The sequence below is a fragment of the Sphaeramia orbicularis genome, chromosome 8, assembly GCF_902148855.1.
Source record: "Sphaeramia orbicularis chromosome 8, fSphaOr1.1, whole genome shotgun sequence".
In the NCBI taxonomy this organism is placed as follows: domain Eukaryota; kingdom Metazoa; phylum Chordata; class Actinopteri; order Kurtiformes; family Apogonidae; genus Sphaeramia; species Sphaeramia orbicularis.
In genome coordinates this window covers 52,371,950-52,516,128 of record NC_043964.1, presented here as the reverse complement: position 1 = coordinate 52,516,128, position 144,179 = coordinate 52,371,950, and the positions used below count along the sequence as shown (strand labels likewise).

General features: G+C 36.8%; 2 protein-coding genes across 3 annotated transcripts; one reads left to right on the top strand and one right to left on the bottom strand.

Moving 5' to 3' along the window:
• Nucleotides 1–75,986: 75,986 nt before the first annotated feature.
• Nucleotides 75,987–80,222, top strand: gadd45gip1 (growth arrest and DNA-damage-inducible, gamma interacting protein 1). Its single transcript, XM_030141952.1, has 2 exons — nucleotides 75,987–76,397; nucleotides 79,680–80,222. Exons 1-2 carry the CDS (start codon nucleotides 75,997–75,999, stop codon nucleotides 79,969–79,971), a joined length of 693 nt encoding a protein of 230 aa, XP_029997812.1. The 5' UTR covers nucleotides 75,987–75,996; the 3' UTR covers nucleotides 79,972–80,222.
• Nucleotides 80,223–80,312: 90 nt separating this feature from the next.
• Nucleotides 80,313–137,795, bottom strand: LOC115424594 (tetratricopeptide repeat protein 39A). Of its 2 annotated transcripts, XM_030141950.1 has the most exons (18): nucleotides 137,538–137,795; nucleotides 125,327–125,431; nucleotides 121,432–121,563; nucleotides 112,738–112,796; nucleotides 110,244–110,311; nucleotides 110,083–110,147; nucleotides 107,060–107,159; nucleotides 106,900–106,965; nucleotides 101,878–101,986; nucleotides 99,766–99,833; nucleotides 92,845–92,904; nucleotides 91,566–91,727; nucleotides 90,095–90,186; nucleotides 88,291–88,411; nucleotides 88,095–88,206; nucleotides 87,596–87,710; nucleotides 85,611–85,727; nucleotides 80,313–81,218 (listed from the first exon to the last, which is right to left on the bottom strand). In XM_030141950.1, the coding sequence occupies exons 1-18, from the start codon at nucleotides 137,570–137,572 to the stop codon at nucleotides 81,110–81,112; spliced, it is 1,695 nt and encodes a 564-aa protein (XP_029997810.1). In that variant the 5' UTR covers nucleotides 137,573–137,795; the 3' UTR covers nucleotides 80,313–81,109. The 2 variants fall into 2 exon arrangements, with proteins under 2 accessions (XP_029997810.1, XP_029997811.1); XM_030141951.1 differs by lacking the exon at nucleotides 121,432–121,563.
• Nucleotides 137,796–144,179: the final 6,384 nt, after the last annotated feature.

Below are 144,179 nucleotides of genomic sequence, written 5' to 3'. Positions count from 1 at the left end.
TTAATTAATTAAGAAGAAATATACAATGCCATCATGTAAATTCTCTTATTGTACTTAAAATATAGCCTAAAAAATATTTATTGCTTCAAAATCCACAAAGATGCTCTGGATTTTCCTTTTTCAGTTATTTTCCTTTTCACTCATTAAGCAACACAAATATCTACAACATTTCAGTCATTAAATATTTTAGATATTTTAGATTTTATAATGTGATTCAAACAATCTAAAATTAATTAGTTGACAACTGAAGACTGATTTAAGGAGTAAATATCAGTGTTAATGCTTGGCCTTTTGCAGGAGGCGGAATGTTTTACTGTAAAGGCCTTTGTGAAGACACACATTTAGAAGTGCGTCGAGTGTTAAATGACGATATAAAGCAGGAAAAACATCGAAAATATTATGGAAAATACATTTTTGTCCAGTGAAAACCTCCCCTGTTGCAGTGGAAGATTAAATGTTCTTCCCTGACCTGATGTTTGACCTTAAAGTCCAGGCCTGTGGGTTATTTCTGAATGAACCCACGGGCCTGTTCGCAGCCTGAGTGGATTATTGTGCTCAACTTAGAGACGATGACATGCGTAAAGGTTAACCCATAAACACCCACTGCTCCTTCTGTATCAGGTCCCAAATGATTTTTTTTTAATTTATCACCATTTATTATAATAATATTATCTTCTGTATTTTGCAGTTTTTCTAGTGAAAATCAGGTGTTTTCCTATATTTAATTCACTGATCATGTAGATGTTCATAAAAGCTCAGAGTAAAGTGGAGGATTATTATATAAAAAAAACAGAAAACTGAAGAAAAAGTGATTTATTCAGTCAAATCTCTCATGAACTGAACATAAACCCATAGGTTTGACTGGTGAATCAATGTGTTTCCATGTTCACCACAGAGCCTCTGAAGGTCCACATGGGTCATATCTGATGACCATGAAAAGATGAAGAACTGTTTCATACCTGCTGATCTACTAATCCTACCAATACATGGAAATAACTGGTGTAAAATACAGTTTAGATCAGTGGGTGTTTGGGTCTGCATGGGCTCATGTTCATGGAAAAAGGTCTTTCAGAGTTATGGAAATATGAATTAACTATACAGCGGATTTATTTGGAAACAGGCTCAGTTAAAAAAATAAATAAAATAAAATAAAAAAAACTTAAAAGTGCAAGTGATTGCCGTGTTTGTGTAAGTTTAATCAGAGCAGTAATCTTCAGGTATTTGGTGCAGATCAGTGGGTCTAAACTAGGCCAGGGCGTCTAAAAGCGTCTCCAAAACCTGTAAACCCGCTTACGCAGCCTGGATACACCACCACCGTCCACTGGCCTCAATGCTGCCCTTTTTTTTTTTTTTTTTCACTTTTTGCACTTGCAGGATCACATCGGGAATTTATGCCTTTCTGAGCAGCCCGTATAATAAAAGCAAAAACAAAAAAACAAACAAAAAAACCCTGCATTATTCTATACTCAGACCAACTGCAGCCTGCGCTCATTTGCAAACTCACTTCTTTAGTCTGTCCTATACCGTCTGTCCCTGGAGGTTTACACAAAACTGGGAGACAAAAGTTCCACCAGGCAACGGCCCCGACAGGAATGCTGACCTTGGCAAGGGCCAGTGGAACCGGAACCGGACCGAGCCGAGCCGAGCCGTTCACACCACGTTTACAGATGAGACGCATTTGACCTGCGCCAACTTCCAGGAGCTGCAAAGGCAGGTGGTTAGTTAATTAGTTAGTTAGTTAGTTAGTTAGTTAGTTAGTTGTAGGCTGTAGGATGAACCTGCTGTCATTTCTCACATGAGGTTTAGTGACAGAAACAATTAAAAATAGCACCTGGTTTTACCCCATACAGACCCAGTGCTACTATTGTGTCACTTCCCAAATTATTTTTTCTCTCTATTTAACCTTTATTCAGTGATTTATCACCATTTGCTATAAGATCATCCTCTTTATTTTGCATTTATTTCACTGTAAATCATATATTTTCCTATATTTAATTCACTGATCATGTAAATGTTTGTTAAAGCTCAGAGTTAGTTAGTGAGTTAGTTAGTTGTAGGCTGTAGGATGAACCTGCTGTCATTTCTCAGATGAGGTTTTAGTGACAGAAACAGTTAAAAAATAATGCCTGGTTTTAACCCATACAGACCCACACTGTAAAAAATGACTACAATTAATACCAAAAAGTTGCAAAATTGCAACATAAAAAAACTGTAAGTGAAAATACAAAGAAAAGTTGTTTATTTTAAAAGATTTTTGTGTTAAGTTGTTTTGTGTAATTATAGCTGTAGTTTTTACAGGAAGCGTATGTGAACAAAACCAGATTTGTATGTAGAAAGGATGTATTTGTATTGTTTTTAGAAAATAAAACTGTAAATTGAAAAACAATGCAGTGCCGTTTAAATTGCAAAGACCATAATGTTGAAATAACGGCGTATTTGCTTTTTTTTTTTTTTTTTTTTAATAAAAAAGTTATTTAAAAAAAGTAAACATTTAAAATTTTAACATTTTAAACTTGTAAATTAATGGGTTGGTAGAGCGGCTCTTCCAATAACGAAAGGGTTGGTGGTTCCAATCCTGGCTCCAACTGTCCATGGTCCAAGTGTCCATGGAAGACACTGGCGGCTTTGGAAAGTGCTTTGGACACCATGAAGGTGCATAAAATGTGTGAAATAAGTGCAGTCCATTTACCAGTTAAATCCAGTGTTAAGTCTACATGTTTAAAAGGTTAAATCTACGTGTTACTCTGTAAATATGTTTACAGTTGAATGTGTGTTTTTTACAGTATTGTTCTGGTAACCACAGCTGCCAGTTTTTTTCCGTAAAAACAACAGGATTTTTTTACAGTGCAGTGCTACTTTTGTGTCACTTCCCACATTAAATTTTCTCTCTATTTAACCTTTATTCAGTGATTTATCACCATTTACTATAAGATCATCCTCTTTATTTTGCATTAATTTCACTGTAAATCATATATTTTCCTATATTTAATACATTGATCATGTAGATGTTTGTTAAAGCTCAGAGTAAATTCAAATGTTATCATATCACAACAGAAAAAAGAAGAAAAAAGTGACTTTTTTCAGCAAATATGTCATTAACTGAACATAAACCCAGTGTGTCCGTCCACTGTCATTGATCCAACTCCATGGGTTTTACTGGTGAATCAATGTTGCAGAAGATGACAGTGTTTCCATGGTAACTATACAGAGAGTCACTATCTGATGACCATGAAAAGATGACGAACTGCATTTTACATTAATTTTTGACATGGATTGATAGGATTAATTTATTGACGGTTATTAAACATTTAATATCAGTACATGGTTTTGGTCACATGGTGGGCGTTTGGGTCTGTATGGGTTAAAGTCATACAGGAGAATGACAACGTTCAATTATAAAGAAAAAGAAAGTGTCCAAATCTACATGAATTATCACGTGCATTAAAGTTAAAGTGGTTATTTAAAATCAAGCAGGATAACTTTAAAATGAAGATAAAGCCAAATACGACTAGAAATGAGTTACGTTAGAGGAGTTAAATTAACAGTTGGGGATAGAAAATAGAAATAAACGAATTAATCTGCCTTTTACAGGTTTAAGATCAAGTTGGAGTTTCAAGTTCATTGTCATTCAGACATTTTCAATAGAAACACAAAGGAACGGAATATTCTGCACAAGCAACAGAAATACTATAAATGGTAGAACTTGATTTTAGGATACACTGCTGAAATTATTGACTTAAACCAAAAGAAAAATATAATAAATTATATAAAAAATAAAATAAAAATCTGGAATTAAAATCTAGAATTACTTAGATTTTTTTTTATACTTGATATCCACTTCTTTTACTTATTGAATCATTTAATTTTTCTAATAAAGTCAAAGATAATCATTTCTATTGGGGATGAATTGTCTTTTCAGTGGTTGCTATCAGTCAATTCTCAGATTTTTAATACTTCAAATGATCATTATCAGCCTGTAGAAATCCACCTTGTATTGTTTTCAGTAAATAAAAGGCCATGAAAATGATATGATCTAAAATGTGAAGCATAAGCGTAGAACTCTGCATCTGCTTCATAATCACCAAATTATAGTTAAAGTCAAATACAGTAGGTACAGATAACCACATTAGCTCCAGATGTACTTATTAGATCAATTTTAGATTATTCCATGCGTGTATTTGAAGCCCTGAGATGATGTGCCTTTGAGTTCTTTTGATTTTGATGTTGAAACGCTGTTCTTATTTTGCACTTTATAGATTGATTAATCTGTAGAAACAGTCCAGGAGATGCTTTGAAATGCAGGTCGAGGCATAATAAGTTCACTTTAGAAATGGTATTTAATTACCCGTACATCCCTGAGGAACTGTGTAGGTTCTTTGTACATCAAGGTAAAAAAAAAAAAAAAAAAAGCTGTAAAGGAGGATTAGCTTTAAAGTACTTCAAATAAGTAAAGGACAGAACAGGGAATTTATTTATTTATTTTTATTATTATTGATGACTGAGATTTAAATTGAGGCCTTTTAGAGACGTTAGGCTCCATGCAGGTAAAAAACAAACAAACAAACAAACAAAAACTATATATTTTGTATTTTATTATCAGGCACAGATGAGGACGCCTTTATGCTGCAATTTGACCGGACACGTTAATGATTCAATCTCAGATTTCATAAGAAACAATTAAGCAATTACAAGGGCAAACCTCAGCTCACAACTTGCCCTCTGATTGTTATTATTATTATTCTAAATTTTATCAGATTGTAATTTTCTCTTGTGCACGTGTCTGCTAAAACATACACACACACACACACACACACACACACACACACACACACACACGCAGCAAATATCCACCTGCAGGCTGAACGGTGAGATTAACAACAGCTGATGGAGAGGGATGATTGGTGGAGCCCGAGGCCCTCGACGCTGCTGATTGGCTCCACAGAGGATGCCGAGAGGAGTGTATGTGTGCGTGTGTGTGTGCGTGTGTGTGTGTGGTTCTCTTAGGGTATCCCGCACTCCCCTGCCTTATCAGGCGGCTACACGGCACCGCTAGAGGAGTGCTGCTCTCAGGAGGGCAGGGCTACCGGCACACCGCTTATCTTCTACCAGCAAGGAGGGTTTATAGGTCTGATTAACTCACTGTTTGGATATGAGAAAAAGAAGAGGGGGGGGGGGGGGGGGGTGTTATTGTGTGTTGCAGACGTGTGTGTGTGTGTGTGTGCCTAGTGCATGTGCTTCGTCAGTAGATGTGGGTGGGAAGAAGGTGTTTACTCAAGTGCGGTAAGAGAACAACAATCACAGAATCACAGTGAGCACGATGGAGGATGATGCACACACTCCCTCAACCATGAAGGAACATAAAGGCTCTGTCAAGTGCTGCACTCCCAGACCCTCCTGTGGGATGCATTACAAAGCTCCCAACTTGCTTTGTAAACTCAACATCAAATCACACCATTTAGGATCTCGATACTCGTTGTGTCTCTGCTGGAGGAGAATGAAGCTCAGCCATACGCAAAGGAGGAAGAAGAGGAGGAGGAAGAGGAGGAGGAGGGAAATGGTAAAGGAAAGTGGAAAATGGGCTGCTGCTGCAACAGTATGGAGATGCCACCCCCCCCCCCCCCCCCCCCCCCCCATCATCGGCGAAAGCAGCTCTGCTCTAATCTCTTTTCCTGGCTCTCCATGAAAGAGCGTGGAAGAGCCCACTAGAGCCTGGTCCGCTCAGATCCACTGCCCCTCACCCCAACGCTCTATCTTCTATCTGCGCTCTAAACCCTTCCACTCTTCCTCCTCTCTGCTTCCTCTTCATCCCTCTCTCAAACTGTCTCCTCTAGTAAAAGCATCATTCGCCATCAATCTCTCATGTTGAAAAGGTCAAGGGTTATTTTCACGTCCAGCATCAACATTTTTTCCCAGTTCTCCAGTGGAAAATACAACATGAGGGGGCGTTCAAGTGCAATTTTTAAGTTGGTAACTAGTATTTACCATATTTCCCATAGCACATGAAGGCAGCATTAGTTATGAATGGCCCCAGAGCACAATATAAAGATGTACCAGTGGTTTGATAAATGATTTGACTTGATTTAGTGGTTTATTACAAACATGCAATGAAATTTAACATATATACGAACAAGCAAAACATAAATAACACTGGGTTACAAAAAATGTTTTTTGCAAGTTGTCTAGGTTTTTTCAACTGAATTCGGACCATTTTGCACCGCTGAATCCAAAAATGACATCTGTTTTTCTCAATCAGGTCAGGTTTTTTTGCTAATTTGATTTTGAAAAATTTGATCTTCTCACAAAATTGATTGCAATTTGTGACTTTATCAGTGGATTTTTTTATATAGTTCTCACCCAAAATAGGTTTTAAGAGAAAAAAAATCATTTTCTAACAGGATTCATGTTAGGTACAATGGTGTATTCACCGCAGATGTAGCAGAATACGTCAGGCTTATTTTTGCAAGATCTTCTAGTCGAAGCCATTTCATTCACCTGTAATATTAAAAAAAACATTTATCATAAATTGGCAAAAGTAAAATCTTCAGAACTCGTTTATTGCAAGAAATATGAAAGAATTTTGTATCATATGATGTGAAAATGCCCATAAATGTAAGCAAACATGTTCAAAAGCCAATATGTAGCATAGTTCAGAAAGGTGACCTGATTGAGCAAAATGAATGTGATTTTTGGATTCAGCACCAAAATTATCCTAAATCAGCTCAAAAAACTTAAACAATAAATTTGTTGTTGACCCATGTAATAATACAAATATCAACAATCATAACAATCTTAGACAGAAGAACAGTACAATAGTTCCATTTACACGCCCGAAAAGGGGTGGGAAGAAGTGCAACTTATTCAGTTCCACCCCCTCTCCATAAAATACTAGAAAAATGTTTATATGATATATATTTATAGAATCCTGGAGGATACTGTTGGGTTTCTGAAAATTGGCTTAGAGTCTGGTTTCAACCAACTCAATATGTAAAGTGTCATGAGAGATCTTTTTTATGATTGGTGCAATATAAATAAAATTTGATTGATTTAACTGAATTTGATTGATTGATATATCCCTCTTCCTGATGATTAAAAATAAAGGAATCATCATAGTTGCAGTGTAGACTAACATATTAGTAATTGATTATTTATTTCAGTTGTTTGTCATTCTTTTAGTCTGTAGGCTTGTAATGTTATAGATTGAATATTTTTCCAAAAACATAATACAAGTACGGTACACAGTAAAATCGCCAGCGTTTATATAACACTTAAAGAGATCATTTTAACACTACCTCAGTGAACATATGGTCCCTATCTACAAAGTGTAAAATTTACACTGAACATAGAGTTACATTTCCAGAGTCAACTTTACTCTAGTAAGAGTTAATATTTTACACTACACTACACTAATTAGTGTCAATCAAGTTTTACACTATGTGAGAAATAACACCCATAGTGTTATTCACATTCAACACTGAAGAGTTAAGTGTTAAGAAATAACTTTTCCAGTGTTAAACCTACTTAACACTACATGTTGATAAATAAATTACTTCAAAGAGTGTTGATTTTTAACTGCCTCTTACCGGTGTTACATGTGATGTACTATAGCCCCAGTGTCTGCAGGGGTGAAAAAAAAGTTACAATTATTTCTGTACCCAATTTATTCTAAGTAAAAATGAAATATTGCAATTAAAAGTAAACATAAAATGACATAAAATGAAAGCCGCTGACCTGATATCACACTTTCCATTTGAAATTCGGTATTTGAAAACACGCACCCAACATTGACAACGACGACGTAACTATATTCTTGCACACAGAATCTGCTTGGATGAAATAACAAAGGCAATAGTTTATTTACACAAACTTAGAAACGCAATTTTTCGATGCGAGGAAGATGGCGATTCCAGAGTCCAACTTCTCACTCAGTTTGAGCACAGAGGTTGGTGGGCGGGGCTTTTCAGAGTCATTATTTTTTAACACTGAAAGGTATCTTGCTCTTATTGGTGTTGAATTAACTTTGAGAGAGTCAGTTTATTTTAACACTGAATATATGACACTGACAGTGTAAAACCTCTGTAAACTCCAATTATTTTCACAGACACTGGAAGTTATCATGTTAAATTTTACTCTGTCCATTGTTGGAATAAGTCCGAAAGAGCTAAATTACTTTGACACTGCATTTTTTACACTGGCAAATTTACAGTGTATGGTGGCTCAGTGATTAGCTCTCAGTGCTGAAGGATTTTCTGACTAAAGAAAAAGATTCTCCTCTCTGAATGGAGTCCTATAGAAGAAGTGACCCAGTTCCATTAATAAACAACTATTTTGTGAAAACTGTCGGTTCTATAACATTCAGACGAAATCTGTGAATCTTTACCATTTTATGAGTAGAACAGCACATGACAACACAGTCCGATAAGATCTAGCAGAAATGAGATGATTCTTTGTAAGAGATTTGACAGCTTGAAGTCTTACAACAGGTGAGGCCCACATAGCAGAACCATGGACCAAACACACATTCTTTTTCTTCTATATCCTCCTGTGACCCGGGAAAGTAAAAGTTTCGGCTTTTTCATTAAATAATTGTCTTGATTTGAAACGGCATAATCCAACAGTTTTTTTCAGACAGATTTTTTTTTTTTTTTTTTTTTTTTTTTTTTTAATAATTTTTTGTATTTGTTTTATATTTTATGGAAGGTCCTTTGCAGTGGACAGTGTGTTTTTTTTTATTATAACTTTTGTCCCCTACAGAGGACGAAAATGCACTACTGGGTCTCAAGAGGTTATATCATCTACACCCACGGTAACAAGTGGTGTCAGGCTCGACAAACCCCGCCCCTCGCATGTGTTGTAGTTTATTTTGGCATCGATCCAGCTGATGTCATCATGTCTACAGGGTGGGGAAGCAAAATGTACAATGAACATTTAGTTGTTTTTTCTCAGCAGACAATACGTCAATTGTTTTGAAACTAAACATATATTGATGTCATAATCATACCTAACACTGTTATCCATACCTTTTCACAAACTTTTGCCCATATGAGTAATCAGGAAAGCAAACGTCAAAGTGTGTGTGATTTGCTGAATGCACTCGTCACACCAAAGGAGATTTCAAAAATAGTTGGAGTGTCCATAAAGACTGTTTATAATGGAAAGAAGAGAATGACTATGAGCAAAACTATTACCAGAAAGTCTGGAAGATACTATTAAAGAAGAATGAGAGAAGTTGTCACCCCAATATTTGAGGAACACTTGCACAAGTTTCAGGAAGCGTGTGAAGGCAGTTATTGAGAAAGAAGGAGGACACATAGAATAAAAACATTTTCTATTATATCCATTTTCTTGTGGCAAATAAATTCTCATGACTTTCAATAAACTAATTGGTCATACACTGTCTTTCAATCCCTGCCTCAAAATATTGTAAATTTTGCTTCCCCACCCTGTATGCGTGTGCTGATGTCAGCATATCAATTGCCTCTATACATGTGCCAAGTTTGAAGTAAATTGAAACATAATTCATGGTTTTATAGACATTTGAAATTTTGCCCATTTAAAGTAAATGGGAGAAAAAAAAAGATTTTAAAAATTCATTACAAAAAAAAAAACAAACTTTGACTTACTTTTCCCAAAATATAACCACATCTATTCTGGGTCAATGGCAATTTATAAACCCAATTAGGTCTGAATTCAACTGATAGTTTTGCTGCTACAGACATTTGAAATTTCACCCATTATAAGTAAATGGGGAAAAAAAAGATTAAAATAATTTATAGAAAATTTAAACTTTAACCTACTGTTCTTAAAAGATAAAGACATCTATTCTGGGTCACTGGCAATCTATAAACTCAATTTGGTATGAATTCAACCAATAGTTTAGCTGCTACAGACGTGAAATTTCGCCCATTATAAGTAAATGGGAAAAAAAGATTTTAAAAATTCATAAAAAAATTTAACTTTGACCTACTTTTCCCAAAATGTAATCAGATCTATTCTGGGTCATTGGCAATCTATAAACCAAATTTGGTATGAATTCAACTACGTAATTGTTTTGCTGCTATAGTGTTAAACAAAAAAAACAACTGAACCAAAACCAATACCCCTTGCCTCCCCTTCGGTGGGCGGGGTAAAAATATCTAAAGTCACCAAACATGTCACTAATGTGTCCCATCACTACAAAGAAATCCACTGTGTTGAACCACAAAATTAAATATCACAAACACTAACGACATCATGTAACGAATATGATTGGCTGGAATACACATGATCGATGCTTAAGCTAATTAGCCACAGATTAACCATTTTGTGTCCGTCAACACTGAAACTGGCCAGATTAGAATCTTTCATCTTTGTAGAACTCAGGTGCAGGTTCAAGTCCTGCTCAGACCAGGGCCAGGTTTCCGTACACTCCCCATGTTGTACTGAAAACAACATAAAAAACATAATCAGGTGAAAACCAGTAGAAATACAAAAATGATCTCTAAGATGCAACTTGTGACATAATTTTGTAAATTGGAGTGCTAATGAGAAACTGTTTATCTTTCGGATCCTGAACTGAGACCCTTCGGAACAACGACCTACAACAGTGGATTAGTACTACAGTACTACAGGAACCAGAGGAAACGCTGCACTTTAACGTATGACAACACAATAGGTTAAGGTTTGGTCGCAATAAGAACTTGGCTAGAGCTAAGAAAAGATCATGATTAAAGCTGAAATAACAAAGTGAGGGTGGTGGTGGGCAACTTAGTGGGTTGCAATCACCACTAGATGTCACTAAATATAGTTTCATAAACCTTTATACAGTCGAAAAAATTATTAAACCATCAAAATTCATCAAAAACAATAATTATGCAATCCAGTACTAACTCCTGTGTGTATCATGTGACTAAAACAGACAGAAAAGAAAACATGGAATGTCTAAAAGCACTGTTTTTGTCAGTAAAATGCCATAGATATTGATGTAAGAACTGAAGTGATTTTGGTTATTATCAAGAAAACATGTTAAATGGATAGATATCAGCTGTGGAATTAAACTACTACGAACTATTTTTGTTGTTATCATTATATTTGTCCAAACAAATATACCTTTAGTTGAACCAGGCAGTAAAATGAACAAGAAGTTGAAGAAAACAAGTGTGGTCTAATAATTTGTTCCGTGACTGTAACTAACATTACACAAGCACAGGACTGTGACAGTATTAGACATTTTAACTCCCATAAACAATCAGCCAGTTTTGTTTTCCTGGGCTGTTCTGATTTAGTTTTAATGTACAGTAAATGTTGGCATAATTTACAGCTATGACTATTGGAAATGTATCACATGAGAGGAGGAAAATCCAAACCTCTCTGCATCTACTGTTCAGAAAGTGCATTGTAAAAGCAAGAAAACAGAAACTGAAAACCACCAGCATGAAAAGTTGTCATTGTCTGTTTCTACACATCACATCATGATCATTTCCTACCCTCAACAAAGTGTTTCCTTTTATTATATAAACCTACAAACCTACAAGAGTTGGGATATACTCTATGTTATTTGTAGGAGACATACTTTTACTTCAGAAATACATAAAATTAATATGGGAGCGCACTGCATTCATTACAGAAGATTTGAGAAAGGTTCAGCACGCAGTCATTGTCATGGAATCTGTTGGAAAAGTGAAAATTTTTCCAAGAAAAATATTAACATCAAATAGAAGGAGTGGTAAAACTCTACTTTTTCCAGTGTTGAAATACAGTTCAGCATAAATTCGGATAAAATGACATGGAAGTTATTGGGAAAAAACATATTTCCATAAAAATATAGAAATGAAAAAGAATAAGCACTAAAATAGAATAAGAGTGATTGAATAAGAGTGTGGGAATAAAATCTGGTATTAATTTGGAATCACTGAGTCATGACACGAAAGATGTTGAAAAGATGCACATTTACCATAAAAATATTGTGGATGGATGGATGCAAATAATCTGCTGCTTTAACAGTACCTTAAATCTAATGTGATCCAATAACTAATCAAATTAAACCTTTAAATCAGGGCTCTCAAACTCATTTTCTTTCAGGTTCCACATTCAGCCCGATTTGATCTGCAGTGGTTTGGACCAGTCAAATAATAGCATAATAACCTGTAAATAATGACAACTCCAAATGTTTGTCTTTGTTTTAGTGCAAAAAACCCCCCATTAAACTCTGAAAATACTTCCTTTTATAAACTATCCAAACAAAAAAGATGTGAATAATCAGAAAAACCCCTGAAATTTCTCAAGAAAAATAAGTGCAATTTTAAAAATATCATTCCTCAACTTATCATTTCTACATGTGCATTATGGATCAGATCTACAAGGACACTAAACACTGAGGAACAGGGAGAAAAATTGTTAAAATTATGCTTAATTTTCTTTAGACATTTCAGGTTGTTCATATTTGTTCAGGATATTCACATTTTATTGTTACAGGATAGTTTGTAAATGTAAATATTTTCATAATTTAATGTTATTTTTTTGCACTAAAAGAAAAAAAATTGAAGTTGTTAATGCAAATTTAAGGTTTTTTTTTAGCTTAATTCAATTTTTTTTTTCCTTAATTAAAGCTAAATGTAAAGACTGGAATTTTTGCACTTTGCAAAAACATCCCACAGGCCGGATTGGAACCTTTGGTGGGACACATTTGGCCCCCGGGCTGCATGTTTGAGACCCCTGCTTTAAGTTCATTCAGCTGTACAACTTCGTCTTTTTTATAACATTCCCATTATTGTCCAACACATTCCATTGCATGTGATAGTGACTGATTATTAGGATTACTTTTTCTCTTAATCTTTTCTGACCAGTATGAGTGTGATAGATAACAGGTCCAAAAATGTTTTCTTGAATGCACGTCCGTCATATCGACATTCCCACAGTTTACAAAACTATACAGGGTGGGGAAGCAAAATTTACAATATTTTGAGGCAGGGATTGAAAGACAGTGTATGACCAATTAGTTTATTGAAAGTCATGAGAATTTATTTGCCACAAGAAAATGTCCATAATAGAAAATGTTTTTATTCTATGTGTCCTCCTTCTTTCTCAATAACTGCCTTCACACGCTTCCTGAAACTTGCGCAAGTGTTCCTCAAATATTGGGGTGACAACTTCTCCCATTCTTCTTTAATAGTATCTTCCAGACTTTCTGGTAATAGTTTTGCTCATAGTCATTCTCTTCTTTCCATTATAAACAGTCTTTATGGACACTCCAACTATTTTTGAAATCTCCTTTGGTGTGACGAGTGCATTCAGCAAATCACACACTCTTTGACGTTTGCTTTCCTGATTACTCATATGGGCAAAAGTTTCTGAAAAGGTATGGATAATAGTGTTAGGTATGATTATGACATCAGTATATGTTTGGTTTCAAAACAATTGACGTAGTGCCTGCTGAGAAAAAACAACTAAATGTTCATTGTACATTTTGCTTCCCCACCCTGTACAATGGCAACACTTTTTACTTTTCTATAAAAGAGCCTATGCATGGAAGTAAATCTGTCTCATCAGATTTTGAATTATAAAAGCCATTGAATTTCTAGCACTGAATTTTTTTGCACTTAAATTAAGTATCTGAATTTTTTGTCTCTTAATTTAACTATGTTCATAAATTTAGAGTTTTAAAAAAATTCAGATGCAAAAAATTCCGATCACACAGCCGGGACACCAAAGATAAGCAATCGATTCTATCTGAAGTCGAACCGACAGCCAGCCAGTAGAGTTACATTAGGTTGGTGAAGTGACGCAGATGCAGGAAGACGATCAGTACGGATGGGTGATCTGAATTTTTTGCAGCTGAACTTTTTGCATCTGAATTTTTTTTTTTTTGAACAAAATTTTATTCATATTTATATTTCAAGCTTTACAATATGAACAATCCTTACATATTGTTAATGTAGAAAGCTACATATCTTTATAACATAAAAAGAACAAAATTAAATGAACAAATAAACATAACTTCTCGGCAAACTGGTACCTCAAATCAGTGTACTTTTACAAGGTCTTATTTGCATACCTAATAAATCTGCCTACAGTTATTTTAATAATTACATAAAAATACAAATAATATCCCCCCAGCGTCAGACTCTCAAATGCTACAATATCAAATCCAAATGGATTATCAAAGGATTCCACCTCTTCTTGAACAAATCAGTGGTAAGGTTTAGGTTTGCTGTTATTTTTTCCATTGTATAGACCCTCACAATTCTTTCCTTCCACTGATTTATTGTTGGAGGAAGTGGTTTATACCAGGATACCGTTATCATTTTTTTTGCTACCAAGACAACAATTTTCAAAAAATATTCTTTATCCTTATTTAAGAAATTAGCAGGGAGCACTCCAAAGATAAAAATCAGTGGGTCAAATTCAATGTAAGTGTGTAGTATTTTGCATCTGATTTTTTTGCACCTGAACTTTTAACATCTGAATTTTTTTGCAGCTGAACTTTTTGCATCTGATTTTTTTGTGGCTGAATTTTTTTGCATCTGAACTTTTTGCAGCTGAATTTTTTGTATCTGAACTTTTTGCTTCTGAATTTTTTGCATCTGAACTTTTTGCAGCTGAATTTTTTGCATCTGAACTTTTTGCTTCTGAATTTTTTGCAGCTGAATTTTTTTGCAGCTGAACTTTTTGCATCTGATTTTTTTGCAGCTGAACTTTTTGCATCTGAATTTTTTGCGGCTGAATTTTTTTTGCATCTGAACTTTTTGCATCTGATTTTTTTGCATCTGAACTTTTTGCATCTGATTTTTTTGCATCTGAACTTTTTGCATCTGAATTTTTTGCGGCTGAATTTGTTTGCAGCTGAACTTTTTGCATCTGATTTTTTTGCAGCTGAACTTTTTGCATCTGAAATTTTTTGCATCTGAACTTTTTGCAGCTGAATTTTTTGCATCTGAACTTTTTGCCTCTGGATTTTTTGCATCTCAATTTTTTTTTTGTATCTCAATTTTTTTTTATTTAAATTTATGAACATAGGTGAATTCAGAGACAAAAAATTCAGATACTTAATTTCAGTGAAAAAAAAATTCAGTGCTAGAAATTCAATGGGTTTTATATTTCAAAATCTGATGAGACAGATTTACTTCCATACCTATGGTGCTCATCTATTTCTAATCCATTTTTTTAATCAATACATCGTCATGAATCACAGCCTCTTTTTTTCCGACATGTCCCCCACATTGTCCCCTAAATCTCCAGCCTCCTATGACAGTCCCTTCCATGCCCTCATCTTCTTGTGCTCACCCTTTCACACCCCGTATACGATCACATACAATCCCATCATCCTTTGCTCCCCCTGTCCTCACCCAACCTGCTTTATTTCATTTTTTTTTGGGTGGAGTCTCCTGCGTGGTGCCATTTTCTGTTTGGTGGTACATCCAAGAGAACATGAATATTCATGACTAATCCACTCCTTCCACCCCCCCCCCCCCCCTTCCCCTACACACACACACACACACACACACACACACACACACACACACATACTGGGCCCTGCCGTCGAAGGCAACACTTGGTAGTGGCACATGGCGAGACAGCTGTTGCGAACCGAGCCAGGCATCTGTGCAGTGGGAGAGTATGAGAAGAAGGGAAAGCAAGCAAGCGAACCAACGAACGAGACACACTGTTTGGAAAATTATAGAGGACAGAGGTAGAGAGACAGAGTGGGGACCGGAGAGAGAGAGAGAGAGAGAGAGACAGGTGTAAAGACGGAGACAGGATGGTAGAGGATGGGGTGGAGGTTCGGGGGCATCGGGGTAAAGCAGAGCCAGACGGACAGAAGGAACGGGGCGGCGGAGGGGTCATGTGGGTGAAAAGGAAGGGGACGAGCCAGACGGAGGGAAATGGGCAACGATGGGAGGGTCTGTCTGGGGATGGGGGGGACGGGGGGGGGGGGGCATCTAAAGAGACAAAAACCTGTAAAGAGACAGCGTGGGAGACAAGAGGAGGGGCTGGAGGGACGTCACACACCTGACTTTAAAGACCCTATAGATCAGGGGTGTCAAACATACGGCCCGCGGACCAAACCTGGTCCACCAAAGGGTCCAAACAGGCCCGAAATGTAAAAATTACACCAAAGATATTAAAAAAGGAGTCAGAATCATTTAAGTTCAGGTTCTACATTCAGACCAATCTGATCTAAAGTGGGTCGGACCAGGAAAATACAGGGTGTCCCAAAAAAAATGACATCATTTGAGAAAATGACAAGATGAAAAAAATGATGAAAAGATGATGATGAATAAAAAGAGCAAACAAATTTTAAACAAATTATTAGGTGATGAAGTGATATCAAATTTTTTGGCACGCCCTGTATTATCATAAGAACCTATAAATAATGACAACTACAAATTTTCTCTTTGTTTTGGTATTAAAAAAAAATAATTACATCAAAATTTATAAACTCTGCTTTCACAAAAGTGTGAATAACTTGAACAAATATGAACAACCTGAAATGCCTTAAGAGAAATAAATGTAATTTTGACAGTATTGTGTCTGTTATTAAATGTTTTGTGTATTTGTAGATCTACTGTGATCTGTAAGTTATAATAGACATAAACTGAGACAGAATATTGTTAAAATTACACTCATTTTTCTTGAGAAATGTCAGGTTGTTGATGTTATTCACATTTTTTAAAGGATGGTTTGTGGATGTAAACATTTTCATTATGTAATTCTACCTTTTTCACTCTAAAACACAGGTGTCAAACATACGGCCCGCAGACCAAACACGGTCCACCAAAGGGTCCAAACAGGCCCAAAGTACAAAAATGACACTAAAGATATTAAAAAAGGAGTCAGAATCATTTAAGTTCAGGTTCTACATTCAGACCAATCTGATCTAAAGTGGGTCGGACCAGGAAAATACAGGGTGTCCCAAAAAAAATGACGTCACTTGAGAAAATGATGAAAAGATGATGACGAGTAAAAAGAGCAAACAAATTTCAAACAAATTATTAGGTGATGAAATGATGTCAAATTTTTTAGGATGCCCCGTTTCATCATAAGAACCTATAAATAATGACAACAATTTTTTCTCTTTGTTTTGTTGTTAAAAAAAAAGAAAGACAAATTACATCAAAATGTTTGTATTTATAAACTATGCTTTCACAAAAAGTGTGAATACTTGAACAAATATGAACAACCTGAAATGCATTAAGAGAAATAAATGTAATTTTGACAGTATTGTGTCTGTTATTAAATGTTTTGTGTATTTGTAGATCTACTGTGATCTGTAAGTTATAATAGACATAAACTGAGACAGAATATTGTTAAAATTACACTCATTTTTCTTGAGAAATGTCAGGTTGTTGATGTTATTCACATTTTTTAAAGGATGGTTTGTAGATGTAAACATTTTCATTACGTAATTCTACCTTTTTCACTCTAAAACACAGGTGTCAAACCTACGGCCCGCGGGCTGAACCCGTCCACCAGAGGGTTCAGTCTGGCCCGTGGGAGGAATTTGTGAAATGCAAAAATTAAACTGAAAAAATTAACAATCAAGGATGTTAAAATCATTTTAGTTGAGGTTCCACATTCAACAACTCTAAATTTTTCTTTTCGTTTTAATAAAAAAAAAAAAAAAAAGGCAAATTATAACAAAATGTGTAAATTTACAAACTATCCTTTCACAAAAAATGTGAATTACCTGAAAAAATATGACCAACCTGAAATATCTTCAGAGAAGTCAGTGAAATGTTACCAATATTCTGTCTTTTACTAAATGTTTTGTGTATTTTTTAGATCTCTAAGTTGTAATTCACATTTATAAATAATAAAACTGAGGCATAATATTGTTGAAATTGCACTTATATTTCTTAAGACATTTCAGGTTGTTCATGTTCACATTTTTAATGAGACTTTTTATATGTAAACATTTTCATAATGTAATTTTACTTTTATCACTGTTATTATTTTACTGGTCCAGCCCACTTCAGATTGTATTGGGCTGAATGTGGCCCTGAAATAAAATGGATTTGACCCCCCCCCCCCCCACCCGCTCTAAAACATAGAGAAAAGTTTGGAGTTGACACTATTTATAGGCTATTACATTATTATTTAACTGGTCTGGCCCGCCTCAGATCTTATTGGGCTGAATGACGAACCGTATTGAGCTCCTGATGGGGTCACAGGGGTCACATACAGGATGGGACCAAAAATATTACAGATTAAAACAGGATTGCAGCTGATTTTAGGTTTATCTCCACATATCATGTTGTAAATTTCTACTTTCAAACTGAGATGTGGATTTCCTAAGTCTGTCTGTCTATCTTCGTTCAGTGGATATTATTGATTATTGGTCATTATGAGGCACGAACAATAACTCCAGGGTGTTACTGAAGAAATTCAGTCCTTCCAGAATAATGTATTAATAAGTGCATTACATTACTAATTAAGAGTCAAAATGCTGCCAGTATGTGAAAAACAACTAGTAAATATGGAATACATACCTTAATATGAAATGTACTGAAAAAATGTATACACATTTACTAATTTACAGTTTTCTTTAACAAAGAGGAACAAGGATTTCAATGTAAAAATCAATAGATTAATGAGTAACAAAAGAGAAAAAAACAAAAATACAGATGCTATTAGTTGACAATATGATTAGAGCAATAAGAGGAAAAGTAAAAAAGGAACTAATGTGGTGAATTATATTATATTTGCTAACACCTGATTTCTACTGTAAGGCTGAAGATGAACCCTAAAAATATATAAATGTTACAATTTTTAATTTAAAAAGAAATTAACCAGCCAAGGCTTCTTTTTGCATTTATCAAGACATATTAGTTTTAATATTGAAGTCACTCCATGTACTTTTAAGGCTTTTCAATAATTTAAATCTCATCACTCTTACTGCATGTAAACACACAGTTTTTATATATTTGTATGTATATTATATGTGTAATGCCCATTGTGGTAAACAGATTTATGAAGCAGTTTCAAACATATAAAAATGCCAAGGAGTTGAGAAATAAAATTACAAATTTTGCTTCAGTGTGTAATGACATCTTCCTTTCACTAAAGTGGAAATTTGGTTTCACAGCCACAGCATCAGCAGAAGTAAGAGTATGGGACAGTTTTGCTATCTAACCCTGTGTTTTCATGAATAATCTCAGCTCTGCAGCCAGATATAATGTCTGTACTTTATCTGTGACTTTATCTGAAAATCTGCAGCACACTTTCAGTCACAAGAAAAAAAAAAAACATTTCAAAAATAATATAATTGTAAAGTCCGACATTTTGAATCCCGCTGAAACAGCAGGCTTTGTGAAACCCGGGGCTGAGCCGTTGTGTGTCTGCAGACGGAGGGACTGCTCCTTTGCCAGGCGTGCCCAGCCTGTGCCCCCCCTCTGCCCCCTGTAGCACCCTGTAACCCCTCCACCCTCCCCCCATCCTGATCTCCATCTCCTGCATCCCTGCATGGGGCCCCAGAGCTGGCTGCCATCCTTCCCTTTTTACTCCCCCTCTTCCCTCCCCCATCTATACCCCCCCCCCATTCCCACCCAGGCAGAGAGGGGTCTACTCCTGCCCTACATAGCAGTGAGAGCAGCAGGCTGGCGCTGAGACGAACCCACGGGCTTACAAACTGTGTCAGGCCTCGAAACGCCGCTGTGATCAACACCAAACCCGCCACACGGGGGGAAATAAAGCTACCAAGAGATCGGGGTGATTGATGTTGTCAATATGTGAGATCTGGAATAAATGAGCTCTCTGATCTCATCCAAAACTGAGGATGTTTGTGTCAAAAAAAGCAAAGGGTCAAAAGAGCAGAGACTGAAATGATGACAAATAGAGTATATTCTTTTCATGGTTTCCCTTCGTTCTGCTCCATATTCAGGTGAAAATCAAATGTTTTGCTACATCTTTACCACAGGTAAAGACTGTTGGGTTAGAAAAATGAAGTTTAAAAAAAAAAGCAAAAGTCTTCAGACGTGTATCATGGCCTTAATAAAATTCATCATCATTTCCTCCAGTGGCAAAATCAGGTTTTAATTAAAAACTACTGTCCTCTGGGATAAGCCCTAGATATCTTTGATAGAGTCAGTCACTAATGCATTCACCCAAATTATGCTGTAATTAGAATTCAGGAGGAAAAAAAAAACTGCTTTTAAAGCTTTCAAAATGTACAGTGCATGTAAATTCATGGTCGTTTATACCTCTGGCCTCACTTTACTCAAGTCCAGACAGAATCAGATTAGTGAAAGTTATTAACTTAACACGTCTCCACCTGGATGTTCCGCTGGTCCTGATGCTAAACCAGGCTGTTCTTTGGCCTCAGGGTGACAAACGCACTCAGCAGGTGACAGGACACAGCGCTGTCACATGTGCTGTGTGGAAACATGCAGCGTGCAAACACATGTATATGAAACATGAGATCACATTCTGCAACACTGATATTTCATCTAAAGTAAGATGTGGAAAAAAAAAAAAAAAGAGAAGTAAACAGCAAAACAAAACGAGAAGACAGACGGATCGATCAATACAGGGAGCATCCATCCTACCATCCACCATGACCTGGCAGAGACGTCATAACACAGCTGCCACCTGAGCCCGGGGTCACACTGCCTCTCCCACGCCATTCCACACTGCCACGCTGCCTCTGCCTCTGCCACGCCACAGTCCTCTTCCTGATAAGTATATAAATATATAAAACACAGTCAGTGAAGGGGAAAGCACGGACGCAGACACCAATCAGGAGCTATCTGTTACCAGGATGCTGCTGCAGTATGACTGATACAGAGGGTGTGTGTATGTGTGGGTATATACTGTATGTATGATCTGGGCTGTGTGTGTGTGTGTGTGTGTGTGTGTGTGTGTGTTTGGAGGGAGAGGGGACACAGAAATGCCACGGAGCCCTCTCCAAGCAGCTGTGCCTCTCTCTTCGCCGGTCCAACTGCTCTGGCTGCCATGTGAAGGCTGACTGAGCCCCGACTCTGCACCAGCGCTCAGTTCTGTCTGCGTTCACATGCATATCACTGCTGCAGGGTCTGTACTCTTACGCCTTATAGTGTTCGAACTGTCAGTCGACTCTATTCACTGTGGTCTGCAGTGTAATGTGGGTTCCAGGAGGCCCCGGTCCAAGCTCAGATGTGTGAGCCAGGTTACTGAGGGCCTCCGTCGGACACTCAACATGGCAAAGCCAAGCTGAAAACAAGGCTTGTAATGTGTATCCTTTCATCAACACCTGCACTGGGCTGCACCAGCTAATGTCAAATGTAGCCTACTTTAACCCTTAAAGACCCAAACATCCACCAGTGACCGAAAGGTTTTTTTTTCTATTATTTGATTTTTTGTGTATTGTTTATCATTATTATTATTATTTTTCTATTGTTTGATTTTTTTTCATTTTGTATTGTTTATTATTATTATTATTATTATTATTATTATTATTATTATTATTATTATTTTGTTTTTTTGTTTTTTTTGTTTTGTTTTGTTTTGTTTCATATGTTTTGTATTATGTCTGTGTCTGAAATAAACTAACCTAAAACCTAAAACCTAAAGTATCTGCTGATCTAAAATATTAAATATCTGTTGATCCACTAATCCTATCAATACATGTCAATAATTCATGTAAAATACAGTTCTTCGTCTTTTCATGGTCATCAGATATGACCCATTTGGATGTTCAGAGGCTCTGTAGTTACCATGGAAACACTGTCATCTTCTACAACATTGATTCACCAGTAAAACCCATGGGGTTGGATCAATGACAGTGGATGGACACACTGGGTTTATGTTCAATTAACCCTCTGCCCCCCCCCCCCCCCCCCCCCCCCCCCCCACTGTATTTTTTTTTTTTTGTTTATTTATTTATTTTTTTTTAATTTATTATTTTTTTTGTATTTCATCAACTTGAGCTGTAAATAAAAATACCAATAATTAACAGTATCATTAATTAATATGCATGTTTTTTTTTTTGTGCTAGTTCAGATGTTCTACAACGTGTCAACATGCATTTTTTACTAGCTTCAGAGAAGAGTGTTAGTAGAGTAAGTTTCTATTGTTTACAATATGCTGATTTTAGTGGCTGGGTAAGAATTTTAAAATCATGCAAAAATGAACAACTTTCAAAATCTAACATAATACAAACTGTGAAAAATAATATGACCTTTCAGAATGTGAAAGTATGCATAATACGCTCACTCAGATACTAGAAGGTTAACAACCTATTTTGCTAAAACAGTCACTTTTTTTTCTGTTTTTGATATAATAACCCTTAACTTGACTCTGAACTTCCATCAACATCTACATGATCAGTAAATTAAATAGAGGAAAATACCCAATTTTCGCTTTAAAAATGAATGAACTTTAAAAACACAGAATTCAGTGGACAATATTATAATAACGAGGTGTCTCTGTCCTCAGTCCTGTGGGACTACCTTTGTCATGTGTCTGTGTCCCTCAGATCCAGTCAGTGTCCTGGTTCTGTCCTGTGTAGACTGGTACCCTGTCCCCCTGCTGACACTGGACTGTGGACAGAACCATCACACACACATGGGCCTATCCGGGTCCAGGAAAAGGAGAGGGGACCAGTTAATGGATCTTTAGCAGATTCTTTTAGAGGTAGTTCTTTAGCGAGTGTCTTTTAGAGTAGATATACTGACCTTAATGTCAACCTGCTACTAACCTACTGGTGTGTTTTGTTTTGGTCTGTCTGTTTTTTGTCTTCTTGTGCTGTAGGTAAAGCTGCTGAATACTGGAATTTCCCTTGGGTAATACAGGATATATACAGGTGATATCCAATATAAACAGGTAATATAGGATATATACAGGTAACATATAGGATACATGCAGGTAATATATAAGATATATACAGGTGATATAGGATATACACAAGTAATACAGGATATATACAGGTGATATCCAATATAAACAGGTAATATAGGATATCTATCTATCTATCTATCTATCTATCTATCTATCTATCTATCTATCTATCTATCTATCTATCTATCTATCTATCTATCTATCTATCTATCTATCTATCTATCTATCTATCTATCTATCTATCTATCTATCTATCTATCTATCTATCTATCTATCTATCTATCTATCTATCTATCTATCTATCCATCTATCTATCCATCTATCTATCAGTTTCACATCCATACACGTATTGTTTCCATAAAAATCTGCGTCCAGGTGGAAACGGTCAAACTGGGTTAAACGGTATAACACATATGTCACACCTATATGTGGCGCTGTACACAAACACAGACAGAGCCTATGGCGGATACACTCAAATGTTCAACTACATTCATATTTTGTGCCGGGTCAAGTAGTTCAAGTACTTTTTGGGTCATTTTTTGCAGTTTAACTCCTCAATTTGCAAACTACAATTTTGGGCAACAACATAAAATTAAGTTTTTTTTTTTAAGATTTAGTTTTAGAAATATAAATTGTATTTCACCATTGAACACAGACAGTCCTTTTTTCTTTCCTCCTGAATTGCTTTGCAGACATGATCATGTCATGACATCACAGCCAACGCTGCCTCTGATTGGCTTGCCCTGGCATCACTCCAATGCACATTACTAACGTCGTGTGGTCGTCACCAACATGGACAACCCTCCCACCGGCGCCACCGCTGATAGTGACGTGCCACCCAAACCATGGCCATATTTGGTTTCATATTCACCACATGCACATTCTCAATTTAATGCTGAAAATAAAAAGTAGCTGCTAAAACTCCTTTTTTTGCTGTAGTTTTACAAACTCCATTTCTCCAGGGGTAGAAATGTAGCTTGTTTGAACTACTGCCATGAGGAACTACTGTAGTTTTATAAACTACGCTTGCAAAGTAGCTTCCCCAACAAGCCAGGAAAAAGGTGTTCAGGTCCAGTCACATAATGGGAGTAAAAAGTGATTAATCCAGGGCTGTCAACCTCATTTTAGTTCAGGTTCCACATACAGCCCAATAGAATCTAGGGTGGGCCGGAATAGTACAGTAATAGCAGAACTGAGACAATAAATAATGACAACTCTGCTTTTTTTTGTCTCTGTTTTGATGCGATAAAGTACATTACATTTCGAAAAGGTTTGTATTTACAAACTATCCTCTCACAAAAAATGTGTGTGACCTGAACAACCTGAAATTTCTTAGTAAAAATACATTTATTGTAACAATATTCTGCCTCAGTTTATCATTTACACACATACATTACAACTGACAGATGGATCTACAAATACACCAAACATTTAATAACAGGCAGAATGTTGGTCCAATTACACTGATTTATCTTAAGACATTTCAGGTTCTTTATGTATGTTCAGGATTGTTAGTAAATGTAAACATTTTCATGCAATTTTACTTTTTTTTCTGTACTAAAATAAATCAAAATTTGGAGTTCTTTGTAGGTTCATATGGTATTATTTCACTGGTCTGGGCCATTTGAGCTGTATGTGGAGCCTGAACTGAAATGACTTTGATTGGTAATATCTTCAGTGTAATTTTTGCACTTTGGAAATTCAGTTCAACCCATAGGTCAGATTGAACCCTTTGGCGGGCCGGTTTTGGCCCACGGGCCACATGTTTGACACCGCTGGGTTAATCCATGTGGGATTCCTGACTGTATAAATGGAAGATAATATTTATAATCAGGTTTTCACCAAAATAAGAGCCACTTTGTTATTTATATGGACATTTATATGGACATACAGACATTGGTCAGCGCAGCCCCCCCCATAAAATCCACCATCTTCATTAACTCTGAACGGACCTCCTCTCCTTCTTTGGCCATTTTCATAGCAAGTGCCATCTGGGATTAAGGCGCATTAATATGGCCCACTATGTTTGAGTTTTACGTCAGCTGAACAGCCCAGACGTCACAAACCAAACACTGAATCTCACAAGAGCCTTTCACATTTTTACCAACCGCCATAGAGAGGTTTGAGGGGATATGCTGCAACTCCACTGCTAAATGCCACTAAGGATTATACAGTTAACCTCTAAATCAAACATCTGACCCTTGTTAGCAGTGAAGTCATCTGTAAAATGCTGGCATGGCACATTGTTTTTGGAAAGTGGGAAAACCTGGAATACTAGTGGGAGTGAATTTTACTGACTTTATGTATACGGATTTATACAGGCTTTGTAATGGCAATGTCTTTGAAAACATACATATACAGAAAATGTACATTCTTCTCTTGGTTTACAGTCAGAGATGTTCAAATCCCCATAACAATATATAAACCAAAACATAGCATTTCTTTGATTGAAGATTCAAAGCGTTGTGCATTGCAGAGCGTTGCAGAGAAAAACTCACTGAATCAAATAGTGAGATGGTCCAGTCGCCTGATTGGTGAGTCCCAGTCTTGTCCCGCCTCCCTGTACACTAAGCAGGTCCAGAGGATGGCTTCATCAGTTCTTAACAATGAGTCCCATCCTTTACAAGGTGAATTTCAACTCCTTTCCTCTGGACGGAGGTTCTTAGTCCCAAGGTGCAGGACACAGCGTTAGAAAAACAGCTTTGTTCCTGTCGCCGTCACTGAGCTCAATAAGAAATAGTGACATTACACTTTACTAACTTATTTATTTATTCCATTTCTTTGCTCTATTTATTATTATTGTGACTTCAAATTTAAAAATTTTAAAAATTTTTAATTTTATGTTCTTATCCTGGTTTTTATCCCGGATTGTTTTTATCTTTTCTGGTTTTTATTGTGTTTTTATTGCATCTTGTTTTTATTTATGTGATCTTATCTATTTTATTCTTTTACTTATCCATGCTGCTATACCGATGAATGATGGAACACTGAGCACTTTTTGTCCTGTCTGTAAGCGTGATCAAATGCCTGTCTTGCATGTTCAGTGTATGTGTTGTTGTAATGCAAAGGCAATCACCTAGACTGCAAAACAAATCTACCTACGGGTACACAGTACAGGCCAAAAGTTTGGACACACCTTCTCATTCTTTGCATTTTCTTTATTTTCATGACTATTTTCATTGTAGATTCTCACTGAAGGCATCAAAACTATGAATGAACACATGTGGAATTATGTACTTAACAAAAAAGTGTGAAATAACTGAAAACATCTCTTATATTCTAGTTTCTTCAAAGTAGCCACCCTTAGCTCTGATGACTGCCTTGCACACCCTTGGCATTCTCTTGATGAGCTTCCAGAGGTAGTCACCTGAAATGGTTTTCACTTCATAGCTGTGCCTTGTCAGGGTTACTTAGTGGAATTTCTTGCCTTATTGATGGGGTTGGGACCATCAGTTGTGTTGTGCAGAAGTCAGGTTGATGCACAGCTGACAGCCCTATTGGACAACTGTTAGAATGCATATTATGGCGAGAACCAATCAGCTAAGTAAAGACAAACGAGTGGCCATCATTACTTTAAGAAATGAAGGTCAGTCAGTCTAGAAAATTTCAAAAACTTTGAATGTGTCCCCAAGTGCAGTCGCAAAAACCATCAAGCGCTCCAACGAAACTGGCTCACATGAGGACCGCCCCAGGAAAGGAAGACCAAGAGTCACCTCTGATGCTGAAGATAAGTTCATCTGAGTCACCAGCCTCAGAAATCGCAAATTAACAGCAGCTCAGATTAGAGACCAGATGAATACCACACAGAGCTCTAGCAGCAGACACATCTCTACAACAACTGTTAAGAGGAGACTGCGTGAATCAGGCCTTCATGGTCAAACAGCTGCTAGGAAACCACTGCTCAGGAGAGGCAACAAACACAAGAGATTTATTTGGGCCAAGAAACCCAAGGAATGGACATTAGACCAGTGGAAATCTGTGCTTTGGTCTGATGAGTCCAAATTTCAGATCTTTGGATCCAACCGCCGTGTCTTTGTGCGACGCAGAAAAGGTGAACGGATGGATGCTACATGCCTGGTTCCCACCGTGAAGCATGGAGGGGGAGGTGTGATGGTGTGGGGGTGCTTTGCTGGTGACGCTGTTGGGGATTTATTCAAGATTGAAGGCAACCTGAATCAGCATGGCTACCACAGCATCCTGAAGTGACATGCCATTCCATCCGGTCTGCGTTTAGTTGGACCATCATTTATGTTTCAACAGGACAATGACCCCAAACACACCTCCAGGCTGTGTGAGGGATATTTGACCAAGAAGGAGAGTGATGGAGTGCTGCGCCAGATGACCTGGCCTCCACAGTCACCGGACCTGAACCCAATCGAGATGGTTTGGGTTGAGCTGGACCACAGAGTGAAGGCAAAAGGGCCAACAAGTGCTAAGCATCTGTGGGAACTTCTTCAAGACTGTTAGGAAACCATTTCAGGTGACTACCTCTGGAAGCTCATCAAGAGAATGCCAAGAGTGTGCAGAACAGTCATCAGAGCTAAGGGTGGCTACTTTGAAGAAACTAGAATATAAGAGATGTTTTCAGTTATTTCACACTTTTTTGTTAAGTACATAATTCCACATGTGTTCATTCATAGTTTTGATGCCTTCATCAAAGTTTGTGTCCAAACTTTTGGCCTGTACTGTATATAAAGTAACCTTGACCTTGACCTTGAACTTTTATTGTCATGTGTGCATTAAAGAAACTGGGTTCCCTGTTCAATAATATCTTACTTTGCCGTCCACGCTGAAAGAACAAGAAAATGTAAGATGTATATTAACAGAATAATTTAACCAAGAAGTTAAAACAAACAAAACAAAGTGGCATTCAACAAAGGTATGCAAAAAAATGAGCATAAAATATTACAAATATAAACTACTATTACTAAGAGAAAAATACATATTTAATATGTGCAATATCTGAGAAACTGTGCCAACTGTCAGAGGCAAAAGTGCCTGAGATAAATATGTTAAATTTACAAAACTGTCTGAAATGAACAGTATGATAATAATAATAATAATAATAATAATAATAATAATAAAGATAATAATAATAATAATAATAACAATAATAAAGATGATAATAATAATAATAATAATAATAATAATAATAATAATGATGATGATGAAGATAACAATAATAATAATAATAATAATAATAATAATAATTCTGTAGTGCTTTTCAAGGCCAATCCACATCAAACGGCCCTTCCAATCACCACCCAACATTCACACACATTCATACACCAGTGTGAGTGACACTGGAAGGAAGGTGGGCTGGGTGAAGTGTCTTGCCCAAGGACATGACAGCACATGACTAGGACAGCCAGGATTCGAACCGCCAACCCTTCAGTTACTGGACTCCCTCCTCTCCCTCTTGAGTCTTACATATAGTCTAATATATACAGTGCATTAACAGTATGACAGTTGAAAATGTCACCAGTGTAAACAGTCAGTATGTCTGTTGTTGTTTGTGTTGTTCTAGAGCCGCCCCAGCTGAACAGCGTAGACATCAGATGCAAACATTATAACGTCACCTTCAGAGGCGCACCTCCACCTCTGCTGGCATTTGTTCACCTGAATCTGAACAAACTGCCAGAATAACAAGGACTTCTTCTAGATGACAGTGCACACCCTTACTCAAAACTGCATTTGGACGACCAGCTTTCACATACAGAACAGACAGAACAGAACGGAACCAACTCCCACTGAACTGAACAAATGTCAGACATGTATCCACCAGAACAAAAACATGGATTTGAATAAACCAACCCTGCCAGTACTGACTCTTCCCTTCAACTGTATTCTACACCTTGACTTTATATGGTGTTTTTTAAGTGTGTTGTTTTTCTGTTTAATTCTCTTGTACTATTTCCTTCTTTCCTGCCACAGGGACGACAGAGGGACATTAGCCACAACGTTATAATCTGGTCCAGAGCATCTCTACTCTGGGTTTAAGGCTTTCTGTTCATGGTCCCTGACAAATAAACTAAACTGAAAAAAATATGCAATACATCATTAGCCTCATAGCATAGTTGCCTGAGTCATCCACAAATGGACAAAAGTATGTGGACACGTTGAATTCAGGTGTTTCTTTTCTAACGGGTCTGGGATACAAAACAATAACGACTAATGTCAGAATAGTTTTATATTATGAGATAAATATTGTTGCATTGGTTAGTTTAGGTTAAATTGCTATCTTTGCTTCCAAAATGACTTAGAGATGGTTTGGACTGAATTTCTCTCAACAATGATTTTGTATCTTATATACTCATTTACACCATGTGAGAATGCATATTTATTTATGTATTCATTTATTGTTTTTCCTATGTAAGCTGTGACTCCCTGATCCTGCTGTTTGTGTTATGTATGTTTAACTATGTTTGTAGTAAAATAAAAACAAAAAAAACCCACACACACTGACTTGTTTTTTGGTTGTTAGCTTACCGGCCAACAGGCCGTAAGCTATTGTCGTCATGTGGCGTCCGGTGTCATCGTCGTCCGTTGTTTAAAAAAAAAAAAAAAAATTAAAACGTCTTTGTGATGGGACTAGTACAGAGGCTGAACCCAATTGCAAGACCAAAAGACTGACGTGAGTTCGAGGGTGTTTATTGAACACTTTAACAAGGAAAAAGACACAACACAGAATAATTAGTGAATCTGTGGAGACGCTGTGTCCGGGGCTTGATGTCTGGGCCGTGAGTAGGATCAGCTGGCGACCAGCGTGGCCGAGCCAGGAAAAACCCAACGGAACCCCGACTAGGAATAAACAAAGGGAGGTCAAAAAACAGGCCAGGTCACACACGGGAGAGCAGATCAAAAGGCAACGGTACATGAGGGACAGGCAAAAACTCACGATCAGTAATCCAGGCGCAGGGTCGAAACACAGGTAATCATTGGAGGCTGAGGTACCAAAGGGAGTAGGCAGAATCAGAGTCAGGTAAACAAACCAGGTCATAGACAAGCAGGCAAAACAGGAACGGGCCGAATCGGTGGTCGAAAGACGAAACGGGTCACAACGGGCAGACAGGATCCAAAACGCTGGTAAGTGAGCACACGAGTGTAGAACACAAACTAGAACAGTGTAGAACACACAGGGTTTAAATACACAAGAGGGCGGGAAGACAATTGGACACAGGTGGAACACATCAGGGTGGAGTCAGGTAATCAGCACAGGTGAAACAATCAGGGAAGGGAAGTAAAGACACCAGACATGACACATGAGGAAAACTTAACAAAATAAAACAGGAAATGACAGACAACATAAATGACAGACAAGACAGACACAGTCTGGGAGCCGACATGACAGTCTTCTTCTCTGAAATTACAATTCCCATCGACTTCAGACTTGGTATACAGCTTCTTTATGATGATGTCAACAAAAGTTAGTGAAATTATTTGGATCCGGATCTGATTCTGGATTTGGTGCCACTTTGAAAAATGTCCCCATTATAAGAGATAGGAAGTGGATTGATGCAATAACTCAGTAAATATAAATGATATCCAGTGTAAATTTCTACAGTCCAGCCCTGATGGGGAGATGACCAAAACATAATGACCACATGCTGATCAGGATCTGCTTCTGGATCTGGGAACTTACGGAAAATTTAACATGGGCTCTTATGGGGAAAAAATTTCAATCGTCTTTTTCTCCAAAACTCCAGTTCTGATTGACTTCAAACTTGGTATACAGCTTCTGTATGATGATGTCAACACAAGGTACTGAAATTATTTCAATCTGGATCTGATTCTGGATTTGGTGCAACTTTGAAACATTTTCCCATTATAACAGATAGGAAGTGGATTGATCCAATAAATCAGTATCAATGATATCAAGTTGGAATTGGAATTTTTACAGATCTGATTGGAATATGACCAAAACATGGGCTATTTCTGTAATATAATAAATACACAGAACTGGGTGATAATAAATGGCATCTGGATACATTTCCCAAAGCTTTTAATTTTGCCATTGGTCCTATTTTTTTTATCCATGACTATGATTTTAAATGTTCTACCTCTAAATTTCTAAAATATTTTTCCTGCTCTGACTGTAAATACTAATTTTGTATCTCAACTAACCATCTACTTTCAGCACATTACACTGAGGAAGAAAAATCTAACATGGACATAAATATTGGGACACATCATGTCTGCAGCTGTAAGATGTCCTGTTCATGAGGATTTGAGATAAAAAAAAATCTATATTTATGATATTTATCTTAATATTAAACTATATTACAACATTTGTCATTATTATTTTGTATTCCAGACCTGTTAGAAAAAAAAACCCCACCTGAATTCAACATGTCCACATACTTTTGTCCATAGTGGATGAGTTGGCAGTTATGCTATGAGGCTAACAGTATATATGGCTAAACAACCTTGTGATTCAAAGCTGCTAATTTGTAATAGTTGACCAGTTTAGGATACCATTATGTTTGTTCAAATATGACGGCTTCAGTTCTGAGGGACAACTGAGCTGAAGTCTTCACCAACTGGCCCCTGGAACTAATGTTTGGATAGTTTGGACTCTAAAGGCCTGATTTACTAAAGGTTTGCGCGTGTAAAAATGTGCACAGTCTTGACTGTGCACACAAAAACATGTTGAAGCTTATCTACTAACAGGATGCACTGAGGGTTGTGTCTCTCAAATGGGTAAAATAGCTCGCTAACCCATTTAGCGAGTTTGCCTTGATGAATATGAAATATGGCCATTTCTGCCCAAAATTATTGGGAGGAGTAGATGCAAATATTTATTTAGCGCATGGAATGTGATTGACTAAACCTAAAACTGATGGCGGTGGCTGATTTTGAGTCTATATTTAGCACGTCTGAAAGGCAGGTTTGAACTGGAACAGCTTCACCCTAAACTGGCTGCAGTTGTTGTGGTGAGGAGGCGTCATAGGCCCAACCAAAGGTAACGCACAGAACCAGTCTGTTCTGATCACATCAACATTTATGGAATGACGGAAGAAAAAATAATCTAGGCGTATGTCCTACCCACAATGACATTTTAGAACTTCTACAGGAACTAGGTCAGTGGTTCCCAACCTTCTTTGTCTCCTGACCCCATTTAACATCACAAATTTCTGGCGACCTCAGACATTCAAAATGGAGACTTTTTTTTTTTGCTAAAATTATTATTATTTTTTTTTGTTCCTGTAATAGTTTGCTATGCTATGTTGCAAATAAATGTTAATTTTAGAGGACATTTAGTCTATATAATGTATATTATTATGGACGGAGGCAGTAAAGCCAGGTGTAGATTACTGCACAAAGGGAGAACTTAACTTTCCTTGGTCAGGATCTGTACAGTCAGTCCAGCTTGGATTCACAAGGAGGACAATTAATACTGAACAAACAAGAACTGAAACTATGAATTAGGAAAGAGCTGCAGCATCTGAAACTGACCACAATGAACATTTGACAGATAAACAGAACCACAGTGCTGCGGTTTCACAACCACAGTTTGTCTTTTATGGATTGGGATTGTCTCTGTCAACTCACCATGTATTTTTTATTAGTAAGTTTTTATTTTTGTCAATTACTAGAAATTTCAGGCGACCCCATTTGAATTCCAGTTGACCCCACGTGGGGTTCCAATCCCAAGGTTGAAAAACACTGAAGTAGGGGATGATTTGGGTCCAGTCACAGGAGGAGTCATACAACACCTTCTACGACTAAACTCCTCTGTTACAGTTCTGTGCATCTGGATCATTCCAGTCACTGTTACCATTAGTGCTGGTGCATCCCAGAGTAGTTTTTACAGCGTACTGTCTCCATGACAACAACCAGTAGCGCACGCAAAGTCCTCATCTAAATAGGGTGGTCTCCAAGACTTTGCACCTGTTGTCATTTGTGCAGGCAATCTGAGTCGATCACCCGGGACACGCAAATCAATAGCACATGCATTTTTAGCGTGAGCAAGCAAATTTGCGCCCGTTATTTGTGACCTTAGTAAATCAGGCTCTGAGCTACTCATCCAAACTATTCCAATAACAACCTTAACTATCTTCCATACATCCATTTTCTGAACACTTAACCTTCATGAGGGCCATGGGTAAGGATGGGAATCAATAAGAATTTAACAATTCCAATTCCATTATTAATTTTGCTTATCGATCCGATTCCTTATCAATTCTCTTATCGATTCTCATTGGGTGAGGGAATAAAAGAGTACAAACGGGTGTGTTTGCATTAACTGTCTTTTAGATTTCCATTTGCACAAAAAATATAACATAAACAGTATGTACAAATAATAATAACTGATGGGGCGTGCAGTGAAAATGAAACTTACGACGCTTCACTAATTCCTCTATTGCTGCATGTCCACTACATGGAATCAGTTCGACTCGGCTCGGCTCGACTCCCGTTGTTGTGCACCTCATTTCCTTCCCCCACCTTCAGAAACTTGTATTTGAGGGGGTACGACGTTTGTTGACCACACCGGAACCAGAACTGGGCCCGGCGTTCACTCTGCCGCTACATTCACAAGCGCTGCTAAGTAGCGAATCAAATACGTGACATTCCTGTAAATGAACCACATGCTGTGGATGAATGTTTGAGCAGATTGGAGGGATTCCATCCTTTTGAAGACATGGAAGCTTTGACAGTGTTCCAGTGGACCTGGTGTCGTCTGTTTAGACCGTTTCTGCCTCAACACCATGTTGGCTACGTTCTGACCAAAACAATGCAGCGTCTGTGTGACGTCATCGCACATGTGCAATGAAGGCGAAATCGATAAGCAGAACCGTTAAGCAGGCAGGCAAACGATTCCAAGGAATTGAGCTACTGGGATCCAGTTCTCAAAAAGAACCGGTTCTTGATTCCCAGCCCTAGTCGTGGGAGTGCTGGAGCTAGAGTTCACCCTGGACGTGTCAGCGGTTCATCACATGACCTAAATTGCTTCCATATGTCATTAATTGCAGATTTAATCCCCTAATTAGATGCTGTTGTATCGGTTGCCCCTGTGACTTCTGGTTAAATACCTTTGTCCGACATTATAGTTTGCTGTAGATCTGGAAGATTCATTCACACTGACCACCTCTAGTAAAAATGAAATGTTTAAATTTAATCTGATCAAATAAAATCCTCCACCCAAAATGTTTCAGCGCCGCTCACATCAGCGGGCATGATGTTTCTGTTCTGTGGATGCAAACCAGAGGGAAATCTGTTGCTCATGAACATAATAAAAACAAAACGAAAGTCATTTTCTTCTGTGGTATAAACAGTTAGTCATTTCACATGAGGACGGCATTATTGTGGATTTTATTTAGTCATGCTTATTATAGAAAATAAAAAGAAACGTCTGAGAGTAAAATTGGGTTTGCCCTTTTGTTTGAGTTCCGTGCTCGATCCAATGGAACGGCGGGTTTTATCTGATGCATCGTATCTATTTGATCAGTCCGTCTGCTCGCCAGCATACGATGCGGCCGCTGTCTTCCTGTATCTGTCTCCCTGCCTGTCTGTCTACCTGTCTGTCTCTGTATGTGGTCGGACCTGTATGTTTATGTATGGCTTCATTAACAGGCATTGACAGCTTGTGAAGAACAGCACCATTAACATTGTGTGGTGTATTCCCAGGTGGTGATCCTGCAGTGAGTGTTGCGCTTGTCCCTGTGTTTTACATGCCTTAGTGGCTGACCGTGGTGATGGGGGGGGGGACGAGTGGCAATTACAGGGCCGGTTCTAGTGTGATAGCCTGCTCAACGGGCCACGCTTGGCATGGATCCCTATTTTAACGGAATTTTTAAAAGCACTAGATGTGGGCCCTATTGTGCGACCCCTCCTCCTCCTCCTCCTCCTCCTCCTCCTCCTCCTCCTCCTCCTCCGTCTCTTGCTTCCAGTCATGGTTCTGTGCTGTTTTTAATCTCACCAGGCCTCAGCGGGGCCTAAAAGCACTGGGACTGGGCGCAATGCCTAGATGACCCCCGGTTATATGTGGAAACGGCTGGAGCAACCCCACTCACAGTCCCTCACGGACCCTCTTACACACACTGAGCTGCTTACATTAGTAAATATACTAAGTGGAGACTCCATTTTTCCATCAGAACCATTTCACCTGAAATATTCCTGCCAACACAGAAAGCCACGGCCCTGTTCGGAGCCCTTTTGTCCTCTGCTCTCTGTTATGTAACTGCACCGCATTCACCCCACAGGTCAAGAGCTCACAGTGAACAGCCACTGATAATTCCACCGAGGAGTACTACTCCAAAAAGTTTCTGATAGTAGAGTCTGGCCAAACATGTGCCTCACTCACCTCTGCACTCTGACTCTCATACTCCAGCGGAACAGATTTGGCGCAGTTGTATATCATTAAGCCAGAGTGTTTGCGAAGTCCTGTTCTAATGAAGTTTTACGGCCTTCCACAGTCAGAGCCCACACTGTAAATTTGTGATCTGCAATCATCCTGCATCATTTTTCCACTCGAGGCTAAATTTATGCCTGAGAGACAGGATACACTAAAACTCCAAAGTTTACCCACTCCCCCACTCTCACTCACACACTCCCGTCGTAATTTGTCTGCCCACTGGTTTCACTTATTAAGTTTCAAAAGGTTTCTGGGCAACGTGGTTTGAGAAAAGGGGAAAAAAAGGGAAGCATGGCATTTTTTTGGCACACCGCTCTGCCCGTCTTGCCCAGAACGACGAGGTTACCATGGCATCAGTGGGCACCTCATAAAGCAGACCATTGTTGGTGCTTGTGTGTGTGTGTGTTTGTGTGTGCATAAGTGTGCATGTGTGTGTATGTGCCACATTGAGTTGCATGGCAACAACCTCTGGGCACCACCGCAAGCGAGAAGCTCAAATCCTGCACGGGGCACTAGCTGCCTGCCGTGCAACACCAACTTTTGTCTTTCCACTCAGTTTTAGTCGTTCTTTTTCACTACCTGCCTGTCTGCTTTTTCATTTATTTCTTCAGACACGCACCATTTTCCACCAAACTTGTAACTCTGTCAGCACGTCACAAAGAAAGTGAAAGCTCATACTATGATTTATAAAACAATGAAGAAGAGACGTGTGTCAAAGGAACCATGAATGGTCTGGACTCTTTTTTTTTTTTTCTGTGTGCAGATTTTCATTAAAGGCAGAAAATTACTGAGAAACATGTTCAGCATGCTCAAAGAATGGCCACCATAATTAGAAAATGAGCCCACAATCTAAAATAACCTGAGGGGGGAAAACAGAACGGGCTGATTTTCTTGTCTTTTCTAGTCAGGCCCATTAGCTGAGAAAGGCTATAATACAGGTTTGTTTGTAATTGTTTCAGTTCCAAATAGCCCAAAACACTAAGTTACTATGTGTGAAAATCTGGAGACAATTTGTGGTTCCCTCGGAAAAAAAAAAAAAAAAAAAAAAACGTAAGAGGGGGAGGGGGAGAGCTATTTTGAGTTTATAAAAGTTTTGGTGGGAGTTGAAACGGGTGGGTGACAACAACCTTTGACAGGTGTATGTGCTGCAGCCGTTGTGTTGGACTTTCAGTCTGAATGTGTGTAGTGTTGTGAAGTGGAAGATGAGACAGGCTGAAGCAGACATGTGTGTCCTCTGGTACCCTCTGCTGGTGGGTTTGGACAACTACAGTCCAACTCTGTGGATCTGAGGCACGGCTGACCAGAGGCTTTTGGCAATTTGTTCATTAAATTAAATGGGTTAAATAACACAGACCCAGGATGGAGGTCCATTTGATATTGTTTTCAGCCAAAAACTCTGAATAGTACTCTGAATAACACCTCCCCCCTCTGGAAGGAGATTCAGGACACTAAAAACAAAAACAAACAGACTAGAGCACAGTTTTTACACACAAGCAGTTAAATGTACCCCCCACCCACACCCCCACCCACACCCCCAGTCTAACAGTCTGGACAGTACAATACTCACAACACATGCACATTTTTTATTTTAATCCTCCCTTGTATGTATGTATGTGTGTGATAGATAGATAGATAGATAGATAGATAGATAGATAGATAGATAGATAGATAGATAGATAGATAGATAGATAGATAGATAGATAGATAGATAGATAGATAGATAGATAGATAGATAGATAGATAGATAGATAGATAGATATCCTATATTGCCTCTATATATCCCATATTACCAGTTTATATTGGATGTCACCTGTATATATCCTGTATTACTTGTATATATCCTGTATTGACTGCATACAGGGTGGGGAAGCAAAATTTACAATATTTTGAGGCAGGGATTGAAAGACAGTGTATGACCAATTAGTTTATTGAAAGTCATGAGAATTTATTTGCCACAAGAAAATGTCCATAATAGAAAATGTTTTTATTCTATGTGTCCTCCTTCTTTCTCAATAACTGCCTTCACACACTTCCTGAAACTTGCACAAGTGTTCCTCAAATATTGGGGTGACAACTTCTCCCATTCTTCTTTAATAGTATCTTCCAGACTTTCTGGTAATAGTTTTGCTCATAGTCATTCTCTTCTTTCCATTATAAACAGTCTTTATGGACACTCCAACTATTTTTGAAATCTCCTTTGGTGTGACGAGTGCATTCAGCAAATCACACACTCTTTGACGTTTGCTTTCCTGATTACTCATATGGGCGAAAGTTTGTGAAAAGGTATGGATAATAGTGTTAGGTATGATTATGACATCAATATATGTTTGGTTTCAAAACAACTGACGTAGTGTCTGCTGAGAAAAAACAACTAAATGTTCATTGTACATTTTGCTTCCCCACCCTGTATATCCTATATTGCCTGTATATATCCTATATCACCTGTATATATCTTATATATTACCTGTATATATCCTATATATTACCTATATATATATATGCCCTATATCACCTGTATATATCCTATATTGACTGCATATATCCTATTTATAACCTGTATATATTCTATATTACCACATATATCCTATATATTACCTGTATATATCCCATATCACCTGTATATATCCTATATATATTACCTGTATATATCCCATATCACCTGTGTATATCCTATATATTACCTGTATATATCTTATATCACCTGTATATATGCTATATTGCCTGTATATATCCTATATTGACTGCATATATCCTATATATTACCTGTATATATCCCATATCACCTGTATATATCCTATATATTACATATCTTATATCACCTGTATATATCCTATATATTACCTGTATATATCCCATATCACCTGTATATATCCTATATATTACCTGTATATATCCCATATCACCTGTATATATCCTATATATATTACCTGTATATATCCCATATCACCTGTATATATCCTATATATATTACCTGTATATATCCCATATCACCTGTATATATCCTACATATATTACCTGTATATATCCTATATCACCTGTATATATCCTATATATTACCTGTATATATCCCATATCACCTGTATATATCCTACATATATTACCTGTATATATCCTATATCACCTGTATATATATCCTATATATTACCTGTATATATCCCATATCACCTGTATATATATCCTATATATTACCTGTATATATCCCATATCACCTGTATATATATATCCTATATATTACCTGTATATATCCCATATCACCTGTATATATCCTATATATTACCTGTATATATCCCATATCACCTGTATATATATATCCTATATATTACCTGTATATATCCCATATCACCTGTATATATATCCTATATATTACCTGTATATATCCCATATCACCTGTATATATATATCCTATATATTACCTGTATATATCCCATATCACCTGTATATATCCTACATATATTACCTGTATATATCCTATATCACCTGTATATATATCCTATATATTACCTGTATATATCCCATATCACCTGTATATATATCCTATATATTACCTGTATATATCCTTATTTGTTGTACATATTTGTCATCTGTAGTTTAGAGTTAGTTTTTGTATATGTCAGTAGTTTTTGTAATATTTAGTAGTATATGTTTTGTTAATATTTTAGCCCGTAGCTTTTGTACATTACCTACATTTTTCAGTATTTGTGTGATTTTTTTTTTTTTCAGTCCTTTTTTGCACTAATTGTTTTTGCTGCTAAACAGATTTTCATTGTTTCTGTAACAGTGGCAATGAAGATCTATTCTATTCTATTCTATTCTATTCTATTCTATTCTATTCTATTCTATTCTATTCTATTCTATTCTATTCTATTCTATTCTATTCTTATTCTGTTCTGTTCATCAGTTAATTTCTTCAGAGTTGGACCAAAGCCTGTTAGACGTCCATTCATCTTATTCTGAAGAGCTTCAGTCATTTTTATTTTGTCTGAGTCGTCTTCAAATGTTTCATGGGTTCAGCCCCAGAGGTTCTTTCCAGATAAATCCAAAGACATGTCAGGAACAGAGTAACTAGAAGCATGTGAATGGAAAATATCAAATACCACACTGCAGATCTAAATTTGGACCGTCGGCGTACTTTGTCCATGACGGGCTGTCAACTCTGGAACACACTGAACTGAAATAAAAGCAGCTCCACATATTACATCCTCTACAACAGACGTAAAGACCTGCTTAAAAGTCAAACAGAGCTGTAACCATGTTGTGCTAATTGTATTTTATGACATAAATTTCATTATACTTCTACATCTGCAGTGTATTGTGGTTTTTATGATGATGAAAAGTGAATGTTTTGATTATGCAGGAATAAGAACTGAAAATCAGAAATAACTATAAATATGCAGCACGTTGCTTGAATTATGTCACAATCAAATAAAATCAAGAGTATATTGATTCCAGTGTTGACTTTAGTTCCTTTTGTCTTGGTTAAAATTAAGTTCAAGCTTGGATTCGAAAGTTTGATTTTAATTTCCTCATTACAAGTGTCAACTTTTTCCAGTAAAATGACAGCATTTGTTAAACTGCTGCAGCTGCTACAGTCCAATAAATACACAAAAAAAAAATCATAAAGTTCACTTCCTCTCCTACACAGTAAATGCACATTGTCAACTTTTACATTTTCATCAGAGATAAAGTCCATCAACTTTTACAGTTTACTCAATATTTTTACATTTTAATGTGTTTCTGAGGTGAATTTCCTTTTAAGTTCACTACATTTTAATACTTCACTGCAAAAATCTAAATCTTACCAAGTGTATTTTTCTCATTTCTAGTCAAAATATGTCATCACACTTAAAATAAGATATAATCACCTTAAGAGTAACTTTTCAGTGAGATATACGAACTGATTTATAGACAATAGATCTGGAAAATCTGATTTCAAGAAATCTTACCAAGATCATTTTCCCTTGTTCCACTGACAGATTTTTTTTTGCTTAATTCAAGATTTTTTTGCATAATTCATGAAAAAAATCTGAAAAAAAAGTGAAAATCATGTAGGTAAGGTTTGTTGAAATAAGATTTTCCAGATCTATTTTCTAAAAATAAGTTCTTATATCTGACTGAAAAGTTTCTCTTTAGGTCAGTGGTTTCTAACCTCTTTTGTCTCGTGACCCCATTTTAACATCACAAATTTCTGGTGACCCCAGACATTCGAAACAGAGACGTTTTTTTTTACTAAAATTAATTTGTTTTTGATCATATAATAGTTGGCTATACTATGTTGCAAGTAATAGAATAGAATAGAATAGAATAGAATGTCTTTATTGTCATTTTACAGGTACAATGAAATTTTAAAAAGTGCAATCATCCTAGGTGCCATAAAAAGTATAAATAATGTACATGAAATAGTATAAAAACTAAAATTTAAAAGAAAAACCCTGACAGCATAAATATGTAAAAAAAAAAAAAAAAAAAAAAAAGCAGCATAAAAAAGTGTTACTAGAAGTATAAAAGACACATAAAACATCATCATATACCCATTAATTTTAGAGGACATTTAGTCGATATAATGTATATTATTATGGACGGAGGCAGAAAAGCCAGGTGTAGATTACTGTGCACAGTGAGAATTTTATTTTCTTTGGTCAGGGTATGTGCAGTCAGTCCAGCTGTGATTTATAAGGCTGACAATTAATACTGAACAAACAAGAACTGAAACTGAATTATGAAAGAGCTGCAGCATCTGAAACTGACCACAATGAACATTTGACAGATAAACAGAACCACAGTGCTGCAGTTTCACACTCACAGTTTGTCTTTTATGTTTGTGATTGTCTCTGTCAACTCACCATATATTTTTTATTTGTACATTTATATTTTTATTTTTATCAATTACTTGAAATTTCAGGCGAACCCATTTGAATTCCAGGCGACCCCACATGGGGTCCCGACCCCAAGGTTGAAAAACACTGCTGTAGGTGATTACGTCTTATTTTAAGTGTGACGAGATATTTTGACAAGAAATGAGGAAAAACACACTTAGTAAGATTTAGATTTTTTCCAGATTAGAGTTGTCACAATATTGACATTTTAGTTGGTGATTAATTGTCTGATTTGTCTTTTTCTGTTCGTTGTATGATGGTAGTCTTTTAGGCATCGTGAACAAAATGTCCGAAAATGTCCAAGCATTTTTCGTCAGTGACTTAAATATATGTTCTGACTGCAGCCAAATGTGGCCCAAATCTGATTTATTTTTCCATATGTGACCTGTGATCTGTTAGACAGTTTGAAAAGCACTAATCCGACCCAGGCTACTTACATATGTGGTCCTGAATCCAATACATATCTGATATTTTGCAATGCGACTTCCGTCTGAGGTCGCATTCATCCAGCCTTTATGTCATTTAAATGCGACAAACGTCACAATTCTCAGGAGGAGAAGCGGCAGGAAAAACATATTTCATTCCGTAAACACAGTGTGTGTTTGTGTGGTCACGTATTCCATCAGGACCTCTTTTGTGCATGTGGGTCACTTCAGGGTCACATTCAGTTCAGACTCAAAACTGATAGAAGTCGCATTTAATGTGTAAAATGAACAAACACACAAAAAAATTGGATTTCACCCCCCAAAAAAATCTGAATTGTGCATTAAGACCTGCTGTGTGAACGTAGCCTATGACTGAAATAATAATAATGACAGAGAGCAATAAAAGAGAAGGGGCCCAATGAAAGGAGATTAAAAAAAGCATCGACCTAATGTGAAATGATGGAAAATAACGTGGAAATCATTCTGTTAGTTAAGTAATAATTAACACTTACATATGAGATACATATAAGTGTTTAAATATCCATTTTACTGTCATCTGTTTAATTTTTATATTGTTACATGTAATTATCACCTGTTTTTCACTACAAAAATATTAAAATGTCTCCATGGACAGATACTGCCTTTAAAGCCATATTTTGTATTTTATATGTTAATTCATTTATACAGTGTTAACATCAACATGCCAAAACAATTATCATCATGCGACAAAGCTGTTACTTCATGTAAATATCATTATTTCAACAATGGCCATAGATTTACAAGCTGTTTTTCATATTGTTCAGTGATGAATGTGAACCAGCAGCTCTCTGTATGGAAGAATATTTATATTAATATTAATGTAAAGCATTTGTGATTATAAATTCCTATTTCATGGGTTTTCTATATAAATTCATACTGGTGCTTTGAAAATCCACTTACAGAGACTCAGACAGTTGACATCATGTGACAGTTACAGAATTCACACCCATGCTGCTGCTAAATTTTATTAATGACTTTGGTCATTTTGTAGTTGATTTTCATATTGAAGTAATAAATGAACCCAGTGGCTGATTAGATGGCAGAACATTTTAAAGGCTCAATCTGTAGAATTGCATGTGCTACACATTGTTTATTTTGGAGTCTGTGTTGTGTTGGAAGTTGATGGAATTTCTGATGCTGCCTAACACTGTATTTTCTGCCATGGAGCAGAAATGAAGCACTGAAGAACTCGGAAGTGAAGGATTTTTGTGGAAAGTTTGTCCAGAGCGCCCAAGAACACATGTTTTACAGCTGCCGTCATGGATGTAGACAACCAAAACACTTTGATTTATAACAGATCATATGTTCAACCACCATGTTAACATAGGATCTTTAAATAAAACATCAATAAATAATCCATTAGTGCTTCATTTATCAATGCTTAAAACAGTGTATGACTTTCATCACATTTTTGTTTTTTACATTTGTAAACCCCAGTCACATCCTAATTATCACTAATCCATTAGTCTTTCTGTGCTTATGCACCTGAATCACTTCCCTCACGGTGAACAACTTCGAAGATGACTCCATCATAAACACAGTCCGCTTGTTTACAAAACAAACTGAAATGTCACTCGGGCCTTTTCGGAAATTTTGTTGCGAAGTGCATTGTGGGAAGCGAAAGCGGTTTATCACAGATTCAGTAAGAAAACGAGTCAGATCACTACAACGTAAACTTCTCCAGTCCACCAGGGGTGTTTTCCAGAGTGAGTTTAGTCGGTGGATGGAGGTAACAGACACATTCAGCTTCACCAACAGACAGACAAACTGCAGCTGCAGGGAATTCCCATTCCCACAATGCACTTTCACGACAAAATTTCCGAAAAACCCCGAGTGACGTTTCAGTTTATTATGTAAACAATTGGACTGTGTTTATGATGGAGTCATCTTCGTAGTTTTTCATGTGCATAAACATGGAAAAACTAATGGAGTAGTGGTAATTAGGATATTACTCAGGTTTTACAAATTTAAAAAAAAAATTGTGTTGAAAGTCATACGCTACTTTAAGCATGGAGTCTATTAAAAATTGTACAAAAATGAGAAAGAGATGAGCATTTGCAGTATAATCTGCATTACATATAATCAAACTTATTTAACTTACAATGTATTAACATATTATGGTCCATTTCATGCACAACAGCAATTCAGTGTGTTTAAAAGGAACACATGAGAAAACAGGCAGGACACAGCGAACCACATAAAAAGAGTAACATCATCAAAGAACGACTGAAATGATGTTTACATGTACAGAAGTCCAGAAGGAAAAAACAGTCCATCACACAGTGAAATAGAAGGAAGAGTTCAATCACAGGCATGTGAAAAGGAACTTTTTTATGGATTTAAAGTATAATTTGTTGTAAAGTGGATCAGGTAAAGTCTACTTCACCTTTATACATGAAATGAGGAGTCTTCTACTAAATACCACGATCTTGTGTTAGTGTTTAATTGAAAATCTGAGCTGGGGTTTGGACATCGTCTGCTCTCACTAGTCCAGGGGTGTCCAACCCATCGCTCCCTGTGGCTTTGAGGAACTGAATAGATTAAAAAACAATTTAACACTGGTGTAGGCTTAAAACTATTCTAACATTGTCCATGTGCAAAAATGTGCATAGACTTTGGTTGATATTATGACAAAATAATTTTTGTCATTATATCAACCAAAGTGTGTCACACTGTATTTCCTGTTTTTTTTTTTCCAAATTCAACATGATGTACTTATTTTTAATTTGATCATAGTATGTTTCAACTTAAGCCTATAAACATAAAATGCAATCCAATATTATTATGAGTGGGGGTTTTCTCCATTACACAAAGTAATATTAGGCACTTCAATGTTTTCTTCATTGTAGCTCCATGATTTCATAAAAGCACCAAACATTGCCTTATTATAATGCAAAGTTCAATAGTAAACTAAACCCATATAAGCTACCACAGAGCAGCTACCTCATGGTAAAACATAGATGGTTTAAATATGGTTTTCATGGCTCCAGACAGATTTCTTTCTTGTGTTTTGGGTCCAAAACGTCTCTTAAGGCTGTAAAGCTAAAGCCAGTGCCTGCACTAGACTGTTCTGGCATGAGTGTACTGACCCATAGGAAGGACTCTGTCTGGTGGACCAAGGGTCCCTGACTTTGGGAAGTTATTGGTCATCAACAACAACTGACTTCAATCGCAAAACAGAGTGCGACTCAGCATGACATCAGCAACATGACAGCAACATGAGCATGAACAAATTTGACAAACTGAAATTTGGGTCTTTTGGCTCTAATGCGGAAGCTGATTGTTATTAAATGAGCTGATATGTCAAGTATCAGTACGTTTATTTGAGACAGAGGCACCTGAGACGTATGGAGCAAGCGTTGTCAGTTGACAAATACAGGCCTGTTTAGCCCGGACGATGCCGGACGCTCTAGGCATCTGTGTGTGTGCGTCATCCATTGTGTCATCCGTTGCGTCAACTGTTGTGTTGTCCGTTGTGTCGTCCGTTGCATCGTCTCTTGAGTCATCCGTTGTGTCATCCGTTGAATCGTCTGTTGTGTCGCCCCTTGTGTGTTACATCGTCCATTGCATCATCTGTTGTGTTGTCTGTTGCGTCACCCCTTGCGTTGTCTGTTGCGTTGTCCATCATGTTGTTTGTCATGCCGTCCATTGTGTTATCTCTTGTGTCGTCCCTTGCGTCGTCGTTGTCATCTGTTTTGTTGTCCATTGAGTCATCCATTGCATTGTCCTTTGCATCGTCCGTTGTGTCATCCTTTGCGTTGTCAGTTGTGTCATCCGTTGCGTCATCCGTTGTGTCGTCCGTTGCATCATCCTTTGCTTCGTCCGTTGCGTCATCCTTTGCGTTGTCAGTTGTGTCATCTGTTGCGTCATCCTTTGCGTTGTCAGTTGTGTCGTCTGTTGCGTCATCCTTTGCGTTGTCAGTTGTGTCGTCTGTTGCGTCATCATTTGCGTTGTCCAGTGCATCATCCTTTGAGTCATCCGTTGCGTCGTCTATTGTTTCGTACGTTGTGTCATTTGTTGCGCCATCCGTTGCCTCATCCGTTGCATCATCTGTTGCGTCGTCCATTGCATCATCCGTTGCATCGTCCGTTGTGTCGTCCATTGCGTCATCCGTTGCATCGTCTGTTGCATCGTCTGTTGCGTCGTCCGTTGTGTCCCTGTGCTGTTGTGTGCAGCATGTGGCCCACAGATGAAGGCATTAAATGAGACTCTCCTGGACTGAATGCCCCCTCTGTTTGCTTACAAGGCCCGGGCGAGACGCAGTGGAAGGATTTGAGAGGGGTTTTGTATCTCCTCCTGTTCAGAGTGAGAGGGTGGGGATGGAGTGGAAGGGTGGGGGGGGGTCCTATTATGACTGAAATGCTAAGGGAGGGCATGGTCACAAAGGGTTAAAACCTGAGAGTGTCTTTTTTTTGGCATAAAATGCAGAATTGGCTTTTTTAAAAGCCATGTGGAAAAGGGCTCCAAACAGATTTTAGTGCGAGACAGGTGCCAGCTCTGCCATCTGCTTTCACTTTTACCTCCCTCTATCTGCTCAAAGACCATCCCCTCCTCCCTCTCTCTGCCTCTCTCTCTACCACTCCTAATTCATCCATCTCTCGGCTTCTCCCTCCCTCTTCCCACCAATCACATCTCATCTGACGCCCTCCCCATCATGTGTTGGCGTTCACCCCTGAGCTACCTGGACCAATTTTAAAGCGGGAAGAAATCAAATCAAAGGGAAGTTTATTGACTTCAGGTAGAACAGCTCAGAAAAAAATATTGGTTATTAAATGTGCAATTAAACCAAGGATGGATCACCAGACAGACCTGATGACGCCTCTTTTCAAAAGTCAAAAAGTCAAATAAAAGTCCATAAAAGCTCTGACTAAACTATTTGCCTCAATCCCAAATCACCCCTCGCCCCTCCCCCTCCATTTTGCGAGTTCATGTGAAGGGGTAGGGGTGTCCAGATTCTCAATGAGTCAGAGGGGAAGGGCTGTTTAACCCTTGAAACAGAGATTTTTCAGGACCACATTACAAAAGGAGGGGTATGAGAAATCTCCCATAATTCTGTTCAAATTTTTGGCAAGATGGAAGTAAACACAACAAAAAAGTACAGCAGTGTGATGAAAGAAACACAAAAATGTACCTATTTTCTTCGTAAACAACTTAATCATTTGATTGATTTAATGCCGTTTCATTGTGTTACAGATCGCATTTTTGCGGTTTGTGGTTGATAGCTGCAAAAGATGCCCAAAGCCCACGGAACAAAGACGGTTACAGCTGGTGACGGCATGGAGAATATTTTCAGAAACAAAGTTATCGCGTCTGTTTATAGCGGCACCCATGACTGCTTTTGACGTAACAGGTCTGGAAGGGATGTCCCATTTCATAGGGGGATATTTCAACTCCTACCCCCTGCAGCTCCATTTCAAGGGGTAGTGCCAAGTGCAAGGGCCAAGGGGTGATTTGGGATTGGGCCTTTGACTCCTTTAACCCTTTACTGGTCAAGTGACTTTTTGGTCATTTCCAAATACATTTTAAGACAGTGACAGCAACAGTTATAGTAAGAACAGTGAACCAACAATCTCAAATGTGGTCTCCAGGGTCTGTAAGGTCCACCTCTGCATGAACAGTGAGTGGACCTGCTTTGTTCGGTACCATGAAGTAAAGATACTACTGTAAGGAATGATGTTCAAAGGGATAATGTGGATGTGGACAAGTGTCCTCCAAAAACACACTAAGGTTGAAATTTTGACTTTCGGAATATTTCTATGAGTGTCCTACAAAGGGTTAAAACTCTCTTCTCTTCAGATGCAACTTTACTGTATTTGTATTTTCTTGTATTTTCATCCCACTAAATACATCTGTGCAATAAGACTATCAGCCTGTGTAAATTCAGTATTAGATGACAAAACTACCCAAAGCTGTTCCTTGTATTCCTAGAAAGCTCCAAACATTCACTAGCTGGTTTCCATTACAGTTTTCCACAAAATAAAAGCGATATTTCTACAAATTCGACAAAGTCCAATTGCTACATACAGGTGTTTCCACTGAAGAGTGTTTGGCTTCTGATGCGTGATTCTAGTAAAGTCCTGTCTGGTGACTTGCCAAAATTCTCGGAAAATACAGTTTAGTTCTCGTAAGACCCTGGTTTAGGGCAGATGTTTCACTGAGTTGGATCCAAACCTCCACGGTGTTTCCACTGTAGTGTCGGTTCATCTACTGCTATTGCACTGACTGTCTTCAACTACAGAAGGGAACGGAGAATCGGCCCAAGGCAAAGTCCTTATTTATGGCAGAATAGATTTATGGGACAGGACTGGAGATCAGGAATTCACCAACAAGTTGTGGGTCCAGAATTTCCAAATGACCCGGGTACCGTTTACTGAACTGTGTGATGTTCTTGAACCTCTGGTGGTACCAGACTGGTCCTGCCCTGGGGAAGCAGTTCCTCCACTAAAGCCAGTGTCTATTGTCTTGAACAAACTAGAACCACCTGTTCTGAGTCCAGGGTCAAAGGGGAGACGTTTGGACTGAGCAAAACCACCGGGACCACATGGGTCCAAATGAACCAAATGTGTTTCCATTACACTTTTGCACTGTACTTCTATATCGAAACGTCTCAAAAACCACCTCATGAGAGTGTAAAAACTTTTGTGCGATCTTTGACAGTTTTTCCAACATTTCTGTGTTTCCATTATCAGTTTTCTATTGCGCAGTTTACATTTTGCGCGTTTCTGAGGGTAATGGAAACACAGCTAAAGATAGAAAGTTTCACCCAGAAACACCACATTTCAGTTGTACATTAGAATGTTTTAATAAAAGCTCAAACTCCTCCAGATGTGGACTGTAACGGGTCTAGTACAGAGGCTGAACCCAAATGCAAGACCAGAACGCAGATGACAAGTTGAGGGTGTTTATTAAACACAATCACAAACGAAAAAACACAGCTCAGAGTTGTTAACACGTCTGTGAAGGCATGTGATTCAGGACTCGACGTCCAGGCTGTGAGCGGGGTCAGCGGGTGGTCCGCACGGCCGAGCTGGAGTAATCCCAACAGCAACCTGAACAGGGCAAAACAGAGGGATGTCAAAAAATAGGCCAGGTCATACACGGGAGAGCAGATCAGAAAGCAACGGTACATGAGGGACAGGCAAAAACTCACGGTCAGTAATCCAGGCGAGGTCGATACACAGGTGATCGTTGGAGGCAGAGGTACCAAAGGGAGTAGGCAGAATCGGAGTCGGGTAAACAAACCAGGTCACAGACGAGCAGGCAAAACAGGAACAGGCAGAATCGGTGGTCGGAAGACGAAACGGGTCACAATGGACAGACAGGATCCAAAACGCTGGTAAGTGAGCACACGAGTGTAGAACACGAACTAGAACAGTGTAGAACACACAGGGTTTAAATACACAAGAGGGCGGGAAGACAATTGGACACAGGTGGAACACATCAGGGTGGAGTCAGGTAATCAGCGCAGGTGAAACAATCAGGGAAGGGAAGTAAAGACACCAGACATGACCCATGAGGAAAACTTAACAAAATAAAACAGGAAATGACAGACAACATAAATGACAGACAAATTCAGACAGTCTGGGAGCCGACATGACATGGACATGTCTTAAAACTGCTGTGATTCTGTTGTTAAATATTGTCCAAATAAATCCAGATTAAAAATAGATAATAATCATAAAAATAAAACAAGTGGTGCCAGGCACAACAAACTCCGCCCCTTGCACATATTGTAGCTTATTTTGGTGTCAGTACAGCTGATGTCATCATGTCTATGCGTGTGCTGATGTCAGCATAGACAAATTTTGTCTGTTATATGTAAATGGGAAAAAGAAAAAAATGGAAAAATTCATAAAAAATTTGAACTTTGACCTACTTTTCCCAAAATGTAATCACATCTGCTCTGGGTTACTGGCAAGCTATAAACCCAGTTTAGTATGAATTCAACCAGTAGTTTTGCTGCTACAGTGTTAACAAACAAAGAAACAAACTGAACTAAAAACAAAACCCCGTACCTACCCTCTGTAACGTCCACCAGTGTGTGTTTAAACATTTGTACAATCTAAAGTCTAAACCACGACATTTACATCAGTTTACAATGGAGAGACACAGATTAATGGACCGCACAAATATGATCATATTTTCTTCTGACACTCACTTCCAGTGTCATTTTAAACTGGTTTGTACTGACGTTCATGTGAAGGCACGTGTTGGAAACCAGACGACCAGAACACAAGTGATGATTAACACAAAGTCACATTATTCTTTTATACATTGTAAATGTGTTAGGAGGGCACAAATCAATAGTGTTCTATCAAATTTTCTGTTACTATTTAATTTGCTTTATTATTTGGTAATTGACAAATTATTTTTTATGAAAAAAAAAGAAAAACAATTCTCGCTTTTACTTATGAATCATGATAAATGAGAGAATTTGCTTAATTTCTTAGTTTTACGTCTCAGAAAATTGGGTAATTGAGCCTTTAGATAAAAACAACTCAACTTTTTTGATCTGATGTCAGTGTTAAGAAATTAATTGCTTAACAGGAAAATAAGCAGGAGATTAATACTCTTTAGATCCTGGTGATTTCACACTACATCGTGTTTTTGTTTTTTTGTATGATGATGAATTCCATGTCTATAATGAAGGCTTTTACTATTAAGTTTGATGGACCGAACAAAATGTTACAAAATCTGACTGAATCTGTGAGAAATAAAACAGTTCTCACATGTTTAAGGAGAAAACTGCAACATAGAAAAAACAGAACTACAATATATTGTTGTTGTGTTATAATATTAAACCTACCGAGCATGTAAAGTCCTCCCTCAATACGCTGAGTACTTTATAATTCACTAACTATTGAATTGTTACAGCATTTGTTTCATTTTTTGTCAGTGTATATATGTATATATATTTATATATATTGTCGCTATCAGGCAGAAACCTCGTAAGTCCATTTTAAATTTTTTAATATAAAATGATTCTATTGGTCAGTCATTACGTTTTTATAAATATTTAACTGATGAAAAGTGTTGAAAATGGCTTGTGACTACATCTGTTAACTCCATTCATTTATTTGGGGCGGCCATGGCTCAGGAGGAAGAGTGGGTCGTCCAATATGAGAGCGAATGAATAATGGATCAATGATGTAAAGCACTTTGGGTGCCTTGAAAAGCGCTATAGAAATCTAATCCATTATTATTATTATCATTGAGAATATACATTGTTTTTCCAGTTTCCTGAAAAATAACTGTTTTGGACATGAGAGGTTTCCACCCGACAGCGACAATATTTACAAAAAAAAAAAAAAAAATCACACTATAATGTTGGTGTCAGTTTACAAAGTACCTCATCCAGCATTAGTTATGGTTTCATCTGCTTTGTGTTCTGAAAACTCAGTGAAGGAGTTATATAACTGAAATAGAAAAAATAAGGAAGATTTAGTTCAATATTTTTCTAACTGACTGAATCGAGTTCTGCTTTGAGACGCTTTTAAGGAACATAGTTGTTCTACTTTTAGTACCTTTTAAAATAATGGGGGTGTTTTAAATGTATGTTCTTGGGTTCTATGGGTTTCTAGAAAAGCGCTATATAAATCCAATCCATTGTTATTATTATTATTATTATTATTATTATTATTATTATTATTATTATTATTATTATTATTTTAGTGTTTTATGCATGATTTTAGGACTTTTCTTGTGTTTTATGTATATTTTTAATGTGGACGTATGGATGTGAGTTCTATTTTGTGCAACTTCTGCTGCTCCTGTCTTGGCCACGACACTCTGGAAAAAGATTTTTAATCTCAATGAGCTTTTTTCCTGGTTAAATAAGTTATAAATGATCAATAAAATAATTAAAAACACAACTGAAGACGCTGCTCTGGGAGTCTTTGGCAGATGTCTCTGCAGGAGGACAAATGTAATGTCTTAACTGGAAACACTTTTATTATGTAAGTACAAGTGGTTCTGAATTTGTTTGATCTGCAGGAAAATCAAAGCCACAGTGATCGATAATCAATCACGTACCTCAGCAATGTCTTCAACATTTGTTTCCAGCTCAGCTCAACTGTGCAGATTTGCACCATCTTTGGTAGTTGTGTGTCGGACCGTGGACAGCTGTGGACTGTTGTTGAGTCGCAAACACATGTTGTGATGATGTTGCTGTGGGCTCTGCGAAATGACAAGGACATGTTTTACAATAAACGGCATTCAGACTTTATTTTTTATTACCTCAACAGACTTGTACTTCATTCCTTTTTATTGGGGTCAGAGCTCCTTTTCTCTCATTCTCTCTCTTTTTTTTTTTTTTTACTGTTTTCATTTTATGGATCTTATTTTTCTTTTTAATAATTTTGTTGCTTGCATCTCAGTTATGATTTCCCATGTGCTTTGTGAAATGAAAAAAAAAATGAAGAGAAAAAGAAAAGCGTGTTTTATTGTGGGGTTTTTATGATCTGGAAAATGAGCTAAAATTGTACTTTCACTCTGACTTAAACATGTTCTGTTCCAACAGAACTGTGCACAGACCGGGCAGAATGTGAGACGAACTCACATGGAAAACTGCTCGTTGTCCCTTCCCGGTGTTTTAGGTCTGAATACTCCAAACTCTGAGAAAAGACAGAGGAAGATCTTCAGATGAAGTTCCATGGTTCTACCTTGTTGGTAAACTTTTTATTACCATTATTTTATATTGTTTTTTTGCACTATCTTTATGCATACACAGTATTTTTCTAAAGTTTATTCTGTTGCTGCCTTGATCGTTGAATTTTGTGGTATCAATAAAGTCTAATGTAATGTAATTTAATGAAATCTAATCTAATGTCATCCAATCTAATGTAATATAATCTAATGCAATATAATCTAATTTTATATAATTTGATCTAATGCAATCTAATGTAATGTAATCTAATGTAACATAATCTAATTTTATGTAATTTGATCTAATGCAATGTAATGTAATATAATCTAATTTTATGTAATTTAATCTCATGTAATGTAATCTAAAATAATCTAATCTAATCTAATTTAACAGAATCTAATGTAATCTAATCTAATGCAATCTAATGTAATCTAATCAAATGCAATATAATGTAATCTAATCTAATGTGATCTAATCTAATCTATTCTAATCTAATATAATCTAACGGAATCTAATCCCATCTAATGTAATGTAATCTAATGCAATCTAATGTAATCTAATGTAATGTAATGTAATCTAATCCCATCTAATGTAATGTAATCTAATGCAATATAATGTAATCTAATGTAATGTAATGTAATCTCATCTAATGCAATATAATGTAATGTAATGTAATGTAATGTAATGTAATCTAATCTAATGCAATATAATGTAATGTAATGTAATGTAATGTAATGTAATCTAATCTAATGGAACCTAATGCCATCTAATGTAATGTAATCTAATGTAATCTATTCTATTCTATTCTATTCTATTCTATTCTATTCTAACAGAATCTAATGTAATCTGATCTAATGCAATCTAATGTAATCTAATCCCCCCCCCCCCCCCCCCCCCCCCCCCCCCAGAACCACCATGAAAAAAACACAGAAGGGAATTTCATTTTAGTGGGAGCAACACGTGTCCCTTTTGGAAAGGAGGCACCTTCTGGAGAAAAATATCACCGTTAAAGTCCAAGTGGATGACTTCTGAAAACACATAAAAGTGAAACCATACTGTTGGCTCCTCTGCTGCTGCTTCCCCATGGGAAACGGAGGCCAAGGCTCATTTAAACCACGGCGCCGGAGCCGAGCCGGGCCGGGCCAGGCCGGGCTTTAACCTGCCTGGGGTTGTTCCTGGAAATGAAGCGGCTGCTAATGAGGCTGTTTGGACAGAGGTGAGAAGAAATGAGCAGAAAGAAAAGTCAACAAACCAGGTGACCAGCAGTGAGGAAGTCCACATGAAGTCGCCTTAGATGAAGAAGAGGGAGGTGGAGGAGGAGGAAGGGGGGGTGGGGGGTATCCTGGGTGACGCAAGAAAACTGTCAGTGTTGTAAAGAGTTGTTGAGACCAGTTTTTTTTTTTTTTTTTGGTTTTGTTTTTGGGACTCTTACAGCATGCAGGTGCTCTTTTCAAAGGCGCTGGTCTCTGCTCGCCACTTCTTGGCCGGTGTTGAATGTCGGGCTCCCACGGGGTTTGTTTGGCTTCTTTTTTCCACGCTTAGTGTCTACGCCTGCTTGATACCTAGTCCTCTTTATTTCTGTTTAGTTGAGTTTTTTTTTCAGAAAAGGTCTTGTAAAGATTTCCAAAAACATTTTACCAGCTCACAAAGACTGTGAGGTTTAGATTTTCCATCTGAAAAAAAATAAAGAAAGAAACAAAAAAAAAAAAAGAAAGAAAAGAAAAGAAGAAAAAGAACCCTTTTACGGAGGGGAGAGTTACGACTGATACTATCAGGAGACGTTTCCTGCAATAATGATGAGAGAGTTGTTTCTGATACATCACAATGTTTGCGTAAATAAGGGAAAAAAAGTCCCTGAAACAGGCATAAAGCAGCAATTATGTATGTAGTCACTGGTGGAATAGAATAGAATAGAATAGAATAGAATACAATAGAATACAATAGAATACAATACAATACAATACAATACAATATTAAAGAACACAATAGAATAGAACAGAATACAATAGCATAGAATAGAATAGAATAGAATAGAATAGAATAGAATAGAACTGACTTTATTGTCAATGACATTAGGAGTGTTACTCCAGTGCAAACAATATGAATAAAAAAAAAATACGTCAGAAAATAAAATTACTAAAGAAAACTAAAACATAAAATAAGAAAATAGAATGACATTTAACAAAAGCAAAATAAGAATAAAACTAAGTAGAGTGAAATAAAATAGACATAAAATATGAACTGACAGTATTTACAATGTTAACAGTATGTGACAGTATGTATATCTATGAATATTAACAGTGTGTATATCTATGAATATTAACAGTGTGTATATCGATGAATATTAACAGTATATATATCTTTTAAAAAAAAACTCAAAAAAAAGAAAAGAAAAAAGAAAAAAGAAAAGAAAAAAAGAAGAAAAAAACAGTGTGTATATCTATGAATATTAACAGTGTGTATATCTTTTTAAAAATAAATAAATAAATAAATAAATAAATAAATAAATAAATAAAATTTAAAAAAGAAAAAAGAAAAGAAAAAAGAAGACGAAAAAAAAAAGTATATCTCTAATATTAACAGTGTGCATATCTTTTTAAACAAACAAATAAATAAATAAAAGAAAAGGAAAAAAGAAAAGAAAAAAAAGAAAAAAAGAAAAGAAAAAAACCCCCAGTGTGTATATCTATGAATATTAACAGTGTGTATATCGATGAATATTAACAGTATATATATCTTTTAAAAAAAACTCAAAAAAAAGAAAAGAAAAAAAGAAAAAAGAAAAGAAAAAAAGAAGAAAAAAACAGTGTGTATATCTATGAATATTAACAGTGTGTATATCGATGAATATTAACAGTATATATATCTTTTAAAAAAAACTCAAAAAAAAAAGAAAAGAAAAAAAGAAAAAAGAAAAGAAAAAAAGAAGAAAAAAACAGTGTGTATATCTATGAATATTAACAGTGTGTATATCTTTTTAAAAATAAATAAATAAATAAATAAATAAAATAAAATTTAAAAAAGAAAAAAGAAAAGAAAAAAGAAGACGAAAAAAAAAATGTATATCTCTAATATTAACAGTGTGCATATCTTTTTAAACAAACAAATAAATAAATAAAAGAAAAGGAAAAAAGAAAAGAAAAAAAGAAAAAAAGAAAAGAAAAAAACCCCCAGTGTGTATATCTATGAATATTAACAGTGTGTATATCTTTTTTAAAAATAAATAAATAAATAAAAGAAGAAAAAAGAAAAAAAAGAAAACAGAAAAGAAAAAAAAAAGGAAAAAAACCCAGTGTGTATATCTATGAATATTAACAGTGTGTATATATCTATGAAAGTCTATAGAAATTGTACACTTGTACCTGAATAAATATTGAATAAAATATTACATTGTGTTTGTAAGAACAGAGGACTTTGCATTCTTTTATTGCACATAATTCTCATTTTGCAGGATTATTATAACAGTGTAGAAGGTAGAATAATCAGCAGAATTATACTGCAGATTAGGCATGAGAAGGGCAGTCATGATATTGAAATGTCAGTCAAATAGAACAGAATAAGCTTTATTGTCATTGTAAAATACTATTGTACAATACAATGAAATTTGGTTTTACTCTCTGTAAGGTGCTCAGGTAAATTATACAGTCAAGATGAATGATAATGGTAATGAAATGAAAATACTGTAAAAGATGCAACATAACCCCCCCCCCCAAAAAACACAACATGACAAAAAAGATGTAAAAGACACGAGATGGAGTGGTAGATGACTGGGGACGTACTGTACCATATATTGGGTTATTTAATTCCACTGATTCCTGGTGTTCTAAATTTTTTAAACTTTCAGTACACTACCATTCTTAAAAAGGACGAATATTTGGTTAAAATACTCATAAAAGCTGCAAAAAAAAAAACTGTAACAAGAGATTGGGGGAAGGCAACCATTCCATCAAATGACCAGTGGATATCCAGAATGGAAGAAATATTTGTAATGGAAAAATTAACACACAGACTGAGACTGCACACTGGAAAAAATTAAAATCTTACCAAGTGTATTTTTTTCATTTCTAGTCCAAATATCTCATCACACTTAAAATAAGACATAATCACCTAAAGAGGAACTTTTCAGTGAGATATAAGAGATCTGGAAAATCTGATTTCAAGAAATGTGACCAAGACAATTTTCACTGGCAGATTTTTTTTTTGCTTAATTCAATATTTTTTTGCTTAATTCATGCAAAAAATCTGCCAGTGGAACAAGTGAAAATTATCTTGGTAAGATTTCTTGAAATCAGATTTTCCAGATTTATTGTGTAAAAATCAGTTCTTTTATCTCACTGAAAAGTTCCTCTTCAGGTGATTATGTCTTATTTTAATTGTGATGAGATATTTGGACTAGAAATGAGAAAAATATACTTGGTAAGAGTTAGATTTTTTTCCAGTGTAAGAACCACAACTGGATCAAAAGTGGAATAAATGGACTATATTTACACAAAATCAATAGACTGACTGTTGCTACCTGGGCTCATTGGTTTTTCTTGTACTCATTTGTTAACTTGTGCGTCTGTTTTTTTGTTTTTGCTTTTTTTGTTACTGTTATAATTGTCCATAAAACTCAATAAAGATTTAACTTACAAAAAAAAAAAACCCAGACACAAGATGGAAGCTAATTAATAGATGCTCAAAAAAACAAAAACAAAACATGTAGCAACACAAAAACATAAAACCTCAATAATTAAACTTAAATGACACAAAACAACAGACATTTCAGCATTAAACACATCTGTGGTCTCTGTGGGATCTAGGGCTGTTTTTTTTTGTGTTTTTTTTTCAATATCTTTATTGAACTTTGTTTTACATATTAAACCTTCAGTATTCATTTGTAGAGTGTTGTTTTGAAATTAAATACATAGTCTGTACCCCTAACCCACCCATTCACATGAACAGAACATCATTTAACTCTTACTCTCAGTGTAAAAATAACTAAATATATAAATAAATGCTACACGCAATGAATAGAAATATTATAAACATTTAAATACAAATACATATGGTAAATTAATTTTTACATTTTATTGTACATTGCAGGAGAAATCTAGTGCTTGTTTTGTTCATGTTGTTTATCTTGAATAAAAAGGAGGAAAATCCAACTGTGTGAGAGGCTCACTGAATCATTTTGTCGAAAGAATATAAACAAAATTAACACTAAAGACAAAGAAAACAGTATATCCCAGCTGATATTTATCAGATGTTTTTATACTGCAGTGTGATATGATATATTGTGTACACTAGATGATATAAACAGATTAATGTTCAACAGGGGAAATCGTAAATGACTTGTGTGACGTCAACTAAAGCATCATTATCGCAACAGTTTCAAAGGCGATTATTCTCAGTATTGTGATACACATTTTTCTTTTGTGTTTTGGGTATATTTTGTGTAAATGGTCAGCAAAAACACAACACATTTCAGTGTTTCAGTTTTATTTGATCTAATTTGACTAATTCCTAGGCCTGCTATGATTAAAAACATTACTGCATATTGCAATTATTTGAGTTAATATCATATTTCATCATTATTTCTGTCTTTAAATGACATCATCTTGTTGGTTGTTTATGTGGATTTTATACCTAAGTCAAATATTTCACTAATTTAACATTTATCTGCCCAGTCTATTTTTACCCTGATTCCTTTTTATGACCACACTGCATGATTTATTTATTTTTTTATATTTTGTGGTCACTCTATAAACTGTGTGTTATATTTACCTGATGTGATGATGATTTCAATATTCTTGACCTGGAACAGCTTCAGTGTACCCACATTAGTAGAACCTGTAAAAAAAACAATCAAGCTTTGTCATTTAGATCATTTAGATGACATTTGACCTGGAACAGTCAGCTCACATCTGTCATGTCCAGTGTGTATTAACAAATGCAAACATTAATACAATTCAAATTCATATCTTTTACAATTCTACACCAGGAAATTTGTCTTGTTCTTTATAAAGTGTTTGGCATAATTAGACTTTTATTAGACATATACAACACTAGTACATAAAATTAACATAATGTACATTTTGTAATAATAACCCTGCAAAATGTGAATTATGTCAGAATCAGAGACCTGAATATCTTATATTATTTAATCTTCACACTATTTATCCCACAATATTTCTCTTTCATGTCATTTGCACTACTTCTCATGTTATTCGCACTACTTAAATTCTCTGTTTTACAAATATCTTAGTATGCCATTACGTTTTATTTTTTAATGTAAATAACTGTGCCTTTTGGTGATATTTGTTGTCTGTCTGTAAATACTTGCACTGAACCGGAGAGCTTTACCTCAATTCCGTTGTACTTGATACAATGACAATAAAGAAATTGTGATTTTGATTCTGGTTCTGATCTGGGCAAACACACGTGGGGCCACCATGGAAACTGCAGACAAACCCACATGGGACCCTTATATGCAGCCCAAATGTAACCCGTCTGGGGCCCACATGGACATGCTGGCTGGGTAGTGCCTGTTTAACACATATAGTGTCTGTTTTATACAGATACGGCCTGGTTTATGCATATAGTGCCTGTTTATATATATATATAAATCAGGAAAGCAAACGTCAAAGAGTGTGTGATTTGCTGAATGCACTCGTCACACCAAAGGAGATTTCAAAAATAGTTGGAGTGTCCATAAAGACTGTTTATAATGGAAAGAAGAGAATGACTATGAGCAAAACTATTACCAGAAAGTCTGGAAGATACTATTAAAGAAGAATGGGAGAAGTTGTCACCCCAATATTTGAGGAACACTTGCACAAGTTTCAGGAAGTGTGTGAAGGCAGTTATTGAGAAAGAAGGAGGACACATAGAATAAAAACATTTTCTATTATGGACATTTTCTTGTGGCAAATAAATTCTCATGACTTTCAATAAACTAATTGGTCATACACTGTCTTTCAATCCCTGCCTCAAAATATTGTAAATTTTGCTTCCCCACCCTGTATATAGTGCCTGTTTTATTTATTGCTGCTGCCTCCTGAGCCAACTGCATCAAAATTTTACATTTGAGAATTTTAGAATTTTGATGTAAAATCTGGAAAGACAAATAAAGTCTGTCTGTCTGTTTTTTAATTGTTTTTATTCTGCTTTTATGCTTTCATTATAGTTTTTATACTGTTTATATCTCTGAGTAACTCTGATTGTATTTTTTAATCTTTTGCACTTGCGCTCTGAGAGACCTCTGCATATTAACTCCTGTGTACCTGAATGTGTACAAAAGGTAAATAAAACTATCTTATCTTATCTATATATAGATCATAGTCATATCAGTGTTATGTCACTGACTCATTTTCGTGTCTCTGTCTCTCTAGAAATGAGTTAAGATCTCAATTAAAAGTGTCTTTTCCCTTTGCCTCCACATCCTGCCAGTGCTTCTGGCCTGTGCTGTCTGAGTGTGTGTGTGTGTGTGTGTGTGTGTGTGTGTCAGATGGAGCCTGTAGTGCCAGGCAGCCGGGCAGCAGTGATGCCACTCTGTGTGGTCAGGGCACAGTGTGTCCTCTCAGCTGCTGTTTCAAATTCACAACTAACTCGACAGCGGCGTCCTCGCTCATTCACTGCGGCAGATGGTGGAGAGCTTGCTCGCTACTTGTGTGTGTGCATGTATGTGTTTGCCCGTTTCTTTTGGAGAGGCAGCTGTGGGAGGAAAAAAAAGAAAAAGCTTTTGCCCGCTGCTGCTGCTGCTGCTGCTGTGTCCAGCTTCATGCACAGGCTGGCGCTGGGAATAATAACAAAGACAAGGACAATTGAAATAAAACTCTGGAGACCGAAAAATCTGAGAATCTATAAAAAAAAGGATGCACGGAGCCTAAAATCTCCCATATCGCTCTGTATCATCCTGAGAGACCGCATGCAGTTCCATCTGAGAGTAATCCTTGAGATTATATCCCTGCATAGTGGACAATGAGCATATTGTTGTGATCTTGTTGCCGTAATCCAGCTCAGCACCATATGCAATAGACAGAGAGGCTCTCTGGAGAGCTGCAGCAGCGAATAATACACTGTCCATCTTAACACAGCAATCCATCTGCCCCTGGCCCTCTGAGTCTGAGAATATCTCTGTAAAATCAAACAGAGGCTGCTTCTCTGTGATGTCTTCAGAGTTTCAGACTAGGTTGCAGTCTGCCAAAATGCAGCTACAAAAGGACCTTATTGCGCTACAGCTATTTAAGCAGCCTGGAATCGAATGTGAACATGATTTCAATTTTGGTCCTAACCTCAAGTGCACAGAGAGGAGTTAGATTAAAAATGAGGATGGGGTGAAGCCATCTGTTTTCCAGCAGAATCAGAGAGACAGAGGAAGAAATCCGGAGGAGCCGAGGCTCATAAAGAAAAGTACGCTCAGGCCAAATTGTCAGTCAGTTAGTAGATGAGATGTCATGCTAGCCAGACATGCTAGACAGGCGGGCGGCGTAGCCTGAGGAGGAATCCAACTATTTAATGTGCCTCAGCAACCCAGCTGATTCACAGCTACACGATGCAGTCTAATAGGTTTTGTTCTGGTGAATCACTCCAGGTTTCCTTAATGGAAAAGCCAAACATACTGCTCTAACATTGGGTGACAAGGGCACCTTGGGTTTGCAGATGTTCACGCAGATGACAGATGGCGGCGGCGCAGCTAAGGGAGCAACGGGAATGATGTCTGCGCCAGGCTGGTGCCACAACCCCCCCCCCAAACCCCCCCTCTGCACTGCAGTCCTACATCCTAAAATCTCAAAAAGAAGCCATGTTGTCTCGACATAAAAACAGTGTGCGTCTTGATTTAAAGGTGATTATGGATGTGACAGTGACTCAGCGCTCGGTGGTGAGGGCTCAGCTGTGACAGGAACTAGTGGTCAGGGCTCAGCTGTGACGGGGGCCGGTGTCGTAACGGGGTCTCAGGTTCAATCAGGGTATCCTTTGGAGTCCACATCCTGACGTGGTTAAAAACTGGAGCTGGTAAAAGCTCTCTTACAGATTACTTCACAGGGTGAAGTAGTACCAGAGGTGGAACAAGTATTCATGTGCTTTATGTGAAGGTCCAATGAGAGGAGGAGTAGCAGGAGGAGGGAGGAGGAGGGAGGATGAGGAGGACGACATGAGGAGGAGATAGAACTTTGGACATCTGCTCTATCTCTGCTCAGAGGGACAGTGCATGTCTGTGGTGTAATGATGGTTATTGTTTATTCCAGTGTGTAATGTTTGTTTTCTTGCTGTTGGTAATTTAGTTCTCCAACCGCTGCTGGTTAATATAATAATAATAATAATAATAATAATAATAATAATAATAATAATAATAATAATAATAAGTATTATTATTATTATTATTATTATTATTATTATTATTATTATTATTATTATTATTATTACTTACTTACTTACTTACTTACAGTACTTATATATTCATTACTCTTATATTTTTGTTATGACTACTATTACTATTACTGCTATCACTTTATTATAATGTTTATCCTGTGATTATTAAACTATATATATACAGGGTGGGGAAGCAAAATTTACAATATTTTGAGGCAGGGGTTGAAAGACAGTGTATGACCAATTAGTTTATTGAAAGTCATGAGAATTTATTTGCCACAAGAAAATGTACATAATAGAAAATGTTTTTATTCTATGTGTCCTCCTTCTTTCTCAATAACTGCCTTCACACGCTTCCTGAAACTTGTGCAAGTGTTCCTCAAATATTGGGGTGACAACTTCTCCCATTCTTCTTTAATAGTATCTTCCAGACTTTCTGGTAATAGTTTTGCTCATAGTCATTCTCTTCTTTCCATTATAAACAGTCTTTATGGACGCTCCAACTATTTTTGAAATCTCCTTTGGTGTGACGAGTGCATTCAGCAAATCACACACTCTTTGACGTTTGCTTTCCTGATTACTCATATGGGCAAAAGTTTCTGAAAAGGTATGGATAATAATGTTAGGTATGATTATGACATCAATATATGTTTGGTTTCAAAACAATTGACGTAGTGCCTGCTGAGAAAAAACAACTAAATGTTCATTGTAAATTTTGCTTCCCCACCCTGTATACTGTATATACTGTATATATAGTATGTACTATAATATTATAACATGATAAGGTACTTACTACTATTATTATTACTTTTTTTTTTTTTTTTAAGAATTTGGTCCTCAGATCCTTTCACCCTTCTTTCCTTCTTTTCTTTGGAAACAAATTGTTACAAGCATGAGTGAATCTTACATATTGAACCTTTAAAAATAGTTTTGAATGACCTTTTACTGTATTGACCCCTGGATGGCCATTGTAGTGTGGGGGACCAGACTAAACTCACCCACTTTTCCCAACAGCATTAATATTTGATAGAATATTGTTTTCTGTCTTTAGTGTGTTTTATTATTTAAGCTTTTGTTTTTTGTGTATGGCATCTGTGAACGTCCTGAAAAGCACTCTATAAATAAAACTTGCTATATGCTCATACTTCCTGGCTTTTGGCAATTGGGGAAGAAATGTGTTCTAAAAGCCTGTGTCCTTCCGTCACTGAGGTGGAAACCTCTTCAAGTTTGTCGTATTAGCCCTAACGGCTCCATCGGTGGTCACTTCTCTGGTGATTTGGCAACAGGCAGCTATATTCAGAGGCTTTGGCAGCACATTTCACAGAAACCAATGACATTTAACAACAACGCCAACTGGAAGAGCAAACAGAAACAGCTCCACTGACCAACTGATAGCAGGAGCACTTAGAATGCAAGAGTAGCAGCAGAGAAGGTGATTCGATCGTTTGGAGCCGATGAGGCGTTCGATGTGGCGCTTTGTGTCAGATCAGAGCAACAATACTGCAGAGCTATGCTGTGGTTTGACCCGAGGAAAATGAGATCATTCAAAGTTTTACATGACCTCAAATGGCACTGGAATAACCTTTAAAAAGTAAAACACTGTTTACTTAGTGAATGAAGGAAAATAAGGGCTCACATTTAAAGTGTCTTGGTGTCACATGAGGATTTTTCCTCTGAACATAACCTTAAACATAACTTCATTTTCAGTGAACCCACATTGGTTTTACATTGTTTTCATTCACATACAACCATCAGATTCAGCCAACCAGACTGATTTTAACCCATAAAGACCCAGTGCTATTCATCTGGCAGTTCCAAAGTATTTTTTTTTTCTCTAAATTTGCCTTTTCTTAAGTAATTTATCACCATCTATTATAAAATTATCCTCTGCATTTTGCACTTTTTCAGTGTAAGTCATATATTTTTCTATATTTAATTCACTGATCATGTAGATGTTCATTAAAGCTCAGAGCAAATTCAAAGATCATTATACCAGAAACTGAGAAAAGTAAAAGTGAGTTTTTCCAGCAGAATCTCTTATTAACTGAACATAAACCCAGTGTGTCCATCCACTGCCATTGATCCAACTCCATGGATTTTACTGGGGAATCAATGTTGTAGAAGATGACGGTGTTTCCATGGTAACTGCAGAGCATCTGAACGTCCAAATGGGTCATATCTGATGACAATGAAAGGATGAATAACTGTATTTTATATCAATTATTTTCATGTATTGATAGGATTAGTGGATCAGCAGGTATTAAACATCTTAGATCAGTAGGTGGTTTGGTTGCCAATGGCTGTTTGAGTCTTTTTGGGTTAAACATAACTTCATTTTCAGTGAACCTCCATTGGTTTTACATTGTGTTCATTCACATACAACCAAACAGATTGATTTTAAAGACAGCGTTAAAACTCTGGAATCAAGACTGTTGGTCTGTAAATGTTTTGACAGACTGTATATGTTTTTTTTTTTCTACATGTTTGCAGACGCTTTTATTGTTGTAAAACTTTAATTATGTGACTGTATCGCTGCCGTCTTGGCCAGGCCTCCCTTGAAAAAGAGATTCCCCATCTGAATAGAACAAACCTGGTTGAATAAACGTTAAAGAAATAAAAAAAAAAGATATAGGCTAACTTCTGTGCATTTATGCCCTTTGACCTTTACCTCAAAACGACTGTTTCAAGCATCCACACACAAACTCACATTCAGTTTTAAACTAGGGATGCATGATAATTGTTTTTTTTACAACCAATAACTGATAACCTCCTGCTTCTTGTAATCAATACCGATACCAAACAACAATTTCCAGTCAGTGTTCAAACTCTGTTAATAGTCCAAAAAAGGCTTCTACAGAACCAAAAGCCTATGGCTGCTTCAAATGAACAATAGACCAAGGGTTTACAGTTCTTACTATTTATGTCCACAGACAGAATTTGGTGATGATTGACCGCTGTTTTCAGACGTTAAACTACGTTCAGCTTTTCTCTATAATGTGTCCCTATGGAGAGGAAAAGGCTGAACATGGACAACATCCATTAAACTGGGGTTGTGGTTGGGATTTTTGCAGAGGTGAAAGTGGGCGTGACTACAGATGTTCACACCTACTTTGGTGATGATTGATCACTGTTCTGGGGCATTAAGCTACGTGAAGCTTTTTTTAAATTAAGCGTTTTTGAATGTCGTTCTTCTTCTGCTGCTGCCGGACCAAAACACCGCTGGATCCTCCTCTTGGTCTTGCAGCTGTAGCAGCGAGTAAGGAACTGAAAACCCTTTGACTGACAAACAATGGACTGGTCCAGACCTCTTCTTCTTCTTCTTCTTGGTTTTTATTGCAGTTGGCAAGGCAACAACGTGCACTGTGTGCTGGTGAAATGCACCAAATCTAAGCAATTTCGATTTATTATTACGGGCTCTATTTATCAGTGAAAATTTTAATAATCGGAATTATCTGAATCATTTTTTTCAGACCAATAATTAGCAGTGTTAGTTATTGTGCATCCCTATTTTAAACCGTGTAGCTATTACCACTAACTTTTCTGCCCATACATTTTCCTGGTCACAGCTTATACCATGAAAACTACAATTCACAAATCTCACAAAAGCTTACTTTTTCACTTACTGTTTGTATTGGGTTTCCATTTGGAAGTTTAAAATACGCACATTCAAATAGAAGAAGAGGATTCATTATGCAGATTTTTGTCTCTCTGACTGGAAAACATTGCGTACGCTAGCATTTGGTTTGGTTTTTAGCGCTTGCTAGTTTCTGTTAGTTGGTGACAGTGTGTCTGGGACATGTAGTTAGCAGTGATACAGATTTATTTATTCAACATTGATCTGATAGTGGAAGAGTCTGTAAAAATGTACATGTTATGGCCATTCATGATGTATTGGAGTACGTTTGGGAACACCTGCTATAAAGGAGTGATATATTGCTTTTTTTTTTTTTTTTTTTTTAAAATGGAATAATGCATTTTCAAACATTTCCCTGTGGTCTCCATAAACTGTAAATGCTCTGCTTGGGTCTGAATTCTTCATTAATTCAACTCCACAGCTCCATCTTCAACCCTATTTCTGAGTAACGACACCAGAAAGGTGGTTTGGAGCACTGGCCCTTTAAATGCACATGAGCCACTTCAAGCCCCGCCCCCTCCAGGTTATTGGCTGTGCTGCTCTGTCCTGTTCAACCAACAACTGAACATTTGAGGTAATGGGCTCCAAGTTTGGACAGATTTCCAGTCTGGACTACAACCGCTGCTGCTGACCAACAATTATGGAGAAATACTGGAGAAAAGTTTGTCTGAAGTCTGGATGTGCAAATGTCATGACATAACTAGCTATATACACAACAAATTAAGCAGGAATTGAAATGGACTGTAGAAATCCACTCAATTTTTTTCCAAAATTAATATAAAGATAGCTTTGCAGCACTTTGAGTGTTCACATTCAAACTTATTAAACTATTAGGGTGCAAATATGCAAAGTCTGCAAGTGGAAGGAAATTTTAAATGGAGCAGAACCTTCTTACTTGACAGAGCTGGTTAGACTGTATGCACCTTCTCGTGCCCTTCGCTCTCAAGGATCTGGCCTCCTGACTGTGCCTAAAGTCAGGAAAAAGACTGTCGGTGAGCGAGCCTTTTCTTTCCGTGCGCCAACACTTTGGAACAGTCTTCCTCTGGACATAAGGCAGGCATGTTCTGTGGATGTTTTTAAAGCAAAGCTCAAGACCCACTTGTTTACTCTGTGTTATAAGTTGTGATGTGCTTTTACTGTTAATGTTTTTAGCTTTTATGTTTTATTGTTTTATTGTGATTGATTTTATATCTGTACAGCACTTTGATTGAAAGCGCTTTACAAATAAATTATTATTATTATTATTATTATTATTATTATTATTATTATTATTATTATTATTATTATTATAAATGAACCAAAGACTACTAAAAGTGGGTTTAGCAAAATATGAGCCCTTTAAATTTTCAATCGACTTCTCTCTATAAATCCTAAACCAATCTTTTTTTTTTTCCAGGACTCATTCTGGTCTCATCAGGCCCATCTTTAAACTTTTCCTCTATTAATCAAATCTCAGGGTGTGCATGTTTTGATGCTGTGCTGGACTTTGTATGACAGGTCTGTACACCAAGTCTGACTTTAGGAGTTTTGGTTTTGGTTGGTTTTTGTAATTAATGGTCAACTAGACTGTAGAATGACTGAGTTAGTAAAGTAGAAATTAGGATTAATTCATCTTTGACTGCTCAGGCTCCTTTAGTTCTGCTCCTTTTGTCCATATACGATCACTTCCATCTCCAAAAAGCAAATACGGCAATGGCCAAATCCCAATCAGCGCCTCTGTCTACTAATTACAAACAGTCTGTGACCTTCATACACTATAATGGCATACTTTTAATGCCATATGTAATTGGGATGCCCCGAGGGATCATGTAAAACCTTGGGGTATCCAAGGTTGGCCCAGTCTGAATGATTACTATTGGAATTGTGGTTGACTGGTGCATGAAAAAAACAGAACGTAAAGACGGTATTAGGACCAAGAATCATAACTATTGTGGATTCTCCTGGTTTAGGCCTTGTTTTGTTTTTTTTTTTTAAACTCTGCAAGACCATTTGTACCATATTTGCTATGCCAGGTTCTGAGACCTCTATCTAATCAACAAGATCAGTACTTTACTTAAAAACCTGTTGTATTTGACCCAATACGTATCTTCTGCCCCACTGCAGCCTGTGGAAAAGACTTTTTTTTTGTGTGTCCTTTTTCAATATGGCTGCTATCGTTAAAATGTCTTTGGTAATTTTCAAAAAGTTACATTAAGAGGAACATGTATATTGTTATTAAAGGGGTCATATTTTGCTAAACCCACTTTTATTAGTCTTTGTTACATTTCTTTGTGTATTTGGACCCTAATAGTTCGTACAGTTTGAATCTGAACCCTCCAGGTGCTGCAAAAATATCTTTATATTCGTTTTGGCAAAAATCGAGTGGAATTCTACGACTCATTTCAATTCCTGCTTAATTTGTTACATCTATAACTAGTTACATTGCAAAGTTGCACATATAAGGTCCAGACTTCCGATGAACATTTCTCCGAGTATGACGCAATTGTTTGTCAGCAGCAGCAGTTGTAGTCCATACTGAAAATATGTCCAGACTTGGAGCCGATTACCTAAAATGTTCAGTTGTTGGTTGTATTAATGAACTCAAGTGGACAGAGCAGCACAGTTAACAACCTAGGGGGGGTGGGCTCATGTGCATTTAAAGGACCAGCGCTCAAAATGACCTTTTTTGTGTCATTACTCAAAAATAGAATCGCAGATGGACCTGTGGAGTGGAATTAATGAAGAATTCAGACCCAAGCAGAACATTTACAGTTTATGTAGACCACAGGGAAATGTTTTAAAATGCAGAATTCCATTTAAAAAAGCAAAATATCAGTCCTTTAATTTTTTAAAAGTAAGTACTTCATGTACTGAAATGATACTTGTTACTTGATAATTTACTATTTAAAGTACAGTTAAATTGTGTTAAAAACATGTAGGTATGTAACGTACTTTATAAAAACACCCAATGTATCAAATGCAATAAAAAAATATGTAATTAACAAAATGATGTGGCAAAATGTTTTGTTTGGATTTTGTTAAAAGGTAATTTTTTAAAAGGTATTTTTTTGTGCAGCACTGGGAGGGATGGGTGAGATATGTGAAGCCTTTGAGATCTGATTTTGCTGAGATGAATGCATGAATATGAACCCAAAATCCTCTGAAGGAAATACGTTTTTGTGTTTTTATTTATCTTTATTTATTCATTGAGTCTTTACCTTAAAGCTGCAACCGATTAATCGACTAGGTGCTTGAAGTGAATACAAAAATTCCCGATTCGATTAATCGAGTCGAATTGATTGAAGGGAAATATTCTATTGCAGTTTTCCTGAATTGAAGCTTCTTTGTGCGTCACAATATGCGTCCATGTGAAACACAACAGCGGAACCAATGTTTAACAGCAGAGAAATGAAGGAAATAAAGCTTTGATTCAGGAGAATTCTGGTTGAATGATTTTTTTTTTTTAGATCACTTTGAGTCGATTAATCGGTTTCAGCTCTACTTTACTTTGAGATCCTGTATGCCAGGACCATGAAGAGCTGCTGTAAATGTTTTTGTTTTGTTTTGTTTTTTTACACCCACTCTCTGGATGTGTATAGTTTGTGTATTTCTTTGTTTTTTCAATGTATGAAAAAAATCTGAATTCTTTCAATAAAAGAGAATTTAAAAAAAGAAGGTATAAACATCTCAGGTCCAAAAAATGTGAATTTTGTGGCTAGTTTTTGACGGGTTAAGTCTCAACTGAGATCCATCAGCATAAAGCAGAGTTGGATGTAAACTCCAGCTCTTCATTCAGAGACAGATTAGCAGCTCTGACACCCCAGGAAGCTGCAGAGAAGAAGAGGAAGAGTGAACAGGTAGAGCTGATAATTACCTCCATTCATCTTCACCGGACCCCGGCTCTGTTTTTATGAAGGTGCATCAGAGTGCGGGCCCACGTTTGATGAATCTCTCCTTAAATTAGCATCCACCGGTGAGATCGGGGAGCCTCCGTCACCGCGTATGCTCCCATTCATCATCTCATTAGGACCCCGGGCTGGGCTGTAACAGGGCGTCTCCTGAAGAGAAAAGGGAAACTATGAGCTCCATCATAGCTACAACATTCTGGGGATATTATTTTGAGGTGGAAGCTGTTTACAAATGTGTCAAAATGGACACATACACATTTTTTCTAAACAGCAATCTGTTCAATTCCCAAGGCTGTTTGATCATTTGTAGGAAAAATCTTAATGTACCGGGGGCCGACATTGGCACAGTTGTTTACCACCGTGGGAACCTGGTGCCATTACAGACCGGGAACAAATGCCAAATACTTACGCAAACCTGGGGTGTGTATATGTTTATGGGGATGTGTTTCTCTTTAGGTGTTTACATGAGCATGAGATATAAAGATTTGTGATGCAAGATAATTTTGTTAAAACGCTACAGCCATTACGTGGTGGCAGGAAATGCGACGGGGGTCCCAGTCGGCCATTTTTACGACACTTTTTGCTGCAAAGTGAGCAGAAATAAAAGCTCTCTGGTGGCTTCCATTCCGTCGTCTCTGCATCACCTCTGTCCATCTGCCCACCCAGGTGAAGGGATCTTTCCCAACGCGGGCCTCTTGCATTTCTCTGCAGCGGAGGCGAATGCAGGAGGGCCCCCTTCAGGCTCCAAACGCATCACTAACTAGATCTCCATGTGGTACATCCATTAGTGGAAAATACTCTGCCGCTCCCAGCTGAAAGCTCACCGTCCTCCAGCCTCCTCCACCCAATCACCCCCTCCTCTGTACCACCACAGCCGCTGTCAGAAGACCGCTTACGCTGGCAGTTCTGAATTGGGTTAAGTCCAAGTTTAACATTAGTGGGAGTGGGAGGGTTGGGGTGTTTAAAAAGCAAGCAGTGAAAAAACTTACACATGGCTGGCTTTGTTGTTGCTCATTTCTCTTCGCCACAAATTGAGAAATCATAATGCCATAAAAACTTTCAGATTTTTACTAAGCTTAAGTCGTCTGAGGGCAATTTATATCCATGTTGCCAAGGACAACATTAGTTACCTCCAGATTATTAATTTCTATGTGATGTTCCTGTAGAGAGCTGCAATTCATCACCAGCACTGTGGGGACTCGTCTTACTGAGGAGGCGTTTTTCTTTCTTTTCTTTTCTTTTTTTTTTTTTAAGTCCTTATTTTCTCTTACTTTTTGCAGTGTACAGCTGCAGCAGTGTGCTGTCATTACCAGGAAATGGAGATATTTTAGGGCTCAGCTCTCTTTTATTTGGATTTTGGCCTCATCCCTTGTTCTGGGGGAAATGCTGACAAATCTAATTTTTGGTGCCAAATTCTGAGTAAAACCCTGTCATTGTTTAAAGCCAACAAAAGAGCGGTTCATTTAGTCACTTTATTATGATTTCGTCTTTGTGTCAACAAATAGTAACACTGGCTTGGCAAATTGCTTCATGGCTCTGACTGTGTATGTAAGAGAAAGAGAAGAAAAGAGGGAGATTTTTTCAAATAACAGTGAAATCCCTTAATAATTATTGGTTAAGTCACATATATTATCAAACTAGAGATTACAAAAATACGCATATCATTTTTTGTGCAGATTAGGGAGGCTATAAGTACATCTTCTTCCTGGCAGCGTAAGTTTTTCAGCACCACTTGTAAAATCGTCAGCTGTGATAACAGGATAATTTGAGTGCTGTGAAGCAAAGGTCACTGACATGAACCTACTGGTGCTGTGATTTAAGCATGAATTTTAAGTATGTTTATGAGAAATGTGTCTCAGTTTAATGAGATGCTCCACACTGATGGCTTTTTTTTTTTTTTTTTTTTTTCAGTTTTGCGTAAGTAAGACGGGAGGAGAATATTAATTCACAAATTCCTAAGAAAATGTCAAGGATAACATTAGTGAGTATTTCATGATTAATTTTCTCACATCAGTCACAAAAAGGAAAAAGAAAAGAAAAGAAAAGGCTGGATTTTAATGCTTGCTGCCTAAAATTCTTTGTTTCTTTTACAAAAACCAGCCATTTTACTGCCAGTTTTCCATTCGTCTTCAAACATTAATACAGCCATTAACCAGTTCTAAATCAATTTTCTGTCAGCCGCCCTACAGTTTAACTTTTCAACTGCAAATGACACTTCAAAACATTTAGATGCATTCTCATGAAGGCTTTACCACCAAAAATCAACACAATAAAGCCTAGCAATGTGTATATATAACCTCCATATTGATGACAATATGATAGGCTACTATGTATATGTGAAAAGGTCACTAATAGAGATACAGCCACAGAGAAACAGCTAAAGCAACTTTTAAATGACTGTTTAAATTTAAGTCTCTAACTGTACTGTTTTGTTATCACTGATCTTTGGTGTAGTTTTATCACACTAGCTGTTTTTAGAAAAAGACTGCACAAGACTTGCTCAACACAAACCAGTAGACTTAGCAGCTATTTGGTGGATGGAGTGGAGGATTTAGCATCAGAAGAACCAGGGACCTCAGACATGCACCAATACTTACATCAGTCTGATACTGAGGGTGATATTTAGGCCAGTCATTAAGGCTGAACTATTTATTTCAGCTCTACATAATCTATAGTTACTACCTCTATGTGCACATACTACAGCGCGCATCAGTGATGCACTGGCATGCATGTACATTTTGGTAGATTAGCTTGGAAGTATTTCCTGATTGCCACAGCAACATGTTCAGTATGAGAGTGTTTCTAGGGGTGTTAGATTTTGTTTTACAAAGCTGACAATGTTTTTTTTTTTTATGGGCTCAGCTGGCTGACAGGCAGCTGTCTGTACCGATAAGGCAGCAGCCGACACCAACTGTACTCCCAGTCATCATTGCCCATTGTTCTGACACCTTTGCTTGTGTATCCTCTTTTATTTGGACATATTACCAGGGAGTATCTCATACTACTTTTTTTTTTTTTTTTTTTTCTACTTGTCTTGTCCAGCGTCCTAACAGCAGAATGGTAGTCTGGTTCGTTTTGGTGCTGAACAAATTTGCTTTGCCAAGGGTAACTTCATAAAGTATATGAAGCGCCCTTTGATATTCTACTGTGTTTATTATGAGTTTTGTTGAACCACATTTTGATGCCGGACCTGACATGGGGGGTGGGGGTAGAAGAAGGGGAGAGAACAAGAGAGAAGAAGGTGGCAAAGACCCTCACAAGAAAGTGTCAACAATACAAACAGTAACAACCATGGAGACAATTATAATGGTAACAATAACTACAACCAGAACTGAGTAAACTGGGCAGAAGAGAGAGAAAAAACCCAAAACAAACAAAACTACAAAAACCCCCCCCCCAAAAAACAACAACAACAACAATGAAATACATAAGACCTATGAAATGATGAGTATAAGAAAAGAAAGCATGAACGAAATATTGTATGCCACATTTGCACAAATAATACCTATAACAAATAAGCTGACAATGTTCATGTGAAGCTGGAAGAATGATTGTAACCTGTTCAACACATTCAGGTTTACAGTTCATCAGTGACACGCTGACATCACATCAGTGCATGGAATTCACCCAAAGACAAGCTGCTGGACTAGTTCTACGCACATCAAAAAACAGAAATAAATAACAGTGAACACTGGCTGAGGCACAACACGAAATACATGATAGTTGGCATTTGCAGATGTGCACATGGACAGCTGTTTGTAAGCGTCACCCGTCAATTTAACAGATGACTGTATTTGGTGTTGGGTTCATAACTTGTTTCTGCTGCCCTCAAGTGGCCAAAACACAAACATACTCTCAGTATCAGAACATGCAATTTACATTTACTCTATAAATCAGTGCGAAGGCTAGAATACAGTTGTTCCAAAACAATAAATGCACCATCTTTAAAAATGTTAAGTAAAACACTTTCCATTTGCCAATAGATCTTAAAGGAACCAAGACCTAGAGCTGGCATGTTGGCCACGCAAGTCTGGATACAAGTAACCCAGCCCTACAACAAAAGCAGAGCTTTGACAGACAATGCATTATGGCTCTGATATAAATGTTATGTTGTGAGTAATGGATTGTATCTAAATATTTTCCAGACCAGATGTGGCCACACACGTGACCAAACTGATGCCCAAAGAGTTTTGCCAGACTCGCCCAGTAATTATTATTCCTTATTAGCAGGCTGCCTCGTAGCAGACAGGCTGTAACAGCAGCTGCTTATTACATTCAAGACAAATATACAAACCTTGACAAATGAAGTTCTAATTCAGGTGATCATGTTTAGTCTAACTTGCCTAAACATGTATCTCACACCACCCATCCCTCCTACTCATACACTTACTCAGAAATAGACCTGTCATCTTGCCACCATTCCCTTATCGTCTACTGCTAACAAGCCTATTTTCCTGTGACTGACGTTGATGTGATCCCCAAAGCTCCGGGCTTGGCACCAGATCGCTCCTAAGCCAAATTAAGCCTCTGTCATGCCCACCCCCACCTCCAGCCTAGTGCTGCCCCTGCCATGGGAACCCTAAATCTTTAATGACGATGGAGAGCTTTGCGCGCTCCCACGACACAAAAGCGATGACATCTGTCTCTGTAAGTGCTGCACTCCAGAGCAACCTCATTTGTTCTATCTCTGCTTCTTGAAAAGAAATCAAATCTAAAAGTTGAGGGAAGGTGGAGGCTACTAAAAGAAAAAGGAGGTGGAGCCAAGGAGGTTAAAACAAAGGGCCTTTCTTTTAAAGGTTTATTCCCCTGCTCAGTGGTCCTTAAACGTTCAAAGAAGGTGTTAAAAGAACCTCCGCTCTCCTCTTTGCTCCGGCTGAAGCCTCCTGCTCACACATGTCCAAGTCACTAGGGATGCCAGACAGAAAAAGTGGATTTAACTCCTAAAGTTCAAAGCCACTGATGCAACCTATGACAAGGACTAATAGGCTCCCAGGCCACAAACCTTCTGACCTCTGGTTATCCAACCCAGTAAAGAACCCAGGCTGCAGCGGCCCGATGCCCTCACATCAAACCCAGTTTCATTTGATGTACTGTACATTGTACTGTGCTGTCAAATGACAATAAAAGCTATTCTATTCTATTCTATTCTATTCTATTCTATTCTATTCTATTCTATTCTATTCTATTCTATTCTATCTTGTTTTATTCTATTCTATTGTATTCTGTTCTATTCTATTTTATTCTATCTTGTTTTATTCTGTTGCATTGTATTGTATTGTATTGTATTGTATTGTATTGTATTGTATTGTATTCTATTCTATTCTATTCTATTCTATTCTATTCTATTCCACCAGTGACTACATACATAATTGTTGCTTTATGCCTGTTTTGGGGACTTTTTTCCCCTTATTTACACAAACATTGTGATGTATCAGAAACAACTCTCTCATCATTATTGCAGGAAATGTCTCCTGATAGTATCAGTCGTAACTCTCCCCTCCGTAAAAGGATTCTTTTTCCTCTTTTTTGTTTGTTTCTTTATTTTTTTTTTTCAGATGGAAAATCTAAACCTCACAGTCTTTGTGAGCTGGTAAAATGTTTTTGGAAATCCTTACAAGACCTTTTCTGAAAAAAAACTCAACTAAACAGAAATAAAGAGGACTAGGTATCAAGCAGGCGTAGACACTAAGCGTGGAAAAAAGAACCCAAACAAACCCTAAGAAAAAAAAACAAAAAAAAAACAAAAAAAACACACAGTAAGGATGAGTCAGTGTATTATGTACTAAAACAGAGGTAAAATAGTTTAACAGAGTTACAGGGAGATATTTGCCACCTCAAAAGCTCCTTAAAAACATACATTCTCCATTGACTTTGAACTCAAAACACTAGGCCCCTAAGTAGGCTAATATTTGATTCAAGTATTTTTATAAATAAATAAGTGCATGCCAACACATAAAAAAGTGATTTACTATTTATACAACGTATGGGAATTGGTTGACTCAAAAACAATACATGTTCAGCCTTTTAAGTGTCTTTCACGGCTAAAGTCACAGATATGTAACTTACAATGATATGAAAGAACAAATATTCCCATCAGAGAAGCTAAAGACGTCAAATTTAATTATGTTTGGACTTGAATCCTACTTGTGATCGTTGTGAAGCCACACTGTCTCATATATTCTGGTTTTGTTCAAAACTGAAAAACTTTTGGCAGTCTATATTTAAATTTCTTTCTGATGTTACAGGGTCTCATATTGAACCTGTGGCAACAATTGCAATATTTGGCATTACATCACATTCTTTTCATTTTAACCAAAAATCTAAAAATCTAATTGCCTTCACCACTCTTCCAGTTTGTAGACTGATATTACTAAAATGGAAAGATAAACAACCTCCAACATTCAAATCTTGGTTTCTAGATCTTTTACATCATTTAACATTGGAAAAAAAAACAGATATTCTATAAGAGGATGTGCCAATAAGTTTTTCAGTACCTGGCAACCTGTTCTGAATCACATAAAAAAGGTAGATCCCTCACTTATTCCACAATAGTCTTATTAAGTCTGTCACTATCATCTGTATTCCTTATTTGTTTATTTATTTATTATTTTTATTTGTCAATTATCCTTGTTTTTTTTGGGTTTTTTTTTTTTTTTTTTTGGTGCAACAGGGTGGGAATGTTCATGGGTTTGGGTTTAAAAACAAAAAAAAAAACGAGCAATGACTATATTATATTTTTTCTGTGACTTGATATGTAATAAAAAACACTTTGAAAAAAATAAATAAATAAAAAAAAAATAATAATAATGTTTCAGGCCATACATTTTCACACACATTACAGGAAATGTAATGTGCTGTTTATTATATCATCTTACGTCTCCAAGTAAATAACATTTTCATCAAACTCACCAGAGCGGAATAGTTTTTCAATTTTAACTGGCATTGCTGAGGCTACCTATGTTCCTGCCTCGGGTCCTTCACTGTGACAGAAGAAAGATGGCGGCGTTCATGTTGAGCAGGAGGACAGCAGTGTTGTGTAGGACTTTGAAAGGGATTTCAGCTTCCAAAACTGTGCTTCCTGCTAACTCACAATGTGGACTTTTATTACAGACAGCTTCTTATAATCCTAGACCTCTGAGGCTGAACATCCGTGACCCGTATATTCCAGACAAGGACAGTGAAAAGACGCCGGAGTGGCAGAAGACGGCCAAGTATGACCGGAAGTTGTTCGGACGGTACGGCTCTGCGTCGGGCATCGACCCTGCTTCACTGTGGCCCAGCCATAAAGAGTTGGACAAGATCATCGCAGAGGAAAATGAGTGGCATCCTCCTTTAGAAGTAATGCTGAAGAACATTGCCATTAAGGAGAAAGCAGAAACTGAGAAACGACTGGCAAAGTAAGTGGCTAATGCTAACACTGCTATGCGTCCATTATCGGACAGCTATTTCTGCAGGTTTTCTGTTATTAAGTCAAAAGCTTCTGGAAAGTATGGAGTTTTGTTTATTGTGTTTGTATTTATCTGTTTGCTTTTTAATGTGGACCATGAGTCAGTCTGTCTGTCTGTCTGTCTGTCTGTCTGTCTGTCTGTCTGTCTGTCTATCTATCTATCTATCTATCTATCTATCTATCTATCTATCTATCTATCTATCTATCTATCTATCTATCTATCTATCTATCTATCACTTACAGGCCAATTAAGTACACATTTATATCACATTACTGTCCTACCATGAACGCAAATACAAACACACAGTTACTAAAATAGAACCAACCAACAGAACATACAAAGTAGTAATAAGTAAATAATTTTAGGTATTTAATGGGGTGACTTCTCCATTAACATAAAACCTTATTAAACACTGATTTAGCTTAGTCAGTTCTAATACAAGTTACTGCTAGCCACCCATTGCTAACATAAGTACTAAGAGGAGGTACTGGACTTTACAAGCTCATCTAATGTTCCCTGTTATTCCTATCATGAGAAAATAATTATTGTACTTTATCAAACTACATTGTCAAATTAGGAGCTTGCACATAAAGGATTGAACATGAACATACATGTAGAATTGAAAGGTTATAACATGATACTCAGCATTTTGACTTTTGACCAGATAAGGAGCTAATGCCAAGGATACATAACTTTGGACCCATTATTATTTTAACCCTTTCATGCATGAATTATGAGAACCTTAGTCAATATTTTTTTCTTGAGTGTTTTTATTCCTCTTTAGGCATGAAAAAAACAATGCAATTGATTTTTTAAAATTTTTTTTTACATTTTTTTTTATAATGAACCTATTTTTCGTGGAGTTACAAAAATGTCCACTCACCATGCTTTTAAGTTTTGAAGCAAAGAAAGATTTATTTAAAAATCATCATCAGAAAGTGATATACTGTGTGAAAACTATGAAATAAAAACATTTTTATTGTCGCTAATTGCTAAATTACTACTGTTTTCTCACATTTTATCATACTCTAATATTAGTTATTACTCATTTCATGGGGATAAAATCCTCCTGAGACCCAGGAATTGGACAGTTTTAGCTTTTTTAGATTAAAAAATGGTCTTGATTGGAAACTGCATAATGCAACAGTTATTTCAGATACATTTTTAAAATTATTTATTTATTGATTTTTTTAATGGAATGTCCTTTGCAATGCACAGCATTTTTAAAGTAAAACTGTTAAACTTTTGTCCCCTACAGAGGACAAAATGTATTGGTGGGTCTCCGGAGGATATGCAAAAATAAATAAATAAATAAATGTGTTTATTAATTACAGTCTAATAACAATTAGCAATTGATGTACACTAAAACATATTACTGCAGATCAGGTTTATCAAGAGCAGCAAAGTTACAGTAATTGTTTGAATTGCAGTGTTTTGGATGATGCATAAGAATCCACTGTGTTGGCTGATATGGAACTAAAACAACAAAACCCATGAATGAACAACAGAACAGCCGTAGAATAGCTGTCCACTGTAGTGACCACTGTGCATGAAAGGATTAATGAAATTACTGTGAAATATAGGTGTTTTTTCACAGCTCTTATCAATTGTCATGTTGTTGTTATTTGACATGAAAAACCAACCATGGTCTGTTTAATGGTCATTATAAGCAGCTTAGTTCACCAATTTAGACTTGAAACCCCCATTGTACAGTCTGTGGGTGGATTTCTTCACTCACAAGAGGAGTGAAATGGTGAGTAATTAGCTATCAATAACACTAATCTGTCTTGCTCTGACTGCAGTTTGTAAAAAAAAAAAAAAACCCGTATATTTATGCAAACTTCATCCTTATCATCCTTTGTAACCAATGTTATCTTGCTTAGCTTCTGAGCAATTTACAGTTTTGCATTATAATTCACCTCCAGCTGTTTTAGTTGAATAATTTGCTTTACATTTCATTTAAGTGATTTTAGTAACTTGTTCTTGTATTAGCCTACTTTTAAAAATTTTCGTCCTGTCTCTTTATCCAGTAATTATTATTCGTGGCACTGATATCTTTTTTACTACTAGTGTTAATGTAAATGATCCCTTTACCTGTAGGCAAGGCTAGACCAGCACCATCTGGTGATAAAGTCGAACTCACACATTTAAATCAGAATTTAAAAAAAAAAAAAAAAAAAAAAAAAAAGATTGTCTTTCTTTTTACATATTTTACACAGTACCTCTTTATGCTCAGTGTCACTTATTGTACAGTATTGGCACACACACAACCCTTAAACTTCATCCATTTGCATTTTTTTTTCTTTTACAGTCTGATATTGTGTAGCTCTAGTAAATAAATGTAAGACCCCAACCATCCCCTTGTTCTATAATTGAATAGCCTAATAATAAATCTATTATTAACTGTAGCCTTACAATAACTTAAATAAAATACAGTCTACAACTGGTTGAATTGTGCTTTAAATCCCTCAGATTCTCTGTCACCCAGTAAACAAAGTCCAAAATTTAGGGATGCATCGATTCGACTTTTTCAGTTTCAATGCCGATACCAGGACCTTTCATATTGGTCGATACCCGATACTGATCTGATGTTATTGTTAATTTAGAGCAGATGTTTTAACCCCCTCCCCCCAATCACAAATTTGTTTCGGGGGCAGCAGGTAGTTAATAATAAGGTGAGGGGAGCTCATTTTCGCTTTATCCATCCATTATCCACCGCTTAACCCAGCGCCGGGTCGCGGGGGTAACAGTCTAAGCAGGGATGCCCAGACTTCCCTCTCCCCAGACACCTCCTCCTGCTTTCTCTACAGCTATATAACCCACCATGTCCTCCACATACAGGTCCATCGCATTACTTTTGGCATGCATGACGTGGTCAGTGTCTCAAAAATTTTAAGGGGTAGGATCGGTCTCACAGATTAGTTGCTTTCACTGATCCAGGTAAAATGTTGATATTGGGGCCGATAACTGATCCTAATATCGGATCGATGCAACCTTAGTCCAAATACGGCCCAAAAAATAAATTAGATTTTGATTCTGAGCAGACATTTAGCTTTTCTACTTTCAGTGGCAGGCACATTTGAATGAATACTGATCAAATATTTGTTTGAAAGAGTCTTGTTATGGTGAAAAGTCATGGATTTACTTTGTTACATTTCACAGAAACCAATGAGCTTTCACTCACAGTGCATTAACGTCTGCTCCCCTGATCTTCTTTTCTATTTCTGTCAGAGAGAAACTCATAGCAGCCAACATGGCCAAAATGCCCAAGATGGTGGCCGACTGGCGGAGACAGAAGCGTGAAGCCAAACTGAAGCTAAAGGAGGAGAAGGCTCGCCGCACTAAGCTTCTGGCTGAAGCCAGAGAGCGTTTTGGCTACGCCGTGGACCCCCGCAGCCCCAAGTTCTTGGAAATGGTAGCTGAAATAGAGAAGGAAGAGAAGAAGAAGAAGAAACTGTTGAAGCGCAGGCTGAAAGAAGAGCAGGCAGCAGGCGTCGTCCAACCTCCTCCCACCTCCTCGTAGTCTTGGAAACAGTTTTGTTATTGTCGATATTAACCATTTGGTGTTCGTCCAACTGTATTTAATAAGATGGAAGATGTGCAGCATCACACTTCAATATGGGACGTTTCCTTGAAACTATCATTCATTTCAACCTTGTTTTTCCTTTTTTGGAATTTTGTCCTACTTTTAAATGTATAACATAAATTAGGTTATATTTTATAACCTGTAAATGCATTTTGCTGTAACTGAAATAAATGTATCTTTGTACAGAGTAATGTCCGGCTGGACCTTCTGTTCATGATGAGGTGGAAATGACATAATACGGAAAGATACTGGCATGATTTAAAGGAAGAACATCCAAGCATCGTCACATGTTGAATTTATTTAAATGCAAAAATAATCTTTGTACATTTACACTTCTTGTAAAGTGTACACGCTCCAGATATTTTTCAACACTGAATATGGAAACGCAAACACACCAAGAAGAGGAAGTTTGGAAGAGCAGTAAAAACAGTTTTGTGCTTTTGTCCCTCTTCCACCTCTGGGACATAACAGCCCGTTTTAGTTTTCCGACTGAAGAAGGACTGAAATGCATCGAATACTGGCTACTGATGATTAAAATCCATTTCAAGCCATATAAACGGTATCAAAAACCTATTTTGTATCAAATGTGTTGTATGTTATGTACAACGAACCTCTTCAGGCCCAGTGTGTTGATGCTCATGTAGAGCTTTGAACCTGTACAAAGAATTACTAAACATTTCATAAATTCAAAACATTTCCAACATGTGATTTTTACAGTGGCTTCAATCAGATGTTGATAAGTGTTGTTTAATTTTGAATGTAAACAATAAAATTATTGCATAAAATAAAATTAAATCTCCAGTGTATGTACACAAGTCTATCTCAACCTAAGAGAGGCTGAAACTCGACCTCCTTCAGTTTTAATTGTTAATTGTTAATTGAAACAGTTATTTTCATGGAACAGTTCCTGAAAATAATCTACCAGGTTTTTGATATGTTAAATAAATGTGCAAACTGGGACACAGATGTGGCAGAACAGGGTATGTGACTGTCCATGACCCACAAACAGCCCGTGTAGCTCAGAACTTTGAAGGGAATATCTGGTTTTTGAAGTTGCTCCCCCCAAAGAAACACCTCACAGGTGGGTGTCCTCCTCTTCTCCTGGGTCGGCCTTGACTTTGGCCAGAGCAGCGTGTATCCTGAACTGTGTGCGAGACTCCATTGAGTATTCTTTGTAGTTGTGTCTGTGGTGAAAATGTAAAGACTGTTAAAGATCTGTTCAGAAGAGAGGCTGTGAATGTTGTTAAATATTAGATATGAACGTATCAGAGATGTTTTACAACAACCCTGACATCAAAACTAGCAAAAAAGATCCTCTGGATCCTATACAGAACCTTGGATATTAAGATTTTTTTAATCTTTAAATACAGAACTTTGGAAGAGCATTCAGACATATAACGTCAGCCTCACAGCATAACAGCCCAAGTCAGTGGTTCCAACCTTTTTTGGCTCGTGACCCCATTTTAACATGACAAATTTATGGCGACCCCAGACATTCAAATTTTTTTGCAAAAATTAATTTCTGTAAATGTAATCATGTAATAGTTTGCTATACTATGTTTCAAATACAGGTTAATTTTAGAGGATATTTAGTCTATATAATGTATATTATTATGGACGGAGGCAGAAAAGCCAGGTGTAGATTACTGCACAAAGGGAGAATCGGATTTTCCTTGGTCAGGATATGTACAGTCAGTCCAGTTGTGATTTACAAGGCTGACAATTAATACTGAACAAACAAGAACTCAAACTATGAATTATGAAAGAGCTGCAGCATCTGAAACTGACCACAATGAACATTTGAAAGTCACATGATCGGGTCAATCATGATATGCCCTATCAGATATTATATCCTGCATTTTATTTGAACTTGATTTTTTCTAGAAAAAAGTGTGTGGTGTTTTAGTTATAATGAAATCTATATTGAATCATTAAAAAATATTTCTTAGTAATTTTTAAACATTTTTTATCAATTACTACAAATTTCAGGCGACCCCACACGGTTGAAAAACACTGACCTAAGTCATCCATTATATGGAACAGGAGTTTCTAACGGGTCTGGGATACAAAACAATAATGACTAATGTCAGGAAATAGTTTTATATTAGGATAAATATCATTGCATTGGTTAGTTTGATTTAAATCGGTATCTTTTGTTTCCAAAATGCCTCACAGATGGTTTTTACTTAATTTCTCTCATCATTGATTTTTGTTTCATCCATGACTCTGGTTTTAAATGTTCTTCCTCTAAATTTCTATAATATTTTTCCTGCTCTGACTGTAAATAATAATTTTCTACCACAACTAACCATCTAATTTCTTACAAAATCTACCATTAAACTTTAAGGAAATATTGATGTTTCTAAACTATATGAACATAAATATTGGGACACATCATGTCTACAGCTGTAAGATGTCCTGTTCATGGTGATTGGACATAGTAATATCAGTATTCATGAACACATGTTACTGACTTGACTTCTTCCCTGGAGTCTCTGTGCTTTATCACCTCACAGGTTTTCCCAGGATCATCACCGGTTTTTCCCTGGATCTTCACAGGTTTTCCTAAGATCATCTCTAGACTTGCTGCTGTGGTCTGGCCTCTCTCTACCTTTATCATCATCACTCACTTATCCATATAGTTACGATAGTGTTTATTATACTGTTTTATACATGTTCTAGTTCGGTTATCTGTGCATGTGTCTCCACCTACCTCCCCCCTCTCCCCCAGTCTCTCTCTATCTCTATCGCTCTCTCTTTTCTCCTCCTTTACTTTCTTGCTCTAACCTCAACTGGCCAAGGCAGACGGCCATCCTTCAGGAGTCTGGGTCTGCTCGAGGCTTCTGCTGTTAAAGGGAAGTTTTTCCTCGCCACTGTCACCAGTCATAAGTGTTTGCACCTGGAGGATTCTGTTGGGTTTCTGTAAATTGGCTTAAAATTTGATTTGATTTATCTCCCCTTTATGTGAGGCACTTTGTGACATGTTGCTTTAAAAAGTGCTATATAAATAAAGCTTTACTTACTTACTTACTTAATATTAATAATCAATGTGATATTTATCCCAATATAAAACTATATTCTGACATTAGTCATTGTTTTGTATCCCAGATCCCTGTTAGAAAAGAAACACCTGAATTCAACGTGTCCACATACTTTTGTCCATTTGTGTCTGAGTTTGACAGTTATACTATGAGGCTAATGATATGAAGGTAAACAGCAGCCTCTAGTGTTCCTATAAGACCATACACTAACAAGGAAGGAAAACACCTGACCCAGTTTTATTGGAGTACAGTCCGATCAAAAAGTATGTGAAAGTTACACAGACTGTCTAAAAAAGCTGAATTTCTATTTCCAGTTTCACTTAAACATTGACATGTTCATATTCTTATGAAGAGAAACAAATACAATTTACCAGGCAAACAAACATTTCCATTCACCATCACCTTCTGTTGTTTGAACTGGGAAAAAAATCTATGAAATATGCAGTTGACAAACAAACAAGCAAATAAATAAGAGTTAATCCTTTAATACGATTAAGCTCTTAATTAAGCTATTAATCAGGAAATGACAAACACTGTGATCAAAAATCATATTTAAGAAAAATTAGAAATAGTAATTTGAGTATCAATAGTCATGCACAGTTTCAAAACAAAGGTGGGTTTGGGGGATTCCCTTTATTTTAATGCCTTATTCTCTACAGAAAACACTCAAAGATCCATTTTTTTCTCAGTAAATGTCTGAGACCTGTTCCCTCTACCATGCATATCAGGGTTGGACAAAATTCAGAACTGAACTGAGAATGACCCCTAAAGTCCAATTCAATTCTTGAGTTTGAATCAAGATTGCAAACAGGATGGCGGAATTGCAATTCAAATTCAAACTGCAGGAAGTAGAATTGGAATTCCATGAAATTCAAAGAAAGTCATGATACATAATTAAGGTGTATCTAACAATGAAGCTTTATAGTATATATTACATATGATTATAACATTAATTTCATACACATATTATTGTATGGACTTTATGTACACAAACACGTTATTATAGCCAACAGGCCTATTGTTTTATTTATTTATTTGTTTATTTATTTTTTAAAACCACAATTAATATTAAAAACATACTCTATAAATATGTGGCCATACCTGCTTCCTCTGCACCTGTTGAGAGGATATTTGATGTTGCAGGACAGATATTCAGACCAGAACGATGCCGCTTCAGTGACTAAATATTTGAGGAACTGTTGACCTTTAGATGCAACAGCGTTACCCTGTAAAGTACTTTAATAAATGATAATTGCATTTACCAAAACATTGTTTCATTTGATTACTTTGAAATGCAGATATTGCTAATTATTCAACTTAAAGGGAGCATATGCTTAATGTTAGAGTCTGTACTTATTTGGAAAAAAATGTAAAAGTATCACATTCTCTCACTGATATGCGATAAGAATGAATTTCTCTGAATAGCAATGATTCCAATTCCACTTCCTGTAATTCCAATTCCAATTCATTCATTGAATTGAATTAAATTCTGAATTTTGTACAACCCTGATGCATGGTACTACATTTCATACTCCGCAGTATTCTTGAAATTTCCAATAAATTCAACTGTTTCTTTTTCTTTCTTTTTTTTTTTTTTTTTTTTTACTTTTAAAGACACTAACACTATTATTTTCTAGTAGTCCAATGGGGTTAAAGGTACACTTCTATGTCGAAGTTACTGTCAATTGAAAGTTAGCTTAGCCTTCAGAGTGGAACTTGAGAAAATTAAAGATAAATTGTAATAAAAATGGTTTAGATTTACTAACATTTGAAATAACATTTAAACATTTCTTGTCACTGCACACAAGTAAATGTAAATATCTGTAAAATATGGAAGATCTCCACATCAAATGGAAAGAATTTGAGGTAAATGTGATGCTAAGGCAAATGGATGTTAGCTTAGCTTAGCACACAGAGTGAAAATAGGTCAATACCTGCACCTGTGAGGTTCACCAAATACAGGGAACAGTCATTCCTGCTGTAGTTATTAAAATTTTCATTCCTGATATTAAAAACTTACTAATATAAATAGGTTTCTATTTTTTTTTTTGTTTGTTGGTTTGTTTGTTTATTTTTAGGAAAACAAGCTCCATCCACTGTTTTCTACCTTTAAGCTAAGCTAGGCTAGTAGGTAACTGGTAACAAGTTTAGTCTTAGAAATGATCTTGGGGAAAGCACTTTTTATTATAATAATTTTGCACTTTGAAAGGACTTCTATTGTTGTGGACAATACTCCTTAATTGTTGATAAAGACAATTTCTGTCTCTAAACGCTGACACACACACCTTTGAGAACAAAGTTTCAACACATTTTATGAACACGGGAATAAACATGTTCAGCTAATATTATCTACATATAGATGTATATGATATATGATATGATGATATATGTTTTGACACGATAATATGTTATGATATGTTATAATATGACATTATGATATATTTTATGATATGATATGACATATGAAATGATGATGTTTGTGTGTCCTACTGTTCTGTGACTGAACACTGATGCTGTTCTGAAGGAGTGACTTACTTGGCCCTGTGAAGTATTTTAATAGCCTCGTCCCTCCTTCCTTGTTCTATGTAGAGCAGACTGAGCTCCACCAGACTGTTGGGCACCAGATAGTGGTCAAACTTGATCTTCTTTTCACTGAGAAACAACAGAAAGTGGGGAATAAACTCTTACTCTCACATGCTGCTACATTTTCCCCATAAACAAAGTCAATCCTCATGCAACTGCACTATATGGGACATGTTTGACAAAGCTGTCGGTCTTCACTCTTGTGCAAATATTCACTGTGTGACGATGAGTTTAGAGGATTTCCTAACTGCTGAGCAAACATTGCACTGCCAACACACCCAGTTAAAAGCTATCCTTAGATACTGGCTTAAGACGAATAAAGAAAAGCAGCAGCTCATGCAGCAAAGACTCAAAAAAATGTACATTTCAGACTTTTATTGGTTATAATGTGAAAAGTTTGAAGGTTGTGATCTGGTGTTTGACACCCCCCCCCCATACACATGCACACACACACACACACACACACACACACACACACACACACACACACCCACGCACTGCATAAAAAGCAGTATGTTTACACTGATTATATTTGCACATTTTTTTTACTGCTTTATATTGAATAAAATGTTCTTACCTTGTCATACAGTACATCTCTAATTTGCACATAACTCCACTGCACACTCATATGATATATATATGTATATCTCTCTCTCTCTCTCTCTCTATATATATATATATATATATAAAAACACACACACACATATATACCTTTTTCTTTTCAGTGTATGCCTGTATTATATTGTGTTGTATGTGGTCGCATAGTTCACTGTCTCTGGCAGAGACCAGCTGGAAATTCAATGCACAATCTGTGTAATGACAATAAAGCCTATTCTATTCTATTCTATTCTATTCTATTCTATTCTATTCTATAGGGTGTATCTGAAAAAGTAGACTCTCAGAAAAAAACAACATAAGACCAAAATGCAAAGACATTTTGTAAATCTGCTCCTATGTGTTTATTGATCATGGAATTGTCTTTTGATTGACACCAGTGTCCTGGGTCAGTTTTCAGGCTTCAGTGAACAACGCTCATTTGAATTGTACAAAATAAAATCTTTTGCACATGGAAGTTTAAGAGTTAATATGAGCTCTGTCTCCATGGATGACGAGTTCCATTGGTCTTTTACTTGCATACATGAAACAGGACAAAAATAATGACATGTGAACCCCCTAACATCCGTACAAAGATTTCACACATCGGTGAAAAACTGAAAATTAATAACAAAATCTGCTCAGCGAGTCTAGATTGAGGATTTTAATTGAAGGCACACATGTCCGTTCGTCAAAGGATTCCAGCTCGTTTAGTCTTCCACATGGGCCCTGTTCCTTGCTACCTAAATTTGTGCCCTCCTCCACATATCTGCGACGGCACGCCTAATCCTGCCCCTGTCCTGCCTCAGGAGTTCTACTTCAGAATTACGTATGCTGACTGAAATGTTTCTGATGACAAATGGTCAGCTCCAAACAAGCTGAAAGAATCTTCACTACTAGCATTAACCCCTTGTGTTTGGAATGATAGACTCAAACCTGTCGTTAATGTCAAATCTGTGTATGAATGGTAGGGGGTTCACATGTCATTATTTTTCTCCTGTTTTATGTATGCAAGTAAAAGACCAATGGAACTCATCATCCATGGTGACAGATCTCATATTAACTCTTAAACTTCCATGTGCAAAAGACTTTTATTTTGCACAATTCAAATGAGCGTTGTTCACTGAAGCCTGAAAACTGACCCAGGACACTGGTGTCAATCAAAGGACAGTTACATGGTCAATAAACACATATGAGCAGATTTACAAAATGTCTTTGTATTTTGGTTTTAGGTTGGTTTTTTCTGAGAGTCTACTTTTTTCTGATACACCCTGCACGTATGCTCATTTGTCTGCATTTGAGATAACTGCCTCATTGCCTAATTGGTGGTTCAGAAGACTCACCTGGCACACACTTGTTTAAAGCAGTCCTCAGCGGCCTGGAGGTGACCCTGGTTCTTCAAACACAGACCCTTCAGCAGGTGAACCACACAGCGGTCGTCTACAGAGAACTCATTCACTGCAGAGGAAACAAAAACCCCCATCAGCCCAACCTGGACCACAGCAGATCTATGTCCAGTCATATCACCTCTGTCTGATGTCTCTGCTCATACGTCTGTTTGCGCCTGTTCATTCTGGATATCACAGCTGGTTTTGCACCGGACACTTTTATTTTAGCACATTACAGATATTCTCCAGATCCTGCCCAGACCTTTTATACTTGTAATTTATTCTGTATAGTATTTGCTTTTGTGTTGTCTTTCTGTTTTTTACAAGTGTTTGCTGTGGTACTCTGCTGCACTGTAACTTCACAGTTTGGGATAAATAAAATCAATCAATCAATCAATCAATCCATCAATCCATCCATCCATCCATCCATCCATCCATCCATCCATTGTATTACTGGGAGATTCCAGAAGGGTGCGCTCTGCCTCCACTAGTGTCTGCATCATTCCTTCAGTCAGCTCTGGTCGTTTGCTGATCATACTGAAGCCGTTCCACATGTACATCATCTCCTACAATAAAGCATTAGATACATTTGGAAGTCTGTGTGATCCTGACAGAATGGTGCTTGTGTGTGTCTGTGTGAGAGGCTTTACCAGCGCTGGTACCGGGAGCCTGATGGGACTGGAAGCCTTGTAGCGTCTGGCTTTACGGATCGCAAACTTTTCAGTCGGGGGAGACTTTCCTGCTATCTTCTGCTTGAAGGTGGGAACTTGTCTAAAGGTAGACGAGAACAGGAAGAAACAAGGCATGAAAGTATAGAGTTAGACACAAACATAAGTTGAAAATGCTGTTCCAAATGTTAGCATGTTTTTTGTTGGAAGCTCCAAGAATAAATTCGGATTTGTCTCTGTCTCATTTTTATAAATTTAATTTAACTTGATCTGATCACAAACACAGGATTACTTAGTACTAAGGATCCACACCAAGGAGGAAATGGCTAATGACGCTCATTTTGTCTTCTGTTTATGTAATTATACTTTTCTTTTTTTTCTTTTGTTCAGATTGTTGCGCAATCATAACATCTGAAACAAACAAACTCAAACGTTGGATCAAGAAGGCAATGGAGATCAGGAAGCAGGCGAGCGGCACCATCAGCCAGGACGAGGGGGCATACACTCTCTCGCGCACCTGGGATTCCCTCCTCCAGAGACCACCTAAAGGCGGAGGAGGTGCGGTCGGCTCGACGGGCTCTGATTGGTCCGTCGAGCCGACCAACTGATAAATGACACGTCAGCAGCACGTTGGATGACGCTTCTGAGGAAGACTGGAGTCACAGTCGAAACTGTCAAGCAGGTAACATCTAAAAACTATACCTTGTCTGAACAAAAAAAAAAAGAAAAGTATAAGGAGGAAATGGATCCAGACATTCCAACACACATCACTTTCATAACCCTTGTAAACTGATCTTCAAAGAATGGGCTGATCCTATGGGCTAGGTGGGTTGGGTCACCAAAAACAGGCTGGTGTCATCTGACTCTAAAGTCAAACAGATGTGACACCTCAACTCTACTTAACCCTATACTGACAGTGTGTTTACATCTTATCTCCTGTGATTTACAATCGTATGTGGGAATATGTATTTAAAAGTGTGTCTAAGGTAAAACCTAAGGTCTGTGTTGACCAAGATGTGACTCATACTATCCAAAGACCTTTACCGCTAACAAGTGAAACAAAGGAATCCTAACTTTAAACATTAACTACTAACTAATATGTGATTAAACTTAAGACTTCAACTGTCTAAATTAAAATAATATTTCACAAACGTGTCAGAAAGTTACTTTTACAGCTTTCGAACAGACTTGTAAAGAATGCTGAGACTCACTTCAAAAGCCTTTATTTGGACATTTCACATGGTTTTATTTGAACTAATAACTATTCATTTTTCAGAACAGGTTAATTCATGGTATTATGGGAGGTAAGAGTAAGATGACTGTACCTGTGTAGAGGAAGAGACCATATCCAACGATATCCTACATGAAATGAATCTAAACTTTTGGTTCTTCTTTTATACTGTGGAATGTCTGGTGTTAATTATCGTTCCAGCCACTTGTATCTTTACTGCACCACGCATATATTGCTTATTTCAGTTTTAAGTCAGTATCTCATCTGTTTAACTTCACTGTTGCACCTTTATTGCCTATTTACTGTCTCCTCAACCCCCTGGTGTTTATTGTGTTTATAGTTCTATTCTATTCTATTGTTTGTATTTTTTTCTACTCTGTTTATTTTGCACTGTGAGGCCTTAGAGTTTTGTCATTTCAGTTTTCTGTGTGATGTACATGTGGAAAAACTGACAATAAAACTGACTTTGATTTGACTAAAAAGCAGTTATATCACAAACCGTGGAAAAGCAGTGTGTTACAGAAGCCAAGTCCAAATGAAAGAGAGTGTTCTTACCTAAAGAGTTCTACCTCATCCTCCCCAAAAGGCCTGGCCTCTTCTTTAGGCAGCATACTGAGGTACGCAGCTTTCATGTACACATACATGGCCTGGCAAAACAAACAGCCATTTCAAAAAGAGGATTGATATGAGCAGCAAAAGAACAGACAGACATGGCAAGACATGGTGCACACATCCTTAAATAAAAGAAAACAAAACAAGAAAAAGACAGAAAAAAATCAAACTAAAAAAGTAGAAGTACTAGATTGACCTCTTTACTCAAGTAAAAGATGACTATTCCACTGCAACAGAAAAGAAAAAAAACAAACAAATAATGATGAAATAAAATCAATGCTAATATTTGTCTGCTGATCTGTACAATCAACTTATTTTCTGTGTGATTCCAAGAATATCAATTATTATTCAATCCAAAATTGTGGAATTTCCGCAAGTCTTGTTCAAATGCAGGGAGAGAAACCCGGTGCGGCAGCAGCAGCGAGCTGAGCCTCACCTTGGACGGTTCATCCGAAACAAACTGTGCTTCATCCCATAAATTCACAGTGTGTTTCTGTCTGTGTATCAACAGTGAAATGGTTTCAAACTCTTGGATTCTATGCCCTGACTTTCCATAGTCTGGATAATGTATAAATGTATTTCTGTAACTTACTCAAACACAGTGTTTCTCGACTTTTTTGAACAAAAACCCCCTCACGTCATCCTGAGCCTTCTGCCCCCCCCCCACCGTGACACTGTGTTAAATGTGTCGATCCTAGTGGTTTTTCTAATCCACACATGTGGGTTTTTCCATCAATCTCAGTCTCATTCCAGGTTTCGCATGTAACCCATTGTGTCCACTCGTGTTACATGCAGAACCTGCCCATTTAAACACAACTTAATTGCAAACGATTTTACAACAGCAGTCATTTTTGTGAAACACTCTGCCTTGCATAATTAGTTCAATTCCCAAAATGTACCTGTGAGGGAATAAAGAGATATTTGAAAAAATAGTAGCATAATTTTCATGTCCTTTTGACTGTGTTACATGAGGATTTTTGTATAAAAAATAATGTAAAATAATATAAAATAAAATGTAGTTTACGACCACCAGAGTGTGAATGTGAGAACGAATGAATAATGGGTTAATAATGTAAAGCGCTTTGGGTGTCTAGAAAAGCGCCACATAAATCCAATCCATTATTATTATTATTATTATTATTATTATTATTATTATTATTATTATTATTATTATTAAAAAAGCATTTTATCTGAAAAATAGTTTCTCTTTTATCTCAGTAAGTATTTATTTTTAAAATAGACCCAAAGTGCTTCCAAACTTGCTTCATAACATTAGTCTACATCTGATTTGAATTTTCAGCCCCTCTGTTGTGTTTTTAGGACCAGTTTCATAGAAGAACCCAGTGACATTTAACTGTACAAAGGCTTCAGCTGACCAGTTTAAAGTGTGAGTTAACTCTGTGCTGTTCTGTACCTTAGACCAGCGGCTTTCCTGACTCAGCAGGTCTGCGTAGAAGTAGGCCATTTTCCACGCCTGCTTATAGGTGAAACACCACATCAGCTCCCAGTAGCACATGTGATGGAACTGCTTCCAGGCCTGCTGGGCCTTACAGCCGTCTTCAAAAAGAGCCACCGCCTAGCAACAACAAGGCCATGTTAACAGTGACAATGCATGATGGGTATTCAGTATCGACACTGGGCGCTGGTTCTACAGTCACGGAAAAAATGATTAGACCATCAAAAGTCATCAGAAACAGTGGTTATGCAATCCAGTACTACCTCCTGTGTGTGTCATGTGACTAAAACAGACAGAAAAGAAAACATAGAATGCCTAAAAGCACTGTTTTTGTCAGTACAATGACACAGATATTGATGCAAGAACTGAAGTGATTTTGGTTTTTATCAAGAAAACATGTTAAATGGATAGATATCAGCTCTGAAATTAAACTACTATGAGCTATTTTTGTTGTTATCATTATATTTGTCCAAACAAATGGACCTTTAGTTGGACCAGACATTAAAATGAACAAGAAATTGAAGAAAACAAGGGTGGTCTAATAATTTTTTCCCTAACTGTACAGTGTTTTTGTCTTGAGTCTTTTGTCATTTATATGTTATTTTCGTCTTGTTTTGTCTCTTACATCATATTCATCCTGTTGTGTATTTTATGTCAATTATGTTTCACTTTGTCTTCACCAAATACATTAAAACCCAGTGGATTCTTCAACTTTCACTCAAGACCAAAAATGAGCCTTTAAACTTGAAATACTGCTTTGACATTTGCCTTGATACTTATTGACATGAATCACAATAACATACAGTTGAGGAGAAAATTATTAGACCATCAAAAGTCATCAAAAACAATGGTTATGCAATCAAGTCCAAATTCCTGTGTGTGTCATGTGACTAAAACAGACAGAAAAGAAAACATGGAATGTCTAAAAGCACTGTTTTTGTCAGATGTAATTGATGTAAGAACTGAAGTGGTTTTGGTTTTTATCAAGAAAACATGTTAAATGGATAGATATCAGCTCTGAAATTCAACTACTATGAGTTATTTTTGTTGTTATCATTATATTTGTCCAAACAAATGTACCCTTAGTTGGACCAGGCATTAAAATGAACAAGAAATTGAAGAAAACAAGGGGTGGTCGAATATTTTTTTTCCGCGACTGTATGTAGTTAACGCATGAGGAAATAAATGTTACAGAAAAAGAAGAGACTGATGTTTAAACCTTCAAAGCAGCACACACCTCATCGATGTTTCCTCTAATTTCCTCAGTTCTGCCTGCAAAAAAGAGGAATATTGCTCCCTGATGAAAGAGAGAGAGAAAAAAAAATACAGATTAGAAAATGAGCATTTTTTTCAGTTTCTAAAAGGTCGAAGCTGATATAACAGAAGAACAGTGAAGGCTAAGCTCTAAACTTGTTGATGTTTTATAGGACGTTTCCATGTTGCATTGTACACATTGTGTCAGGGTGTTGAGTTTGCTCAGTGGGATGGGCAGCCGTGTGGGTAAAAGGTGGAGTGGAAAGAGGGATGGTGAATTTACAAGAATGTGATTGAGGTGGAAAGATAGCATCAAGGTGTGTGAGCGCACGGAAAATGAAAGGTGGGTCCTGAATGTAACAGAGCCCATGAGAGGTGGAGGTGAAGGGAATAAAAACGAGTCTGAGTGGAAAGAGGAGAGGGAAAAAGAGGGAAAAAGATAGGAATGAATGGAAAGAACCACTGGAACATGTGATGATGAAGGAGAAACTAGAAGAAGAGTGATAAGTTTAAATAAGAAAGTGGCAAGAAATAGAATAGAATAGAATAGAATAGAATAGAATAGAATAGAATAGAATAGAATAGACTTTATTGTCATTGTGTAACTCCAGTCAGTGCAACAGTGGTGAAGAAAAAAAAAGAAAATGAACAAAAACAAATGCTGACAATCACTGATTCACCAGTAAAACCCATGGAGTGGAGAAATGACAGTGGATGGACACACTGGGTTTATATTAAATGATAAATAAAATGAACAAAAATGAATATAAACATCAACAAAATAATACATAACATGAAAAATGTAAGCAAAAAAATGTACTAATATTAAGTTGAAAAAAAAAGTATAAAATATGCAACAAAATTAACTAAAACTGCCAAAGAGCTCAATAAAATAAAAAAAAGAAATAAATCAACAAAAAAAAAAACAAAACATGAATAATATAAGAAGAAAAGGTACCGATATTTAGTAAAAAAAAAAAAAAAAGTATAAAATATGCAACAAAATTAAGTAAAACAGTCAAAGTGATCAATAAAATGAACAAAAATTAATAATAAAGAAAAAAAAGTGAAAAAAATAACAGTAACATGAGCACAATAAAACGCAAAATGAACAGTCTGTCAGTCTGCCCCAGGGCAGATGTGGCTACAGATGTAATTTACCACCACCAGAGGGAGAATGTGAGAGCGAATGAATAATGGGTCAATAATGTAAAGCGCTTTGGGTGTCTAGAAAAGCACTATATAAATCCAATCCATTATTAGTATTATTATTATTAAAAACAAAACAAAGTGAATAAAAATGAACAAAATAAGGTTGGAGATACTTGGTTTTAGGTTCAGTTATTGATGTCTTTGCTGAAAAAGTCACTTTTTCTTCATTTTTCTCTGTTTCTGATATAATAACTTTAATCTGAGCTGTAATGGACATGAACATGATCAGTAAATTAATATATGGGAAAATACCTGATTTTCACAAAAAAAAAAAAAAAAAAAAAAAATCCAAAATATGAAGAATAATATTACAAATAAATGGTGATAAATCACTTAAGAAATGTTACATAGAGAGAAAAATTCATTTGGGAACTGCCATAAAAGTAGCAACTGGTCTTTAAGGGTTAATGTCAAAAATAATCTCCAAGTTGGAATAATAAACCATTGTATTAAAAAACAGAGCTCCATCAGTGACTTATATCAGTTTAAAGGAAAAACATGCGGCATTTCTCAGTTTAAGTTAACACATGAACTATTAAAAAGGGAGAAAAACTTAAATTGTACCAAAAAAAAAATCATTTCTGTCTTGACAGATACATAGTGTTAAGTCATGTTTTGAGGGAAAAAAACAATCCTAAAACTCTTTATCCCAGACAGGTTAGAAAACAACAAATAACTAATTCACCCCAATGTTTCTATGGGCTCGGTCATGTGTCTGATGACGACGCAAAATAAGAAGAAATACGGTCAAATCTTTGGAGAAAATGTCTGAAACTCTGCTCAAACTGAACGACCAAACTGAAATAACCCTGATGTCACTATGAATCATGGGTAATTCTGCCCTGAAGACTGGATTATAGGACCGTTTTCTTCACCCCATGATACAAGTCCAATATTTGCAGAGTAAATTGGTGTCATGGCTCTCATCCTCGGTTATAATCACCTAAAGACCTGGGATGCACAAAGCTCATCTCCCCTTCCTCATCCCTCCTCATCTCTTGTTTCAATATTATCATCAAACAAATCATAAAATGACATGAGATATTTGTGTAAAAACGCTATAAAGAACAGCTGTGCGATATATCCAGACTCATTACATCTGATTTATTAAAAACAAAACTAAACATATAACAGGAACATCACCAGCAGCTGGAATCTCCAACTCCTTATCCTCATATCATAAGTGTCTAACTCATCCACAAATGGACAAAAGTATGTGGACACGTTAAATTCAGGTGTTTTTTTTCTAACAGGGGTCTGGGATACAAAACAATAATGACTAATATCAGAATATAATTTTATATTGGGATAAATATCATATTGATTATTAATATTGATGTTTCTATTTCCAATCCTCATGAACAGGACATCTTATAGCTGTAGACATGGTGTGTCCCAATATTTATGTCCATATAGTTTAGCAATTGGTCTTTAAGGGTTAATGTCAAAAATAATCTCCAAGTTGGAATAATAAACCATTGTATTAAAACACAGAGCTCCATCAGTGACTTATATCAGTTTAAAGAAATTTATTAATTTATTTAAATTATTGATGTCTTTGCTGAAAAAGTCACTTTTTCTTCATTTTTCTCTGTTTCCTACATAATAACTTTAATCTGAGCTGTAATGAACATGATCAATAAATTATTATATATGAAAATACCTCATTTTCACAGAAAAAATCCAAAATATAAAGAATAATATTATAATAAATGGCGATAAATCACTTAAGAATGGTTAAATAGAGAGAAAAATTCATTTGGGAACTGACATTAAAGAAGCACTGAGTATTTATGGGTTATCATTAAAAATAATCTCCAAGTTGGAATAATAAACCATTGTATTAAAACACAGAGCTCCATCAGTGACTTATATCAGTTTAAAGGAAAAAACGTGGCATTTCTCAGTTTAAGTTAACACATGAACTGTTAAAAAGGGAGAAAAACCTAAATTGTACCAAAAATATGTATCATTTCTGTCTTGAGAGATACATAGTGTAATTTGGAAATTCATATTTTAAGAAAAAACTAAATAAAATCCTAAAACTCTTTATCCCAGACAGGTTAGAAAACAACAAATAACTAATTCACCACAATGTTTCTATGGGCTTGGTCATGTGTCTGATGACGGCGCAAAATAAGAAGAAATACGGTCAAATCTTTGGAGAAAATGTCTGAAACTCTGCTCAAACTGAACGACCAAACTTAGATAACCCTGATATCATTATGAAAATTTAATAAAACCGCCAAAGTGCTCAATGAAATGAACAAAACTGAATTAAAAAAGTGAACAAAATAACAGTACCGTGAACAAAATAAAGCACAAAATGTACAAAAACAAAGTAACATCACCAGCAGCTGGAATCTCCAACTCCTTATCCTCATATCATAATTGTCTAACTCATCCACAAATAGACAAAAGTATGTGGACATGTTGAATTCAGGTGTTTTTTTTCTAACAGGGGTCTGAGATACAAAACAATAATGACTAATGTCAGAATACAGTTTTATATCATGGGATAAATATCATTGCATTGGTTAGTTTGGTTTATTTATTTATTTTTTATCCATGATTTTAAATGTTCTTCCTCTAAATTTCTCAAATATTTTTTCCTGCTCTGACTGTAAATAATAATTTTCTACCACAACTAAACATCAACTTTTATCGCATCTCACTTAAGAAGAAAAACCCATTAAATGACTTGGTCACAATAGCTCAGTTGCATACAGAAACACAAAACTAAGAAAGTAAGTGTGAAGAGATAAAAACAATAGATAATATAAATAGAATACACTAATAAAGCAGGAAAAAAAACAAAATTTGCATACATACAAATCTACAGGAAATGGAAGTAAATATACACTATATACATGCAGGTGTAAATTTCTATAATATTTTCCTGCTCTGACTGTAAATAATAATTTTCTTCCACATCTAACCATCTACTTTCTTCACATCTGACTGAGGAAGAATATAGTTTTATATTGGGATAAATATCATACTTATTATTAATATTGATGTTTCTATGTCCAGTCCTCATGAACAGGACATCTTACAGCTGTAGACATGATGTGTCCCAATATTTATGTCCATATAGTTTCTACCATTAAACTTTAAGGAAATATTGATGCTTATAAACTATATGGTCATAAATATTGGGACACATCATGTCTACAGCTGTAAAATGTCCTGTTCATGAGGATCTGACATAGAAACATCGACATTAATAAGGGTCAAAACACGGTATTCCAAATCTCTCTGACAGGACATTTTAGAGACAATCTGACAGATTAGTGTGGCTAAATGACCCACATTTTCATTTTTAAGTAAATTGTTGCTTTAGTTGGACCATAAGGGATTATCCAAAACAAAGAGCTATTTTATATTGAAATAAATGTTGGAATGGCAATCAATTAAAGTTTGCTCTCTGACGGGACATTAATGTGTTTTGAACCATAATCAATATTTCCTTAAAGTTTAATGGGAGGTTTTTCTTCCTCAGTCAGATGTGATGAAAGTAGATGGTTAGATGTGGTAGAAAGTTATTATTTACAGTCAGAGCAGGAAAAATATTTTAGAAATTTAGAGGTAGAACATTTAAAATCAAAGTCATGGATAAACAACAACAAAATCAATGTTGAGAGAAATGAAGCCCAAACTATCTCTGAGCCATTTTGGAAACAAAGATAATAATTTAAACCAAACTAACCAATGCAATGATATTTACCTCAATATACAACTGTATTCTGACATTAGTCATTATTGTTTTGTATCCCAGACCCCTGTTAGGAAAGAAACACCTGGATTTAACGTGTCCACATACTTTTGTCCCTTTGTGTATGTTAGGCAGTTATGTGATGAGGATAACTACAAGTCCAACTGCACTGGTGTTTTTATTATTTTTTTTTTTTTTACTGCGACTACAGTTTGCATGTGAAAAGAGGGTGATGTCATAGTGATGTCACCTGCTGTTTATGACACATGTTTGACATTTATCTGTTGTCTTCCTGAATTTCTGCGGCCAGACGTATATACTGTATATTTGGAAAAGATTGTGGAACAGCGGAAGAGCAATCCATAAAAACTCATCAACCTACTGCTATGGTTGGCTCATTAAAATGATACAGTTGTTGGATAATTATGTCTAATTACTGTAATGTATAAGCACATTAACCCTTAAAGACCCAGTGCTACTTTTATGGCAGTTCCCAAATGGAGTTTTTCTCAATTTTTAACCTCTCTTAAGTGATTTATCCCCATTTATAATAATAGTATCCTCTGCATTTTACGTTTTTTCAGTGTAAATCATATATTTTCTTATTTTTAATTCACTCTAAAAAACATTGTTTCACATTATTATATACAAAACCACTTGTATCGGGCCTTCAGTGGATCTTGATAAACTGAGTGGAACCAGTTGCCCTTAGATGTTAGACAGGCTCAGTCTCTGCCTGTCTTTAAATTATGTCTAAAAATGCACTTTTTCTTATTGGCTTTTAATCAATGAGTGACATGATTCTTTTTTTTTAAATACTTTTTATGCTGTTTTTATCAGATTTTAATTTTTCTTTGTTTTTATGATGGTTGTAATTTGTTGTTCTTAGCCCACTTTTCACCCTGTGTAATCACTGTTTTTACTTATTTATTTACTTATTTCATCCCTTGTTTTATGTTTCATGTACGGCACTTTGGTTGTTAAAGTGCATTATAAATAAAGTTGGTATGGTATGGTAATTGTTCAAAAATTATTGTCTTTTTTTTCAGGCGGGGGTGGGGGGGTGGGGCTTATTATTGTGGGGTGTGTCCCTCCCTGTCCCACCCCCAGGATATCCACCTATGCTTATTGATCAGCGGTGAAACAGGTCAAACTGTAATCTTTCATGTTTAGTTCTCATATCAGTGATGGGAACCAAGGTTATCGTTAACGAAAACTAACGAAATGACGAAAACTAGAATTGAAAAAACAGTTTCGTTAACTGAAATAAATAAAAACTATAATTAAAAGAAAAAAACAATAACTGAAACTGTATTGTGTGCTTATAAAACTAATTAAAATGCATAAAAATTATGGAAAAAAATTCCCTTCGTTTTCGTCTTTGTCAATGTCGGATTGATAAGAAATCGATTTATTTCGCCCTAGCAATTTCAGCTAGCGTCACCATACGACACTTCACGGTCTGTCACTTCTCGTCACTTGTGGTTTCCAGTCATCTTCTGGTCCCCACTCTACCTGGAAACATGGAGACTAAAGTAGGGAGAAAGCAGCAGAGTCCTGTCTGGGATTTATTTGAATACGATGACGAAGAAGATAAAAGAAATGAAGAAACTAAAACTAAACTAAAACTAAGTATTTAGAAAAAACACAAAAACTAATAAAAACTAGCAAACCTGCTTTAAAAATGAATTAAAACTGACTGAATTAGAGAAAAAAAAGTCAAAACTAACTAAAACTAAACTAGAATGAAAACTCTAAAACTATTATAACTTTGATGGGAACTCCAACCCAACAGCAGCAGAGCTACTGGATGTGACTGCACTGGTTGTTTCAGACTTCATGTTTCAGCTCTGGATGGTGCAGACTGACTGAAACAAACGTCTTACTTTGTAGAGGACCTTCTACCAAACACACACACTCCATTTACTCCATAGGAAACTTTTCTTGTGTAAAAAGATGATCCTTTTTAACACTCACCCGTGGGTACCGGAGCCGGAAAGGTTTCAGCAGCCTCTCAGCTTCAGCCACATCCCCTTCACCAGTCCCTGACAGGTAGGAATACAAGTAATACCATTAGACTCATAGCATAACTGTCTAACTCATCTACTATATGGACAAAAGTATGTGGACACGTTGAATTCAGGTGTTTCTTTTCTAACAGGGGTCTGGGATACAAAATAATAATGTAATAATAATGTCAGAATATAGTTTCATATTATAGAATAAATATCAGTGTATTGATTAGTTTGGTTTAAATTGTTATCTTTGTTTCTAAAATGCCTCAGAGATGGTGTTGACTTCATTCCTCTCAACATTGATTTTTTTTTTTTATTTTTTTTTTTTTATCCATGGCTCTGATTTTAAATGTTCTTCCTCCAGATTTCTAAAATATTTTTCCTGCTCTGACTGTAAATAATAATTTTCTACCACAACTAACCATCTACTTTCATCAAATCTCACTGAGGAAGAATATAGTTTTATATTGGGATACATATCATACTTATTATTAATATTGATGTTTCTATGTCAGATCCTCATGAACAGGACATCTTACAGCTGTAGACATGATGTGTCCCAGTATTTATGTCCATATAGTTTAGAAATCCAATCCAATTCAACTTTATTTATAAAGCATTTTAAAACAACCACAGTGGACCAAAGTGCTGTACAGAAGACTAAAAGCGCAATACAAATTAATAAAAGCATTAAAAAACATTAAAATCAAATTAAAAATAAATAAATAAAACAAGTTAAAATATAAAAACAGAAACAAAATGTCAACATTGCATGAGTATTAAAAGGCCAAGGAGAACAGGTGGGGTTTAAGAAGAGATTTAAAAACAGGTAAGGAGGAGTCCTGTCTGATATTACATCAGTTAAACATTAATATTTCCTTAAAGGTTAATGGTAGATTTTTATTCCTGTCAGATGTGATAAAGTAGATGGTTAGATGTGGAAGGCTATTATTATTTACAGTCAGAGCAGGAAAAATATTATAAAAATTTAGAGGTAGAACATTTAAAACTAGAAAAGCACCACCACCACAACCACCAAAATTTTATCATTTGTTCCTTTTGCCGGTATCAACATTTCCTGAAAATTTCATCCAAATCCATCCATAACTTTTTGAGTTATCTTGCTAACAGACAAACAGACCAACAGACAAACCCTGATGAAAACAAAATGTAACAAGTGTTCAGAGAACGCAAACCTCCGCCAAGCACGCTGAACGGTGTGCATGTGTGGATCGACAATTTCTTTTTAAATTCAACAGTTTCCAGGTTGTTCCATACAGCAGAAAAAGCTGAAGCTTCGTACCAGTCATGTGTCTGTCAAATTAGATTAAATTCCAATCAATATTTGTTGAGTTATAATGAAAAATGTGTCATAAACGGGATTTTCAATGTTAAATGTAAATGTCCACAGAGTCCACATTCCACAGTGGATGTGGACAATTTTGTGCCAGATACAAGATATTGTTCTAAGCTACGGGTGGATCAAATTGGAGGCTAATCGGAGTCGTTTATTCATTTTTTAATGAATTTTCGAAAACTGCTTAATGATGAGAGATAGGAAAATTGGAGATTTTGTGACCTTGAACTTTATAATTTAATGGGTTGGTTCCAGGGCCTAGGCCTATCTGTGGGGAAAATTTGGAAATAGTTTTTGGTAGTAATTGGAATAGTTTTCCTGTAAAGCTGCTAACAAACAAACAAACAAACAAACAAACAAACACACAAAGCAAAGTGATCACAATACCTCCTGGTGGAGGTACAGTCACAGTCATGGATAAAAAAAAAAAAAAAAAATCAAATCAATGTTGAGAGAAATTAAGTCAAAGACAACAATTTAAACCAAATGAACCAATGCAACGATATTTATCCAATAATATAAAACTATATTCTGACATTAGTCATTATTGTTTTGTATCCCAGACCCCTGTTAGAAAAGAAACACCTGAATTCAATGTGTCCACATACTTTTGTCCATTTGTGGATGACTTCAGTAATTATGCCATGAGGCTAACGGTGTGCTATGGTGTAGATCTGAAGTGATGCATAATAATGTGTGGATGTGGTGCAGTTTTACCGAGTATGAAGGTGAGAAAGGTGTAGTAGCAGAGCAGCAGCAGAGCGCAGAGCAGGGAGCGCAGGTTCATCCCTGTTGCACCGTCATGCAGCAGCGACAGACCAAACTCCTACAACAAACCAGACGAGGAGACGCATTCAAAACATTATCTGAGGGAGCTGAGGTGTTAGGGTCAGGACAAGTGGTGACACGGTTCCATGTTTGGTGTTCAATGGGCTCCAATTTTGTACATATAGGACTTATATCAGTGTGTGTTACGTATTTCAGTAGGTGTTTGTAAGCACTTTAACACAGTAAGGATGATGACTGCAAAAAATAAAGTTTTTGACCAAACATATTTTAACCCATAAAGACCCAGTGGGACTTTTGTGGCAGTTCCCAAATGAATTTTTCTCTACTTAAGCTTTCTTAACCTGTTTAACCCTGACCATATTTTCAGGGGAAAAACACCTAAAAAGACTTACCCAAAGTAAATGAAGAATTATTTCACAATAATAAGGTTCATATGGATGTTCGCGGGCCAACAGGGCTAAAGGGGTTAAGTACAATGGTGTATTAGGGCCACATAAGAAAATAAAAACGCTTGTCACTACAAGAATAAAGTTGTAATATTTCAAGAACATAGTCATTATTTAATGAGAATAAAGTTGTAGTTTTAAATACTCATTATTTAACGAGAATTAACTCGTAATATTTTGAGAATAAAGTCATAATGTGATGAGAATAAAGCTGTAGTTTAAAAAAACCCAACTCATTATTTAAAGAGAATAAAGTTGTACTTTTATGAATTTAAAGTCGTAATATTTGAAAAATTCAGAGTTTCTAGTTTTACAGCGAAGGCAACAAGCGAAGCGGCACCTTTCCCTTCTGTTGGACTCCAAAACTCACAGTAGAATCCTTAGTTTCTGTAGAAACAACAAACCCTAGAGTTCTGGCGGAACCACTGATAACCCTACAGCCGACCACTTTGTCAGTTTCTCCTCCACAAAAGAAGCAATTTGCTCCAAATCAGCTTGATTCTTACGACGAAACAAACGCAAACGTGTGCGAACTGGCTTCAGAGTCCTTAGGCTAATGCTAATGTGTTGATGGTGGGCGGGGCTAATAGGCTCAGTATTTGGCCTTTGTGCGTAAACCCCAAATGAAAGTATGACTTCACTAAATGTTCCAAGTTCAACATTATTTGATGACTTTATTCTCATTATATTATGACTTTATTCTCAAAATATCACAACTTTATTCTCGTAGTGAGTATTTTTTCCTATGTGGCCCTAATACGTCATCATACTTAAGTGAGTTATCACCATTTATTAAAATATTATCCTCTGAATTTGCATTTTGTCCAGTGAAAATCATCTGTTTTTCTATGTTTAATTCACTGATCATGAAGATGTTCATAAAAGCTCAGAGTAAATTCAAAGGTTATCATATCAAAACAGCAAAATAGGACCAATGGCCCTGTAGCTTACAGGCCAAATTAAAAGCTTTGGGAAATGTATCCAGATGCCATTTATTATCACCCAGTTCTTTGTATTTATTATATTACAGAAATAGCCCATGTTTTGGTCATATTCCAATCAGATCTGTAAAAAATTCAAATTCCAACTTGATATCATTGATACTTACTGATTTATTGGATCAATCCACTTCCTATCTCTTATAATGGGGACATTTTTCAAAGTGGCACCGAATCCAGAATCAGATCCGGATCCAAATAATTTCACTAACTTTTGTTGACATCATCAAGAAGAAGCTGTTTACCAAGTTTGAAGTCAATTGGAATTGTAGTTTTGGAGAAAAATACGATTGAAATTTTTTTAACGGACAACAACAACAGACGCCGCATGATGACCACAGCTTACGGCCTGTCGGCTGGTAAGCTAAAAAACTGAAGAAAAGGGGACTTTTTCAGTGAAATATACTGTAGCATTAACTGCAGGGGGCGATTTGTTTAAAAAAAAAATAAAACAGAGGGGAGGATTTTTTTTTTTTTGGAGTGTGTGTGTGTGTGTGTGTGTGGGGGGGCAGTTATATATGTGGGGGTGCAGTCCACAACTAATGTAACTAACGCTGGTGTGAAACGAAAGTGAAACTTTATATACTTTCAACATCCAACTCTATTATTCCTCTATTATTCAGCGGCTCTTGCACGAAATTTTCACAACTTCTAACCTGTATCCACTGGACTCCCTCGACTGCTCTATGAGCCCCCCTCAAATGCTGGGCCCCATGAATTTTTCCAACCCCCCCCCCCACACACACACCTTTACAGCACCCCAGTGCATGGGAACATTAGTGAATTCTGAGACTGTGACAGTTGGGCTCAGGTGAACGTTAGTGTCAGTACTGTAGGATACAGGTAGAAGGAAACTGTCACAACCTGCTGTTATTTACATTGGTTGGTTGCCCCCGCCCCCGAGGATGAAATTCACTGAGCAGAAGTAGGGATGTAAAAACCAGACGAGTGCTTGATCCCCCCCCCAACAAATCGCACCCTGATTAACTGAACATAAACCCAGTGTGTCCACCCACTGGCATTGATCCAACTCCATGGGTTTAACTGGGGATTCAATGTTGTAGAAGATGACGGTGTTTCCATGGTAACTATGAAGCCTCTGAATGTTCAAATGGGTCATATCTGATGACCATGAAAAGATGAAGAACTGTATTTTACACCAATTATTTACATGCATTGATAGGAATAGTGGATCAGCAGTTTAAAGATGGTGGATGTTTGGGGCTTTATGGGTTAAAATGTGCTCGGTGACAGTTTCATCAAAATGTCAGTGATTTTGACAAAGTTTACGCCAAAGTGCTAAACATGCGGTTCCCACGGGAAATTCACTTAAATTTGCCCCTGATGCATTAAATAACATATGAAGCTGCACTGATGTCCACATTTAGGAAAATATATTGGAAACTTTTGGACTTAGTGACAGATTTAAAGTGACACGGTTTTAATTCTTGATCCTATTATGACGTAAGGACCAATGTGTCTAGAAAACAAGTCCAATGTTTTTAATACAAGCATTTATTAAACATCACAGTAATAAACGAAACAAATGAGTGCAAACAGAATAATAAAAGAGAAACTTTGATTTTGATCATACATGTGCGTGTTTTCTTGACCTGATAAATGAATGAACATGGGAGCAAATACTTTTTACACTTCTACCCACTGCATTTCATTTTTTACATATTCTTGTACATATGCATAGTTTTGCACACATAGATGTTATAACCTGTGAATATATATCTTGTTCCTTTTTCATTGTTGCCTACCTTCTTTTTTTGCACCATGGGGAGCAGTACTGCAATGTCATTGTATTGCGTACTTAGGCTCTGTTCAGACTGCAGGTAAATGTGTCCCAAATCTGATTTTTTTGTCCATATGTGACCTGTATACGATCTGTTACAGACAGTTTGACCTAGGGCATTAGTGACTTCAGATTTTTTCAGATCGACTTATTTGTCAATAAAGTCGAAGTCGAGTCGACTTGTCGTATGATGACGTCATCACATTGTAACAACACAGATGCACAGCTGATCAACAATGAACAACTTGTACAAACGTTCACTGGAGCATTAACAATGTACAGTAAAGAGCAAAATAAAAACTGGAAAGACACAAGCATCGACGGTTCTTCTCAGACATTTAACCAAACAAAACATAGGTTAACACCTGGAATTTCTGTTAAATTTAACTGAGCAACATAAAGCGGGAAAACGTTAAGACAGCAGCAGAAAAGACACACAGCATGTTAGAGAAAAGAGCGAATTGTCTGAATGAAATAAATGAACAGAACAATCCAAACACACTGGCTGTCCAGATTATTCTTCAGTATCAGTGGTGCTTCCATGGTTCACAGAACAGAACTGAGACCAGAGTTTTTCTAGATCACAGTCAGTTTAGTTCTTACTCTGAGTCGTCTTCTTCCTTCAGTCTGATGCGCGGGGTCGTTTTTTTTTTTTTTTTTTTTAAAGCCACTTTGTGGAATTTTTTGACCCGCCCCGCAAATAAAGTGACATTTTTGGACCCGCACTGACCTGAGCCGGGTCCACTGATCCGCACATCACTACCGCTCACTGCGCTCCATGTTTTCATGTAGAAAGATGAGAGTATCAATGACGGCTCATGTGCTGTCGGGTGATTGAAGGGAGAGAGAGAATAACACACGACTAGTTGGGCGGCCATGTGCTGCTACTCACACTGGTGTGTGAATGCGTGTGAATGTTCGGTGGTGGTGGGAGGGGCCGTAGGAGCAGACTGGCAGCCACACTTCTGTCAGTCTGCCCCAGGGCAGCTGTGGATACAAATGTAGTTTACCACCACCAGAGGGAGAATATGAGAGCGAATGAATAATGGATCCTCTGTACGCGCTTTGAGTATGCGTTCATAGAAAAGCCCTATATAAATCTAATCCATTAGTATTATTATTATTATTATTATTATTATTATTAGTCGACTCTTCCAAAGTAACGTCGACTTGTGCCACAGACGTCGACGTGTCAACAAACCGACTTTTCAGTCAATGCCCTTGTTTGAACAGCCCTAATCTGACCCAGGCCACTTTCATATGAGGTCCTAAATCTGATATGTATCTGATATTTTCCAATGCGACTTCAGTCTGAACGGCCAGGTCACATTTATCCGACCTTTACGTCACTGAAATGCGACAAATGTCACAATTCTGCATCCCAGGAAGAGGAACAGTGGGAAAAAACATACTTACTTCCGTAAACACAGTGCATGCCTGTGTGGTCACATGTTCCGTCAGGACCTCTTTTGTGCATGTGGGTCACTTCAGGGTCGCATTCAGTTCAGACTCAAAACTGATAGAAGTCACATTTAATTTGGAATATGAACGAGCACACAAAAAAAATCGGATTTCACCCAAAAATCTGAATTGTGGATTAAGACCTACTGTCTGAACATAGCCTTAGTATGCCTGTGCAATGACATTAAAGGTTTCCCTTATCTTATCTTATCTTATCTTATGGAGGAAATGCACATTGTTGTACCTTGTCTCCAGAGAAGCCCGCAAACTCCAAAACTTTGAGTATACGAGGAGGAAACAAGGAGAGAGTCTGTCAATGAAAAACAAAAGGAGCAGATATGAAAGTGTTATTAAGACAAACCTATGGAATATTTGGGCTGTTGTAATCGAGTAATGCCACTTACCAGATTAAATGCACCTATTCCAAAGGAGATTCCTCCCTCTAAGTGAAGATGACTAGGTCCTTTGGGACAACTGTGAGATTTTATGAAGGAATGAAGATCTCTGAGGGACACAAGGCAGCTAGGTCAGTTATGAAAGAACACATCAGTGACAAAATATGCAATCGCAGAACAAAATGTAATCAAATCAGGTTACAGTCCTCATTTACAGACAGGCAACTATAAAAAAACACTACAAATCTCAGTGATATTTTCTAACAGATCCTTCCTGTCTGAGCATTAATAACATCTGTGTTGTCTGTACGCTGTGTGTTAGAGTCTGTGTTCAACTCTGTGAAGCATTAGGTCCAGGGGAGGAGGAAAAGAACAGTTCAGCAATGTAGCGCAATATTTCATTTCATGATACTGTATTGATGTCAAAAAGTACTGTATTGATATTTTTAGGTATTTATTCAAATGTGGACATGGGGAGGTTCATTTTTGATTTTTGGTTTTCTTTTTTGTTTATCAAGCTCTTTTATTTCTATATTCACGTGGGTATTTTGCTCTTTGGTTTTTATATTCATATGAGTATTTTTGCTCTTTTATTTCCATATTCACATGGGTATTTTGCTCTTTCATTTCTATTTTCACGTGGGTATTTTGCTCTTTTATTTTTATATTCACATGGGTATTTTGCTCCTTTATTTCCATATTCACCTGAGTATTTTACTCTTTTTATTTCTATATTCACATGGGTATTTTGCTCTTTGATTTTTATATTCATATAGGTGTTTTTGCTCTTAATTTTATATTCATATGGGTGTTTTTGCTCTTTTATTTCCATATTCACATGGGTATTTTACTCTTTTTATTTCTATATTCACATGGGTATTTTGCTCTTTGATTTTTATATTCATATAGGTGTTTTTGCTCTTATTTTTATATTCATATGGGTGTTTTTGCTCTTTTATTTCCATATTCACATGGGTATTTTGCTCTTTTATTTCTATATTCACGTGGGTATTTTGCTCTTTTATTTCCATATTGACATGGGTAATTTGCTCTTTTATTTCTATATTCACAGGGGTAATTTGCTCTTTTATTACCTCGCCCCTTGAAGGGGAGGCAAGGGGTATTGTTTTTGGGCAAGTTTGCTTATTTGTTTGTTTGTTTGTTAACACTGTAGCACCAAAACTATTGGGTCAATTAATACCAAATTGGCTTTATAGATTGCCAGTGATCCAGAATAGATCTGAGTACATTTTGGGAAAAGTAGGTCAAAGTTCAAACTTTTAATGAATTTTTAAAATCTTTTTTCTTCTCCTATTTACTTACAATGGGCGACATTTCAAATGTCTATAAAAACATCAATTTTGTTTCAATATACTTCAAACTTGTCACATATGGTGACATCAGCACATGCATAGACATGATGACATCAGCTGGATTGATGCCAAAATAAGCTACGATACATGCGAGGGGCCGAGTTTGTTGTGCCTGGAACCACTTGTTTATATATTCACATGAGTGTTTTACTTTGTAGTAAAAAAAGTAGTGTTGTGATATTGCAGGTCATGCATGTAGTTTTTTTTTTTTAATTTTTAAACTGAAACTGTTTTGTTAAATAATGGTTATTTCAATCATTGTAAAAGCACTTTTTACTGTCTGAAAGACGCAGATGTTAGTTCCTTTGTTTTCAGGGACTGTCCACTATACATTCTATTCACAACTAGTAAAATATGAACATTTGAGCAGGATCTGAAACTGTAACGTCTGTAAAACATAATTCAATTTATTTATTAATTTTTTGTGTGTGTGTTTTGGACCGGTAAAGCCGGATGTTAAACCTGTATTTATCCAAATCCTGCACTTCAAGTTTTTATAGAGGAAAGTTTTGTGATAAAGCATTAGATCCTGTTCTGCTCAAATCAAAATGTGTTTAGTATTTGTGCATATTTTTGGGGTAATTAAAAATTTCCAGTAAATAATCTTTTAAAAAAAGAAACAAAACAAACCAAAAAAATATTGCCTTGTTAACAGTATTGTGATATATCATGATAGATCATATCATGATCCTAGTATTGTGATTAGTATCATATCACCAGATTCTTGCCAATACACAGCCCTAACCAGGTCTGTTTCCACGCAGCTGGTTTTATTTGCATTTTTAATGCATAAAAAAATGCTGCTGTGTCAAAGCAGAATAAAAAAAGGCCAAAAGGTTTGTTTGTTTTGTTGGATCAAATATTAGACAGAGGCTTTGACAAACACAGAAGTAGCTGGAAGAGTTTGAAATGTTGCATAATCCAGAACAGCAGCTCAGTTTGAGGGGAAACCACTTAAACCAGCTCCAGCTGTTTGACAAAATATGTCCAACATCCATCACCTGTAGAATCAACAACTACAACAGAGAACAGTCTGATAATGAAGACACAGCTTTTAATATTTACAGTAGCAGACAGAAAAACAGACATTTACATGTTCTTTTGTCTATTTTGTGAAAACAGATTTTAAATTTGTGATACATTTAGATGGAAGACCCAACTACGGAAGCAAATGGAAAAAGTTTCAGGAAATAAATGGACCAAATCCGTCACATAGAAAAGAAGGCACAAGCTGTAAGTAAGTAAGTAAGTAAGTAAGTAAGTAAGTAAGTAAGTAAGTAAGTAAGTAAGTAAGTAAGTAAGTAAGTAAGTAAGTAAGTAAGTAAGTAAGGTAAGTAAATTACGTTAAGTAAGTTAAAGACAGACAGACAGAGATAGATAGATAGATAGATAGATAGATAGATAGATAGATAGATAGATAGATAGATAGATAGATAGATAGATAGATAGATAGATAGATAGATAGATAGATAGATAGATAGATAGATAGATAGATAGATAGATAGATAGAAAGAAAGAAAGAAAGAAAGAAAGAAAGAAAGAAAGAAAGAAAGAAAGAAAGAAAGAAAGAAAGAAAGAAAGAAAGACAGACAGACAGACAGACAGACAGACAGACAGACAGACAGACAGACAGACAGACATATTCCTCTGATCACTTACTTGTAAATCAGGTAACTGTTTCGGACTTTGATGCCTCCTTTGATGAAACTCACCATATTTTCATCCTAGAAGAACATTATAGAACTTACATCTTTTCCATCGTGGACAGATTCTCAGTAAAACAGCTGATCCTGTTATTGATACGTATGTGTTCACTGCACCTGGAGGAAGGTGAGAGCTGCCCTTTGGAGTTGGCACTCAGCATAACACACTTCAGCATGGAGCTGCACTGTGGAAACACACACACACACACACACATGCACACGCACACACACACACACACACACACACACACACACACACACACACACATATATATTTTCTAATAAATTCCAGATGACGCTCATGCAGTCTACCTGTCGTTCCAGGGGCTCTAGAGCTGTTTGGTTTTTGCTTGTCCACATCTGAGTGACTGCTCTGTCCTATTTAGACTGACATCTGACAACAGCACATAAACACCAGGCTGAGGCCCAGCTTTACCTTCTGTTAGACCTGGTGGCCTGTTAATCAACCTTGTGATTTTGATTTTGATAAAAGCACATTAACTGAAGGTGTAGTCAGCCATGGCATCATCTAAATAAAGGATTAAATCTGACATGTGAAATAATAATTATAATAATAACAATAATGGACTGGATTTCTGTGGTGCTTTTCAAAGCACCCAAAGTGTTTTACCTTATTGTCCATTATTCATTCGCTCTCACATTCACTCTGGTGGTGTTAAACTATATCTGTATCCACAGCTGCCCTGGGGCGTGGCTGACGGAGGCATGGCTAATAATCCACACTAAACGGCCCCTCCCACCACCACCAAACATTCACAGCATTCATACACCAGTGTGAGTGACACTGGAGGGAAGGTGGGTGAAGTGTCTTAACTAAGAACACTACGGCACATGACTAGGACAGAGCGGGACTCGAACCGCCAACCCTTTGGTTATTGGACGACCCGCTCTAAACCCAAAATGGTGGATTTCTAACATGGGTTTTACACATGAATAGATTTTTTTTTTCCATTTCTCCATACAACTATGCTGTGCATATGTTTTTAGACTAGACTAGACTAGACTAGACTAGACTAGACTAGACTAGACTAGACTAGACTAGATTAGATTAGATTAGATAGAACTTTATTGATCCTTTGGGCAGAATCCTCAGGAAATTGCAGCACAAACACCAAATACACACACAAGAAATACCACAAGAAAATAACAAAACAATAACTATAAAAACAGTTGTAAAACACAACATGCTGCGTACTTTTAATCCCCCTCGGCCAAATAAAGTATCAGATTCTGTTGAAAGTTCCAGCCCTATAATTTAGATTAGATTGTCTTTGAGTAAAACTTATTACCTACATATTTACATGTGAAAGTACTCAGATATTATAACTGCACAAGGACATTGGACCTGGAAAAAGTAGGTCAAGGTCACCTGTTTTCAATATTCTTCTGCTCCATGACAAGATGCATCCACAGGATAAATTTGGTGCGAATACGTCAATGCATTCTACAGATAATGTGATTATGTCATTGAAAAGACAGACGGACGACAAATTGATTACAATACCCTTTGGCCGAGGGGTAAAAATTGCAATTGCACATTGGAAAGTACTAGTAGAAACACATGGCAAAGTAGTAATAATAATTATAATAAGTAGCTTATTTTGTTATAATAAAATATTATTGTATGCATAAAATGTTAATAATAATAATAATAATAATAATAGTCATATTTGGAGATACATGTTTGCAAAAGACTAAATTTTGAGACGTAAAAACTTTTTATATTTCCCCTGAGATCTAGTGCAGTAAATGTGTGAAAAAGAAAAAAAACTCAGATGAGTACCTAAAGTTTAAAAAGATGTTAAAGTCATTTGAAAAAACTTGGAGATCTCCCTTAAGTTACACCGAAACCTTGACATCTCTGCCTGATCCTGATGACTGAGCCCCCCCCCCCCCCCCCGTTTTTTTTTTTGTTTTTTTCCTCTTTCTGTTTTACATTAGCTACTTATTTTTCTTCAAGTAGGCAACTGTATCTATTCTGTACCGATTGCAGGTCAGTATTGGATTTACATTAAGAATTGTCTTCTTTTGGGTAGGGTGAGTATGTGGGAGGGATAAAAAGAAAAATGAAAGAATGGAAGTCCTTTTAATCACAGTGCACGGTCATGCTGGTGCCTGTGAAATTGCCTCCAATAAAGGAAGTTAATAAAAAAAAATAAATAAATAAATAAGTAAGATGTACATGTGCTTATGTACTCAGCTGATGACAGTGCTGTGGAGTTTTGTGCTGGGTGACATGTTTCTTGATGTCAGGTAACTATTCTACAGTGAATGGGTGCTAGTGTTTTACAATGTTGCTGCTGTAGAGGAGCAAAACAGAGACACTGCAACAACTTTCACAGAAAAAAAAAACATAAGTCTAGAATCTTCCAAAAAAAAAAAAAAAAAAAAAAAAAAAACATGTAAAAGTTAGAAGTAGAGGTTGGATAACACTAAAGAAAACCCTACTTCCTGCAAAAATAGACAGACTTTACATGAGCACAAACTTTAAATACAGAAAGTTTAGTTGAGTGAAAGAACTTAGCTACAATCCAACCATGTAATATATTCTCCTGTGGTGTGATATTATTGTTCCATTTAGGCCTTTTACCTTCACTCAGTGATTCCCCAGCTGTCTTGTTGGTCAAACCTGGAGACTTCTTTCTAAACCTGAAACATAAAAACATGTTTAATGTCAGTAGATCACACTGTGTTATTGTTCCTGTGATAAAACCACATGTGGTCTAACATACAATTAATTTACATGCATGTGAAAACCCTTTATATGGTGGCTTCTCTCATGCAAACCCAGTCAAATTGGTAATATAGTTCAGACACCGGGCTGGTCGACATGTAAATGCATCCATGAAAATCAGCTTTTTACAGCTTGCATACTGCAGAGGAAAGGTGAGCAGCACCTCAGGTTATAAAAGTTCTATGATGAGGAATTTTAACTCTTTCAGTGCCATGGGCCGATTCAATCGGCTTTATGAAAACAACCTGTAAAGTGCCACGGGCCGATCAGATTGGCTTTGGAGAACACGCCACATTTGTGTACAAACAAACCATCCACCCCCATTTCTTTCTCACATTTCGATGACGTTCTTTCTGTGCTCTGCTGCTGCTCTGCTACTACACCTTTCTCACCTTCATACTCGGTAAAACTGCACCACATCCACACATTATTATGCATCACTTCAGATCTACACCATAGCACACCGTTAGCCTCATGGCATAATTACTGAAGTCATCCACAAATGGACAAAAGTATGTGGACACATTGAATTCAGGTGTTTCTTTTCTAACAGGGGTCTGGGATACAAAACAATAATGACTAATGTCAGAATATAGTTTTATATTATGGGATAAATATCGTTGCATTGGTTCCTTTGGTTTAACTCTTTCAGTGCCACGGGCCGATCAGATCGGCTTTGGAGAAAACGCCATATCTGTGTACAAACAAACCATCCACCCCCATTTCTTTCTCACATTTCGATGACGTTCTTTCTGTGTCCCCCTTTTGAGACCAAGCAGACGGGAATTTGAGGTCACGCGACCGAATAATATTTTTATATGTTTTTAATGTTTCTTATTCTCCGGTGTTTCATCAGAGGGAGCCCTCCATGCCGGGGGGCGGCTGTGGACTCCGGGGGCTGTGGCGCCTTCTCTCACTGGGGTCCGCTCCTTTCTGGTGGGTGGGGGTCCCAGTTGGCCCTCTCCCACTAGTTGGGATGCGGGGCTGTGTTGCTGGTGCCTGGTGCCGGGGTCGGCGGCTGCCTCCTGGTGCGGACGGCTCCCTGAGACAGCGCCTCCTAAATTGATGTTTTACTTTTACTTGTACATTTTTGTTCTGGTCTACCCGTGCTCAGTCAGTCTTCTTAAGTATGTGTGAGCTTGTGGGTTTGCATGTATATGTGTGTGTGTGTGTGTGTGTGTGTTTGTGTGTGTGTGTGCGGGTGAGTGGGTGGGTGTGGGTGGGGGGCGGTACTGATTTTTAAACTGATATGTAAAGCACTTTGTGCTACAGTTTGTAATATATGAAAAGTGCTATATAAATAAAGATTATTATTATTATTATTATTATTATTATTATTATTATTATTATTATTATGAATTATGCAAATTATGATCAATAATGAATCGGCTGCGTCCGGTGCGTTTTGAATCTAATTAGCAATCGGTCGGATGTTACCGAGCGGTTTCCTGCAGGATTCTTCAAATATTATAAAAACGATGCAAAATACTGAAAAACGGCCAAATTCTGTGGCACTTTTAAGGCTTATCAGCCCCTTAACTGTCTGGCACTGAAAGAGTTAAAGGCTCTGGAAATGTGGCTGGAAATAGCACAAATGCAAATGTGGTATCACAGTTAAGTGTCACATAAACCTTTGTAAACAAACATTTAGGGCTGCGACAAAACACTGTCCAAAATCAGCTCATTCTGCGACCTTTTTTATACTGTAGATCAGGGCTCTCAAACATACGGCCCGCCAAAGGTTCCAATTTGGCCCGTGGGATGAATTTACAAAGTGCTAAAATTCCACAGTCAAGGCTGTGGAACTCATTTTAGTTCAGGTTCCACATACAGACCAATATGATGTACAGTAAAATAATAACAGCAGAATAACTGACAAAAAAAAGAAGGACTTCATATTTTCTTCTTGTTTTGATGTGAGAAAAATAATATTACATTATGCCTATAAATAATACAAACTTAATTTTTTTTGTTGTTTTAGTGCAAAAAATAACATTAAATAATGTAAATACTTACATTTACAAACTATCCTGTAACAATAAAATGTGAATAATCTGAACAAATATGAAAAACCTGAAATGTCTAAAGAAAATTAAGCACAGTTTTAACTATTTTCTGCCTGTTCCTCAGTGTTTAGTGTCTTTGTAGATCTGATCCATAATGCACATGTAGAAATGATAAGTTGAGGCAGAATATTGTTGCACTTAATTTTCTTTTTTTTTTTTTTTTAATTTAAATTTCAGTTTTTTCAGGTTATTCACATTTTTTGGATAGCTTATAATAGTAAGTATTTTCACAATTTAATTGGGTTTTTTGCACTAAAACACAGACAAAAATTTGGAGGTGTCATTATTTATAGGTTATTCTGTTATTATTTTACTGGTCCGGCCCACTAGAGACCAAACTGGGCTGAATGTGGCTCCTGAAAGAAAATGAGTTTTGAGAGCCCTGCTGTAGATCATGTTCTGAGTTACATCTCGTTTATGGAGAGAAATTTGTTTCTTTATTCATCAATCAAAAAGAATGGATTTGCAATTAAAAAGAATAGATTTGCAACCAAAAAAGAGATTTGAGAGCAAAAGACAGTAAGTGGCAATAAAAAAAAAAAGATAATTTTGCTTATAAATCAGTCTTCTTTGCTTGTGAGTTAAAGACTTTTCCTTGAGACTTCAAAACTTTTGACTGAAAATCACTCCACTTTGTTTGCAACTTCAAAAGTTTTGCTTGCGAATTTAACTGCACTTAATGGGCGGGGCCTTGGCTGATGGATGAGACAAGAGTTTCTATTGGTGGGTTTGACCTGGCTCCACCTTCCACGTTAAACCCACTCCTCTCTTATGTTGCTGGGAGCTCAGCTGATAGTCTGTTACTCTGTGAAATTGAAATGTGTCCCATAAGTAATGAATTCCACTAAATATCGTCGGTTACAGCCTGTACATTCACAGTCTGAGCAGAGAATGGAATGAGTGAGTGAGTTACAGGGAGGAGTTGAGAGACAGCGGGTGCATGTTGAGGCACCGGCATCGCTTGCGGCTCACTTTCAGTGCCTCCACACTTGTTAGCTACAGTATAAATAAGGCTAAACATGTTTGTCAATCCTTACGTATTACAGTCTGATAAGTAGGGCTGTCAAAATCAATGCATTAACATGGATTAATCCATCATCCTGATTAATCTGATGAAAAAATTTTAACAAAATTAACCCATCTGCAGCACAGACTGACTCTGAACATCTCTGCCAATGCATCTGGGTCAGTTTGTCCGAGCAGAGTTAATGTTAACGCCAAAACACAGTAATGTCCCATCAGAGAGCGAACTTTCATTGATTGCCATTCCAACATTTATTTCAATATAAAGTAGCTCCTTGTTTTGGATAATCCCTTATGGTCCAACTCAAGCAAAAATGTATTTAAAAGTAAAAATGTGGGTCACTTAGCAACACTAATCTGTCAAATTGTCTCTAAAATGTCCCATCAGAGAGATTTGGAATACCATGTTTTGACCCTTATTAATATTGATGTTTCTATGTCTGACCCTCATGAACAGACATTTTACAGCTGTAGACATGATGTGCCCTCTTTTTGTATGCAAACCGTAGTCACAGTAAAAAAAAAATAATTACAGAACAATAATGGCTAATGTCAGAATTTACTTTTATATTATGGGATAAATATCATTGCATTGGTTAGTTTGGTTTAAATTGTTATCTTTGTTTCCAAAATGCCTCAGAGATGGTTTGGACTTCATTTCTGTCAACATTGATTTTGTTGTTGTTTTTCTTTATCCATGACTATGAATTTAAATGTTCTTCCTCTAAATTTCTAAAATATTTTTCCTGCTCTGACTGTAAATAATAATTTTCTACCATATATAACCACCTACTTTCATCACATCTGACTGAGGAAGAAAAACCTCCCATTAAACTTTAAGGAAATATTGATTATGGGTCAAAACACAGTAATGTCCCGTCAGAGAGCGAACTTTCATTGATTGCCATTCCAACATTTGTTTCAATATAAAGTAGCTCCTTGTTTTGGATAATCCCTTATGGTCCAACTAAAGCAAAAATGCACTAAAAAGTAAAAATGTGGGTCATTTAGCAACACTAATCTGTCAAATTGTCTCTAAAATGTCCCGTCAGAGATATTTTGGATACCGTGTTTTGACCCACATGAACAAATGGTCAGTTGATCCGGTGGTGACAGGCAGCAGAACTAACCCATAAAGATGGAAAACACTAAACAGTACATTGGCTTGCTGGTTGGAAATATGAGGAGAAAAAATCCCAAGACGGAACAGTTGTTTACAGTTGTTTTGTTGAAACTGTTGAAGGTGTTTAATAAACCTGTTAAGTACAGATATATTCACCTTCTTTCTTTAGTTTGTTCATGCAAAATGAAACATGATTAATATAGATTAAAAATGAATGATATTTAAGCATGATTAATCAAAAGTAATCCACAGCAACCCTGTGATTAATCTGATTAATATTTTTAATCGTTTGACAGCACTACTAAGTCACTTCTGATAACACATTTTTGTAGACTTGCCTTCATGTGATGTTGTCTCTTTTTAATGTTTTTAATGTTGAGTATTTCATTTTACCCTGTTTTGGTTCTTCATTTATACTGACATACATGATGTTGTTTTATTCCACTTCTTCATTTCGCATTGATCTGACAGCATCATGTTCTGTTATTTCTGCCCTCTCCACTATGATACATTCAAAGTTAGTCATGTTTTCATGTTTGCTGTGCTCATCTCTTTTATTGTGTTGTGTTGTTTGCTATGTTTTATTCTGCTGTTGTGCACTTTTGCTTTGTCTGTCAAAGCACTATGTAAACTCAGTTTTTAAAGGTGCTATATAGATAAAGTTATTATTATTATTATTACTTTTGAGATAATAAGCTCGTAAGAGCATAGAAGGAAAGGTAATTTCAAACAACTTTGAAGCAGATGTGTGTATCAGTGGTGGGTGTTAAACTCTGGAATTCTCTTTATAATGAGCTGAAGGACTGTAAAAACATATTCCAACTGAAAAAAGTGCATAAAGAAAGAACAATGAGATTATGTGAACAGTTATAAGTATTTACATTTTGCTTCATATTTGTATTGCATCATGTGATATATTTATTTGCTTATTTTGGTCTGATATAATGTTTTTGCATCATTTTGTCAGGTATATGTTTACCTGTGTTTTGTACTTCCTGGACATGTAGTTTTACACTTGGTTTTGTATTCATTTTGTATTATCTTTGGATGTGTTTAGTTTGGTTTGTCTGACTTTCAACAGTACAATTTTATAGCTAGTTGTGTATGGCTAACCATTAAGGCTATTATTATTTAGAAGGGGGCAGGAAATACAAGATTTTCTTCGTCCTGCTCCTTTTTGTACATGACTGTGTATATGTTTGTTCACCTGATGCTTATTGAATGTTTGCTGATGAAATGCACAACCATAAACGAAATAAATGAAATGAAAAAAAACAAAGGGCTCTATACAATTTTACTGTTATCTAGAGAAAGCCTAAACTCCATAGTAGGCTCCTGTGTATTTAGATTTCCAGAGGCTTAAAATGTTGTCGTAGTGCACAGAAATGTTCCTTAGGCTGTATTCACACCTGGACAGTCCTTTGGTCCACTTATTTGGTTTGGATCGAATACGGACTTTATTTTTTTGTTTGGGTCGGATCGCATTCTCATTGCACTTTTTGCTAGTGGACCAAACTTTGTAAACATTGGACAGAAAAGTCAGGGGCGGGGTGAATCAGAGACGCACTGCCTAATATGGGCATCTGACCAAATGTCAATGAGACATTCAATCTCCTCATTGGTCCACGTCTGTCCACAGCTCATGGCTGCTGCTTTTAGCTCTGGATACCCAGGCGGTTCAGCTACTTCCAGTTTTGTTGATTACCCACAATGCCATGCTTGCTATGGTGGCTCATCAAGCACGAAAAGGTGTATGGTTCTTTGGTTTGTTTCGGCTTGAGAACAGTTATATTCACAGCAGTAGTGAACCGGCCCAGAGTCCGTTTGGAAACCAGAGTTCACATGTTTGTATTCACACCTAAAAAAAGTCCAAACTTTTGTGGTGTCACTACAAAAAGACACGTGCGCCCATGGAAAGTTTTCAAAACGTGGTGGACAAATGTACGCGTGAGTGGAAAATTTTGGACATTCTGGGAAATAATATACATATTCTGGGAAAAAGTTACATATTTATATATGATAAATTAATACTGAGAAATAGTTGCATGTGAATATATGCTGTCCAGAGAGAGAGAGACCAGAGACCAGTAAAATTTTACCCTATCATGGACAAAGCCAAAAAGGCGGGCTCCAACATGACTAGAATAATGTTCTAAATATGGTAAAAAGGGGTGTGGTCTATAACTAAAACCCAACCTATTTTTGGGCAAATAAAATGCTGCATTTCCACTACGTGGAACCGGCTCGACTCAACTCGACTTGGCTTGATTCGACTCAGGTACCAGGTCCTATTCCTGGAGACCGTTTCAATTACAGGATACTACTGACCTTACAGTACCTGGACGTCATAGCGATGCAGTGCGTTATTTCCGTGTCGTCTGCATGAGAGTTGGTGATAACCTCGCTCATTGTGTGTTGTCTCATCAAATTCATGCTGATTTTTTATGTCGGCCACCAAAGACTGAATCTCCTGAGTGAATGGTGTAGTTTTTTGGGCTGTCATCATGTGGATTAACCTACCGCTACATTTACTGTAAACTTCTGCATCTGTTTTTTGAAAAACGGTGGGTCACAGAGACAACTCTGACCAGTCAGTGGTCTGCAGTGTTTACACGTCACATTTTAGTATCTGGTCCTCAATCTTGGAACCTCGGCGGAGGTGATACCAAAAAAACTAGTACCGGGTACCAGATTCCAGGTCCTTTTTTGTAATGGAAATGCAAAAAAGCCTAGTCGAGTCAAGCCGAGCCGGTACCACGTAGTGGAAACGTGGCCAAAACGGTCTCCCAGAGCGAAAAAGTCAGTTGTTTCTGCAGATATCTACTCAGTGTTTATTTTACGTATGAATAAACACTTCATGCGGTTCCAATTCTGCTCGATCTCCGACTTTGACTTGACTCTTTGTGCATTTACTTAATGAAGCTCTGCTACATAGATTAGGGAGTACAGAGACATAAATTCAACAGTACAGTGTGGAAGAGCGTCACAGGGAATAAAGATGTCTCCCACTTGCAGCTGCAAATTTTACACGACACTTTCCGGGGAAACGAACTCTGGTCCATTTTAAACTGACCAAATGAAGTAGGTCTGAATACACCCTTAGTAATCCTCTAGTGCAGTGTTTTTCAATCTTGGGGTCGGGACCCCACATGGGGTTGCCTGGAATTCAAATGGGGTTGCCTGAAATTTCTAGTAATTGATAAAAAAATCAAAAAACCCCAACTTACTAATAAAAAATATATGTTAAATTGACAGAGACAATCCCAATCCATAAAAGACAAACTGAGCCTGAAACTGCAGCACTGTGGTTCTGTTTATCATTCAAATGTTCATTGTGGTCAGTTTCAGATGCTGCAGTTCTTTCATAATTCATAATTCATAATTCATAGTTTGAGTTCTTGTTTGTTCAGTATTAATTGTCCTCCTTGTTAATCCAAGCAGGACTGACTGTACATATCCTGACCAAGGAAAATCAAATTCTCCCTTTGTGCAGTAATCTACCCCTGGATTTACTGCCTCCATCCAGAATAATATACATTATATAGACTAAATGTCCACTGAAATTAACCTTTATTTGAAACATAGTATCGCAAACTATTAAAAGATCAAAAACAAATTAATTTTAGCAACATAAAAAAAATAAATAAAAAAAAAAAGGCTCCGTTTTGAATGTCTGGGAAATTTGTGATGTTAAAATGGGGTCACGAGCCAAAAAAGGTTGGGAACCACTGCCCTGGTAGGTCATGTTCTGTCAAAGACGGTCACGTTCACATCAGTCCCATCATAAAAAATAAGACCAATGGCCCTGTAGCTTACCGGCCAATTTAAAAGCTTTGGGAAATGTATCCAGATGCCATTTATTATCACTCAGTTCTGTGTATTTATTATATTACAGAAATAGCCCATGTTTTGGTCATATTCCAATCAGATCTGTAAAAAATTCCAATTCCAACTTGATATCACTGATACTGATTTATTGGATCAATCCACTTCCTATCTGTTATAATGGGAAAATTTTTCAAAGTGGCACCAAATCCAGAATCAGATCCGGATCGAAATAATTTCAATACCTTGTGTTGACATCATCATGCAGAAGCTGTATACCAAGTTTGAAGTCAATCAGAATTGTAGTTTTGGAGAAAAAGACGATTGAAATTTTTGTAACGGATGACAGACGACGACAGACGACGACAGACGACAACGACGCTGGACGCTGCATGACGACAACAGCTTACGGCCTGTCGGCTAAAAATGTAAGCTAAAAACGACAGAGATAGAAAAGTTCATCTTGGTTTGCTTTTAAGGCCGTTTTTTTCTGTAATGAAAACCTGTGCTGACCTCTGACAGACCTCCTGGGCACTCTTCATGGTATTTCCTGCATTAGTGATGTCATCATGCTGGAAGGTCATCATGGCCTGCATTTCCAACACGGTGGCGTAGATGAGAGCGTGGTACATACTCTCATTTACTCTACGAAGGAAACAGAGCAAACACAGGCCATGTTTGTGGGATAGTTACTGTCCAACCTGCACATTCTCCTGTTTCATAAAGATAAGGGTTCCTATCTCTGGCTCGTCTGTCACCTCAGTCTTCCTTGTGCATAGTGTTTATTTTGCTGCATAAGCTGCTGAATCACTCGCTACTTGGGCGTCAGCTTCAGTAAACACTTCATATCCTGGAGTAGTGAAGTTTAACCAGAGCCGCCCTCGTGTCTTGGCTGAGAGGAAGCCAATGAGTTTACAGGCCACATCACAAAAGTTTCTTATCGCCACCAAGTAACACTGACATCACACTAAAGCACACCACGATGAATGTGCAGAAACCAAGATGACAAACTGCTGTGCATATACACTTAAAGCTGTACAGCAGGTTAACCCTTTAACCCCTGACGTGTCTGTGGTGAGCGTTCTGAATGGATGATTTATTTTCAATATTCATACAAATTCAACTATTTGCTCAATAGGAAAAGTTACAAAACGTGCTGATAGAATAGATCTTGTTCTTTCCATAGACATCTGAGCATGCTCAGTTCACCCCTCACCACCTGTGGAATGGGGGGTCAAACAGAGCAGTGAGTGACACCAACTCACTTTTTTTTTTTTTTTTTTTAAACACCGTTTTTCTAGTGGTTTTTTGTTTTTATTGTTGTTTGCAGTGTTGTGGTGATTTTTCTTTATTTGTTTTTTTTTTTACTGTGTTTTTACAGAGTTTTGACCATGGAACTGCTTTATGGAGTTAAACTGGAGTTAAAAAGCAGCTGAAATGATTTAGAAAAAAAGAGCCCAAAACTAAAACTACTGGGACCAAATTCACATGTTTTGCTTATTTTATTATTATTCATTTTATTTTAGTCAATTTTCCACAAATTTTTTCATGTTATTTCACTCTTTCAGTGCCATGGGCCGATTAAATCGGCTTTACGAAAACAACCTGTAAAGTGCCACGGGCCGATCAGATCGGCTTTGGAGAACACGCCATATTTGTGTACAAACAAACCATCCACCCCCATTTCTTTCTCACATTTCGATGACGTTCTTTCTGTGTCCCCCTTTTGAGACCAAGCAGACGGGAATTTGAGGTCACGCGACCGAATAATATTTTTATATCTTTTTAATGTTTCTTATTCTCCGGTGTTTCATCAGAGGGAGCCCTCCATGCCGGGGGGCGGCTGTGGACTCCGGGGGCTGTGGCGCCTTCTCTCACTGGAGTCCGCTCCTTTCTGGTGGGTGGGGGTCCCAGTTGGCCCTCTCCCACTAGTTGGGATGCGGGGCTGTGTTGCTGGTGCCTGGTCGCCGGGGTCGGCGGCTGCCTCCTGGTGCGGATGGCTCCCTGAGACAGCGCCTCCTAAATTGATGTTTTACTTTTACTTGTACATTTTTGTTCTGGTCTACCCGTGCACAGTCAGTCTTCTTAAGTATGTGTGAGCTTGTGGGTTTGCATGTATATATATGTGTGTGTGTGTGTGTGTGTGTGTGTGTGTGTGTGTGTGTGTGTGTGTGTGTGTGCGGGTGAGTGTGCGGGTGAGTGGGTGGGTGTGGGTGGGGGGCGGTACTGATTTTTAAACTGATATGTAAAGCACTTTGTGCTACAGTTTTTAATGTATGAAAAGTGCTATATAAATAAAGCTTATTATTATTATTATTATTATTATTATTATAAATTATGCAAATTACGATCAATAATGAATCGGCTGCATCCGGTGCGTTTTGAATCTAATCAGCAATCGGTCGGATGTTACCGAGTGGTTTCCTGCAGGATTCTTCAAATATAAAAACGACGCGAAATACTGAAAAACGGCCAAATTCTGTGGCACTTTTAAGGCTTATTAGCCCCTTAACTATCCGGCACCGAAACAGTTAAACATAACAATATATTCATGCAAAATATTCACAAAATAGTAAATATGTTATTAGTTTTTGTTAATTTAGTTGTTTGTTTTTTTAACCCCTACATTTTGTCTTTTTTTTTCAATTTTGTGCAATTTGTGGCTCATTTTTTTCTTTTTTTCTTTCATTTTTTCAACATTATCTATAATTTTTATTTGCCTATTGTTTTTTCTTTAATTTTGTTCAGTTTGTGACTGATTTTGTTTATGTTACTTATTATTGTTGTTGGATTATTATTCATTTTTCTTCTTTTTTAAATCACTTTGGCAGTTTTGTTCATTTACTGCTTATTTTATTTATTTATTTATTTATTTATTTTTTACCGTGTAACTGCCTTCTGGAGTTTAAGCAGCTGGACTGATTTAGAAAAACAGAGCCCAACACTAAAACTACTAGGTACAAATTCAAATCCTTGTTGCTTATTTTATTAATATTTTTAAAATTTTATTTCTAACTTCATTTTAGTAAATTTTTTTGCATAATTTTTCATGTTATTTACATATAACATATTTATGCAAAATATTTACAAATTATATATCATTAGTTTTCCTTCATTTAATTGCTTATTTTCCCCCCTACATTTAGCCTTTTTTTTCTTCAGTTTTGTGCAGTTTGTGGCTTATTTTGTTCTTTTTTTTTTAACTTCATTTTAGTACATTTTTTGCATATTTTTTCAACAGTATTTATTATTTTTATTTGCTTGTTGTTTTTTCTTCAATTTTGTTCAGTTTGTGTCTCATTTTGTTCATGTTACTTACTATTTTGTTGGATTATTATTCATTTCTGTTCATTTCATTGATCACTTTGGCTGTTTTTGTTCATTTGCTGCTTATTTTATTCTCTTTTTGACCGTGTAACTGCTTTTTACAGTTCAAGCAGCTGGACTGATTTATAAAAAAAGAGCCCAAACGAAAACTACATGGCCCAAATTCAAATCCTTGTTGCTTATTTTATTATTATTATTTTTTAAATTTTATTTCTAACTTCATTTTAGTCTTTCTTTTTGCATAATTTTTCATGTTATTTACATATAACATATTTATGTAAAATATTTACAAATTAAACATTATTAGTTTTCCTTCATTTAGTTGCTTATTTTCCCCCCTACATTTCATCGTTTTTTTAATTCAGTTTTGTGCAGTTTGTGGATTATTACTATTATTTTTTTTAACTTCACTTTAGTAATTTTTTTGCATATTTGTTCAACATTATTGCTTATTTTTATTTGTTTATTGTTTTTTCTTTAATTTTGTTCAGTTTGTGACTTATTTTGTTTGTGTTACTTATTATTGTTGTTGGATTATTATTCATTTTTGTTCATTTCATTGATCACTTTGCGCTGTTTTTGTTCATTTGCTGCTTATTTTATTCTTTTTTTGACTGTGTAACTGCTTTTTAGAGTTCAAGCAGCTGGACTGATTTAGAAAAAAAAAATAGCCCAAACTAAACCTACTGGGCCCAAATTCAAATCCTTGTTGTTGTTCAGTGTGTTCCAGTTCACAGTTGATGTTCAACATCCTAAATCTCTTATTGATGTCCATTCTAGTGCCTTATTTAGTCCAAACCTGTCAAACTTCAATTCCTCTCTTTGTCTTTTTCTGTTCTTCCACCTGTTTTGACCCTAAAACACACAGTAAAACAAAACCACTGAAGAAAAGGAACACAAGCACAAACTCACAGCAGCTTTAATGAACCTGAAACAGACGCAGATTCACAGCAGAACCTTTTCCTGGAACCAGGGCTCAGGGGTTAAAGGGTTAATATGTGAACCTTTACCTGGAACCAGGGCTCAGGGGTTAAAGGGTTAAAGACTGCCGAGGTAAACATGACTGGGATGATTGCATTACCGTGGCCGCAGCCTCTCCAGGCTCTCGCTGAAGTGGTTGTTAAGGAAGAGATCCAAAGCCTCCATACACTCATCCAGGCTCTCCTTCAGGGTCATCTGTGAGGAGCTGCCGCAAGAACACACATATGGGAAAAAAAAACAAGCCCATCAACTAATGTATACAGATGTGACTAAGCTGTGTGTTCATGGGGTGGAGGGTAAAGTCAGCACTCTGTCATTCCACACAACTGTGACTAGAGCTGGGCGATATATCGCCTATGATAATATTGTGCATGTTGATTTTACGACATGCAAATTTTACATTATGGAGTATTCATACTGTCTCGAAAAGAAAACAAACAAACAGTGCATAGACAGTAAAAGAGAGGCGCATGAAAGTCCTCATTGGCCGAATGCGTGCCCCAGAAGCCAATCAGCAAACAGGATTCAGTCTCGTGACTCGTCGGCACCCAAAACACAACATGGTCTCACATAGAGGAAATGTGCAGGCGTCTCCTGTCTCAGAGGATGATTTCATAGTGAGACGTGGGTCCACATCACTAGCCTGATGTTTGTCAAAATAATGTTATATGCAAGCTGGGGCCCCATAAAGAAAGGGGGGGGGGGGTTATGTAGAGGGGGTCCAGTGGAGACAGGTTAAAAGCTGTGAAAATTTTATGTAAGATCCACTATGTAACAGAGGAATAGAAGCCGGGAGTCGGACATTGAAAGTATGTTAGGCTTCACTTTTGTTTCACCCCAGCGTTGGCTACATTAATTATGGACCGCACACCCACACATATAACTTATCTTAGAAATTTTTTAAAATTATCGAGATTTTTTTTTGCCCATATCGCCCACCCAACATGTGGACAGCATCCCTTTAATATCAGGTGTTTTGATGTAAAAGCAGTGATATTTTGCTTTTTTTTTTTCTAATGGAATTCTTCCTTTTCCCTCATTTCCCTGTGGTCTCCACAAACTGTAAATGCTCTGTTTGGGTCGGAATTCTTCATTCATTCAACTCCACAGCTCCATCTTCAACCGTATTTCTGCGTAATGACACCAGACAGGTGGTTTGGAGCACTGGCCCTTTAAATACACGAGACACTTCAGGCTCCGCCCCCTCAAGGTTATTGGCTGTGCTGCTCTGTCCTGTTCAACCAATAACTGAACATTTGAGGTAATGGGCTCCAAGTTTGGACATATTTTCAGTCTGGACTACAACCGCTGCTGCTAGCAAACAATTATAAAGAAATACTGGAGAAATGTTCGTCTGAAGGCTGGACCTTATATGTGCAAATGTCGTGAGTAACAAATTAAGTAGGAATTAAAACAGGTTGTAGAAATATGAATAGAAATATAAAGATAGCTTTGCAGCACCTGGAGGGTTCAAATTCAAACTTGATGAACTATTAGGGTTTGTTATGGTTAGTTTATCTTTACTGTTTATCCTAACGCTTTGCAAGTTTGGTTGGTTCATACTGCCCTCTTGTGGCGGAAGTTGTCTATTGTTTACTGTAAAAACTGTCATGAAGAGCAGCCGTCTGTGTCGTCTTGGCCCACATAAGGCTGTAAGTTTTGTAGATTTAGAAATAGTGATAGGATATTGATCTGTAAGTTAGATAGAAATGGGTTTGTTGTAAATTTTGAGTGTGAAAATGTATTTCTAAGAACGTTAGTATACGGCAGCGGTTTAGCATACAGACTAGCATACAGCAGTAGGTTTGTATACAGCAGCGGTTAGCATTAAGCTAGCGGACTTTTCATATGCTAATTAGGCAATTCAGACTGCTTTATTTACAAGTCAATTCAAAGTACAAGCAATTTAAATACCAATGCTAATGTTTTGTAAAGTTTCTCATTAAGGCAGCAAACTACTGTTAGCTCAGTGTAAAGAAGATATTGTTATAATGAAATAATTGCTGTATTGTGTCTGTGTGTTACAGTTTTACAAAAAAGATGATGAGTACAAGTTTCAGTCAAACGAAGACTCATCTGTTCACTGTCTGTCATAGCTAGATACGTCTAGTGAGGACAGAACAGGGTCCAAATACACAAATAAATGAACCACAGACTAATGAAAGTGGGTTTAGATAAATATGAGCCCTTTAATACACAGCTGATGCATTAGTTTAACATCACACAATGAGAATTATATCCAAATCAAAGAGCATCAAAACAACCACAGTCCAACTCAGAGATATGTAAACTAGGTGCCCATGCAGAGCTCCCAAAAGGCCACAATATTTCCCACAGGAACTGTTTTATTTTTATGTTTTTTTCCGGTAAGATATCAAAAATAGCATATAATGGGAAAAAACATACTTTATCCTCAAATAGATGAAAAGATTATTGTCTAAAAAAAGTGGAAGTACTCATTCTACTTGTGAAGAAGTTGAAAAAGTAGGCGTTGAAATCCTCCTATATAATGCACGTTTTGTGTCTGTCCGTCGTCCGATCAATGTTGCAGCACAGGAGGAGGAGGGCGTTTGCACGGGTTTTCCTCAGCCTTCACAGGCCCAGTCACCGCCAAACTCACCAAATGAATGCAAACATTACCTGACTATCTACTAGGCACAATTTTATGTCTGTATTCAAATGTTGTGAAGTATGCTGGGAGATTTTAGCCTCTCATGCTATCTACAATGGCACCACGGGTACATTGCTGCTAGTGTACTTAACAAGTAAAAGTTAAAAAATGAAGAGGACAGTTCTACCTTTTCTACTGTTCCTGTGCAAAGCAAACTGAACCTCATATTATAATATAATCTAACATGAAAATTATTTAATTATCCTCACATTAAATACAGACAAGTGGTGCCAGGCACAACAAACCCGTCCCTCACACATATTGTAGCTTGGCGTCGATCCAGCTGATGTCATCATGTCTATGCATGTGCTAATGACACATGCATAGACAGCATAGACAAATTTCACCCATTATAAGTAAATGGGGAAAAAAAAAGTTTTAGAAATTCAAACGTCAGCTTTAACCTACTTTCCCCAAAATGTAATCATTTCTATTCTGGGTCACTGGCAATCTATAAACCCAATTTGGCATGAATTCAACCAATAGTTTTGCTGCTAAAACAAAAAAAGAAACAAAAGGTGTCAGGCACAACAAACCCCGCCCCTCCCACGTATTTATTACACGCTTATTTTGGCATCGATCCAGCTGATGTTATCATGTCTGTGGGTGTGCTGATGTCAACATATCAATTGCCTCTATATACACTAAATATAAACAAAATTGTTGTTTTGATAGACATGTGAAATTTTGCCCATTACAAGTAAATGGGGGGGGGGGGGGTGTGTGTGTGTAAAAATTCACTGAAAAAATTTAGCTTTGACCTACTTTTCCCAAAATGTAATCACAACTATGTCTGGGTCACTAGCAATCTATAAACCCAGTTTGGTATGAATTCAACCAATAGTTTTGTGGCTCAAGTGTTAATAAACAAACAAACAAACAAACAAACACACCGAACCAGAAACAATACCCCTTGCCTCCCCTTTTGGGGGAGGGGGGTGTAATAACATAAAAGACTGTTATTTGGGCTTTTAAATCATTGTTGATGATCGTAAAAAACATAGGAGCAAGGGTCCTGTAGTCCAACTGCATTTCTAAAGACATTAATTGACATTTGTTTGACCTTTTAGGGTCCCTCAAGGTCAAAGGTCATGGCACCAAATGAAAGCCCATATGTGATTTCCTATCTACGGCCAATAGTAATTCTATCAATATCTTCAAATGTTTTCAAGTTATAGCACTTTAAAATTTGTGTCCCATTATAAACTAATGAAGATTTTTAACATTTCAAAACCTCATAAAAAAATTTAAAAAAATCAGTATGTCCCAATTCTTTGACTAAACTTGGTAGAACTTACCCCAAAGATGTTCCACAACAAATATGTCATTCTGACTGATGGTTTCAGAGAAGAAGATTCTTAAAAAATTGTTTATGGACAACTGATACCAATAGACCATCAGACCTGCTGGGCTGTTGGACTAATGACAAAGACTAACACATGGGAAATAAGTTTTCTAAATTAACCCTTTATCAGGCAAGTGACTATTTTTGATCATTTTTACACGCATTACAAGAAAGTGACATCGACAGTTCCAGTGAGGACAGTGAGTCCCAAATCTGAGGGCCAATGTGGTCTCCAGGGTCTGTAAGGTCCAATGTGGTCTCCAGGGTCTGTAAGGTCCAATGTGGTCTCCAGGGTCTGTAAGGTCCAATGTGGTCTCCAGGGTCTGTAAGGTCCAATGTGGTCTACAGGGTCTGTAAGGTCCAATGTGGTCTCCAGGGTCTGTAAGGTCCACCTCTGCATGAACAGTGAGTGGACCTGCTTTGTTCAGTTCCATGAAGTAATGGAACTAATGTAAGGAATGATGTTCAAAGGGGTCATGTGGATGTGGACAGGGGTCTGGACCAGCATGCATGGGGGTGGGTCAGGTCAAACAGGGACATGGTTCCATGTTTGGTGTTCAATGGGCTCTACCTTTGTACATATATAAGGGCGAAGTCAAGGGAAGGTTCACATTTGGTCACAAAAATTACATTACAATAATCTACACCAAACTTTTATTTTTGGGTCGGTAATTACTTATATTTTCAGGAAAATATATTTTAAAATGGGAAAAAAATGGTGAAAAAAATTTTGAGGAGTCTTCTGAGTGTGAATGTTTGTACAGTGACCCAGTTTAGTGCCGTCATTCTGGGTTCATTTTATAAACTCTATAAATAAACTACATTTATTCCAAATACATTGATATTTGACTAATATATTATTTATGTCATATTCTAAACACACAGTGTTTAAATTAATGCATATATGTATGCAAAATACATTTGAACATAATGTGAATATATTTTGTATGTTGTAAATATTGTGAAAAAAAAAATATTGATAATTGAAATAAAAAATGTTTAATTTGACATTTCCTTTTGTTGTCCATCTGTGACGCTGACATTTGTCAAAACTCTTGCCATTTAAGTATGATCAAATATTTTTTTCCTCTAACCAATTATTGGGTTGTAAAATAGAAGCTTTAAGGTTTACACTGAATATATTTGAGGATGAAAATGTCAGAGGAACTTCACTGTGGAGAACTTTGGAATTCTGGAAAAAAATAGACATTAATTTTTTGTCCATCTGTGACGCAGTGGTTTTTGATATTTTTCATTTAAAAATATGTGAAACAAAATTTTGCCCTTTGAGTCTGTTTCAGATGGCATTTACACCTTTACAATTATGTGGAATATTTGTCTGAAACTGGTCTGGTTCAACAGGTAGGAATCAAACAGTAGTGGGTGGTCCATCTAGGACGCCCTTGACCACGCCCATAACCTGTATCAGTGTGCGTTCCATATTTCAGTAAGTATTTGTAAGTACTTACACATAATAAGAATGATGAGTGCATAAAATGAAATTTTTGACCAAACATATTTTAAAATGTGCTCAGTGACACGGTTTCATCAAAATGTCACTGATTCTGACAAGGTTTACGTCAAAGTGTTTAACATGGAAATTCACTTAAACTTTCCTATGATGTGTTAAATAACACAAGAATGATGTCAAAATTTAGGAAAATATATTGGAAACTTTTGGACTTAGTGACACAGATTTAAAGTGACATGGTTTCAATTCTTGATCCTATTATGATGTAAAGACCAGTGTGTCTAGAAAACAAGTCCAATACTTTGAATACAAGCATTTATTAAACATCACAATGATAAACTAACAAATAAGTACAAACACAATAATATAAGAGAAAGTTTAATTTTCCTCCTAGATGTGTGTGTTTTCTTGATCTGACCCTCGTCTAATGTTCTAAAATATATTTTCTTGTATTTATTTATATAAAGTTCTTAATTTTTATTTATTTATTTATTTATTTTTGCCACTTACGGGCAATGAACCAAATACAGTAACTTCACTGACCTTGATTTTCTAAACAATAAAAAATGTTGAAAAATTTCACAAAATCTAATAAAGTCCTGTTATGTCCTCCAATAACACACTAAGGTTTAAATTGTGAATTCCAGAGTATTTCTGCGTGTGACCTATAAAGGGTTAAATGTGAAGCTGCTTGTACTCACTTTTGCGCATCGCTCTCATGTTTCCCATTGGACATGTGGTCTTTCCCAGGCGGTCTGGACCTACACCTTTTAGTGGCAGTGATACTCGCACAATACATGATACCAGCGGTAGGCAAACGAAAACCAAAAATGGGAGCTTTTCCTACGCATTCGGTCCTTGTTCAGCCAGATCCATAACCATCTGTTCCGTCTTATTGGGAGGTCAGTCACAGGCTGTATTTACTTATTTATTTAAAGCAGGATCCTAGAGCAGGATCCAAGCACAGTCACTGTCAAACAAAGCACCAAAGGCACACAGGTGCTGTTTGTGTGGGTCAGTAGGAGGCAGTCCTGCAGGTAGGGAAGGGAATCAATAAGAATTTATCCATTCCGATTCCATTATTGATTTTGCTTATCGATCCGAGTCCTTATTAATTCTCTTATCGAATCTCATTGGGTGAGGGAATAAAAGAGTATAAATGGGTGTGTTTGCATTAACTGTCTTTATATTTTCATCTATGCACAGAAAATATAACATATACAGTATGCACAAATGATAACAGATGACGTCGGGCCCGGTTCTGGGGGGGGGGGGGGGGCACCGTACAGTGAAACTGAAACTTAAGATGCTTTACTAATTCCTCTATGTCTCCCACTGTTGTGCATAGGGATGTAATGATTACCAGTATAACAATAAACCACGGTAAAATTGCCAACGGTTAGTATTATCGTTTAAATTCTAATTATCACGATAACCGTGTTTGATTACTGCACTTTTCCGGAGAAAACGCCGATGTAAAGATCTGCTTTTATGTCAAATATTTGAGTACAGCTTTAATTTATTACTATTTTAATTGTATATACCTAATATTTGGAACCAGTATTCACTTTTAAAGTCTTTGAAAAGGTTCGTTAATCATCTGTGTGTTATTTACGCAATAAATTATATACATTTTTCAAATCGGATTTCATTTTTTTTGTGTGTGTTTGGCCTTTTATGTTGACATAGAAGGTTAAAGTGAAAAAAATAATAGGCAGATGATACAAATGAAGTTGTGCTGAAAAAAAAAAAGATACCAAATATGGGTATAGTAAACATTTGTTTATATAGTATATAAAGGCAAAATCAAAAGGAGTGAAAAACGGCCAAAATAGGTTCAGACCACTAAGGGTTAATATTTGAATTTTTCTGCCAAGAGAAAGTACATTGTACCAATTATTGTCTTTGTTTTTTGTTTTTTTTTTGTTGTTGTTGTTTTTTTTTCAAAATACAACTTGTTTAAATTTTTTCAGTGTGTGTATAAGTACTTTTTTAACATTTTGAATACAATTTCAACAATACCGTGATAATAATGATAACCGTGATAATTTTGGTCACAATAACCGTGATATGAAATTTTCATATCGTTACATCCCTAGTTGTGCACCTAATTTCCTTTTCCCTACCTATGGAGACTTTTATTTGAGGGGGCAGGACGTTTGTTACCCGCACCAGAACCAGGCCCAGATGATGCCCTGGTGTTCACTCTGCCACTAGATTCACAGCCACTGCTGAGTAGAGTATCAGGCACATGACATTCCTGTGAATGAATCACATGCTGTGGACAAATGTTTGAACATGTTGGAGGGATTTCCCCCTTTGAACAAATGGAAGCTTTGACAGTGTTCCAAGTGGACCTGGTGTCGTCTTTACACCTGAAATATAAACATACTTTGGAGCGTTTCTGCATCATTACCATGTTGGCTACAGTCTAAACCAAAACAAAGCAGTGTGTGTGTGTGATGTCATCACGCATGAGCAACGAAGGCAGAATCGATAAGCAGAATCGTTAAGCAGGCAAATGATTCCTAGGAACTGAGCTACTGGGAACCGGTTCTCAAAAAGGGGTTGAATTTGGGAAGTTTTTCAGGAGTTATATAGGTTCTCATAAGCCAGTTATATTGAATTAATTACCTCCGCCAAGGAGGTTATGTTTTTGCCAGGGTTTGTTTGTTTGTTTGTTTGTGTGTTTGTTTGTCGGTCCGTTAGTGTGCAACATAACTCAAAAAGTTATGGACAGATTTGGATGAAATTTTCAGGGTTTGTTGGAAATGGGATAAGGAAGAAATGATTAAATTTTGGTGGTGATCGGGGGTGGGGGGGCCCACGGGGGGGGGGGGGGGTGGGGGGTGGGGGGGGGGGGCACTGATCAGCCTTGGCGGAGGTCTGCGCTCTCCGAGTGCTTCTAGTTTAAATCTGCTATTAATGGATATTGTTTGTGCCAGGGAACAAGCTGTCTCCCATTTGTGTTCTGTAATATCTGTTTGGAGGTCTTCTATTCATGCTAATCTTTTAGAATTTGAGGACTCTTTAGTCATTTTTATCAATTTCTTATTTATCATTGAGATCTTCCCCTTACTATAGGTGTCTGATGTTGCCATTTCTTCTAAAACACTTAAAGGAGGACATTGCTATGACTGCATCTTGGAGCAAATAAAACTAAGAATCTGAAAATATTTGAACAAATGGGTTTGAGGGAACCGGTTCTCAAAAAGAACCAGTTCTCGATTCCCATCCTTAGCTGCAGGTGGACATTAGGTGGAACATCATGCCATTTACATGTCGTCCACTTTAATGCTGAAAATGACGATCTGAGCTCAGAGTTTACTGACAGTTGCTTTATTTCTACCTCCTCTTTTGTACATAGTCAAATAAAAAAGCTGTTTCATCCAGTGATGTCCTGAACTGGATTTTTTTGCTTCCAATTCGATGCAATTTTTTTGAGAATTAGTTTTGCCGATACCGATCTGATACCGATCCAATACTGACTTTTCACAGTAACATTTTGATTTAAATTTGGAGTCATTATTTATAGGTTATTATATTATTAGTTTACTGTAGATCACAGCTGGGCTGAATGTGGAACCTGAACTAAAACAAATGTGACACCTTTGATTCTTAAAGCCATACCTACTGATGTGGCATTTCTCACAGCACTTAGTAAAAGTCTGAACATGAACCACCCACCTCCCTCCAAAGCCCCGCCTCCTTCCCCCTGCCTGAGCTCTGACGCTCTCCTCCTCTTACCTGATGCGTGGTGGAAGTGGAGGTGGAGGCGGAGGTCCGGTCCGCTTCGACGTGTCCACAGACCCCTCCCTCAGTAATCAGATACATCATCCACCTGCCACACCCCCTGTTCCATCCGCAGACCCTGTATTTAAGGGTCTGGTCTGTGCAGCGCTGGGTCAGGGTCTTCACTGCACCATGGAGATGAGGTGCCCAGGTGACGGGCACGCACTGTGAACGCGCGGCCTCTGCGAATTTTCCATGGACATTTGAGGTTTCATAGTCCATACATTTATCATCCTACATAATCCTACATTGTGTGACACCAAGTACGTGTACCTGTATGAGTAAAAGCTGAGCTTTGTGCAGACCTGTCTGTTTAGTCCAGTACACCAGACTATTGGACTTTTATCTCCATCCTTCATTCATCGGACTCCTGTTTGTTCATAAATCCGTTTTTTCCCTTTATGTGCATTTGAGTTCTATCCAAACACATCCTAGACAGTAGACTGTGGTCAGTGACAGGAGGAGCAGCGCCAGTGAAGCGTCAGATTCAGAGGAACACACATCGGATGTGGGGACGGCGATAATGGATCGGATGCTGGACGGCCGTAACGGATGATTGACAGGAGGCTCAGCCAGGTTCGGCCAATTATTTCATTCAGACCGAATAAAATGATTGGTCAGAGTTTTATCATAAATATATGAAAATTAAACATTTTTGAGTTTCAATACCTGGTGGATTTCTTTTACATTTTATTTTGACACATGCTTATTAGGAGCATTTTAAGATGACAAAAGAAAAGTGTAAAAATGCCACATCATATGGTATAGCTTTAATTACTTTAGTATCATTTTTGCATTTTCCAAATTCATACTGTGGGACAAATTACAACCTTTGGTGGGCCGGTTTTGGCCCGCAGGCCGTATGTTTACCACTGCTGTAGCCGATGGACAGGTCCGTCCAGGTATTATTTGGGGGTGCGTTCTGCGTTCTATGTTAGTGCACATCAGTGGGTTACTTGTGGGTTGGGGCGGGTCAAAAGAATGTCCTTTTATTTGTGGGGTGGGTTGGGTCAAATAATTCCACAAAAGCCCCTCGGGTTGAAAAAATCTTACACATCACTACCAGACTATAAAGTGAAAGTGAAACCTAGAGACATTTTACTGATTAAACCTCCTGCTGTTGTGCAGCTAATTTTCCTTCTCCCTACCTTTGGAAACTTTAATTTGAGGGAACAGGACGGGTGTTTACCCCCCACCCCAGAACCGGGTCCGGATCGGCCCGATCTCATGACTAAATCCGATCCAATCTGATCTTCTAAAAAATGTCAGATCGGCAGCTGATACCCGTCTGTAGGTCAGATCGGGACATCCCTAGTTTCATGTTCTCTGAATGCACTGTTTCCTGATGACTTTGGACCAGAAGCTTCAAATGATCGCATTCTGGGGAAAGTTATCATCATAACCACGATATTATCACTGGGTAAATATAGTGAAGAGCTGTACATTAGTCTAGTCAATATAAAATATCTTTAATTTCTTGATTAGTAAAGAGGATTTCCTTAAAAAACAGCTGGTTCAGGAGTCTTCACAATAAGCACCACAGGCGACAAAGGCATCATTTACGGTGTCACAGAAGGATCAAATGACAAAAGACAAAAATATCACATGAATAAGACAGTTATTATTCATCTTGCAGCACTGAATATGACCTGTATTTATCTGCAGGCTCAGTCAGTCAGATTCATGTTGGAGAAACAAGTGTCTACATGACGGACTACTTGCGCTGGCAAGAGGTGGTTTTTCGGGCGTAGTGCAAATGGTGCATCACACAAAACTGCAAAGGAAAGACCATTTTCCACAACTAGAGTCACATGAATAAACTAGAAAAGCACTCGGAAAGCGCAGACCTCCGCCAAGGCAGATCAGTGCCCCCCACCCCCACCCCCGATCACCACCAAAATTTAATCCTTTGTTCCTTGTGCCAGTATCAACATCTCCTGACATTCTCATCCAAATCCGTCCATAACTTTTTGAGTTATCTTGCACAGACAGACAGACAAACCAACGCCGGAAAAAACATAAGCTCTTTGGCAGAGGTCATAAAACACTGACACAAAATACTGACGGATGTTACAACAAAGAACAAAAGTTTTAAAAGAAATATGGTGCGGTATGTGTGGACACACCAGGAAACCCAATCATTTTTTTTTAATTAGTACAAGAGAAAGGGGTAGTATATAATAATAATAATGTCCAATGGAAAAGTGACTACTGATTAACTCCACCAAGGAACAGCAGAGGGTATGTTTTCATCTGGGTTTGTTTGCATGTTTGTCTGTTAGAAAAATAACTCAAAAAGTTATGGATGGATTTGGATGAAATCTTCAGGAAATGCTGATACTAGCACAAGGAACAAATGATTAAATTTTGGTGGTGATTGTGGGGGGGTGTCTGCACTCTCTGAGTGCTTTTGTAGTTCTAGCTTTTATCCCTTTGTTACTTTCTTTGACCCTAAAAGTTGTTTCTTTGCGGTTCTTATCTCATCACTTTCTGGTGCTTTGGTCAAAGGCCCTGTAACATTAGTTTTCATCACTACTTAAGACAAACTGAACATTAATAGAAATATATTCAGTTCATATCTCTACAATCCAATACAGTGGCATCTTTGGCAGAACTTCACAACTCTTTATTCTAAACATTTATTTGTAAAATATATATAATAATTTAGGAAGAATCATTTGGTCATTTTCTGAATCATTAGTTGATATCATCCCAACCCATGGGGGCTTTTTCTGCTCAGGGCCCCTTAAAGGCTTGGGCCGGCCCTGGTAACACCTCATCCATTAGTGACAGCGGACACAATTATTCTACACAAAGTTACATGAAAAAGCCCAGATTTAGTCAGTCATCACTCATAGTCAAGGACGGAACACTGACAGAAACAGGTTGGAGATGTTCCCTTATGCAGATACAAGCAGATAAGCTTTGACTTCCTGTGGAGGTGTTTTCCTCTCTTTAAACTGCAGCTGGACAAAAACACAGACATGAAACAAATGAAAGTAGTCTTTGCATTGTGAGTGGTTTGGACTTACTTCTGTGCGGCATTTGCGTCTTTCCCATTGGACATATTCTCTCTCCCAGGCGGCGCGTGCCCAAACACCTGTTGACAGCAGCAGTTGTCGCAGAAAACCCAGACGCATTCACTGTCACTCTGGAAAAGTAAGCTCCGAAAATGACTCCCGACGCATCAATGACTCTTCTTCTCTAGGCGTTAAATGATTCCGGATCCTGTTTGGTAAAGTTAGATCAAGTGCAGTGAGGTGGTGAAGGCATGCGGTTATCCGTGTGGCTCCCAACAGTTGGAGTCTGCGCAGTGGAGGCGCCGATGACTCCACCTCTGTGAAAACACTGCCACGCACACATAAGGACACGGTCTGAGTCACAGCAGCAGGTGTGGGTGGGGAAGTCTGGGCACCTGGACTGGGTCAAGTTTGGTGCCGTGAAGATGGAATAGAATAGAATAGAATAGAATAGAATAGAATAGAATAGAATAGAAAAGCCTTTATTGTCATTTTGCAACTAAAGTCAGCGCAACAATATTTACTAACACCAGTGCTACAGAAATAAGAATAAAGCAAATATAAAATTACAAAAAGTTAAATAATAATAATAATAAGATAAGAAAATATAATAATAATAATAATAATAATAATAATAATAATAATAATAATAATAATAATAACTTAACAAAGTAACCTAAGAATAGAGCTTTGTAGAATAAAAAATAAAAAACAAAACTGGATAAATTATGAATAGGCACAACCCTGTAAAGCCTGAACCATTAAATCATTGACAGAAAATTCCACTTCTTTGAAACTGGAGCCTTTACTGGTCCTTCTGAACTTCCTCCCATTTATTTATTTATTTATTTTTTTCAGATATCAATTTCCATGTATGACTTTCAATTTTGTATCATATTTGATCCATCGGGTCTCAGTGCTCAAATATTATTTTTGAACAAACAAAAACACTATGTAACACAAACATGTCTGACAAATTGTTAATTCCTTTTCAAGATTGTCAAAGTTCTTCCTCCTTCCTCTTTAATGTCAGTCTTGTAGTGTCACTGGAAAGGCCTCTGGTGAATGAACTCCTCCCCCTGGTGGATTATCTGTGTATTGCATGTATCCAATTGTAAACAGTTTTATTCAAGAAAAAAAAAAAAATCACACTGATCAGGTAGAGCACAGGTGTCAAACATGCGGCCCTGGGGCCAAATCTGGCCCGCCAAAGGATCCAGTTAGGCCCTTAGGATGACTTTGTGAAATGCAAAAATTACATTAAGATGTTAACAATCCTTTTATTTCAGGTTCCACATTCAGCCTAATTCAATCTCAAGTGGGTCAGACCAGTAAAATATGATCATGATAACATATAAATAATGACAACTCCAATTTTTTCTCTTTGTAAATGTAAATATTTTCATCTATTTACACTAAAGCAAAATATAATTTTCCAAAAAATTTGAATAACCTGAACAAATATGAAAAACCTGAAATGTCTTAAGAGAAGTAAGTATAATTTTAACAAGATTCTGCCTGTTACTAAATGTTTTGTGTATTTTTTATATTGTATTGTTAATGTGTAAATGATAAACTGAGGCAGAATATTGTTAAAATTACACTTATTTTTTCAGTTTGTTAATGTTACTCACATTGTTTTAAAGGATAGTTTGTAGATGTAAACCTTTTCATAATGTAAATTAACTTTTTTAGCTCTGAAATGTAGAGAAAAGTTTGGAGTTGACATTATTTCTGTATTATTATGTTATTATTTTACTGGTTCGGCCCACTGCAGATCTAATTTAGCTGAATGTAGCCCCTGAACTAAAATGAGTTTGATGCCCCTGATGTAGAGGGCTTCCAAACTCATGTATCAAATATGATATGTTTGGCGTTAAAGGGTAAACAGTATGTATTACCCATCAATAACAGTATGTATATGGGTGCTTCTATCCCTAAAAACACGACATGAGGGCTAAAAATTCAAATCATATGTAGACTAATGTTGTGATGCAAGTCTGGAAGCACTTTGGGTCTATTTTGAAAATAAAAATGACTGAGATAAAAGAGAAACTACTTTTCAGATAAAACACATTTTTTTATATTATTTGACATTTTTGATTAAAAAAATCTGCATGTAACACGGTCAAAAGGACATGAAAATTAAGCACTACGGTTTTCTTGAATATCTCTTTATTCTCTCACAGGTACATTTTGGGAATTGAAGTAAATATTCAATGCAGAGTGTTTCACAAAAATGACTGTTGTTGCAAAATCATTCATGCTTTATTTGTGTTTAAATGTTTAGGTTCTGGATGTAACACCAGTGGACACGATGGGTTCCACACCAAACCTGGAATGAGACTGAGATCCATGAAAAACCCACATATGTGGATTAGAAAAACCACTAGGATCGACACATTTAACGCAGTGTCTTTATTTAGAGTCTATAGAAGACCATTTACACACATGTTTTCACATCTAATGCACTGACACCAAGGGGGATTTCATGTCCATATTTGAGTCCTATTTTTGGACCCAGTATTTGATTAAAAATTCATTAATTATGAGATGGCTAAGATGGCAAGAGTATAATGTTTTTGCATTTATCTGAGGTCATCATTAGGTCCATCCTGGGGGGAAATATGTCTACATTTACCTTTTATTGTGGGTCTATAAAGCTGGAAAGTGCCAGATAACAAAATAAACCCAGTTTCATGGACAGACCCATATATATGATTACAGTATGTAACTCTATTAACAGTATTAACAGTATGTATTTCCTATAAAAACGTGTAAAACAGTATGTATGGATGCACATGTACTGATACAGAACTTTGGAATGAAAACCCCTCTTTTATTATTATTATTATTATTATTATTATTATGACCTTAGACGACATATGTGAATTAGAAGTAAAGTGAAATAGGAGACAAAAAACACTCAAAGTGTCAATTAAGACGCCAGTAAAGAGAAGCATGCAGATCCAAAAACTGTTTAACAGCAGGAGACCATGACAGAGCACACAGTGTGGACATTCACATGTAATTTTACCACCAAGCCACACGAGGGCGCTGTTTTAGTACATATGAACAGGATGCCATTGTGCAGGTTGAAGTGAACAGCCACATTTCATCACACATAGCACCGAGTAAAGGTTTTAATCAAAGTCTGTGTGAATCCCTTTCACTAAATGTAAACCTGTATTTGTGAACTGGGACAGATTTATGTCTTTGTGAATGAGATGCAAAGGTTAAAGTGGAGGACTGAGCTGAAATCTGGAACGAAGGAACTAAGGGTCAGAAGAACTTCGACAGTGAGATCCCCTGTGAACAAATGACTAGTTCTCAAATTGAACCATTAACGTCCCTGAGTGGAGTCAAACCACCAACCTTACGGTTAACCCTTTAACCCCTGAAGTGTCTGTGGTGCTCGTTCTGAATGTAGGATTTATTTTCAATATTCATAGAAATTCAACCCTTTGTCCAATTGGAAAAATTTCAGAACATGCTGACAGAATAGACCTTGTTCTTCCCATAGACATCTGAGCATGCTCAGTTCACCCCCCACCGTCTGTGGAATTGGGGGTAAAACACAAAGCAGTGAGTGAGATGGAGTCACTGTAAAAATAGACAGTTTGGGTCGAACGGCTCTGTTCACTGGACAATCACTGTAAATAAATTCTACCACAGGGAAGATCATTCCAGCCTCCTGGTACGGTTCCTCCTTCATTCGGCCAATCGTCACAGTACGAATGTAAGGAATGATGTTCAAGGGGATCATGTGGATGTGGCTCATTATCAGCTTCCATAAAAAAACAAAAAACAAAACTCAAGTTATTTAAACCTAAATTCGGCCCTCCGTTCTTTTTTAAGAAAATGGTTTTATCGTACCAAGTAAACACGAAAACGTTGAAATTATGTTAAATTGAAACAAGGAAGAACAATGAGTGTGTTTTATCTACAGTGAAAAGAAATGAACAAGTAATTTCGTAGTAGTTTCTCTCTCGATTTCACAGCAGAATGCGCGACGGTGTTAAACTGAACTGTGTCAGTGGAGGAGTAGTTCTGAAAATAGCTGTCAATCAAATGGGATTCAGCCTTTCGACTGATCCTCCAATCAGCTCGTGGAAGCCCAGCGTCCAGCCTGGCCAAGCTCCGCCCACAGCTCCATTCACCCCCAGAGACGCCCGGCGTCCGGGGGCGGGACAACATGGTGGCATTTATCCAATTACCATCCAGTTTTGAGGCAATGAAAAAAAACTGTTCCACTCAGTCCCATTGAAGTGCATGGACGCTGAGCGTCTACAGACAAATGCACTGAGCAGAGATGGAGGAGAAAACAGAGACACGGGAATGGAGGAGAAGTGAACAACATCCAGTCTGTTGGTTTGTGAGAAAGCTGATTCTGAAGGAACTCGTCTGTGAGATGAACGTGTTCTAACACATTTGTAGTCAATAAAATGTCAACACACCCAAACATATTTAACCATTTAATTTTTGGAATTTTAGGGGAAGCTGAGCTTCCTTTGCAGTCTGTGAGAAATTGCCACTGCTAAATATATATATATATATATATATGTATATTAGGCCTGTAACGGTACACGTACCGAACCGAACCGTTTCAGTACACACCTGTTCGGTTCGGTACACAGCTGTACCGAAACGGCACAGTACGCTGACAAATAGAAATAGGAACGGAAGACATTGTTTGATGCGGAACTTTAAATCCGCGCAAGTTTCACACGGACATATTGAAGGAGCACACAGTGACCCGAAATACGAAATAGCAGCTGATAAAGGGTAAAAAAACAAAAAACAACAACAACAAATATGATGTGAACCTGGAAGGAAGAGACTGCAGACCCTCCACCATCAGTCCAGTCCAGTTTGGATCAGTTCAGGTTCAGGTGAAAGACAACAACCAGGAAAGAGACGCTGGTAAGACGGACGTTGTTTGGCCCCTAGGAACTACGGTAGTTCTACAACACACTAGCTCTCTCTCTCTCTCTCTCTCACACACACACACACGCACGCTGTATAACAGAGGAATAAAACTCGGAGTTGGCCATTGAAAGTAAATAAAAATAAAGTTTCACTTTCGTTTCACGCCAGCGTTAGTTACGTTAGTTATGGACCGGACCGCACCCCCCCACCCCCCCGGCTCCGACCAAAAAAACAAAACAAAAAAACAACAAACAAACCATCCCCCAGACAAATCGCACCTTGCGCGCGCGCGCGCACACACACACACACACACACACACACACACACACACACACACACACACACACACACACACACAAGTACACAGAGTGTCCTAAACAGTTTGTTAGCTGTCCTAAAATAAATAATTTGGTTCAGTTTGTTGTCAGTGTTTCTCTTCAGTTTGTTTCAACAGAATACCAGTTTACCCTCCTGTTAATGTTGCACTTCATGCAGAATTTTTTTGTTGATATTTTTCTGCAGAATGTGAACTGACAGAACTGTGATTAGATTTTTTTGTTTGTTTTGTTTCAGGGAAAAGTGCAATCCTAGTGTACATTTAGTAATATTAATAATTTATTTTATTTTCTATTTGATTTGTAGCAGCAGAATTATATTATTCCTGTTTTCCTATGTTCTATTGTGTCCAAAAATTGGGGGAAAAATGTTCAAAAATTCATAAATGTATTAAAGACATTTTGGGGGGTTTTCTTTCTTCCCGTACCGAACCGAAAAAAACTGAACCGTGGCTTTGAAAACCGAAAACGTACCGAACCGAAAATTTTGTGTACCGTTACAGGCCTAATATATAAATATATAAATATATAAATATCTTTTTTTTATTTATTTATTCACACACACACACATATACATACATACGTACATATATATATACATATATATATATATATATATATAAATAAATACATATATATATATGTTTGTGTGTGTGTGTATGTATGTATGTATGTATGTATGTATGTATAGATAGATAGATAGATAGATAGATAGATAGATAGATAGATAGATAGATAGATAGCCACTTATGGATAAGGAACCAAATATGGTAACTTCATTGACCTTGATTTTCCACTTGACAATAAAAAATGTTGAAAAATGTCTTATGCCTCCAATAACACACTAAGGGTGAAATTTTGAATTTCAGAGTATTTCTATGAGTCACTTATTTAAAGGCTGAAATACAAAATAGTTAAACTAAGTTTTAAGAAATGAAACAGCACAAACATACAGTGAATTGAATTGCCACAATTGTAAAATCTTTATTGTTAATTTGTGCAAAAACACTTTAATGATACAAGCAATGCGTGAAGTGTGGACGTTAATGCAAAAATACAATCAAACAGGAGAGAAAGAGAAAGAAAAGTGTCATGAAATCATCAGAACAGTGTTTAACTCATAAAGACCCAGTGTGACTGTTGTGGTAGGTCCCAAATCAGAATTTCTCTCTATTTAACCTTTTTCTTAAGTGATTTATCACCAGTTATTTTAATAAAGGGTATTTGGTGAATTTTCAGTAAAAATCAGGTATTTTCCTATATTTAATTCACTGATCATGTAGATGTTCATCAAAGCTCAGAGTAAAGTTTAAGTCATTGATGAGTCATTGACTGGCATTGATCCGACTCCATTGGTTTTACTGGTGAATTAATGTTGTAAAAGTTCACA

Excerpts from the sequence above, each read along its gene's own strand:
- gadd45gip1 (XM_030141952.1), top strand. The coding sequence starts at position 75,997 with ATGGCGGCGTTCATGTTGAGCAGGAGGACAGCAGTGTTGTGTAGGACT. Across the intron at positions 76,398-79,679 it reads ACTGAGAAACGACTGGCAAA|AGAGAAACTCATAGCAGCCA; the intron begins GTAAGTGGCTAA and ends TATTTCTGTCAG.
- LOC115424594 (XM_030141950.1), bottom strand. The coding sequence starts at position 137,572 with ATGTCCAATGGGAAAGACGCAAATGCCGCACAGAA. Across the intron at positions 110,312-112,737 it reads TGGGGAATCACTGAGTGAAG|TGCAGCTCCATGCTGAAGTG; the intron begins GTAAAAGGCCTA and ends GTGTTTCCACAG. Across the intron at positions 90,187-91,565 it reads AGGAAAGCCGCTGGTCTAAG|GCCATGTATGTGTACATGAA; the intron begins GTACAGAACAGC and ends TTGTTTTGCCAG.